The sequence below is a fragment of the Equus przewalskii genome, chromosome 19 (genome assembly GCF_037783145.1).
Source record: "Equus przewalskii isolate Varuska chromosome 19, EquPr2, whole genome shotgun sequence".
Lineage (NCBI taxonomy): Eukaryota > Metazoa > Chordata > Mammalia > Perissodactyla > Equidae > Equus > Equus przewalskii.
This window is the reverse complement of record NC_091849.1, coordinates 27,947,557-28,091,288: the sequence shown is the minus strand read 5'-3', so window position 1 is coordinate 28,091,288 and position 143,732 is coordinate 27,947,557. Positions and strand designations below refer to the sequence as shown.

Below are 143,732 nucleotides of genomic sequence, written 5' to 3'. Positions count from 1 at the left end.
GAAGAGGATGCCGGGCGCGGGAGCCTGCCGGAGCGCGGGCCGCGACCCACGCGAGCCGATCCGCCCTTCCCCACCAGTCTTCTCCCACCTGGACCTAAATCCCCATGTCAGCGTTTAGGGTTTTCTTCTTTTTATCCTCTTGCATTGTATTCTCGGGTTTCTGGCAACCTTTTTAAGCAGAGAGGCCTTATCCCAGACGTCTCCCTGGGGTCAGCCGGGCAGTACGGCGCCTTTCCCCAGCGGCAAGTGGCCGTCGAGCTGACGTCCGAGAGGGTGACCCTTAGTGGAAAATCTCAGAACCGGAAAGGGGCTTTCGGTATAATATTTAGGTTTGTTTTTCCTGGCTTAGCTGCGAGACAGTGTCCAGTATAGAACGGTCAGGGATTGAGTGTGACAAAATAGAATTACCTTTGTCACCACTGAGAAGGGTCTATCGGGTCATAGAAATGTTTCTGAGCCCTCTTCCGTGTGAGGGGGTGTAGCTCAGTGGTAGAGCGCGTGCTTAGCATGCACGAGGCCCCGGGTTCAATCCCCGGCACCTCCACTTTTTGGCTGTCTTGTTTAGAAGAATATTTTTCCTCTGAATCCTCCTTGGCCCTATCATTTGAGGAAAAATCTACCGGCTGCTTCTTTTCTGGTCCTTTCATTCTCCTTAAGTTCTTTTAGCTCACAAGAAAAACTAACCAACTGTATTTTGCTTTTAACATCGACGCGTGTCTGCCGTAGGGCCTTGGCATCACCTTGGGTAGCTGTGTCAGCAGGTGAAAAGAGAGATAAAGCGCTGGGGAAGCCCGACTTGCTCAGGATTCCAGAATCCGAAAAACAAGCAAGGCACCAAATTAACAAGCTCAATCACGGTAGTGACATTTCGCAGTAGTCGGAGAGCAAGACACAGAAAGAAAAAAACAAAACCCCAAAACGAATGCGAAGTCCATAGGAACTTTTCTTTAGATCTCTTCATTTTCTGAGCTGTTCCAGGGTCAAGGAACGGACTGGAGGAGAGGAAAGCTTTCCAATATATATCCCTACCACCCCCTGCCCATTATAGCTCCCCACTTCTTCTGTCCCATCCCTTTTTCCTGTCTTCTCCCTCTGTTTTTATACTCCATATGCATTTCTTTGCCTCATTGTTCCTGACTTTAATTAGAATAACTTCTAAAGTATGATGTAAGCTTCAGATCTACATAGAAGTTCTTATTGTGGTAAGTTCGTTCTAGCCTTCTTGTCTGACTGACTTGAAGCAGCACTTGCTTGGCTAATTTTACAAGATGAGTTAAGGAGGGGAATAAAAGTAAAGATACACACCCCTACCCACTTTTCTTACCCCTCTTGGCTCTGAAGGGCCTCACACATGCATGTGAACACTTCCAGGCTTCACACACATCCCTGGCCAAGAGCAACCTTCTCGGCCTAGGCACATGTACACTGGATGGATCAGGAGAGAGGCCTGTGCAGGTCCTGAAAGAAGAGAGAATCAGGACTGCTTCAGCAGAGAACTCCAGGAGCCCTGGGAAGTAGAGTGTGGACTCCGTATCCATAGGAAGATATCCGGCCAGGAGAGGCCCCAGGCAACAGCACCTCTTGCTCAGCATTAAACATGATATTGAGTCTATGCTCCAGAGCTTAAGGGGATATTTGTATTTAACAGTATCTGAAATGATCCTTTCCTATGTAGTCCTAAGGTTATCCTTCCATGATATCCTTTCCAAAATGCTGTTTTCTGATTTATGTATGTGTGGGTCTAGTAGTGACTCTTTTGGCGATGCAACTTGTACCTGTTGGACATAGGACGGTATACTTGACATTAGATTTTGACAGTACTTGCAAAATTAGATTGTAATGTGTGTGTGTCTCTTGTGGTGGTGGTGGTGGTGGGGGCGGTCCTCTACCCTCTTAAGGTCACCAGCTGGGTCTGAAAATTAAAATGACAAAGACAGAGTAACAGGAGAAAAGGATACAAATTTATTTAGTCAAAGTTTTATGTGACACAGGAGGCTTCATAAGGAAATGAAGACCCAAAGAAACAGTTAGACCTGAATATTTTGTGCTGGGTTTGATGAAGAGAGGACTATTGTGGGGGGAGTATGATAGGTTAAGGATGATGAGGCAATTGTAGCAAACTGGGGGAAATTTAGCAAGGTCTGTTTGTTAGGGATATTCTTGGCATCCCCTTGTCTTCAGAGATAAGGATGCTCCTTCCTCCCATGGAGCAGGCACCTCTTACAGGTCAATTTTTATGGCTTACTTCAGGGAAGAAGGGCAAAGCAGGGAGGTCAGAGTGACCTTTCAGCTTCTGCCATTTTCTCAAACTCCTTCAGCTTAAAATGTTCAATATGCCAAAGTGCCATATTTTGGGGTAACATATCCTGAACCCCATCAGTAACAAGGTAGAATCCGTCAGAAGAAGAATCAATCTAAACTTTATGGATTTCTCTAGCAATATTTCATGGTAAGGGTTTATGGGGATGTTTTGTCATAGATCATATTGTCTTAGGACTAACGGTAGAATTTTAGGCTACAGAAAGCTCTTCTGAAAATTTGAAAGTGTCGCTTAAAAAAAACCCCAGACATTTGTACTCTTTCTCAGAGTTTTGGTAATGATAAGGATGATGAAGAGTATATTTTAGTGGGAGAATCTTAAGAATTTCACCTTTAAAATGGATTTCTCTGTCACTTAAAAGTGCTAAAGGTATTTCCCAAGTAGAAAAATAAAATCTGTAAGCTTTTAAAAATATTTATTATTATTTTTTGATAGCAGAGCTGTTGGCCTAGTCACATTTCAAGTGCTGAACAGCCACATGAGGCTAATCACTGCCATTTGGAAGCACAGATATAGAACATTTCCATGGTTGTAAAAAGTTCTATTGGATAATACTAAGTTAAAGGACTATTCTTTTGGAAGAGAAGGCTTCCATCCAACCAAAAATTATACAATTTTACTTTCAAAGATATTATTGAAACATATTCAGTTTTTAAAAAATTAGGACAACTGAATGAAATCCATTTGTAGTCTGGCAATAGTTTTAGTTTTGGGAGGATTACGATAAATACAGATGGAAAAGAGTCAGCCATCCATAGAGCTTCTTGGGTAAAGTTTTCCTAACAATAGATTTGAAAAGTTGAGGAATTGGTCCTGCCGTTATGAGTGCTTTCATGTGATAGAAGCACAAAGATTTGGAGGATGACTTAGGCGCCACCTAATGGCCATCTTGGAAACACCAAAGTCCACTGAGTTTGACATGGCCAGTATCTTTTTGTAATGGTGGATTGTTATTTTTGAATATTCCTTCTGGATTCTTAAGATCATATTGAGAAACTGTTTTTTACAATACCAATAGTAGTTATCTAGAGCATTTTCTTTAGCTTCAAAAGTTCTTTTTTTTTTTTAAGATTTTTGAATTTTTTTTTTCCTTTTTCTCCCCAAAGCCCCCCAGTACATAGTTGTATATTCTTCATTGTAGGTTCTTCTAGTTGTGGCAGCTTCAAAAGTTCTAACTTTAGAATGGGCTTCAGTATTCATAACGGAGCTATTTTTTGGGTGTTGATTTTCTTCTAATAAATATTAATATTTTCCAATTTTTAACTGAGGTTCCTAAGATAGTTAAAAATCTATATGTTTCCATATCATAGCATTCCAAATCACTAACAACCTGAAGTCATATGTACTCTCAGTATAGATGTTAACTCTTAAACCTTTAGCAAGGTGACCTGCTCACATTAGAAATATTAGTCCCGTCATTTGAGTAGATGTTGGCAAAGGGGTGGCTTCCTTTACAGAGTGTTAAGAAGTTACAGTATATGCAGCATGAAGTACAACTTGAATCTTTAAGGATATGAACCATCAACAAATCAAAATTGTGTAGGGGGAATATCAGCCAGTCCCTGGCTGTCAGGATAGTTCCCCCCTTCTCTATCTGATAAAGGGATCAGAGGAAGCTCATTACCATATTCATCTCAATAGATGATTTGATCACCTCAGTCTTCTTCACCAGAGTTTAAATACAGTCATGCCTGAACTCACCAGACCTTTTACCTCCGAAAAGCTTGGCAGGCGGCACAGGCAACAGTCCCCTCTGCCCTGGATCCCAACAGGATTCTGTTTTAGAATTTCCACTTTTATGTATTCTTGATTAAACGATCTACGTCTTTCACAGCTTATGAAAAGTAGTGAAGCAGAGGAAGCTTTTTTTCCTCTGCCTCAGTATTTCCCTCATCCTCTTCTCTGGTCTATGTTTAACTACTGAGCTTTCCTTAGGGAAAACCACTAAGTACACTATCCTTACCAATATAGAGAACCAAGAGCCACCTACAGCTCAGAGGGCCAACTGCTGAGACTAACAAATGCACCACTAGTTCCAAATGAATGTGAGTGCTTTGGTCTCTGGGACAGGGAAGTGAGAGGGACCTAGTGCATTAAAGCAGTTCCCCATCTGCTTGAAATCAGGCTTCAGGCCAAACGTCTAAGAAGGACAAGTTGGCATTTAAATCAGAATCTCCTTTTAGTCCTTTAACCAGAAAACAAAAAAGGCAACAAAACTTTTGTCATCTGTGAACATTTTTTTCTTTCATTTTTTTGTTTAAAACAGCCACCATAGCACCAAGTGGAGTATATGGAATCAAGGATTTGCTTGTCCTCAACCAATTTATTTCACCCTCTAACTCATTCCTGATTTTCAGTATAGGCCCAGAGAAATGGAGGCTCAGGCCCAGAGAAACAGACTCTTGAATATCTGGCCCCGTTTTGTCAAAGTCTCTTACCTGTTCCATAGCACTGTTTTGTTTCTTGTAACTCCAAAGAGTCCTCTGGAGCCAACAGATTCAATGTAAAGTGGAATGAGAGGGGCTAGTTTTAAGAGGAAACAGATAAGGATTCTGACACAGAAAAAATGGACATTTTTTCCCCAATAGCAAACGTTTATTTTTGGAATATTTATGGAGAGGGAGTGGGTACTAGTAGCCAAGGGCCTGGACACTGTATCTAGTGGCCTCGCATGCAGGGGTGCATCTTTAGCTACTTCAAGAAGGCTGCCAGGCAGTCAGTTGTGATGGAGTCATCCCATCTTGGACTCTCTGTCACAAGAAAATGGACACATGGCAGATCTCTAATTGTTACCCTGTAATGTCATTACTCTCACGGCAACATGGCAGCCTGATGTTGCCCTTGGATCATCTCACCCATCATGGGTAACTCTGGACTAAGGGAGCAATCAAAAGAAAATACCAGGGGGCCGGCCCTGTGGCCGAGTGGTTAAGTTCGCGAGCTCGGCTTCGGTGGCCCAGGGTTTCACGGCTTCAGATTCTGGGCACGGACATGGCACCGCTCATCAGGCCATGCTGAGGTGGTGTCCCACATGCCACAACTAGAAGGAGCCACAACTAAAATATGCAACTATGTACTGGGGGGATTTGGGGGAAAAAAACCGAAAAAAAAAAAAAGAGAAACGGTGACTTGAGTCCGGATGATGGCAAATGCTGAATTCAGACCAACACCGGACCATCCTAAAAGTAAACAGAAAATTCTTTTTACAGAAAGTTAGAAAGCCTTGGTGTTCACCTTAAAGTACTCATCTAACTTTGTGTATCAAAGTCTTCTTTTCCTTTCCTTACAGGGGAAGAATTATGTGGGAGTACATACATTAAAAATTGTCTACTTTATTAGCATCTGGATTACCTTAGGGCAGTGATTTGTAATAGGTGGTTCTTGATCTGAGGCCGATCTGTGGTTAAATTCTCACTCGTGCACAAGAAGAAAAAGGAGACAATACACTGGGACCTTCATAAAACTATACTGATACAACTTAAAGGACTGGCCTTTTGTTCTTTGATTATGGCTTTCCTACTTTTTTAATGTAAAAAGTCCAAGGTTAGGGCAGTGAAACTATTCTGTATTATGCTGTGATGGTGGATGCATGTCGTTTTACATTTGTCAAAACTCATAGAATGTACAACTCCAAGAGTGAACTCTAATGTGAACTGTGGACTTTGGGTGATAATGATGCGTCAGTGTAGGTTCCTCCACAGTAATAAATACATCACTTTCGTGTGAGATGTTGATAGTGGGAGAGACTGTGCCTGGGTGGGGGCAGTGAGTATATGGGAACTCTCATACTTTCTGCTCAGTTTTACTCTGAACAAAAACCGCTCTAAAATATAAAGTCTGTTAAAGAAAAGTGCAGACATATGAAGTTGGAGTGATAATTTACGGTAAGACTGTTTTTCCTCTAAACCCCTTACTTTTATGTACAATTAAATTGATATATAATTAAGCATGTCAAATGAAAAAAAAAGAATGAAGGAGACAACTATATAGGCTCTAGTGAGGTTGAGCTATCATCTTCTGACTTGCACACAAGGCTAAAGATGTACTATTTAATCAATGAAGACAAAATTGGATCATTCTGCAATAAGTGCTTTTTAAAGACTTGGGTGAAATAGCATTGCCTTCATATTTTTTTCCCCAACAATTCATTCTATTAATAGTGTTGGCAGTGTTTTTTTCTTTTTATGAGGAAGATTGGCCCTGAGCTAATACCTGTTGCCAATCTTCCTCTTTTTGCTTGAGGAAGATTTGCCCTGAGCTATCATCTGTGCCAATCTTCCTCTATTTTGCATACGGATTGCTGCCACAGCATGGCCACCGATGAGTGGGGTAGGTCCACGCCTGGGAACCAAACTAAGGCTGCTGAAGCAGAGTGCACTGAACTTAACCACTAGGCCATGGGGCCAGCCCGTGTGCTGACAATTATTGAGATGAAAATGGGGAGTATCAGGTTTTAGACAAGAGCATAGCACTGTATATTCATACAAAGTCTGCAGTGTAGCACAGATATGAGATTCTAGATTATATCTCTAGCCCTCTGTTACTTTTTAAACATAGATTTGGGCTTGAATGTTCTAGTTTTTTTTCAAACCTGAGGGTGCTATCTACCACTGGTGGTTAACACTTTGGAATCAAACAGCTGGATTTGAGCCTGACCGTTCCTCTAGGTACAGGCTCACGCAAACCTTCGGAACGTGAGTATTTTCCATAGACCATAGTGCAGCAGGTTCAGCTGATATTCACTGGTGCTGACTCTAGTGTTCAGTTGTGGGAAGTGAAGAGAGATAGAACTTTCTTCCTGGTAATGGCAGACTAGGTAATTCAGAATAATCCTCCTGATGAAGACAACAGAAAAGTTGGACAGTATATAAAAATAATTCTTTTTAAAAGCATCAAAATATAATAAACTACGGATGAATACCCTGCTGAAATTCAGCAAAAGAAACAAACCCAGAGAGGTGAGTCTAGCACTTGCGACCACTTTTGCTTTGGTGATTTTTGTTAACATGGCCACAGAGGCTAAGAGGCTGAGACGTGTTTTTTTTGTTTTTTTTTTTTAAAGATTTTATTGTTTTCCTTTTTCTCCCCAAAGCCCCCTGGTACATAGTTGTATGTTCTTCGTTGTGGGTCCTTCTAGTTGTGGCACGTGGGACGCTGCCTCAGGGTGGTTTGATGAGCAGTGCCATGTCCCCGCCCAGGATTCGAACCAATGAAACACTGGGCCGCCTGCAGCGGAGCGCACGAACTTAACCACTCGGCCACGCGGCCAGCGCCTGAGACGTGTTTTTATTTCATTTCATTTTTTATTTTTATTGAGGTCATAATGGTTTATAATATTATGGAATTTCAGTTGTACATTATTATTTGTCAGTCACCATATATGTGTGCCCCGTCACCCCTTAGCACACCCCGCAATCCCCTTCCCTTCTGGTAACCACTAATCGGTTCTCTTTGTCTGTGTATTTGTTTATCTTCCACATATGAGTGAGATCATATGGTGTTTGTCTTTCTCTGTCTGGCCTATTTCGCTTAACATGATACCCTCAAGTTCTGTCCACGTTGTTGCAAATGGGATGATTTTGTCTTTTTTTGTTTTGGCTGAGTAGTATTCCGTTGTATATATATCTATATCTATATCTATGTCTATATCATATTTTCTTTATCCATTCATCAGTCGACGGGCACTTGGGTTGCTTCCACATCTTGGCTGTTGTGAATAATGCTGCAGTGAATATAGGGGTGCATAAGTTTCTTTGAATTGTTAATTTCAAGTTCTTTGGATAAATACTCAGTAGTAGAATAGCTGGGTCATATGATATTTCTATTTTTAATTTTTTGAGGAATTTCCCTACTGTTTTCCATAGTGGCTGCACCAGTTTGCATTCCCACCAGCAGTGTATGAGGGTTCCTTATTCTCCACATCTTCACTAACATTTGTTATTTTTTTGTCTTAGTAATTACAGCCATTCTAACAGGTATAAGGTGATATCTCACTGTAGTTTTGATTTGCATTTCCCTGATAATTAGTGGTGTTGAGCATCGTTTCATGTGCCTATTGGCCATCTGTACATCTTCTTTGGAAAAATGTCTATTCATATCCTCTGCCCATTTTTCAACTGGGTTTTTTGTTATTGTTGAGGTGTATGAGTTTTTTTAATATATTTTGGAGATTAACCTCTTGTCAGATTTATGGTTTGCAAATATTTTCTCCCAATTTGTGGGCTGTCTTTTTGGGGTTTTTTTTCATGGTTTCCTTTGCTTCGCAGAAGCTCTTTAGTTTGATGAAGTCCCGTTTGTTTATTTTTGTTTTGTTTCTCTTGCCCGAGTAGACATGGTATTCAAAAAAGGTCCTTCTAAGGCCAATGTCAAAGAATGTACTGCCTATATTTTATTCTAGGAGTTTTATGGTTTCATGTCTTACCTTCAAGTCTTTAATCCATTTTGAGTTAATTTTTGTGTCTGGCAAAAGATAATGGTCTACTTTCATTCTTTCGCATGTGGCTGCCCAGTTTTCCCAGCACCATTTATTTATTTATTTGAGGAAGATTAGCCCTGATCTAACATTCACCACCAATCCTCCTCTTTTTGCTGAGGAAAATTGGCTCTGAGCTAACATCTGTGCCCATCTTCCTCTATTTTATGTGTGGGACGCCTGCCGCAGCATGGCTTGATAATCGGTGCTACTTCCACACCCGGGATCGGAACTGGTGAACCCTGCCCGCCAAAGCGGAATGAGCGAACTTAACCACTGCACCACCAGGCTGGCCCCCAGACGCCATTTATTGAAGAAACTTTGCTTGCTCCGTTATATGTTCTTAGCTCTTTTGTTGAAGATTGGCTGTCCATAGATTTGTGGTTTTATTTCTGGGCTTTCAATTCTGTTCCATTGACCTGTGTGTCTGTTTTTGTACCAGTACCATGCTGTTTTGATTACTATAGCTTTGTGGTATATCTTGAAGTAAGGGATTGTGATGCCACCAGCTTTGTTCTTTTTTCTCAAGATTGCTTTAGCTATCTGAGGTTTTTTGTGGCCCCCTATGAGTTTTAGGATTCTTCTATGTCTGTGAAGAATGTCATTGGGATTCTGATTGGGATTGCACTGAATCTGTAGGTTGCTTTAGGTAGGATGGTCATTTTAATTATATTTATTTTTCCAATCTATGTGCATGGAATGTTTTTCCATTCGTTTATGTTATCATCAACTTCTTTCAATACGTCTTATAGTTTTCATTGTATAGGTCTTTCGCCTCCTTGGTTAAATTTATTCCTAGATATTTTATTCTTTTTGTTGAGATTGTAAATGAGGTTGTATTCTTGAGTTCTCTTTCTGTTAGTTCATTATTAGAGTATAGAAGCACAACTGATTTTTGTAAGTCGATTTTGTACCCTGCAACTTTGCTGTAGTTGTTGATTATTTCTAATAGTTTTCTGATAGATTCTTTAGGGTTTTCTATATATAAAATCATGTCCTCTGAAAACAGTGAGAATTTCACTTCTTTATTGCCTATTTGGACTCCTTTTATTTCTTTTTCTTGCCTAATTGCTCTGGCCAAAACCTCCAGTACTATGTTGAATAAGAGTGGTGAGAATGGTCAGCCTTGTCTCATTCCTGTTCTCAGGGGGATGGCTTTCAATTTTTCCCAATTGAGTATGATGTTGGCTGCGGGTTTGTCATATGTGCCCTTTATTATATTGAGGTACTTTCCTTCTATACCCATCTTATTCAGAATTTTTATCATAAATGAATGTTGGATCCTGTCAAATGCTTCCTCTACACTGAGATGATCATGTGGTTTTTATTCCTTATTTTGTTAATGTAGTGTATCATGTTTATTGACCTGCAGATGTTGAACCATCCCTGTGTCCCTGATATAAATCCCACTTGATCATGGTGTATGATCTTTTTAATGTATTGCTATATTCGGTTTGCCAATATTTTGTTGAGGATTTGTGCATCTATGTGCATCAGTGATATTGGTCTGCAATTTTCCTTCTTTGTGTTGTCCTTGTCTGGCTTTGGCATCAGAGTGACATTGGTCTCATAGAATATGTTAGGAAGTGTTCTGCTTTCCTCAATTTTTTGGAAGGATGGGTATTAAATCTTCTTTGAATATTTGGTAGAATTCTCCAGAGAAGCCATCTGGTCCTGGACTTTTGTTTTTGGGAGGTTTTTGATTACTGTTTCAATCTCTTTACTTGTGATTGGCCTACTCAGATTCTCTATTTCTTCTTGATTCACTTTTGTGATGTTGGAAAAGTCTAAGAATTTATCCATTTCTCCTAGATTGTCCAATTTGTTGGTATATAGTTTTTCATAATATTCTCTTATAATCTTTTGTATTTCTGTGTTATCCATTGTAATTTCTACTCTTTCATTTCTAATTTTATTTATTTGAGCCCTCTCTCTTTTTTTCTTAATGAGTCTGGCTAAGAGTTTGTCAATTTTGTTTATTTTCTCAAAGAACCAACTCTTATTTTCATTGATCCTTTCTACTTGTTTTTTTCTTTCAATTTCATTTATTTCTGCTCTAATTTTTATTATTTCCCTACTTCTGCTGACTTGTGCTTTGTTTGTTCTTCTTTTTCTAATTCTGTTAAGTGTAGTTTAAGATTGCTTATTTGAGGGGCTGGCCCCATGGCCAAGTGGTTAAGTTCACACACTCCACTTTGGCGACCCAGTGTTTCACTGGTTTGGATCCTAAGTGTGGACCTAGCACCAGTCGTCAGGCCCTGCTGAGGCAGTGTCCCACATGCCACAACTACAAAGACCTAAAACTAGAATATACAACTATGTACTCAGGTGCTTAGGGAGAATAAAGAAAAAAGAAGATTGGCAACAGATGTTAGCTCAGGACCAAACTTGAAAATAAAAAAATAAAATAAATTTTAAAAAAAAAGATTGCTTATTTGAGATTTTTCTTGTTTGCTAAGGTGGGCCCCTATTGCTATGAATTTCCCTCTTAGGACTGCTTTTGCTGCATCCCATATGAGTTGGTATGGTGTACTTTCATTCCTATATCTCTCCAGATATTTTTTGATTTCTCCTTTAATTTCTTCAATGATCCATTGGTTATTCAGTAGCATGTTGCTTAGTCTACACATGTTTGTCACTTTCTCAGATTTTTTCTTGTAGTTTATTTCTAGTTTCATAGCATTATGCTCAGAAAAAGTACTTGATATGATTTCCATCTTCTTAAATTTATTGAGATTTACCTTGTTTCCCAAAATATGGTCTATCCTTGGAAATGTTCCTTGTGCTCTTGAGAAAAATGTATGTTCTGCTGTTTTTGGATGGACAGTTTTATATATATATATCTATTAAGTCCATCTGGTCTAGTTTTTTGTTTAAATAGAATATTTCCTTGTTGACTTTCTGTCTGAATGATCTATCCATTGATGTAAGTGGGGTGTTAAGGTCCCCTACCATTATAATGTTGTTGTTAATATCTCCTTCTAGGTTTGTTAGTAGTTGCTTTGTGTACTTTGGTATTCCTGTGTTAGGTGTGTATATATTTGTAAGTGTTATGTCTTCTTGGTGAACTGTCCCTTTTATCATTATATACTGCCCTTCTTTGTCTCTCATTACCTGTTTTGTCTTGAAGTCTATGTTGTCTGATATAAGTATGGCAACACCTGATTTCTTTTGTTTGCCATTAGCTTGGAGTATCCTCTTTCATCTCTTCACTCTGAGCCCATGTTCATCTTTAGAGCTGAGATGTGCTTTCTAGAGGAAGCGTATTGTTGGGTCTTGTATTTTAAGCCATCCAGCCCCTCTGTCTTTTGATTAGGGAATTCAATCCATTTACATTTAGAATGATTATTGGTATATGAGGGCATAATGCTGGCATTTTATCACTTGTTTTCTGGTTGTTCTGGATTTCCCTTTTTTCTAGTCCTGTGTATTTTGGAATGCCATTCAGTTTGGTGGCTCTCTATGATGGTTTTGTCAGTTTTCTCTTTATTTATTGTTTGTATCTCTGTTCTGATTTTTTGCTTAGAGGTTACCATGAGATTTGTATAAAAGATCTCGTAGATGATATAGTCCATTTTCTAATAGTGTCTATTCCCTTAGTCTAAGCAGGTTCCATCCCTTTCCTCTTCCCCTTCTAAGTAGTTGTTGCCACAACTTATCCCATTGTGTGTTGTGAGTTTGTGGTTAAAATGAAGTGATTAGATTTACTTTTTGTTTTCCTTCCCTTTATCTTTAATGTTATAATTACGTGTTTGCTAATCTGTTCTGATAGAGAGTTGCAATTTTCTGATTTTGTCTGCCTATCTCCTTGCTCAAGGTTTTGTAAACCCTTTCTTCCCCTTTCTAGGTATGAAGGCCTTCTTGATTATATTTTTTTAGGAGGGGGTCTTGCAGCAATGAACTCCCTCAGCTTTTGTTTATCTTGAAAAGTTTTTATTTCCCCACCATATGTGAAGGATATTTTCGCTGGAGAGTATTCTTGGCTGAAAGTTTTTATCTTTCAGGATTTTGAATAAATCATTCCACTCTCTCCTAGCCTGTAAGATTTCTTTTGAGAAATCTGCTGAATGCCTGATAGGGGTACCTTTATATATTATTTTCTTTGCCTTGCTGTCCTTAATATTGTTTTCTTTGTCATTAACTTTTGCTAGTTTTACTAAAATATGCCTTGGAGAAGGTTTTTTACATTGATGTAATTAGGAATTCCATTAGCTTCTTTTACTTGTAATTCCAGCTCCTTCTCCAGGTTTTAGAAGTTCTCAGCTATTATTTCCTTGAATAAGTTCTCTGCTCCTTTCTCCTTCACATCTCCCTCTGGAATACCTATAATTTTTATTTTGCATTTCTTAATTGACTTCTATATTTCCCAGAGAATTTCTTCATTTCTTTTTAGTCTTTGTTCTCTCTCCCCCTCCATCTGAAGCATTTCTATATTCCTATCCTCTAGATTGTTAATTCTATCCTCCATAATATCAGCTCTGTTATTTAATGACTCCAGATTTTTCTTTATCTCAGGTATTATGTTTTTCATCTTCAACATTTCTCATTGGTTTTCTTTATAATTTCAATCTGTTTTGTGAACAATTCCCTCTCTTCATTAATTTTGTTCCTGATTTCATTGACTGTCTTTCTGAGTTGTCTTGTAATTCATTGAGTTTTTTTATGATAGCTATTTTAAGTTTTCTGTCATTGAGATTGTATATTTCTGTGCCTTCAGGATTGATTTCTGGGTGTTTGTCTTTTTCCTTCTGGTCTGGAGTATTAATACATTTCCTCATACTATTGATGGGATGGGTTTGTGCCATTGCATAGTGATAGTATCTGGTAACAGATTCCACCTGCTGCCAGTGGGTGGGGGGCAGGAACTGTGTATTCTGAGCCTGCAGTGAACCCTAGCAACTGTGCCTGTCCAAGCCTGGGCCACTCATTGGGACTGCAGTGGCCCTGTGAACTTTGCCACTGAATGGGAAAGTGATCGTGTGGGGCTCAGGGCAGCTGCTGGCTGCTCCCCCAGTCCCACTGAGATGTGCTCCCCTCTTTGGAGCCACAGTGGTACTATGGGCATTCACAACAGCTGGTAACTCATTTGCCTGGGTGTTGCAGATCCACCACTGTCTCCTTCTAGATCGCAGCAGTGTTGTGCTTGGTGGGCAGGGTTTCCCCACTGAGTCTGAGCCTGACCTGCTCCTTGGGGACTGTGGCAGCACTGTGGGCTCTCCCACCAGACAGCAAAGTGATCACATGGGGGCTCAGGGCTGCCATCATCTGTTCCCACAGTCATGCCAAGGTGTACTCCCACCCTCAGGGCTGGAGTGGTGCTATGGGCACTCTAGCTGGGAGAGCAGTCACACGTGTGTACAGGGGTGCTAGGGGCTGGAGAGTGCTCACTTATCTCCACTACCTCCCTGGTGCTAGTCCATCCCCCTTCAGAAGTATAGCTATGTGGGTCTCAGGCATCCTGATGTGCTGTGTGGGTATCCTCCACTGATCAATGAATGTCCATTTAGTTGTAGTTCGAAGGAGGAGAGACAAAGGGAACAGCTCACTCTGCCATGTTGCTGGCGTCACTCCTGAGCTGTGCTTTTGACAGCCTCACAGGGCTAGAGGGACAAAAATGGGAATCTAGGGCTGCCAAAATTGGAGACACTGGTGATCATTGCCCCCACTTTGGACTACTTGCTAGGATTAAGGAGGAACTCTAAGTAAACCTTCCCAAACACAAACTGCAACTTGACTCACAATCGTCTGGGTAGACTATAAAATTTCAAGTCTTGACATTGGTTTCAGTTGGTCTGGACTTCCAGCACCTCGAGGTGCTTGGTAGATACAAAGGAAAATTCTCTCTGAAGGAATAAAACATTAACCTAGGCTTCACATTATTTCTAGAAATAAATTTCTTTCAAGTACAAGGTCCAACATCAAATCAAACATGCGTGCACATGAAGAGACAAGATTCCATGAGTGAGAATCAACAGAAATAGCAGACAACAAAAATAGAACCACCAAGGGTGGAGGAATTGGATGAAAGTAGTTGAAAGGTACAAACTTCCAGTTATAAGATAAATACATATTGGCAATGTAATGTACAACATGATGACTATAGTGAACATTGCTCTATGGTATATTTAAAAGTTGCTAAGATAATAGATCCTAAATGTTCTCATCACAAAGAAAAAAGTTTCCTTTCTTTTTTTTTTCATAACTATATGAGACGATGGATGTTAAATAAATTTATTGCAGTAATCATTTCACAATATAAGTCAAGTCATTATGCTGCACACCTGAAACTTATCCAGTGCTGTAAGTCAATTATATCTCAATAAATACTGAAAGAAAAAGGAATACTTGAAATAATGGTATTTCTAAGAATGCTATTTGATGGCTTCATTGAGAACAGTGTTCTATCAGTATGTAGAGGTGATACCCCTTCTGCAATGCATGTAGAGAAGTGTATAAGAACACATAATAAAGATGTTTCTGAGAACTCTACCTGTTTACTATGTTGAGAACAATGTTATATCAGTATATGGAAGTGGCACCCATTTTGTACTGCATGTAGAGAAGTATTTCAGAACACTTGAGATAAAAATGTTCTTTAGGGAAGAAAATAGAAGCATCAGGACTCCAGATGTTGGATAAAGGTGTATCACAACTGCTTACTATGTTCAGAGAAACAAAAGCTAAGCTTAATTTTTTTTTCAAAGATTGGCACTTGAGCTAACAACTGTTGCCAATCTTCTTTCATTTTTTTTCCTGCTTTTTCTCCCCAAATCCCCCCAGTACATAGTTGCATATTTTAGTTGTGTGTCCTTCTAGTTGTGGCATTTGGGATGCTGCCTCAACATGGCCTAATGAGCGGTGCCATGTCCACACCCAGAACCCTGGGCTGCTGAAGCGGAATGAGCAAACTTAACCACTCGGCCATGGAGCCGGCCCCCTGTATAATTCTTTTTATATGTTGCTGGATCCTGTTTGCTAGTATATAATGGGGATTTTTAAATGTCAATATTCATAAGAGATATTGATCAATAGTTTTCTTGTAATGTCTTTGGTTTTGGCATCAGGATAATATTGATGTTATAAAAAGGTATTTGAAAGTGTTTTCTCTTATATTTTTTGGAAGAGTTTGTGGAGAATTGGCATTAATTCTTCTTTAAATGTTTTATAGAATTCACCAATGAAGCCATTAGGGCCTAAACTTTCCTTTGATGTTAGATTTTGATTGCTAATTCAATCTTTTTCTTGTTATAGGCTTATTTAGATTTTATATGTCTTCTTGAGTCAGTTTTAGTAGTTTATGCTTTTTAGGAATTTTCCCATTTCATCTAAGTTATCTAATATAATGACATAAAATTGTGCATAGTATTCTTTCATAATGCTCTTTTATTTCTGTCTCTATTTCATTTCTGATTTTAGTAACTTGGGTCTTCTCTCTTTTTTCTTGGTCAATTTGGTTAAAGGTTTGCCATTTTTGTTGATCTTTCAAAGAACCAACTTTTGATTTTATTGATTTTCTATTTTCATTTCATTAGTTTCCATTTTAACTTTTATTATTTCCTTCCTTCTGCTTGCTTTACATTTCATTTGCTTTTCTTTTTATAGTGTCTTAAGCTTTAAGGTAGGGTTATTGATTTCAGGTCATTCTTACCTAACATAAACATTTACAGATATAAATTTTGCCTGTAAGCATTGTTTTAGGTGCAATCCATATGTTTTTGTGTATCATGGGCTCACTTTATTTATTTACTTAACTTTTTTATTGTGATAAAAAATACACGCTAAATTTACCATCTTAACCATTTTTAAGTTCACAGTTCAGCAGTGTTAAGTATATTCACATTTTTGTGCAATGGCTCTCTAGAACTTTTTCATCTTGCAACTGTGAAACTGTATCCCCACTAAATAGTAATTCCCCCCATCCCCTCCACCTAGCCCTTGACAATTACCTTTCTATTTTCTGTTTCTACGATTTTGACTACTTTACCTACTACATATGAGGGGAATCATACAGTATTTGTCTTTTTGTGGCTGGCTTATTTTGCTTAGCATAATGTCCCTGAGATTCATCCATGTTGTAGCATGTAACTGAATTTCCTTTTTTTTAAGACTCCATAATATTCCATTGTACATATATACCGCATTTTCTTTATCCATTCTTCTGTCAATGGACATATGGGTTCCTTTCACCTCTTGGCAGTTGTGAATAATGCTGCAATGAACACAGATGTGCAGATATCTCTTTGAGATCCTGCTTTTAATTCTTTTGGCTGTATACTCAAAAGTGGAATTGCTGGATCATATAGTAATTCTATTTTTATTCTTTGAGAAACCTCCATAATGGCTGCACCATTTTACGTTTCCACCAATAGTATACAAGGATTCTAATTTCTCCACGTGCTCACCAAAACTTGTTATTTTCTGTTCTTTTGATAGTAGCCATCTTAATGAGTGTGAGGTGATATCTCATTGTGGTTTTGATTTGCATTTCTTTTATGACTAGCGATGTTGGTCATCTTTTCATATGCTTGTTGGCCATTTGTATATCATCTTTAGAGAATTGTCTATTCAAGTTCTTTGCTCATTTTTTAATTGGGTTATCTTTGTTTTGTTTTTGTCATATTGTATAATATATTTATATGTGTGTATATATTTTAAATATTAACCCCTTATCAGATATATGGTTTGCAAATATTTTCTCCCATTCTATAGGTTGTTTTTTCACTCTGTTGATTGTCTCCGTTGCTGCAGAGAATTTTCAAAGTTTGGTGTAGTCCCATTTGTATGGTTTTGCTTTTGTTGCCTGTGTTTTTGATGTTATACACAAGAAATCATTGCCAAGTCCAACATCCTGAAGCTTTTCTCGGAGAAGCTTTGTAGCTTTAGGTCTTTAATCTATTTTGAATTATTTTTGTATTAGTGTAAGGTAAGGGTCTAACATTTTTCTTTTGCATGTGAATATCTAGTTTATGCAAGACCACTTGTTGAAGAGACAGTCATTTCCCCATTGTATAGTCTTGGCTCTCTTGTCAAAACTCATTTGGCCATATATGCAAGCATTTATTTTTGGGCTCTCTATTCTGTTCCATTGTTTTATGTATCTGTCTTTATGCCAGTACCATAGCATCTTAGTTATTGTTGCTTCATAGTATGTTTTCAAATCAGGAAAGATGATGCCTCCAACTTTGTTCTTTTCTTTCAAGATTGTTTTGACTATTCAGGTTTCCTTAAGCTTCCATATAAATTTTAGAATTGTTTTTTCTATTTCCACAAAAAATGCCATTGGGATTTTGGTAGGGATTGCATTGAATCTGTAGATTGTTTTGGGTAGTATGGATATTTTGACAATATTAAGTTTTATAATCTAGGAACAGAGAATATCTTTCCACTTATTTGTATCTTCTTTATTTTCTTTATCAATGTTTTGTAGTTTTTAAGATACAAGTCGTTTACCTCCTTGGTTGAGTTTGTTCTTAAGTATTTTATCCTTTTTGATGCTATAGTAAATGGGATTGTTTTCTTAATTTTCTTTTCAAATTAGTCTTTGTTAGCATATAGAAATGCAACTGATTTCTGTGTGTTGATTTTGTATTCTGCAAATTTGCTGACATTTTTTATTAGCTGTAACAGTTTTTTGGTGGAGTCTTTAGAGTTTTCCACGTAGAATATCATGTCATCTGTGAATAGAGATAACTTTACTTCTTGTTTTTCCAATTTAGATGTCTTTTGTTTCTTTTTCTTGTCTAACTGCTTTGGCTAGTTCTAGTACTATGTTGAATAGTAGTGGTGAGAGTAAGCATACTTGTTTTGTTCCTCATCTTAGAGGAAACACTTTCTGTCTTTCATCGTTGAGTATGATATTAATTGTGGGCTTTTCATGTATGGTTTTTATTATGTTAAGGTAGTTTACTTCTTCCTACTTTGTTAAATTTTTTTGTCATAAAAGGGTGTTGGATTTTGTCAAGTGCTTTCTCTGCATTAATTGAAATGATCATGTAGTTTTTACCTATTATTTTGTAAATGTGATGTATTACATTGATTTTCATATGTTGAGCCATCCTAGCATTCCAGGTATAAATTCCACTTGGTCATGGTGTATAATCCTTTCAATATGCTTTTAAATTCAGTCTGCTAGTATTTTGTTGAGGATTTTTGCATCAATAATCATCAGGGACATTGGTTGGTAGATTTCTTTTCATGCTGTGTCTTTGCTTTTGTTATCAGAGTTATGCTGGCCTCATTGAATAATTTCAGAGACATTCCCTATTCTTCAATTCTTTGGAAGATTCTGAGGAGTATTTTCTTTAAGTGTTTGGTAGAATTCTCCCACGAAGCCATCTTGTCCTGGACTTTTCTTTGTTGGGAGGTTTTGATTACTGCTTCAGTCTCCTTACTAGTTACAAGTCTGTTCAGATTTTTTATTCTTTCTCAGTTTTGGTAGGTTGTATGTTTCTAGTAAATTATTAATTTCTTCCAGATTATCCAATTTGTTGGCATATAACTGTTCACAATTGTCTCTTATGATCCTTTTCATTTCTATGATATCAGTTGTAATGTCCCCTCTTTCCTTTCTAATTTTAGTTGAATCTTCTCTCTTTTTTCTTAGTCTAGCTGAGTTTGTCAACTTTATTGATGTTTTCAAAAAGTCAACTTTTGATTTCATTGATTTTTTTCTTTTGTTTTTATATTCTCTATTTTATCTCTGCTCTAATCTTTATTATTTTCTTCCTTCTGTTAACTTTTAGTTTAGTTTGTTCTTTTTATAGTTCCTGGATGCATAAAGTTAGATTGTTGATTTGAGATCTTTCTTCTTTTTTAATGTAAACATTTACAACTATAAACCCTTCTCTTAGTTCTGTTGTCACCACATCCGATAAATTTTGGTATGTTGTATTTTCATTTTCATTTGTCTCCAGATGTTTTCTAAATTCCTTTGTGATTTCTTCTTTAACCCACTGAATGTTTAAGAATGAATTGTTTAATTTCCACATATTTGTGAGTTTTCCTTCTGCTATTGATTTCCAGTTTCACTTTATTGTGGTTGGAGAGATACTTGCATAATTTCAATTTTCTTAAGTTTGTTAAGACTTTTTTTGTGACCTAACATGTGGTCTATCTTGGAAGATGTTCCATGAGCACTTGAGAAGAATGTGTATTCTGCATATGTGTGTTCTGTTATATCTGTTAGGTCCAACAGGTCTATAATGTTGTTTGAATCCTCTGTTTCCTTATTGATCTTCAGTTCAGCTGTTCTATCCATAACAGAAAGTGGGATATTAAAGTCTCCTATTATTATTGTGTTGCTGTTTACTTCTCCTTTCAGTTCTGTCAGTGTTTGCTGCTGTAGGGGACTGGAACTGGCCACCCCAAGATATGTCTCTTTGGCATGAGGATTATTTTGGGGTGGTTACTTTTAGAAACTGCAGACATGGGGAAAACTCTGAAAAGCAGAAGTTACCCTTTGTAAGAGACATTTACATTTGTAAAGGAAATATCCATCTGTAAAGGTGTCTCCCTCTTCGTACCAGGAAGAAGGGAGATGACCTTATCTCTGGAAACTCTTATCAATCCAGAAGGCAAGGATTTACATCTGCATAATAACCTTACTCTTGTTTACTGTGCTTTTCTGGTAATCTCCCATAACTGACTCTCCCCACCCCCAACATCTGTCTTTGTCTTTAGCTGAGGGTGGTATTTAAGGTGAAAGCTTCTGCCATTTTGGCAAGTTGCTCTGTTTTCCTGAGCCTCTTTCATGTATACATGTTATAAAGCTTTGTTTAATTTTCTCCTGTTATTCTATCTCATGTGAATTTAATTTGTTGTCTGGCCAGAAGGACCCACAGCGGGTAGAGGAAATGTCTTCCTCCCCTACAGCTGCATATATTTTGGAGCTCAAATATTAGGTGCATATATAATTGTTATATCTTCCTGATAGTTTTTTTATCATTATATATTGTCCTTCATTGTCTCTTGTGACAACTTCTGTCTTAAAATTATTTTGTTTTATATAGGCATGGCCACTCCTGCTCTCTTTAGGTTCCAGTTTGCATAGAATATCTTTTTCCATCATTTCACTTTTAGCCTGTGTATATATTTAATCCATTTACATTTAAAGTCACTATTGACAAGGAAGGACTTACTAGTGCCATTTTCTCGTTTTCTGTATATCTTATACTTTTTGTCTCTCTTTTCTTACCTTGCTGCCTTCTTTTGCATTTTGTTGATTGTTTTTGTAGTGATATTATGGACTGCATGTTTGTGTCCTCCTAAAATTCATATATTGAAATCCTAACCCTCAATGGGATGATATTTGGAGGTGGAGTCTTCGGGAAGTAGTTAGGTTTAGATGAAGTCATGGGGCTTGGACCCCCTGATGGGATTAGTGCTCTTACAAGGACAGGAAGGAATCAGAGCTCTCCTTCTCTCCCCATCATGTGAGAATACAGCAAAAAGGTGGCTGTCTATAAACCAGGAAGTGGTTGCATCAGACACTAATCTGCCAGCACCGGGATTTCAGACTTCCCAGCCTTCACAACTGTGAGTAATAAATGCTTGTTGTATAAGCTGTCTAATCTATGATATTCTGTTATAGCAGCCCCAAGTGACTATGACAGACATATTTTGATTCTCTTCTTGTATATTCTATAGATATTTTCTTTGTGGTTACCGTTGAAATTACATAAAACATCTTAAAGTTATAACAATCTATTTTAAATGGACAATAACTTAATTTCTATTACATGTAAAAACTCTAATCTTTTGTATCTCTGCCCTCTTCTACTTTATGTTTTTGATGCCACAAATTATCTTCTTTTATATTGTGTAACCACTAACATAGATTTATAATTACTTTTTATGCTTTCATTTTTTTAAAATTCTACACCAGATTTAAAAGTGATTTGTACACCTACATTGCAATACTACAGGATTCTATATTTGTCTATATATTGACCTTTACCAGAGAGTTTTATACTTTCATACAGTTTTGTGTTGCTGTTCATCATCTTTTTGCTTCAACTTGAAGGATTCTCTTCAGCATTTCAACTTGGAGCAGGGACAGTGGCATATTTCTCTCCAAGTGACATATTTCTCACCCTTATTTTAGTAGCTGGGTGCTTGGCAAGGGGCAATAGTTTCAAGTCTTCTTGGCTTCCCTCTCCTGGCTTGGAACTTCTGCATTATATGTTGTTGTTGTTGTTTAACTTTTATTGAGATTATGATAGTTTACAACCTTGTGAAATTTCAGTTGTACATTATTGTTTGCCAGTCGTGTTGTAGGTGCACCACTTCTCCCTTTGTTCCCACCAGCCAACCCCCTTTCCCCTGGTAATCACTAATCTGTTCTCTTTGTCTACATGTTTAACTTCCTCATATAAGTGGAGTCATACACAGATTGTCTTCCTCTATCTGGCTTATTTCACTTAACGTAATTCCCTCAAGGTCCACCCATGTTGTTGTGAATGGGATGATTTTATCCTTTTTCATGGTTGAGTAGTATTCTATTGTATATATATACACCAGTCTTCTTTATCCAATCATCAGTTGATGGGCACTTAGGTTTCTTCCATGTCTTGGCTATTGTGAATAATGCTGCAGTGGACATAGGGGTTCATGGGACTTTTGGGATTGCTGACTTCAAGCTCTTCAGCTAGATACCCAGTAGTGGGAAGGCTGGGTCATATGGCAATTCTATTTTTAATTTTTTGAGAAATCTCCATACTGTTTTCCATAGTGGCTACACTAGTTTGCATTCCCACCAGCAGTGTATGAGGGTTCCTTTTTCTCCACAACCTTGCCAACATTTGTCACTTTTTGTGTTGGTTATTTTTGCCATTCTAATGGGTGTAAGGTGATATCTTAGTGTAGTTTTGATTTGCATTTCCATGATGATCAGTGATGATGAACATCTTTTCATGTGCCTATTGGTCATCCATATATCTTCTTTGGAGAAATGTCTGTTCATGTCTCCTGCCCATTTTTTGATTGGGTTCTTTGATTTTCTGTTGTTGAGTTGTGTGAGTTCTTTCTACATTATGGAGATTAACTCTTTGTCGTATATATGACTTGCAAATATTTTTTCCCAATCAATGGGTTGGTTTTTTTTGTTTCAATCCTGTTTTTCCTTGCCTTGAAGAAGCTCTTTAGCCTGATGAAGTCCCATTTGTTTATTCTTTCTATTGTTTCCCTTGTCTGAGAAGACATGGTGTCCAAAAAGATCCTTTTAATACTGATGTCAAAGAGTGTACTGCCTACATTTTCTTCTAGAAGTCATGGTTTCAGGTCTTACCTTTCGGTCTTTGATCCATTTTGAGTTTATTTTGGTGAATGGTGAAAAAGAATGGTCAATTTTCATCCTTTTACATGTGGCTGTTCAGTTTTCCCAGCACCATTTGTTGAAAAGACTTTCCTTTCCCCATTGTATGCCCTCAGCTCCTTTGTAGAAGATAAGCTATCCATAGATGTGTGGTTTTATTTCTGGGCTTTCAATTCTGTTCCATCGATCTGTGCACCTGTTTTTGTATCAGTACCATGCTGTTTTGATTACTGTAGCTTTGTAGTATGTTTTGAAGTCAGGGATTGTGATGCCTCCAGCTTTGTTCTTTTTTCTCAGGATTGCTTTAGCAATGCGAAGTCTTTTGTTGCCCCATATGAATTTTAGGATTCTTTGTTCAATTTCTGTAAAGAATGTCATTGGGATTCTGATTGGGATAGTGTTGAATCTGTAGATTGCTTTAGGTAGTATGAACATTTTAACTATGTTTATTCTTCCAATCCAGCTACATGGAATGTCTTTCCATCTCTTTATGTCATCATCCATTTCTTTCAGGAAAGCCTTGTACTTTTCATTGTATAGGTCTTTCACTTCCTTAGTTAAATTCATCCTGAGGTATTTCATTCTTTTTGTTGCAATTGTGAATGGTATTGTGTTCTTGAGTTCTTTCTCTGTTAGTTTGTTATTAGAGTATAGAAATGCTACTGATTTATGCAAGCTGATTTTATATCCTGCAACTTTGCTGTAGTTGATTATTTCTAAAAGTTTTCCAATGGATTCTTTGGGGATTTCTATGTATAAGATCATGTCATCTGCAAACATTGAGAGTTTCACTTCTTCCCTCCCTATTTGGATTCCTTCTATTCCTTTCTCTTGCCTAATTGCTCTGGCCAAAACCTCCAGTACTATCTTGAATAAGAGTGGTGATAGAGGGCATCCTTGTCTCGTTCCTATTCTCAGGGGGACAGTGCTCAGTTTTTGGCCATTGAGATGATGTTGGCTGTGGGTTTGTCACATATATCCTTTATTATGTTGTGGTAATTTCCTTCTATCCCCATTTTGTTAAGAGTTTTTTATCATAAATGGCTGTGGGATCTTGTCAAATGTTTTCTCTGCATCTATTGAGATGATCATGTGGTTTTTATTCCTCAATTTGTTGATGTGGTGTATCATATTGATTGATTTGCAGATGTTGAACCATCCCTGTGTCGCTGGTATGAATCCCACTTGATCGTGATGTATGATCCTTTTCATGTATTGCTGAATTCAGTTGCCAAAATCTTGTTGAGGATTTTTGCATCTATGTTCATCAGCAATATTGGCCTGTAGTTCTCCTTTTTCGTGCTGTCCTTGTCAGGCTTTCATATTAGCATGATGTTGGCCTTGTAGAATGTGTTAGAAGACACCTGCTCTCTTTTGTTTGCCACTAGCTTGGAGTATCTTCTTCCACCCCTTCACTCTGAGCTTGTATTTGTCATTGGAGCTGAGATGTGTTTCCTGGAGGCAACAAATTGTTGGATCTTTTTCTCTAATCCATCTTGCCACTCTGTGTCTTTTTATTGGAGAGTTCAATCCATTTACATGTCGGGTGATTACTGATGTATGAGGGCTTAATGCTGTCAATCTGTCACTCATTTTCCAGTTTTCCTTTGTTTCTCATCCTGTGTGTTTTGGTCTACCCATTGACTTCTGCAGTTTCTTATGCTGTGTTTCTTATTTTTTTCCTTATTTATTTTTTATGTCTTTGTTCTGCTTTTTAGTTTAGTGGCTACCTTGAAGTTTGTATTCAGAATCTTGTGCGTAACATAGTCCATTTTCTGATGTCCTCGTATTTCCTTAGTCTAAACTGATTCAGTTCCTTTCCTCCTCCCCTCCTAAGTTGTTTTTCTCATATCTTATTCCAACTTGTCTTGTGAGTTTGTGGTTAAAGTGACAAGATTGTCTTTGTTTTTGGTGTTTTCCTTCCCTTTATCCTAATGCTATAGGTGAATATTTGCTATCCTATTCTAATGCTATCTATTTGTCTCTGTACTCTGTGTTTTATGACCCCTTTCTCCCTTTTTCTTCTCTTTTTTCAGGTATGAGGGCCTTCTTGAGGATTTCATGTGGTGGGGTCTCTTGGCTACAAAGTCCCTCAGCTTTTGTTTGTTTGGAAAACATTTAATTTCTCCCCATATCTGAAGGATATTTTTGCTGGATAGAGTATTGTTGGCTGAAGATTTTTATCTTTTAAAGTTTTGAATATGTCATTCCATTCTCCCCTAGCTTGTAAGGTTTCTGCAGAGAAAGCTGCTGAAAGTCTGACAGGGGTTCCTTTTTAGGTTATTTTTTCCTGCCTTGCTGCCCTGAGTGTTCTTTCTTTGTCATTCATTTTTGCCAGTTTTACTGCTATATGCCTTGCAGTATGTCTTTTTACATTGACAAATGTAGAAGATCTGAAAGCTTCTTCCACACACATTTCTCTCTCATTCCCTAGATTTGGGAAGTTCTCTGTTATTATTTCTTTGAGCACACCTTCCGCTCCATTCTCCTTCTCTTCATCTTCTTGGATACCTATAATTCTTATGTTGCACCTCCTCATTGAGGTGGATATTTCTCAGAGACTTTCTTCATTTCTTTTTAGTCTCAGTTCTCTCTCCTCTGTCTGGAGCAATTCAACATGTCTATCTTTGATTCTGCTGATTCACTCCTCTATGGTGTCCACACGAGCATTCAGGGAATCCATATTTTGTTTTATCTGTTCCATTGTGTCTTTCATCTCTAGTATTTCTGATTGATTCTTCTTTATAGTTTCAATCTCTTTTGTGAAGTAGCTCCTGAACTCGTTGAATTGTTTCTCCATATTCTCTTTTACCTCACTGAGTTTTTTGATGATAGCTATTCTGCAGTTATTGTTGTTTACTTACTTCTGAGTCCTCAGGACAGAATTCTGGGTATTTGTTTTCCCTCTGGTCTGGAGTTTTGATGAATTGCTTGATGCTGGAGGAACGGTTTTTTCCCATTGTGATTGTTATTCAGTTGCAGTTACAGCCTATCACCACTGGATGGAGGTTGAGAGCTGAGTATTCTGAGCCCTCCGCCTTCAGCCAAGATGGCTGGCACAGTGCAGGGCTGGCAGGGCACTTTTTCTTGCTGTAATCCCCGGTTTCCTGATCTGCTCTCACTATCTGGTCTCCTAGGGTCTTGGTTCGATGAGGTCACACCCTGTGAAAGCTTTTGTACGTTAGAGGGATTCCCTCTAGGCTGCAAGGGCCTAGGGAGTCCTGGGTGATCCTGCGGATGTGGGACCCCTCCCCCACTCCTTCCCTCACGGATCCTCCCAGGGCAGTGATCCCAGTCTTTAGGGGAGGGAGTAAAGTCCTCTCTTACCCCATTCCAACTCCTCCGAGGGGGGCTCCAGTCTCTCCACCCTCTGTTGTTTGGCTGCCATGACTCCTCAAGGATTCCTGTGCTATGAGGATATTTTCTGTTGGAATATGGTTGTTCCTTTTTGTTGTAAGTTGGAGGGGAGAGAGTCCTGGGCAAGCTCACTCTGCCATGACACTGACATCACTCCCTGCATTATATATTTTATTGTGTTTGTGTGTGTGTGTGTGTATATGAAGGATATTGACTTTTGTGTGTTACTTTTCTAATGTACCACTTTACTGAAATCTCATTGTTTTGTAGTAGTTTTTTTCATTTATTCTTTTGGATATCTGATCATAACTCTGAATCATAACATAGTTTCCCCTGCTTCTTTCACTTTTAGGTCTTTAACAGTCTTGTTAATTGAGTTGACAACTATCTGCAACTTAATATTAAATAGCAGTGGAAATAGTAAGCATCTTTATTTTGTTCCTGTCTTTACTAGCAAAGCCACTAGTGCTTCCCAATTAACTAAAATGCTAGTTTTTGCCCTGAAGTATATAAGCATGTTATTGTGTTGAGACATGTCCATCAATTTTTATTTTATTGAGTGCTTTTAGTGTATTTCATTAGTTTCTTATGGCTGCCATAACACATTACCACAAATTCGGTGGCTTAAAATAGCAGGAATTTATTCTCTCACTGTTCTCTAGGTCAGAAGGCCAAAACCAAGGTGTCAAGAGGGTCATGCACCCTCTGAAGTCTCTAGGGAAGGACGCTTCTTTGCCTCATCTTAGTTTCTTGCTGGCTCCCAGCAATCCTTGGCTTGTAGTTGCATCACTGCAATCTCTGCAATCTCTGCCTCCTTGTCACATGGCCTTCTTCCCTCTGTGTATCTCTGTCTCTGTATATTTTTGTCTTATGAAGATATCAGTCATTTGATTTAGTGCTCACTCTAGTTCGGTATGATCTCATCTTAACCAATTACATCTACAATAACCCTATTTCTAAACAAGGTCACATTCTGAGGTTCCAAGTGGACATAAATTTGAGGGGCACACTCTTCAACCCACTATAATATTAAATATATGTTGACTTTTGTCAAATAGCTTTTCTGCATCTATGGAGACAATTATGTATGTTTTTTCTCCTTGCCTCTATCAGTATGATGGATTATATTAATTTTGTTAAAGAAAAACCAGAGCTGGACAGTAGCTAAAGCAAAGTAGATTTCTTTCAGGGGAATAGGGGGAAAGAGCAATAGGGGAAAAGAGGCCTCAGTATAGAACTGGGATCAATTCCAAATACAGCATGGGCAAGTGGGAATTTATAGCCAAGGAGTGGGTGTTGGGAGTGGGTAGGGTGCCAGCGGCTAGAAAATTACTAAGAGGAAACATCAGAGGTAAGGAACGATCATGACTAAAGATACCTAATGGGATTCTTGCTGAAATCAGGCCAAAGTAATCAGACATCACCTGGGGGATGGCAAAGGATGAGGAACTCAATTACATATGGAGAGTGATCAGATATGGAGGATGAGGATTCTACTTAAACCAACTTAGTGGGATTCTCACTAAAACTGGACAACACAGAGATGAAGACAGAAGTCCGAAAGTCAAGGTCTAGTTGAAAAAGTGTTGAGGGGACCCTGAGTAGAGTTTGGTAGAGGAGAAAGTCTTTGTCAATAACTTCCTTAACAAAGACTGATCTTTGCATTTCTGAAATTTCTTGGGCATCCTGTGTTATGTGAAATGGGCTTGTAGTTTTCATTTTTGGTGCAAATTGAAAATGCTTGTGGTGGTTATATTCACTTTATAAATGAACAGGAAAGTTCCTGCTTTTTCTGTGCTTTGAATAATTTCAGCAGCAATCATGATTTTCTGATATTTAGCAGTTTGATAGAATGTCCTTGTGAAAGTATTTGCTCTTGGTGTCCTTTTTGGGGGTGTGCCTATTCAACCATTTTCTCTATTTTTCTAACATGGTGATATATTTAGACTTTCTGTTTCTACATGGATTAATTTAGGAATACTGAATTTACAAAATCCACTTCATCTAAGTTTTCAAATCATTTGCTGAATTGTGCTATAACATTTCTTATGATTTTTAAAAAGTTCTTCTGTTTTGAGGGTTATTTCCTCCAGTCAGTTCTAATTTTGCATGTTTGCACTTATTTTCTGTTTTCTTGAGAAGGTTGGCTAGAGGTTTGTTTATTTTATTGACTTTTCAAATATTCAGGTTTTTGTTTATTTGAATTTTTTAACTCATTATTTTCTGAGTTTGTCTTTATCAACCCTTCCTTACGCATTCTTCTGGTTTATTTTGTTGTTCATTTTCTAACATCTTGAGCTGATTTTTTTTTTAAAGATTGGCACCTGAGCTAACCTCTGTTGCCAATCTTTTTTTTTTTTCTTCTTCTTCTTCCCAAAGCCCCCAGTACATAGTTGTATATTTTAGTTGTAGGTCCTTCTGGTTGCGCTGTGTGGGATGCAGCCTCAGCATGGCTTGATGAGCAGTGCCATGTCCGCGCAGGATCCAACCAGCAAACCTTGGGCCCCCGAAGTAGAGGACGAACTTAACCACTCTCCCACCGGGCTGGCCCCTTGAGCTGGTTGTTTGATTCATTTATTTTTCATCGTTATTAATGTCCTTTTAATCTCTGGAGAAGTACAATTTACCACACTACCTTATTATATCTTTTGCCCTTATAAGCGACTTCCCCAATGTTAGTTGAGGCTCTGTAGGTTTGTTGGACCGGAAGGGAGAGACTCAGAGTCTCAGAGAAGGATGCGGTTGGTGAACCAGTCCAGCTGTGAGGAGGGTTTTACAAAGGGCTAATGCGCATCGCAGGTGTAGCCTCCTTGCTTAAATCGCTGTCCTGACGTTCTCCTGACGGCGGAGAGTATTCTGCCCGAAAGGGGGCGCGATCTTCGCCCGCGCGCCGTCTCTCCCGGGTGACAGACACGAACAACTCTGCATTTGTCCTTCCGTATTCTCTCCCCTTCTGGAGCTAATATGGTCTGTATCTCTCGCGTTATACTTCGTGGCTTTCTGGCAGCCCTTTAGAGCGTCAGGGAAAGAGAAGAAAAGAGAGAGTGAAGACATGAGAGAAAATGTTTCATCCCAGGCTCTTCTACTGGCAGGGAAGTGACTCCAGACTGAAAGGAGTGCAAGGATCCCAGGATCACCAATGGGACCTTTCGGTCTAGAATGAAGTCTACACTTTTTTCAGCCAAACGTAACACAAAGCTTAGATTTAAGATTTTGGAAATAGCGAGATGAAGTAGAATGTACTTTGACTTGATTCTAACTTTTGCAAAACCCACCCAAAATGGCTGTGTTCTATCTTGAATATATTCCCGAGTGGAGCATTTACTCGAGGGGGTGTAGCTCAGTGGTAGAGCGCGTGCTTAGCATGCACGAGGCCCCGGGTTCAATCCCCGGCACCTCCATTTTCGGTCTATTGTCTTTTACACTGTTTTACTCCTTTTCCTGCTCAAAAGGAAAGTAAACCTGTTTCACAAAGACTTGCCGTTCGTTAATATTATTTTACTGCCCTGTTTCTACAGCTCGTGCTTGGCAACACCTAGGGTGGCTGCGTAAGCAAAAGGAGGAAAAGATGGAAGGAGAAGACAAAGACTCGGCTCGCTCAGCAGCTCGAGATTTCGAAACAAGACGTCGCCAAACTGCCGACTTCTTTTGCCTTTGGTTCCTTTTTGCAGTATTATTAATAAAGCAAGAAAGAAAAGATAAGGATGGAAAGATTTAACAAAAGGAAAACACAGTCTCTAGTGCAATTTTTCTTAGTTTCTTTTGTTTCCTGAGCCATGTTGGCCATAATCAGACTGCAGGTTGAAAAAGGAGAAAAGCGGACCCTTCCAAACTGGAAAATTGAGAAATTTACGTTCATCAATTAACGTGGAGAAGGCACACTATGGCCGCGATAGTTCCTTTGAGAAGTACATTTGGCTGAAAATCTCAAAATTCACAGATTAATTTCCAGTTTTGTTCTGTCTTTACTCTTAGCCGAGAATTGGACTTAAATAGATGACTTAAATTTACCTGAGATAGTAGCGCCCTCTACCGGGAAGAAATTTTCCAAATGCTTTGTCAGTGTGGTCCTTGGACCAAAAAAGTTGGCGGCTCCTGAGAGCTTGTTAGAAACGCAGAATGTCAGCTCCATCCCAGACCCGCTGAACTAGAACCAGCATTTCAACAGGATCCCCAAGTGATTCTTTTGCACATTAAAGTTTGAGAATCACTGTTTTGAGTGCTGTGACGTGGATCAAGAGGACATATATTATAAATATATGGCTGTATTTTAATTTTTCCAATTTCCTATTCCAATGTAGGAAAAAAATAAAAATAAATGTTATTTCTATTGTTGAACCATTTTTGCGTTCTAATCATTGATCTGTTCCCCTTCCATGGTAATATATTTATTAATATTTTTGAATCAATATACACAATAGAATTTGATGTGGTTTCTTCTACTTTTTAATAAAAATTTTGCAAGTTTTGCAGTCAAGATCATGCTAACTTCCTGTATGAACTGGGAAGTTTGTATCTTTGTTTCCACTCAGCAACACTCTAACCAGGATAAGATCTTTCCCAAGTTGTCTTGGCTTTGGGATTTACTTCTTCAAAAAAAGATTCAGAACTAGTGCTCAGCAAGGGGTCATTTTCTATTCTGTTGACATATTTTCTCTCTCTTTGTTTTCAAAGTACAGTTTCACAACGTCTTTTTGCCACTTACATCCACTGTGTCAGGAGAAAAGTATTCATATGCTCCAACTGAGGGAATTCATCAAGTTGCAAAAGGAAAATAGACAAAACATGAAAAAGAAGATCATAAATTATCACTATTACTTTTCTGTATTATATTAGGCTTCATGCCCAAATGGAAATACTCTTTCCCCTTCTAATCATAGACTTCTCCAAGGGACTCCACCTCTGTAAGTTATGGGAGAAGAAGATAGGGTGAAAAAGCCAAAAGCTTAGTATGAGAAAGCCATAGGAAACATAGATGGAAATTTCAAAAAATTATATGTCAATAAAAACAACGTGTGTCAAACTAAGGTACTTCTTTGATGTGAACCCATGTGTAACTTTGGCCCAGGACAAGAATGACTCATTTTAAAGTACATTGTAGATGAATTCTGAAAAGTCAACTCTGTTTTATTTTGGGGTTCTATCCTACAACATGTTCATCTTTTGTTTAGCTTTCTTTGGGGAGAAATTAAAGATTAAGGAGTTCTGGGCAGGGAGGGGATGCAGCCACGTGTGTGAAACCCTGTGTGAATGTACAGGAGGTGGCAGTTGGGCAGGACTATTGGCTGCACAGGAATGTGGAAGCAGGCACCATCCATTAGGCTATGCAGTCATTCTGACTCAAAACGCAGTACTTTATTTTTTCAAAGACATTTAATAGGAGAAAAAAAGGTTGCTCAGTCCTTTACTGCCTACTTTGGGAACAGTTTCTTCAAATTCAATCATGGTGGGAGACTTAGAGCAATATAACTAAACCTCCCTGTCCATGTCAACAAATTGAGATGTTGTAAACACTAAAGAAAATCATGAGCGTGAATTCAGTTTCCAGAGCATAACATAGAAGCTCTTTTCGTGAAAACTTCACCCCTTTTCATCTGTCAACTTTGTGTGTGTTGTGTCTGTGTTAGCTAACACCTTTATCACATCATATAATTATAATTTCTTCTAGTGGTGGGAACAATTAAGATCTAGTCTCTTAGCAAGTTTAATGTTTATAATACAGTTTTGTTGTCTTTAATTCCTGTATTGTGTATTAGATCTCCAGGACTTATTTATCTACCAGTTGCAAGTATGTGCCCTTAAACATCGTTCCCATTCGCCGACGCCTCAGGCTTCGGTACCCACCATTCCACTCTCTGTTTTCTCTAGTTCACTTTTTTTTCTTAGATTCCACATACAAAGGACATCATATGGTATTTGTCTTTCTCTGACTTATCTCACTTAGCATAATGTCTTCAAGGCCCATCCTTGTTGTAGCAAATGGCAAGATTTCCTTTTTTTACCTTACTGAATAGTGTTCCATCATATGTATATACCACATCTTCTTTATCCCTTCATCCTGGCCCGTCAACTTTTTAAAAATGGCACGCAACCAGTTACAGTTTTCTCCCTGGTCTTAGATGCATTAGAAATGCACTTCTGGGGTGGCCCAGTGGCTGAGTAGTTAAGTTCTCATGCTTGGCTTGGGCAGCGCAGGGTTCGCTGGTTCAGATCCTGGGTGCAGACCTAAATACCACTCATCAAACCATGCTGTAGTGGCATTCCATATAAAAAAACTAGAATGACGTACAACTAGGATATACAACTATGCACTGGGGCTTTGGAGAGAAAAAAAAAGAGCAAGACTGGCAACAGATGTTAGCTCAGGGTCAATCTTTCTCACAAAAAAAATAAAATAAAAAGCACTTTGTATGTCTGCAGGTTTCCTGAATAGAGTAATTGGGTATGAGTGAGTTCTATCACCCGAGATAAATGGTTATTTCATCAGAAGAATCTCATATATTTGGAACTCATCCTACCATTTCCCAGTGAGTAGATATTTCAAGCATGCAATGGACAGAGTTTGAACGCTGTTACAGAAAATTAATAAACAATTTTGGTGTTCAGTGTATTTTGGGGCAAACAGAAACGAAACAAAATCTCCTTGTGAGGAACTTGTGGTAATCCAACCAGGAGCTAGGTTTCTCCAAGTGCAATTTAGAGGATAATTATTTGATGACTCTGGAAACTTTCATATTTGTGCTTTCATGCCATCGAACAGCCTGGATAATTTCCCACTTATCCTCCCAGCCCTCTCTCTCTCTCTCTCACACACACACACACACACTCATGTACCAGAGCTTGCAGACTTTTGTGGGGGCCACTTCTCTAGTGCTCAATTTCGGTGAAACCTGAAACTTCCTTTTCCTCCTATCTATTCTACCAGCCCCATGAGCCAACTGATAGGGAAATCTGCCAAACTGATAAGGTCCTTTCAATTTCAAAAGAGATTCAATGATATACTTACTAATAGAGGCAAAGACGTAGATGAATGAGGAAGAGATAACACCTACTAGGAGTCTGGTACCAGGAAGTGAGTTTTTCTGGGTCTTCATTGGAAGTTTCAAGGCCATGGTACTAACCACTGTGAATCCTAGGGTTCAAGATCAGTCTAGGAAAAAGTTCATTTTTTTGCTTTATACAATTGTCAGTAAATGAGTTCCTGCTCTCTCAATCTCAAAGGACTCCTTCAGTTCTCATTCTACTCACTCTACATTCTTGTGCCTGCTGATCACTCCCACCCCCAAGTATTCAGATCAGACCACTGGGCTGAGAGTTCACTGTGCTTCATTGACAGCTGGGATCCCATAGATAAATATGCTAAATTCAACAAGCCTAACACCAAACCCCTCTCCTTCTCCTAGTATCTCTTCCATTCTCCCAAAGAGTAACAACAACAACAAAAAATATCTCTCTTTTTCTTTTCCTCCTGTTTGTTGAATGATTGGGCTCTTTTTATGCCCTGCCTTTCTTTCTTGGTCTGCAAAACCCAATAGGTCTCTCCAATCTGTCTATCTACCTATTAACTTGCTTTCAAAATTCCACACTTCTTTCTACACCTAAATCTGCTGTTTCGTTCATGCACTGGGCATTGTTCTCCTGGACTATTTCATGAACCTTCTTAGTTGCCTTCAGGCTGTAATAAAAATGAACAGACCCTTGGTAATGAATTGGTAACAAATTGCCCATGGTTTTTATTCTCACTCGGGTTTTTCCCATCAAAATTTTGCCCTTAACATTCCTATGGAGCAAACAGCAAATAGTAAGAAGTGTTATATGCAGGGAAAATCTGGTCAATTTTCTGATGCACGTTTTCAATATTTTGTGTTCCATTTCAAGCTTTATTTGTTAAAGAATCAGTACCCCCCACAGCTCCCAGGGGTCTTCTATTTTAAAGCTGTCACAAATCCTGCTCTTAAACCCACTACTGCTAAAACAGCAAAGAGGAATTGGGAAGAGAGGGGTCCACAGAATATAGTAAGATAGTTTCTGAGGAACCTCCACAGTGGAGCTCAGGGCCACGCCTAGGCTCACAGCAAGGGGGTGTAGCTCAGTGGTAGAGCGCATGCTTCGCATGCATGAGGTCCCGGGTTCGACTCCTGGCACCTCCAAGCAGTAGCTGCCTGGTGTTTAAGAAACACGGTGTAAGCTATTCTCTTGGGGCTTTTTTTGTCCTTTACTCATTGCCTGCTCACAAGAAAAGTAAACACGTGATCCAAGACGTTCATTTTAATGCTACACTATTTAAACTTCATGAGGCTTAAACCCACTCAAAGCAGGTTGCAGAGCAGAAGTTTACATGGTCTGTTAGTTGTGCGTGATAGCCATAAAAAACTACTATAAACTTGGCAGCTTAAAACAACAGAAATGTATTCTTTCACTCTTCCGGAGGCCTGAAGTCTGAAATTAGTATATCACCAGACCAAAATCAGGACACTGGCAGAGTGATGTCCTCTGCAGAGGCTCTAGGGAAGAATCCATCCTTGGCCTCTTCCAGCTTCTGGTGGCTGCCAGCATTCCTTGGCTTGTGGTAGCATCACTCCACTCTGTCTCCATGGTCACATTGCCTTCTCCTCTGTGTGTGAAATCTCCCTCTGCCTCTTTTTTATAGGGACATTTGGTTACCTTGGGCCTACCCAGATAATCCAAGGTAATCTACCCGTTTCAAGATCCTTAATGTAATCGCGCCTGCAAAGACAGTTTTTCCATATAAGGTAACATTTACAGGTTCTAGGGATTGGGACCTGATATCTTTGGGAGCCATTATTCAGCGTACTACTGCGTAGGATCCCCTAAACCCAAAACAATAAGTGTGCCGCCATATTAACAAATTCATCATCTTGGCTTCTATTTTCCACTATTATTGAGAGAAGGAAAAACAGGAAAAGAAGAAGAAAATAAGAGGCCTGAGGAAAAATTGCTTGAGTTTCCTTCGTTTTCTCTGGAGTTTTTAGGACAAGGAACCAAAAGTCTTCCCTCTGATTTCTCTACTTATCTTCTCTCTCCATCACCAAAAGTTTGGTTCAACAATAAGCCCGAGAATACTAGGTGAATGAGTGGGTCGATGCTACTGCAAATGACAGCTGTGTGGCTGGAATCCTGCCAAATATGGAAAAAAAAAAAAAGAAGAACCTGATTTAAATGACTCAGACACCCTACTTGTGCCGAATTGCTATTTCATACTACCCAATTTCCTTTTATTTTATCACTCATCTTGTTTTCTTTCTTTTAAAATCTGAGAAGAGATTTTTCACATATTGAGGTATATAGGGTAACTGTTGGACTTCAAAACTGATTCGGCTTGAGCTAAAAAGCCTGAGTTATGGCCTATCAAACATACATTGTACATCTGCTTTTACCATGAAAGAATGCACTCTCTCAAGGTAAGAATGCATATTTCCCCTCCCTACACCCTATTGATAATGCCCTGTGGGTAATGCCCAGATTAGTCCCTTTCTTGACATCGGGATCATGTTGACCTGTTAATTTGCAACTAAATACCTCTTTGAAACTTTGATGAAAACATAACCTGGGTGTGTTTAATGTATGGTCTTTGTTCTAAAAAGATACAAGACTGTACTGAAAACCATACTGCTCCGGAAAGCTTTCTAAGGTCTTCCTGGGTTATAATCCTCACTCTGGCTCAAGTAAAACGCACCTTATTTCTCTTATCTACAGAATGGTTATTGGTTATTTTGCGCTGACAAATCTCTAAATAAAATTAACATCAAATATGCTACTAAAGAAGTAGCAAAAAAAGTTTTTTGGGTATGTGTGTCCAAATGGAAATTATTAGCTGCCAAAACAAGAAGACAAATAATTCGCAGGTGTCTAGGACGTTTTCACCGTAGAGAAAGAACAGCCATTTGCTCTCCTGTTTCCTGTCCATACAATCATTTCTGCTTTGTATTTCCAGATACTCCTCAAAATTTCTAGTCTACCATCAGCCCCTTCAAGGGGTTTTTATGGTTTCAAATTAATCACTGTCTGTGCTCATCTTTACTTCTGAATAATAGAGAGGGGAGGGAGTCTGTCTCCCAACCTCACTCTTTCTTTCCTTACCAGGGCAGCCTTTCTTCACCTCCCGGCTCTGAGAAAGAAATTCAATCTCTTTCAAATGTCCTAAATTGATTAACTCACAAGCAAGGAGCATGAAAGGGAAACAGAGCAAAACACCTGCTAAATTCTAATATAAATTGGGAAATCTGCATCTTTGTCTCTGCTTAGCAACATTTTAAATAGTATGGGAACCACCTGAGAAGTACATACTGTCCAAATCTTGAGATCATTTCAGAACACCATGTTGCCTATCCCTCAATAACCAAGAACCATAGAATATATATGTATGTATATATTTTGACAAACACTATTATTTTTCTAAACTATTTGAGAACAATTTGCAGACATTATATCTTTTTATTATACACTTCTACCTTTTCTTTTTCTTTTTTCTGCTGAGGAAGATTTACCCTGAGCTAATATCTGTTGTCAATCTTCCTCTATTTTGTATGCGAGCCACTGCCACAGCATGGCCACTGAGACAAGTGGTGTAGGTCTGCACCCAGGAATGAAACCTGGGCTGCCAAAGTGGAACACACCAAACTTGACCATTAGGCCACCCAGGCTGGCCTTCCTAATCTTTTTATTGTACACTTTACTATGTACTTCTTAAGAGCAAGAAAATTTCCTTACCACAGAACAATGATCAAATTCAGGAAACTTAACACTGATAAAATAGTACTATCTAATATACAGTCTACATTAACTTTAATTTTACCAATAAAATCCTTTGCAGAAATTTCTCTCCCAAAGTAGGGTCTATTCCAGGATCACATATGAATTTGGTTACTCTTTAGTCTCCTTTAATTAGGAATGGTTTCTTAATCTTCTTGTCTTTCATGAGATTGATATGTTTTTGAAGAGAAGATGGCAATGATTTTGTAGAATGTTCTTCAACTTATGTTACAATTAGACTAGATTTAGAGTATGAATATTTGGGAGGAATAACACAGAAATGGTGTTGTTTCCCTCTATTACACCAGGAGGCATGTTTTGTCAGTTTTTCCCATTATTAGTGATATTAGCTTTGATTACTTGGTTAAAGTTGTATCTACCAGGTTTCTTTCCCTATAAAATGATAATTTTCCCCTTTGCAATTAATAAGTAATCTGTAGAGAAATACTCTGAGACTATATAAATAACCCGATCCTCATCAAAATTTTACCTATGTTTTTTAGCATTGATTTATGAATTTTGCCTGAGTCGATCATTATTCTTGTCATTGCCAAATGGTGATTTCTAACTATTATTACTTCTATATTTATTAGTTGGCATACCACTGTAAAGAAAACTTTCTCTTCTTTCATGTTTATTCATTTAAGTATCCAACGATTATAATCATTTATTGTCATTATTCGTGGTCAAAGTGTCTCAGATTTGACCAGTGAGTGGTCCTTCAAGTTGGCTTCTGGATCCTTTTGAATCGTCCCCAACATTTTTGGGTGCCTATATTCTAGCTCACAAAGATGTCTTAGGTTCATCTTGCACTTTCCCTTATCCTAGAGTCAGTGACTTCTACAAGTAGCTCTGGTCTCCTTTAGTGGAGAATGGTATTTAAAAATCCAGATATAGGGCTAGCATTGCTTATTTCTACTGATGTATTGTTTCTTCTAGGTCCTGTTAGCAGACACATCTGGGGGAAAATGGCAATTTTATATACACATATAAATTTATATATATGCATATAATTATATATGTATATAATTTTACTTGCATATATATGCACACACACATATATATAATTTCATCCTGATGCCTCTAATCCCCATCCTTAGCTAACAGGGCTATTTCTTACCTCCCTTTCTCACAGCAAGAGCCCTGATTTCCAACAGCAGTATATATATTAATTTCCCCAATCACACAAAAGTAAATCCACACAGCCACAAATAAAAATAAATAAAATTCACGCAAAGTATCAGAATTGCTATATCCTTAATACTACAAAAAATAACCCTACTATATAGAGGTTAAGATTTGTTGGGGGGCTTTTCTCTTTACAATTAGGACAGAATACCATGTACAATATTTACTTGAATGTGTTCTTTCTTTTTCTCTTCAATGTGGTTACGTTATCCTTTTGAAATGCAATTAGATTTGTGTCTATTTGTATTCAATTTTAGAGTATCTTCACACACACTTGAGTCAGTTTTACTTTTCAACCATGTAAAACATTAAAGTATCCAGGAGTCAAAAGAGAACAAAGTAATGTGAAGAAAAGTTGCAGGAGAATGAAGTATCCCCGGACACCCAAGAATGGAAGCGCGCTGCAGGCAATCTAAACTGATAGGAAGCCGACTTCGAGGCGGGTGATCACGAGCTGCCCACGAATCAGGAACCGTACCTTTCTGTGTACCATTAAGGTACCTTTCTCCTGGAGTAGCAGCGCCTGAGAGAGGATGTAGTGTAGGAAGTTTAGAAGTAGCAGAATCGAACATAAAGTAGCTTTGTCTTGATGGCTCAGTCCGCTGACTCAAACAACCGCGGACATCTAAGGGTCACAGCGGCCCTCTGATAGAGGGGCTGCCGTAGGGGGTATAGCTCAGTGGTAGAGCGCGTGCTTAGCATGCACGAGGTCCTGGGTTCAATCCCCAGTACCTCCAACCTTTTTTCCCTCCTTTCTCGCACGTCCTAAGATCTGCTACCTGAAACGTTGTCAAACGGAGTTGTTATGGCTGTGGGAATTCTTTGCTAACCATTTTGGGACACAGGGAGGCAACTGTGCTCAGTCCTAAAGTTATTTGTTGTTAGTTCTGTTATTCATCCAATCTCTCCAAGCGCTCTCGGCAATCACCAGCACGTGGGCCACCGTCAGTAGGCTTGAGAAGCCAGTTGCAGTTTTCTCAACCACCCAGTCAGTTTCCACTTGTACGGAATCTGAACATCAGGAAATGTGGGTCTGTGCAGTCTAAAGGACAAGCCATCTGATTCCAGATCAGAAAATTAAGAACTCAAATTCTTTTGCGGTTCTTTTATTCTAGCTCCTTCCTAACCTAGGTTGCAGAAGGCTTAGAAGCTTTCACTAAAATATTTTGCTAGATTTCTCTGCCAGTGGCTGACGACTTGATGTGCTGGTGGTCACTTTTTTGGTCAGAGGCCCTCAAACTCTGGAGCTTACATAAAAGCCATTTAACTACAAACACACGACCAATGAGGAAAAGATAGCTATCACCTCCGTTGAAATCTGGTGAAGGGAAATAATACTTCTCTGGGTGTTCTAAGTTAGTTTCTGGTCTGAAATGGCAAACATTTTGAACTCTAGGGCCCAAGATCAGTCTAAGGGAAAGCTCATTTCTTTATTTTCCCCAAATAAAGAATAAACTCTTGTTCTCCCAATCCCAATAAATCCTTTTCAATCTCACTCTACTTACGCTCCAGGGACATCCTCCTTCCACACAACTAAACAACCCATACCTCCAGATCAGAGCTCTTTGCAGAGTTTCAGATGCTGGTATCACAGAGCTTAAGCAGAAATCCACAGGAGGATACACCGCAAGAATCTTAACAGTATCTTGTTTAAAAAAATTCTACTCTTATTTTAGTCACCAAGGGGAAAAAAAATCAAGCTGCTACACATCCAGAAAGCAGGAAAGCAGCCCCTTTCTCCACCTACAGAAGTCAGGAAACCTGGAGATCTTCCATAATGCGTCCTCTGCTTTTCTTACTCTCCACAAGCTGTGAGTGTCCGCCAGGCGGTCACAAACCATCCGCACATCCAAATTTGAGATCATCGTCTCGACTTGTGAGGGGCTCACCTACATCGCCTCTGCGCCTGTAGTAAGACTGAGAGAGGATGGCTGCATGTGTAGTTATCACTGGTTGTTCAGCGACCCTGGCTTTCTGCGGCCACAATCCAGCTCTTCAGACTTCTTTTGAGCCAAGAGCAGGGATGTGAGGCGTAAAGAAGCGCGTTGCAAATAAATGCCTGGAAGAATTTCTTCAGAAGAAAGTTGGGTTTCAATAGACTTCTTTCTAAGAGTTAGAAATACGTGGTGCAAACAAACGGGAACTTTCTCATCTCATCTTTTGCATTTCAAGCAAAACCTTACCAAAAAAAGACGTTCCACCATCTCGGTTGCGCTCAATTTCAAATCTGCAGGCGGATCCCGCTTCTACTCTCGGCACTGCTTCCACCACATCAACGTGCGGAAATCGGGAAATCCCTGCAGCTCCCTCCGGAGCTACCAATATTGATTCCTGAACTTCAAACGAGAACTCAACCTCAGTGCGTCAACCGGAGCGCTCAGCCTGTTTATCCAGCGACGGAAAGAGCAGCGACGCGCTCACGAAGCCACGATAGTCTCGGGGCAAAATGAGCGAGATCCTCTTCTGGGACAAGCTTGAGAGAGAAGGAACCCAACTCTTCCCTTACATTTGGAGGAAGCGAAGCAAAGATGTGGAGTTTCGATCCACCTTACCAACCTCCCCACAAATGCGAATCATCTTGAGGATGCTTTTCCTCTATCCTCGTCCTCTCGCTCCCTTTTCTCCTTGTCTTCTTCCATTTCACCCCACCCTGCCTCTTCTCCCTCCCCATCAGCTGGGGATGCTCCTGTCTGCTCCTGAATAAAATTTTCACAGTAGCTCAGCGCACTCCTAGTCCCATTTACGCCCATTTTAATCCCTGTATTGAGATTCACGTGTAATTGATATTTTAATTTCCACATGCTTTCTAATTTCTTTCCTTCCCTACGTTGTCAGCTCAGCCTCTCTCCAGCATTGACTGAGGCTTGTTCTGATGGGGGCGAGATGCACGGCTAGGTCAAACAGTCAGTAGATGAATGCTGTTTCCTGCGCGGGGAAGAAAGAATCTGTAAGAGAATCTAGAATATTTTTGGAAGAAATCACCCAAAAACTTAAATCCGTATTTACTCTCGCACCAAATCCTGGCTAAAGGCAAAAAGCCTCGACTCTTTCCGAATAGGAGACTGAGGTTTGAGAACCTGTCCAGACAAACTCAGAGTTTTATTAAAATTCACTTCGCAGCTGGTCCTCAGCTACTGCCATTTCCTCATTCCAGAGAGAATTGTTTCTAAAGTTCTGAAAATCTCTGAGATTGTTTCTACCTTATTGAACAGAGGGAGTTTGATGTCCTGGCACTGCCAAATTGTTATAAAAGTTTCTAATGCTCACAGATGGGTAAAAACCAGTTCTTATACAGGCACCAGTCTGTCGACCACAATTTGAAAAGTGCTAATGAAGAGATAGGATGTACTGGAGGCAAGGACATATCCCAGGAGATCCTTCTTTCTCCTCTTCTTTTCTTGTTATTTTAATTGAGGTTTAATTAATATAAAGTGAAATGCACAAAACAATTATTCACCTTGATGGGTTATTATACATGCATACAGCCATGTAAACAACACCCCCCAACACAAAGATACATCATTTTTCAGCTCCCAGCAGCTTCTTTGTGCCTTATCACAATCAATATCACTCTCTGACCTCTACCACCATAGATCAGTTTTTCTACTATTTTGAAATAATGTAAATAGAATCATACAATATGTACTCATTCGGGTATGGATTCTTTCACTCAGTTTTTAAAAATCAGATACATCCATGCTATTGCTAGTAGCAGTGGTTCTTTTTCATTGCTCTGTAGTATTCCACTGTGTGAATCTTGTACTTCACAATGTATTAATTCATTTTACTGTTGATGTACGTTTGGAGTGCTCTTGCTTTTGGCTGAAATGTCTAATGCTGCCGTGGGCATTCCTGTACAGGTCTTTCAAGGGAAATGCTCATGCATTTCTCTTGTGTAGAAATGCGGCTATGGAGTTTTGGGATAATAAGTTATATATATATATATTTAGCTTTGCTTACTATTTCTAAAGAGTTTCCCAGTGTGGGTGTACCAGTTTGTGGTCTCATTAGCAATGTATGAGCATTCTAGTTTCTCCACATGCTCAGCAGCATCTGTTATTGTCACTTATGTTAAGTTAAGCAATTCTGGTGAAGAGAAGTATTATTTCATTGGTTTTTAATTTGCATTTCCCTGATAGCAAATGATGTTGAGCGCCTTTTAAATTGTTTATTGGCTATTTGGGGTATCCTCTTCTGTGAAGTGCATGTTAATTTGCTCTGTCTTAATGAAGTTTTAGTCTTTCTCTTAGTATTTTGTAGGAGTTCTCCACATATTCCAGATAAGTGTCTTTTGTAAAATATAAGCATTTAAAAATCTTCTCTTAGACTGCGACTCATCTTCTCTTAAGGAGGAGAGGGATTGAAAAAAGTTCTAAGAAGAGGAAAGAGAAAAGAAGGAGAGAGAGAGGATGATACACAAGAGAAAGTTCTATCCTTAGATCTTTCCTGACTGTTGCAGGAAAAAAATGCCCCCAGGCTGGGTAGGAAACCTTGGAACAGGTAGACAGGGTGAAAGGTCTTAGTAGCAGAAACGGTGTTATTTGGTCTGTGATCCTCTTGCATTTCTCCTAGGGTAGCCGTTTAAGCAGATATAGTTTAGAAGTTTAAGAAATAGTGGGATTTGAGACAGTGGTTTTGCTATCTGGCCACTATTGTATCTTTGAAAAGCCCTCAGAAATATGGCTAATACTTCAAAGAGGACCTTCATGACAAATCTGTCGTGTGAGGTGTGACTCAGTGGTGGTGTGTGAAAGGGTTCGAAACAATACACATGTATCTGCTTTTCACAGTCTCCAACTATCTTATGAGATTCTCCTTTTAAAGACACGTTTTGCATGCTCACACAGAAATAAACACATTATCCAATAGATTGCCTTTACAACCTTCACGTTTCTATTCCCTGGGACTCTGCATCCCCCAGGGTGGCAGTGTCGGCAAAAGGAAGATAAAGAGAAGGAAAGGAATAGACAAAAAGAACTGGCTCTTTCAGGATTTCTTCAATCGCAATAACGTGCCCAATAATCCTGTGCTTATTTTAGATTTTTCACTAAAGAGCAAGACAGAAAAAGAAGAACAGAGATAATTTCATTTTGACTTCTTTTAGTTTTCTGGGCAGTGTTCGAGCAGTAGAATAGCAGAAGGCGACCAAGCAGAGAAGAATCTTCCTGTTTTTACCTATTCCTCGCTCCTTTCTTCCCTCCTCTACCAACCCATTCACTGTCTCAAAAAACTGGGTCCTATTTTCAGCGGAGCCGATGTGTTTTTGAGTGAATAAATGGGTGATGTTGAACAAAAGATTAAACAGTGAAGAACACATTGCTCATCGCCCTCCACCCAAGAAAACTTTAATATTTTCAAACAATGGCTAAACGGGGTACTACCGGTCAGCCGAAATAGCTCAGTTGGGAGAGCGTTAGACTGAAGATCTAAAGGTCCCTGGTTCGATCCCGGGTTTCGGCAGTTTTGTCTCACTTCGGAGCAATTGTCACCCCTTTACACAACAGTTGCACCCCAATCCCGAACGTGGATATGTAACTACAATTTTTACTGCCTTTTGCAAATCCGATCAAGGCGTGTACATATTTATTACCCTCTCTTTTGGTTGCATATTCCACTGACATCTTCCGTGAAGTGTTTACTGACATGCGGCATATTTTATTTAAAGTTTTAAAAGCTAGGGAATTATTTTCCAAGGGGATAAGAAATTCCAATACGCTACATGCTGTTGCACTTACGATTCATTTCTGCTTTCGCGTTTTGCCTGTGTGCGATGTTTTTAATCACAAGAATTGTGGAGGGAAAAGAGTAGAAAAAGCACTACTACACTGCGCAAGTGTATATATATGTGGGTATGGGTTTATGAAAAGAAAACTTTCCAATCAGAAAATCTGGGTTTGTATCTTGAGTCTACTCTGTTATTAAACTGCTGGAATAAGGAGCATTGTTGAACATCACTGAACTTTTAAACAATTACAAGAATACTCTGAGTTTTCTTGTTTACAAGACTTTCCTTCAGCCTTGCACCCCTGTCCAGAATTTGCACATCTTAAGTTATGTCTGTTTTGGTATACAAGAAAGAATGAAAATAAGCATTTCTGTAAGAATTATTCTTTTGAACATTCACAAGGGGACCTGAAATACTGAAAAATGAAAGTAAATGGATAGTAAAGTCATCAAAACTCGGGTACATGCACCCCATTTTTTCCCTTTAACTCAACTTCTTTCTTGAAATTCTTTGTTAGGGATAATAGGTATCATTTTGAACTGTTTTCTCCTTTTCAAATTACTGTTTCAGCTTTACAGTGTCTGTTTTCCGCTGACAACTCCTGAACACTGTGTCAGGAGGAAATGATCTGGTACTTCAACATCAGAATTGCATCAATTGCCAATGGAAAATTGGAACAAAATGAGAAGCAACATCAAGGTAGGGACATTGACTGCACAGGAACTTGGAATTACACACTTTATCCATCAGGTCGGAAGCTTGCATTTTATTTCTTTAAGGAATATTTGATCAGACAAATAGCATCATTGAGTGTTTCATTGCCTAATGCAGCAATAACTCCTTTACTTTCTATGGAGGTGGGAGGTCTAGGGTGATTTCCAAAACATAATTAGTCTTCCATTCAATACCTAAAAAATGAGGCCAATGATGTCTATGTAAAAAGGGATATTGGAAAGATCAAAGGAGATCATGCATGTGAATGCATTCTGTCAAGTCCGTGCATGGTATGAAACTGGAAGACCATGGTCCATATTCCCTGGCTCTGCGATTTTCCCAGAATAGTACCTAAACAGATAATGTCTTCTGTAGCCAGAGCTGTCCAATAGCAATATAATAAAGCCATAAATGAGTCACTTTTGTAATTTTACATTGTCTAGTAGTCACATTAAAAAATAAAAATAAACAAGTGATGTTAATTTTAAAAATATATTTAAATAACTTGGTATATCCCAAGCATTATTTCAACAAGTGATCAATCTTAAAATTGTTAGGGATGTCTTTTACATTTTAAATACACTATCAAGTCTTTGAGATCTGGTTATTTTTACACTTACAGTACATCTCAATTTTTCAAGTGTTCAATACTCAATATGGCCAGTGGCTACCATTTTGGACAGTGCAGGGATAAACACATATTTTACATGTTTTCAAATTTTCTGAATTCAGTATACATGGCATACAGGTGTTCTTCTACAAATTTAGATGTTTAATTCCTCAGAAGAATTCTGTATTAAATGAATCCATAATCTGAAGATGGCTATAGATATTTAATTTTTAAAAAAAAATCCTACTTTGTTCATGGGGCACAGAGAACAAAAAAAAAGATACCTTCTTATTATGAATTCCTGAGAATCTAATAGACATCTAGTTTTCTCCAGGTGCAACACAACATTATGATGAAGCAGCGTTTCTGCACACCTCCTAATACTGGAAAGTATCATAAACCTAATATTTTACAGCATCAGACCATCAAGATAATCCTCCTCTGTATTTACATACACACACAAGCAGACAACCACACATCCATCAGTTTTGTGTGTTACCCTTTCTAGTCCCTTCTTTAGCAAAACCTATCACTTATTGTTTCCTGCTTTATTCCAAAAATTCCATGAGCCAACTGAAAGAACAAGTCTGCCAGACAAATCATATTCTTCCGATTTCAGGAGGGATTCAATATTATTTTATGAATATGGGCAAAAGCTAATATACGGGCAAATCAGAATAAGAAAGAGCTAACCACTAGAAATCTGGTGCCAGGAAACTGGTTTTCTTGTAGTCTTTTTATGTAGTGCAAAGGACACAGTCTAAGCTATGATAAATCCCAGAGTTCAAGAGATGTCCAGGAGCAAACTTATTTTCCTATGAGTATCACTAATAAGCACACGTTTCAGTCTTCATTCACCCTCCACGTGCTTGTGTCTACTGATTACTCACAAATCCAGGGGGCTGGAGATGGGAGTAATTGTTTGAGTTCACTGTGTAACATCCTCACAAGTGTGTTTCACATATATCTTGAATTTAACATGAGCAAACTAGCTCATCTTCTCCATCGTCCAATCTTTCTCCCGTTTCCAAAAGAATTTTAAAAACCTCCTCTTTTTCTGCACTTCCTTCTGTTTGGTAATGGCATGGCTTCCTTGCTCCCCCCCACCACCAAATAAATAAATGAATGAATGAACGAACCAACGAACAAAGAAACAAACAAACAAGTAAAAATTTTCTTTATTTCTTAAATCTTGTGGTTATTTGCCTTTGGTCTCGCTCCCATAATTCAACACTTCTGTCCAACGCTGAAGCTGTTGTTTCATTCTTGCCTTAAGGAAAAGAGATTTTGGACTATTGGCAGGGTCTCCTAAATTACCTCCGTACCTAGATTAGAAAAAACCTTTACAATGCAACGCTGACCGCATCGCTCTAGGGTTTTCCTCTGATCGTGACTTTCCTCCATCAAATCCGGTCCTTAATATTCCCATGGAGCAAACAACAAATGTCATGGAGTGTTTCAAGCAGGAAAAAGCTGAATCTCAATAGCGTTGTGTCTCAGGTTAAGACATCTGGAGGAAATCAAAAGAGCTGAAAACTGGGACTTGTTTGATCCCTTGTCAAGCACAATAGAAGGAGACCCTAACCAGGTTTTAAAGCCACGATGGAAACTTCTTGTGGTTATTGTATGACACATGTTTCCAATCTTTTGTCTTCCATTTCGAGTTCTATATTCTAAAGAGTCAGCATTCCTCTTCGGTTCCTGAGGGTCTCCTGCCCAAAGCAGCTGCTGATATCCCCTAACACTGTACTCTACTACTACGACATTCAGAGATCAAGAGCCTCAGAAAGTAAAATTTATTTCCAGATGAGCATTAGGAGAGAGACCTTCAGGAGGGGGGTGTAGCTCAGTGGTAGAGCGCATGCTTTGCATGTATGAGGCCCCGGGTTCGATCCCCGGCACCTCCAGGAGCAGCCTGGTTTTGTTTTTTTTTTCTCTTTTTCCTCTGACCAAACACTCCTCAAACCTGTTCCTCAAGGAATACAGCTTTAGCTCTCCCAACTTTTCTATGTTCTATTCCTGCATATATCGAAAGTAAAAATATAACCTAATGGATTGCCTTGAATTTTTCAATCATCTCTTGCTGTAGGCCTTGACATCACCTAAGACAACTGCAACAGCAGAAGGAAGACAAAAAGGAGGGGTTTCCAACAGGATTTCTTGAACCTGAACCAAAGTATGCTCATTAACAAGTGGTTCACTTTGGCTCCTATTTTATACTATTATTAAAGAGACAACGATGACGACGACGATGAGGAAGAAGCAGCGCCCTACGTACATTGTCCTTTAGTTCTTTTTGCTTTCTTGGTCAAAGACAGAGAGAAAGCATTATATGCCCACTGATTTCTCTGTCAGTATCCCCCAACGACCTGCACAGAGAGCGTCGCCAAAAGTTCGGTCCAATGATGAGATATGGGGCGCTGGGGATCTCGAGTCTTTTTAGATGAGCGAGCGGCAGGACGCTGGACAGCAGAACGAAGACTGTCAGGGAATGAGGCCTTCCAAACACAAAAGAAACAAATTTGCATCAACACATTGCCGATTGATATTCCATAATATCTATTTCCCTGTATTTCCTCACTCATCCTGTTTTCCCTTTTGTTTCAAATTTTTAAACAAAACATTGCCTGGAAACCTCAGTTAACATCAAATGAAGGTCCCCATATGAAGAAGCGGGAAAGACTTTTCTACCATAGTGGAAAAGAGACGCAAAGTAAAAGGTGAAGAGATCACAAGTGTGCTGGACTCTTCTACCAGTAAAGGACATCCACTTCCTCTGTTCTTTCTGGTTCAATCCGATCATGTCTGCTTTGTATGACCAGGGAACTCCTAGGAATTTCTGATCCACTGATGGCATCTGTATTAGTTTGCTAGGGCTGCCATAACAGAATATCGCAGTGGCTTAAACAACAGAAATTTGTTTTCTCCCAGTTCTGGAGGCTGGAAGCCCAAGATCAAGGTACCAGCAGAGTTGGTTTCTGGTGAGACCTCTCTTCCTGTCTTGCAGAGAGCCACCTTCTCCCTGCTTGCTGTATTGTCACATGGCTTTTCCTTTGTGTGCACACTCCTGGTATCTCTTCCTCTTCTTATAAGGAGGGCCCCACCCTTATGATCTCATTTAACCTTAATTACCTCCTTAAAGGCCCTATCTTCAAATAGTCACATTGGGGGGATAAGGCATCAATATATTGATTTGGGGCCGGCGGACACAATTTAGTCAATAAGAATACGTTTTAAAGAATTCCAATGCTTCATGGTTTCAAAACTGCTGCTATCTGTGTGCTTATTTCCTGTTGAATCAAAGTGTCTTAGGGAGGGAATGAAATTTGTTCCCAGTCTGCCACTCTAACATTCTGTATCAGGCTGAGTTGTCCTTATTTCCTGATTCTCCTCCCGGAGGAGGGAGACTGTCTGGCTTCAGAAATCTGCTTGGCTGCTGATTGGTCATGTGCCCTGGGGCCAAGGATTTGTTTTAGGATGCATTTTTTTTGAGGGAGGTAATGTGGTCATTCCATGTCTTTTTTCTTATCCACTTGTTCTCTCCAGGCACTTAAGTAAACAGTGAGTGGCACTGAACAGGCAGGAGACCATGGTAGGGAGGGGAGAATGAGAGGGCTGTGAGCAGACTTCCAAATTTGAGGTCCAACCCCAGATCAATAGTTTAGCCACCTTTGGAGGTCACACAAAAGAGCCCCTGATTTTTCTGTGGATGAACTAAAAATGAGTGCCAGGAGATTTACTCTACCAAAATACCTGTGGCCTCATCAAGCTATTTGGGTCTTTCAATTAGAAACCCACGCTTGGAAGTCTCCAAGCCCTATGACAAAGGCTGCAGTCATTCTCTCACCCTCAGAGTTGGGACGCTTTGACCTCAGCTGTCTCTCCAGCTCTACCAATTGAGCCAATTCTCTGGCCTAGGATCAAGTTGTTAAAACCTATAATATGAGTAAATTGTAATTAAAATATCTTCTGAGGTTAAGCCAGGCTTGTGCTGCTGCCAGAGAATTCTTTATTGCCAGCAGACAGACTGTCCTCCTCCTTGGAAGAAATTCTGCATCTACCCAACTTATCCTGCTCTCACATGTGTGCCCTCCTCTCCAAGCCTAAGCCACTGCTTTATTTCCTCTTAACTCTTACAAGTGCCTTCTATATTGTGTGGTAACCTTGGCTTTTCCCAACTTTCATGCTTCCAAGAATCGGATGTGAGCAATACAGGAGCCCACTGCAAAAGTGCAGGTGAAATTCTCGGAAAAGAAACCCGAATTTCAGAGGCTTGCTTATGTGGGAGAAAGTCTAAGATACAAGAGCTCACATAGAGTCTCAAACTCTTGGCTCTAAGATTGAAGTCCTGACACCCTACACACTAAGCTATTTAGAGGCAAAGAACTGCATTTCTGAAAACTATTTCAAGTTGAAAATATTGTTACTGCCTTACCTTTGTTATTTTTCACGTTTCATGTTCCCAGCTCAACGCGCTAAAACCCACTCGCTCCTGCCTATACCTGAGGTGCTGAAGCGCAAGGACGCAGGTGGATCCCGTTTTTACCTTGAACGCTTCTCTTATCGCAGCCACGTGGACATTGGAACAATGCGGCTTCCCTGCCGCTCCCTCGGAAGCCATGGACAACACCTGAATGTACAGAAGCAGAAACTCAACCACACGCGTTCTCTCAAGTGACAGAAAGAGCAGAGAGGAGCTCTAAAAGCCGCAACAGTCTTGGGCAAAACGAAGGGGATCTTCCTGCGCAAAAGCACTTTCGTCCACTTGGGTTACCAAGAATGGACCTTCGTGCTTCCCGCGCACCCAGAGGACACGCGACAGAGATGGGCAGCCAGGATGCTCACCGCCTCTCTGCCCATCCAAACCTTATGCCAACCCTAAGCACTCGTTCACTTTCTTCCTTCTCCACTTCTTGGGGCCGCTGCAGCTGCGCACCCCGCGGTGGCTCAGCCTCCCTTTCCTTATCACTTCCTGGCTCACGCTTCCATTCTTTCCTCTTTCGCCACTAATTCTCTCCTCATGTTAACTTTCCCAAGTAGCTCAGCTCACTCGCCTTGGAGTCTCTAAGGCCAAGGACTATAGAATCGGGCTGATTTTCAGAATTAATGGGGGGTATCTCTTACCCAGTAGGAAATGATTTAGGATTTCCTCCAAAGCTGGTACCTGTGTTGACTGTCGCACCAAATTTTGTCCGGTGGCGGGAAGCGTCTGCCATTTCCTCTGGGACAACGGGATCCCGAAGAAATGACCTGTCAAAAAGCAAGTTCGTTTTGCAGGTCTAGCCCAGCCGCTGAAACACCTCTCTGGTGTTCTCACTCAGAAGACGATTCCGTGTCTACCAAGAAGCTCAATGGCCGATGCAGCATCCTCCTCTCTGTTCTCTTCCTCCTCTTGGTCCCTATGCATCTCATATGCAGAGTCCCCGAAATGAAACCGATGCCGAATTTCCCGACCACGGCGCTGGTCTAGGCCTTGGCGAGTGTAGTGACAGTCCGTGACCCATTCTTATGGGGTCTTCATTTAACGCCAGGTAAGTCCTCACCTGAACCAAAATTGCAGCGCTCACGCAGCACTTAGGCTTCTGTTTTTGTATTCACCCAAACTGCTTTTGTATGGTTCTGACAGCCTTTGTAGGCACAGGGAAAGGAAGTTGTATGATGAGAGAATTGTTTTCAAAAACCAACTTTTTATTTTGAAATTATTTCAAGCCTATAGGAAAGTTGCAAAAATAGTACAAAGAACTACTATACACACATTATCCAGATTTATCAATTTTAAATATTTTGCCACATTGCCTTCCTCTCTCTCTCCAAACATAAACACACACAAATTGTTATTTTTTCTAACCAATTTCAGAGTAACTTGCGTACTGTTAAAATCAGATGCAAATGGAGACTAGCCTTGAAAATTTCCTGAGCAGACAAAATCAGTTGTCACACGAGCAAAGCAAAATTTAGCTTATTTTGCAAGACAAATGATACTAACTTGACCGGGACCACTTTTTGACTATGCTTCTGAAAATTATAAGCAAAATTTAAACTGTACCCCAAATTGATATGAGGTAACCACTAACCAATTCCTTATCATTTAAGAAAATTCTGATATTGTAACCAATTACTGTGAAGAGTAAACAGTCTCAGCCTCCTCACCATACAAGCTGCTTTATAACAATATACTGCTGAGCCTCATTCCATGTTTGATTTGAATGATCCCAATTTACAAACTGTCTTTTTGGTGTGTGCACAATAAACTTTTACTAACTGCTACTTTGGTGATGCATTGGTTTTACTTCTGCTATTTCTCAACTTTTGACAATACCGTCGTGTCTTATCTCTTATAGTTCAGTGTGTATTTCTTAGAGAAAGGACATCCTCATAAACCACAGAACAATTTTTGAATTCCAAAATTTTAACATTAATAGGATACTATTATCTAATATACAGTCCATATTCAGATTTCACCAATGATTCAAAAAAACGTCCTTCAGAGCAACTTTTCCCCAATCCAGGATCTAGTTAGTGTGAGAATACATATTGCATTTGGTTTTCTTGTTTCTTTAGTGTCTCTTAATCTGGAATGATTTCTCAACCTTTCTTGTCTTTTATGACATTGACAGATTTTGAAGAATTCAAGTCAGTTGTTGAGTAGAATGCCCTTGAATTTGGGTTTATGTGATGTTTCCTAGTGGCTAGATTGAAGTTATGCACTTTTGGCAAAAATATAACAAGTGTGATGTGTGTTCTCAGTGTATCACATAAGGTTTTTTCCTTTATTAGTGGTGGTAACTAAATGCAAAGTTTCCCCTCATTCAGTTGGTTTGTAATCTGTGGGGAAATATTTGAGGTCATACAAATATCTCATTCCTCACTAAAATTTTACCCAGAGTTTTAGAATTAATTGATGATTTTTTCCTAATCAATCTTTACCATAATGGTGGCACAAGGATAATATTTTCAATCTATTCTTTAAATACTTAAAATCTATTCTTCCACATTTATTAGTTGGTATACTACCATTAAAGAGAAACCAAAATAGAGGCCACAGTTTGAATATACCCCTAGCCCAAACGCTCATAGTCACGTAAACAAAGCTTAAACTGTCCTGATTTCTCCAAAATGCTGACCCTGACCTTAAATAAAACTTAAGCTTTCTTTATGTCAGTGTGGCCTTCTACCTCCCAGCCAATCAGCTATAAATAAGTTTTGCAGTGATACTACCCTGAAAAGAAAGTAAATTTCTAGAAACCAATGACAATAGAAAAAAATATACTTCCTCATTCACGCTTATAAACTGAGCTGCCATTGCTGAGAGCCAAGCTTCTACCACTTTTGGTTTTGAAGTCTTCTTGTTTGCAAACAGTTTGTTTCTTGCTCAGTCATACCAAGTAAAGATCTTTGAATTTTCTTTTGACACTACTGTAAATTAAAGTGTTCCCTCTTATGTTTATTTACTTACTTGTGATTGATACGAAATCAAAGAAGCTTATTTTATTCAGTGGGATAAATTCTTTTTTCATTATTAATTTAAGTACTCAATATGTCCCAGATTTTGCTAGGGAGAGCCCTTTTAGGCTGGGCTCGTGTATTCTTTTAAGACATGACCACATCTTCTTTTTGATCATTTACTCACTTTCTGGCACAAAAAGATATTCCAAACTCACCTTTACTTTCTCTAGCTCAGCCCTGGAACCAATGGTAACTCCAAAAAGCTCTAACTTCTTTTAATGAAAATTGGTACTGAGAAATCAAGATAGAGGACTAACTTTGCTCATTGTAACTGGGATGTTACTGCTTCTAGGAAAAAATGGCAAAAATAACAATTTCATATTCTTTAATCATGAATTTATACTGATACTTCTAATTAATATGTTTCAGAGTAGATGAGGTCAACTCCTTGCTGCTCTGTTGCTGTCATCCACATGGTGGGTATAAAATGTAAAAAAAGAAAAATCATTCTAACACATCATTTTAATTATGATGAAAATCTAGTGAAGTCAAACGATTTAAATGATAATTCTTTGGCTAAAGTGGTAAGAAGCTGACAGAGTGAATCTCCACATCCACCAAAAACAATCAAAATCAGAATCTGGTAGTTGGTTACCCAGCTCGGGTCTGCCTGGAACTGAAAGAGTTTTAGAGGATAATTAAATAGCAAGACTTGGAGACTGGCGCAGTGGAGTCTGTCCTCTTAGTCAATTCTCTCAGATTTTCATGGAAAGCGGTAATACCAGGAACAAATAATGGCCATGTTTTTCCCTTGCCCTAAGTTTTGTACTTCTTTTCTTTCTTTTGTCTCAGTGCTGTTGTTCCTTGGGTAATTTTAGGTAAAGGGGAGGTCGTCTTTACCAAAGAAATGAGCTGCTTCCTTGTTTTCTTACCTTTTCCTTCTCTAGTCCTAAAAGGTTGGGAATGGATGCTCACAGTCAAATTTGAGCTGAGGAGCTTATAGCAACTCTCAGGCTGATGCACATTTACCTCAAAGATGTGCTGCTCTCTCCTTTTTCTTATTTATTGAACATAGATTCCAAACCAATGGAAGCAATTGGAGCACCTAGGGACTTCTTTGTTCATTTGTCTTGAACTCACTCTCTGATTGCTTCTAAGTCTCCCTCTACAATAATTACTACCAGGAGAGAGTAAGGGTTGCCAGTAGCTCTGTTAAAAGCGCAGTCTCTTAGTTTCAGAGTTCTTCTCCTGTTGTGCAACCCAGTGCATGTGAAGGTATAGATAGCCATCTTATATTGCTCTGTGGGAACTGGGCATGAGGAACCAACACAAATATTTCTCTGGCTGCTGCTTTTTTCTATGAGTAAAGTGCTATCCGTGGGTCTCTTATTCTCCTGTTATTATATGAAATTGTAGTAGGCAAACTTGCTAGCTTTCAAGTAGGAAAGCTTTCTGACTTAATTGGGAAACAGAGAAATTCCTAAAACAGAAGTGAACCATCCTTTCCAAATGCACAAATTAGACCAGCAATGACTATGTAAAATGGTGTGTTGCAAAGATCAAATGAAACATGTAGATCAATACATTTGGAAAACTCCAGAGCATAACATAAAAGCTAATTACTGACAAGCCACGACCTGAACATTCTGACTTGAGAATTCTTTCAAAACAACACTTAACCAGATGCTATCTTTCTCAGATTCTAGAAGGGTTAAATATACAATTGATACATCTGCAGGTTTTCGGAGTTAAGTATAATAGGACATGAGTGTGTTCTGTATCTTGAGTATAATGTTCAAATCCTTAAAATATTCTGTATCAAAAAACTATCCAATACCTTCTACGCAAATGGATTTCCAATAGTGCTATAAGTATACAGACTGGCTATTGTCTCACATATTTAATAAGTGATTTCTGTGGTGTTCATGAGCTAAGCAGGAGGAAAAAACCCAAGTCCTTAATATGAATATCAATGAAGCCAACAGATATCCAGATTCTTCCAGGTGTAATACAGAGAAATGTCACCCAGTGACTCTGGAAACTTTCCTCATTGTGTTTTTATATGATCAAAGAGCTAAGTACATTTTTCCTCCTCCCATCAGCATTTTTACACACATTCACACACATGCCCATATATCAGAACTTGAAGATATTTGTGTTTGATACTTTTCTAGTCTCTTCTTCAGTGAAGCCCATCTCTTCTTTCTTATCCTCCTATTCTATCAGTCGTATAAGCCAACTGAGAGAAATTCTCCCAGACTAATCAGTTTCTATCATTTTCAAAATAGACTCAGAGGCGTTTTTACAAATATAGATAAGAGCTCACAGTAGGGCAAATTAGGATGAGAAAGGACAAACAGCCACTAGAAATGTGGTACCATGAAATGAAACTTCTCTTGGTCTTCTTCAGAAGTTCTAAGGAGCAAAAGATTAAGCAATATAAACACAAGGGCTCAAGAACAGTCTATGAGCTCATTTCTTTATTTTCCACAAGTATCATTAGTCAGTTAATCCTAAACTTGAAAGGACACTTGAATTCCTCACTCCTTCCACTTCCTATAAGCATATGCCTACTGATCACTGATTAATCCCAGTCTCCAGGCCAACGCAGTCCACTGAGTTGCGTTGTGTCAGTGTTTACCAGATATGTGCAGGGGGTTCCACAAATAGCTTGAATTCAACACATTCAAAACCAAACTTATCTTCTGTTCTCCTTCCCACCCCAAAAAGTATTCCAATTTCTTTAACTTTCCATATTAATTTTAAAATAATCTTGTCTATAGCTACAAAAAAATCTTGCTAAGACTTTGATAGGAATTTCATTAAATCTGTGTATCAATTTGGGGATAATTGGCATCATTACCATGTTGAATCTTGTAAACCATGAATACAATATGTCTCTCCATTTATTTAGGTTTCTTTGACTTTCTCCACTATCGTTGTGTAGTCCTCAACATACAAGTCCCATACATATTTTGTTAGATTTACCTCTAAGTATTTCTTTTTTTGTCAGAGATTACATATGGTATTGTATTTTTTTTCCTTTTAAATATAGAAATAATACTTTCGGGACAGGTATTGTATTTCTAAGTTCATTGTCTGCATATTCATTGCCATTACGTAGAAATACAATTTATTTTCGTAGTTTTCTTTTAACCTGTGACCTTGTCTAATTAAATTTTTAATTCTAAGAAGGATTTTTCTCCCATAGATTCCTTAGGTTTTCTATGTAGATGATTATGTAATTTGCAGATAGGGCAGTTTTATTTTTTCTTTTCCTATCTGTATGATTTTTAATTTCCTTTTCATGCCTTAGTGCACTGGCTAGAACTTCCAGTACCATGTTGAATAAGAGTAATGAGAGTGGGGGCCGGCAGCTCCTGGCGCAGCAGTTGGGTGCACACGTTCGACTTCAGCGGCCAGAGTTCCCCGGTTTGGATCCCAGGTGCGGACATGGCACCGTTTGGCAAGCCATGCTGTGGTAGGCGTCCCACATATAGAGTGGAGGAGGATGGGCAAAGATGTTAGCTCAGGGCCAGTCTTCCTCAGGAAAAAGAGGAGGATTGGCAACAGATGTTAGCTCAGGCTAACCTTCTTCAAAATAAATAAATAAATAAATAGTAATGAGAGTGGACAACCTACCATTTTTCCCTCTTTTAGGGAGAAATTATTCTGCCTTTCACCTTTAATGATAATGTTATCTGTAGGTTTTCTTTTTCTTTTGTATATGTCCTTAAACAAATTGAAGAAGTTCCTCTCTGTTCTTATTTTTTGAGAGTTTTTATCAAGAATGAGTGCAGAATTTTGTAAAACGCCTTTTCTACTTCAGTTGATAGGATCATGTGATTTTTTTCTTTAACTTGTTAATATGAGGGATTACACTGATTAATTTAAAATATTTACCTAGCCTTGAACCCCTGGAATAAACCCCTCTTGGTCCTGGTGTATACACTGATGACAAATACATATTTATACATTGATGATTTCTGTTTGCTAATATATTGTTAAGAATTTCACATATATATTCACTTTTTTGTACTATCTTTGCCTGGTTTTGGTATCAGAATAATACTGGTTTCATAAAGTGAATTGGGAAGTGTTTCTTACGCTTCTATTTTCTGGAAGAGATTGTGTAGTGTTTGTGTTAACTTATTAAACATTTGTTAGAATTCTCCAGTGAAACCTTCTTGGACATGGAAATTCTATTTTTGAGGAATTTTTAAATTATAAGTTGAATTTTCTTAATAGTTACAGAGCTATATAATATATATGTTCCATATTGAATAAGTTGTGGTAATTTGTGTTTTTCAAAGAATTAGTCCATTTCATCTAAGTTGTCATATTTATATGTGCAGAGTTGTTTATGGTATTTCCTTATTATCTTTTTGATGTTTGCACAGTGTATGGCGATACCCTCTTTTCATTCCTGATATTGGTAATTTGTGTTTTCTCTCTCTTTTTCTTTATCAGTCTTGCTACAGGTTTTATTTTATTGATCTTTTTAAATAACTAGCTTTTTGCTTCACTGATTTCTTTTGTTTTCAGTTCCATTGATTTCTGCTCTTATTTTTATTAGTTTCTTCCTTTTGCTTGCCTGGGTTTCTTTTGCTCTTTTTTCCCTAGATTCTCCAACTGAGAATTTAGATGATTGATTTGAGAGTTTTTCTTTTCCTGTATGCATTGAGCCCTATAAATTTCCTTCTCAGTGCTGTTTTAGTGCGTATCAGAACTTCTTCATGCTGTTCTGGTGTATCAGAAAGTTTGATACGTTGCATTTTCATTTTTATTCAAGTCTACTTATTTTTAAATTTCCACTGACACTTCCTTTTTGTTCCACGGATTATTTAGAACCGTGCTGTTTAGTTTCCAAGTGTTTGAATATTTTCCTGTTATTGTTCTGTGACTGATTTTTAGTTTGATTCCATTGTGGTCAGAGAACACACTGTATGAATCAATTCTTTCAAATTTATTGAGGTTCGTTTTCTGGTCCAGGATATGTTCTGTCTTGGTATATGTTCTGGTGGATTTGAAAAGAACGTGTATTCTGCTTTTGTTGGGCGAACTGTTCTAAGTTGATTGGATTATGTTGGCTGATGGTATTTTTGAGTTTTTCTATACCCTTGATCATTTTCCACTTAGTTGTTCTATCAACTGTTCTGAGAGAGGTATTGAGGTCTCCAACTACAATTGCGGATTTGCCTTTTTTTCTTTCAGTTTTTTTTCTTCATATATTTTGCAGCTCTATCATTTGTTGCATACATATTTTGGATTGCTATGACTTCTTGTGGACGGACACTTATTATATGATGTCCATCTCTGTCTCAGTTAAATTTCTTTGTTCTGAAGCTTACTTTATCCACTATTAATATAGCTACTCGTGCTTTCATTTGATTAATATTTGCATCATGTATCTTTTTCCCATTCTTTTAATTTTAACTTGTCTACATGTTATATTTGAAGTGAATTTTTTGTAGACAGCATCTGGTTAGGTCATGTTTTCTAATCCACCATACTGGTATCTTTTAATTGGTACACTTATACTATTTACATTTAATGTAATTGTTGGTATGTCAAGATTTAACTTTGGCTCTTTATTTTTGTTTTCTGTTTCTTCTCTGCTGTTGTCATTTTCTGTTCTCTTTCTCTTGTTTTTTTATGTACTATTTGTACATTTTTTAGAATTCTATGTTCAATTATCTATAGCATTTTTGACTGTATCTCTTTGTATAGATTTTTTAGCAGTTGGTCTGGGAATTATGTTATATATATTTAACTTATCACAGTGTACTAGTGTCACCATTTTCCCAGGTCAAGTGAAGTGTAGCAACCTTACTTTCATTTTTGTCACTTACTCTTCCTCATTTGTAATATAATTGCCTTAACTGTTTCTTTTGCATACGTTTAGAACCACATCAGATAGTCTTATACTTTTTGCTTCAACTGTCAAATATAATACAGAAAGTTCAAGAGACGGAAAATTTATTGTATTTATCATATTTTTTGCTCACCATGTTCTTTCTTCCTTCCTGATGTCCAAGATCCCTTCTTTTATAATTTCCTTTCTGTCTGGAGAACTTACTTTAGCCATTCTTTCAGGATAGTTCTGCTGGCAGCAAATTATCTTAGTTTTTCTTCATCTGAGAATATCTTGATTTCCCTTTCATTCCTGAAGGATATTTTCTCTGGATATAGTATTCTGGATTGACAATTCTTTCCTTTCAGCACTTGAAAAATGTTATGCCACTCTTTCTTACCACTATGGTTTCTGATGAGACAGCCACTATCATTTGAATTGTTTTACCATAATACAGGTAAAGTGTCATATATCTCTGGTTTCAAGATCTTTTTTTCTTTGTTTTTAGAATTCAGAAGTTTTGGTTGTTCCTCCCCCCCCCCACCCCCGCCCCAACTAAAGAAAGAGACTCTTCTCTAAAAACCGCATAAAAATTGAAGTCTCTAGATCAGAAATCTCTACAGAGTTCCAGACATCGGTATTCCAGTGTTTGGAAAACAACGTCACAAAACTGTCCCTTAGGATTGGTAAATTTATTATGTCATCATTTCACCCCTGTAAAGCAAAGAGTAAACAAAGTTTCAATCAATGTACAGGCACAACTGTCCTATCTCAAACTCTTCATGTACTTATTCAGAGGATATTATCCAGAATTAAAACAGGAAGGGCAGGCGCCTGAACAGGGGCTTGAACCCTGGACCCTCAGATTAAAAGTCTGATGCTCTACCAACTGAGCTATCCAGGCTCCTAATGCCCTGCTGTCCATGAGTATCTAATCTAGGTTTGCACATTTGCCCAATTCATTTGATGTTTCAAGGTTTAGATCTCAAGTCATATCCCTTGAATTCTCATTGTGAAGAAGATTTTGTTTGAGAGAGATGTTATAATTGCCAGGAACTTTTTCCTTCCTTCTCTCTTCTTCGTTTCTCTCCTCTAGGTTTTCAGAACTAGAGATGCAGTGTCCCCTAGACAAAGCACTGCTGGATTTCAGACCAAATTGCTAGACACATGGGGTTTCATATCTTGCCAGGTACCGGCACCTAAGTTTCTCAAGGCAACGATCACACTACTTCTGTTTGTATCCCTCTGCATTGTCTGGTACATCTTTCTTGGAGCCTTTGTAGGCAGAGGGGAAAAAAGTTGAAAGAGGAAGAATTTGAAGACACAAGAGAATGTTCCATAATGGGCCGCTTTCTACTGGTGGATGGAACTGCCCACAAGCATTTCCTTGGTAAATGGGATCTTGGAGCTGACTGGCAGGAGGGACGGTACCACAAGGAATAGTGTCTTTTGGTCTAGTATTCAGTGCTGCTTCTCCTGGGGTAGTCGCAGTCTCTAAATGTTTTAGAAATAGTAGTGCTAAACACATCAAGCCTTGTTCTGCCAACTTTTCATTCTACAAATACCTGCAGACAAAGGTGATAATTAATCACGGATGTTTTCTTAATATTTAAGTGTCCAAGGGGGTATACCTGAGTGGAAGAGAAAGTATTCACCATGTAGAAGGGCCTGGGTTTAATTTTCTGCACCTACACAATTTCCTTCAAGCTTTCTTCCATGATTTCCTCCATGTCTAAGCCACTCCTCTTTCCTTTACTACTCTTCTTTCTTTCCTCCTCCTCTGTCTCCTTCCAAATTCACCTTCTCTTCCTTCTTCTCTTCCCTCTTTGTGTCTTTACTCACTGTTTTGCTGCTCACATCCAGAGGAAAAGTGTTTTAAAGACTCAACTGTTTTGATTCCATGGGCCTTGATACAACTCAACGTGATTATGCCACCACAAGGAATATTAGATTGAGTGAGACAACAAAGATATAGTTTACTCAAAACCTCTCCAATCAGAGGCGATAAATATGCCAAGTCCAGCACATGTTCCTTTGATTCCATTTACAGCACTATTAAGGAGCTGGAAAGAAAAATGGCAAAAGGAAACAACAGAAATGATGACCACAGATAATTTTGTGTCTCTATTTTCTCAGCTGTGCCTGTATCAATGAGCACGCAGGCAGCAGTTTGAGTAGAAAATCTGCATAAACTGACTTTTCTGTATTCGTGCTTTCCACTGTAGCCCCATCCACACACACACACACAATAAGTTGGGTCAATAATCAGACTATGAGACCTGCAGATGTCAGTTCTTTTTGCCTAAGTAAGTGAATTATTTGTTACACAATGGAATCACATCTCACAGGAAATGCCGTGCTTCCCAAATTCCAAAGATGAAAAAATTATTAGGTTTATGGATTATGGGTTTTTGTACTGTGGTTGAAATGACAAAATTGGGAGATTCTTAGTCTGAAGGTCTAAAGCATTCCTCAACTTGATCCAGGGGTTGGCAGATCATCTGAATTAGTAAAAACAAACAACAAAAGAACCCAAACACCTTTCTTCAAAGCTCAGTTACAGAAGACTTCTAACTTTGGATGTCCTCCTCCACCTATTTCCTAAAAGTGAAATATCTACACAGATTGATGTAGTGAGCATAAGAATTCCATGCTTTCAAATTTTCCTTAGATTCTCCATAGAGTACTTTTGCTCACAATATTTAAAAATCTTAAGAAAATCCTGCTTTGAGCACATCAGATAAAAATCCCAGAGAAGCCACCGGAGAAAGAAGTACTGAACAGCTTTGGAGGGAAATGGTATAATCCATATAAACAAAACTATATTTGCTTTCCCAAAGCTATTTATTAGCTATTTAGTATCCTTCTTCACATTTCTGTGGCAATCTTTCCTGTAGTGCCATACCATACTCTGGGAGAAAGAAATTTGGATGGTTTTGCTCAGTCTGCCAGCCTTACTCCGCTGCCTATGTCTGCTGGTGATCTTTTTCCTCCTCGAGACTGAACCAAAAATATCAGTTTTTAAAATTTGGTGGTATTTTGAGGTTTTCATCAGCTGTTCTTTAGGCACAAAATCTACAAGTTGAAAGACAAGTGAGAACAATCTCAAAACACATCAATGGGCCTGAGAGTCCGTCGGAACTTCTGTGCTTGCTGGGCATCCTGTCAACGGATATGGAATTCCATTCTTCAGCTTCTACTGGAGCCTATAGCCTCTTCACACAGGGGTACAACAAGCGAGCATTATCCAATCTAATGCTTCTCATTGAACCCATTTTGAGAAAGAAAGGGATTTAACTAAATTAATTTCATAAGAAACAGCAGAAGGCAATTCCTTGGTCTAACCAGACCCATTTAGGTCCAGGCCCTAGCACTTAGCCTCCGCTGCTCTCAAAAACGGATAATTATCATGCGGAACTAGTGTACATTAGGACACGTTACCCATTATAAGACCTAAAATAGTTCTTCAGTTTTGACCTAGGTCTGTACAGTGGATCCAGCAACAAATGGAGAAGTTTGGAGGTGAGGGAAAGACTAATCTCTCTGTGGGGGAAAGACAGTGCTGGGCACAAGAAAAGACAAGTATTATTTGTTTCTTCCAAATAACTCGACACTTCCAGGAAAATCAGGATGACGCGAAAACGGAGAGAATCCGCGACTGCTTTACTTTAGGAATTTGTAGATTTCTCATCTTTCCTAGCCTACCAATGTGCGTGGCATAGTTGGGAGGAATGGTCACACGAAACCGCCCTGGATTGTTTTGTGGATCAATCAATCAGGCAGCTTAGAGCAGACGACCTTGAGGCAAAATACTTGGGGAGTTATACTTTCAATGAGACAACACTCCTCCAAGCTGTTTTGGCCCTTCGCTTCCCACCTGAAGTAGTTTGGAAGTCACCAAACTGCACCTCAGACATCGAGACCAAGGAGGTTTAAGACCCATTACCCCGCCCTGCCACAATATAAGGTGATTCATCTAATTGTCGGGTGGAGGATCAGGTTCTTAAAACCTACGATATGAATGAATTATAACAAAATATTTTCATGGCGTTAGAGCAGGCTTTTCCGACAAGGCGACTCTTTTTTGAGCTTACAGACCTTTCTTCCTGGAGGAAGCGCCATCGTATCTCCGAGACGAAAAAGGTCAAAACATCAACTTAGATGCTCTCTTTCCTTATGCTGTCACCACCTGGTCATTGCAAACTTTAGTTCTTGACTCATATTCCTCCACCCAAACTTGCGTTATCATTATCAGTGACAGATAAGAGATCCTTCGAAGAATTATCTCATTTCTGATCATCTCACAGCTTATTAATTCTAAGTAGTTGTCAGGGATTTCAGATGGAGCTTTACCCTTTCGGGGGGAGAAAATCTTCATTCAATTTCAAAGCTGAAAAATTGGAAACAGATGTGTACTACGTTTCAGCTTTCGGGTTTGGACACACCCCTCCACCAACCGGCCGCGTGGCCTAATGGATAAGGCGTCTGATTCCGGATCAGAAGATTGAGGGTTCGAGTCCCTTCGTGGTCGTTTGTTTCTTGTTGGACAAGCAACGAGCTCTTTCATTTGGCTTCTAATGGCCAACTCTTGAGAAGGAAATCTGAAATGAGTCAGACGCCTTAAAAAAGCACACCTGTATACCAACTAGTTACTAATAGCTTGCTGTTTTGTCACTGGCATCTAATCACTAAACAATTGTAGTAGAGTACTAATGCATAAATAGTTGTTATTACACTATAGTGACTCTGGGTTTTCTGGCTTACATTCCTGTACGATGGGTAAATAGTGGCCAAGAAAAGGATGCAAGGAGTAGAAAAGTCTTCTGTAAATGTTTCTCTAGAGGAAGCTTGGTTTCAAAGACCTTCTATCTAAGAGTTAGGAATCCATGTTTGAAGGAGTGGGGAAGATACTAAACCCTGAGCAGATACTTGAAATCTGGGCCCTCATAGTGAGAGTCTGATGCTTCTCAACTGAAATAATCCCAGTTCAGGGATCCAAATTTTCCAAAGAATTTACTCAAAGCTAATAAGTTGGTTATTCTCTAAACTTTCTATTCTTTGCCTTCATTATAAACCCAGGGCCCCAATATTTGAGAGGCTCAGGCCAAAGCTGGTGGCCAGATCCTCCTTCTACATTCAGCATAGCTTCCTACTTAAAGAATCTGAATGAACCTACAAAGTAAAGACGTTGAATCAGTAATCAAAAACCTCCCAACAAAGAGAAGTCCAGGATCACGTGCAAATTCAGCTAAGTTGCAGGATATGTGATCAACAAACAAAAATAAGTTGTTTCTCTATGCACTAGCAATGACCAATCTGAAAAGAGAATTAAGAAAACAACCCCATTTACAATAGCATCTAAAAGGATAAACTACCTAGGAAAAACTGAACCAAGGGGTGAAAGACTTGTATGCTGAAAACTACAAAACAGTGCTGCAAGAAATTAAAGAAGACACAAGTAAATAGAAATATATCCCATGTTCATAGATTGGGAAACTTAATATGTTAAAATGGTAATACTATCCAATGTAATCTACAGACCCAATGTAATCCCTATCAAATTTCTAGTGGTTTTTTTTTTTTTGCAGAAGTAGACAAGCCAATTCCCAAATTCATATAAAATTTCATGAGTCCTCAAATAGCCAAAACAATCTTGAAAAAGAAAAGTAAAATTGGAGGACTCAACTTTTTTTATTTCAAAACTTATTAAAAAGCTACAGTAATGAAGACTCTGTAGTACTGGGATAAGGGCAAACATATTAATCAATGGAATAGAACTTAGAGCTCAGAAATAAACCCTTACATTTACGGCCAATTGATTTTGACAAGAGTATCAAGACCATTTAGTCAGGGAAAGATTATTCTCTTTAATAAATGATGCTGGAACCACTGTATATTCACATGTGAAAGAATGAAACTGGACCTCTATCCCACATCTTATACAAAATTAATCCAAAATGGATAAATGGCCTTAAGGCAATAGCTAAAACTATAAAACTCTTAGAATATAACATGGGGTAAATGTTTATGATCTTCGATTTGGGAATGAATTCTTAGATAAGACACCAAATGTATGAGCAATAAAAGAGAATAGATAAATTGAATTTAATCAAAATTAAAAACTTTTGTGCATCAATGGACAACTTAAGAAAGTGAAAGACAACCTACAGAAGGGGAGAAGATATTTGCAAACTATTTATCTGATAGACGCCTAATATCCAGAATATATAAAGAACTCTTACAAACTAACAACAACAGCAAACCCCAAAAAATAAATTTTTTAAATGAGCAAAGGACTTTAATAGACAAATGGCCAGGAAGCACATCATTAATCATTATGGAAATGTAGATTAAAACCACAATGAGATAGTACTTCATGCCTATTAGGATGGTTATTACCAAAAAAAAAAAAAAGAAAAAAGAACAGAAAATAACAAGTGTTGGTGAGGATATGGAAAAATTGGAATCCTTGTACACTGCTGGTGAGATTGTAAAATGATTCAGCCACTGTGGAAAAGTCTGATGGCTCCTCAGAAGGCTAAACACAGAATTACCATATGATTCAGTAATTCATTCCCAGGTATATACCCCAAAGAACTAAAAACAAGTACTGAAACAAACTCTTGTACGCAATGTTCATAGCAGCACTATTCACAATAGCCAAAAGATAGAAACACCCAAATGTCCAACAATGGATGAATGGCCAAAAAAATTGTGGTGTATACATACAAGAAAATATTATTCTGCCATAAAAAGGAATGGAGTATGGATACATGCCACAATATGGATAAACTTTGAAAACATTATGCTAAATGAAAGAAGCCACCCACAAAAGGTCATCATATTAGTTTTCTAGGGCTGCTGTAACAAAGTTCAAATGACTGGGTCACTTAAACATCAGAAATTTATTGTCTCACAGTTCTGGAGGCTAGAAGTCCAAAGTCAAGGTGTTAGCAGTGTAGATTCCTTCTGAAGCCTGTGAGGGAGGGAACGACCTTTCTCTTTGGCTCATAGATGACCATCTTTAGGTTCATATGGCATTTTCCCTGTATGTGCATCTCTCTGTTGAAATTTCCCCTTTATAGAAGGACAACAGTCATATTAGATTAGGACCAACCCTAAAGATCTCATCTTAACTAGTTACAACTGCAACAACCCTATTTCCAAATAAGGTCACATTCTAAGGTCTTGTGGATTAGGACTTCAGCACATAAATTTGGGGGAAACACAATTCAATCCATAATGATCACATAGTTTATATTTATACTAAATATCTAGGATGCATAAGTCCATAGAAACAGAAGGCAGATTGGTGGTTGCCAGGGGTGTTGGGTGGAGAGAGGATTAGGGAGTAACTATTTAAAGGGTATTGCTTTTTTTAGAGTGATGGAAATGTTTTACAGCTAGATAGTGGTGACAGTTGCGCAATGTTGTGAATGTCCTAAATGGTACTGAATTGTTCACTTTAAAATGGTTAATATTATGGTATGTGAATTTCACCTTATAAATAATTAAAAAAAGAATCTAAGGGAATGAGAATCCAAGAGAGGAACAACTTACTTTTTCAGGAAATAATGAGGGTGCAATCTTTGTCTTAGGTTGTGCCTTGGAGGAATTTAGACACTAGCATGGCAAACGCATTTCCTGATACAGTGAAGGAAGTATCTGTTGTATGGTGGACTCCTCGGCTTGGTTGGTTAAGCTGTCTGACTGTTAAACAGATAGACATTAGTCTCAATGGGGCTTGCTTTTGTCTTAGGATATCATCTGTCTCCTCTGCTGCTTTTTGGAAAAAAAAAAAAAAAAAGGAAAAGACACATCAAATAGAGAGGGCTTCTATTTGTTTACCTGAACATCTAAAGTTTCCCTCCCTTTCTCAAAATTTGACTGGAACAGATTTTTCTACTCCCCGCTCCCTTGAATCTAAGAGTTGGTACCCAAAGACTTTGGAAACAAAATCAAACTGATTTTAATTTATCCATCCAGTGCAAGACTATGTGTAGAAAGCAGAGTTCAGTGTAGTGTTTATATTACATGGCAATTGCTTACTCACTTCTTGTTTATACTTGCAGTGTTTCTTTTCAGAAATACATATACAACCAATCTTTGTACTTACTGCCCCCATTTCCCTCGGGTGCATCTTCTGGATGGTGTTTTACCAGAGGGATCTAGAGGTTGGAATTTTAAAATAGCACTCAGAGGTTTTGCAATTGCACTTCAGCCAGATATGTGTGTGTGGCGGTGGCGGGGGGGGGGGGTGTTTTTGATCACAAGATTTGTGGAAACATCCTGTGAGGGACAACTCAATATCGACCAAAATAGCAGGTCATCTTACCAAAACCTTGAGATTGAACCAGGGATCCAGTCAGTCTTACGTTATCCCATTTGAACTATTTTGGGCCACTCAGAGGGGTTAATATTTCAATTGCTTCTTCAATCATTCAAATGATTTTTAATTTTCACTTTTGGAAACTTTTATGTTCCTTAAGCATTACCATTTTCCATTATTCAATCAGTCATTCATTCACCACTCACCCTGAAAGATTTGGGATCCAACTTTTGGTGATTCTGGATGGATGGGGTGGGGGAGAGAGCCAGAAGAAAACAGAGAGGTAAGGAAGTTCAGTGGGCAGCATCTCCGTTCCTCCACCTACTATTTCATGACTCAAAAAATTAAGAGACTCAACAAAAATGTTTGTCAAGTTCTTTATTTTTCCTCTTCATCTTTTTTTCCTGTTCTGCTCTTCAATGTTACCGAAAAATAGAACCCAAGGTGAACTTCCCTTTGATGCTGTGGTAGGCCTCTTTTTCTTGGTGATGATTTAGGGTGAACTGGTTCCCCCCCCTTTTTCCCTCTCCTATCTTGTCTTCCTTTTGCCAAAACAGCCACCCCGTGTGTTACCAAGGTCTACGGAGCAGAAATGGGACAGCCGTAAAGGCAATGCATTGGATCATTGGTTTTGTCATGTGAGCAGGGAAATCATGAGAAAATAAATGAAAAAGTGCAAGAAAGGTTTGGTTACAGAGTAAAGGAGACAAATAGAGATACAGGGAATTGTACTCAAGACTTTGTATGTGGAAGGCACCTTTTCAACATTAAAGTACAACCAATAAAAATCAGCTTGCCCTAGATATTCTTATAAAATATCACTGCCATGTGTTTTTAAAGATTTTATTGTTCCTTTTTTTCCCAAAGGCCCCTGGTACATAGTTGTGTATTTTTAGTTGTGGGTCCTTCTAGTTGTGGCATGTGGGATGCTGCCTCAGCATGGCTTTATGAGCAGTTCCATGTCCACGCCCAGGATTCAAACTAGCAAAACCCTGGGCCACCAAAGCAGAGTGCATGACCTCAACCACTCGGCCACAGGGCTGGCCCATCAGTGCCATTTTTGAATTGTTTTGAGAAACCTAAAAGTTGGCAAGACAGAATCCACCGAGGTAAGTTCCATTAACTTTGAAATCATTAAAATAGATCCTCTCTAGCATTTCTGGTTCAAGAAACTTCCTACTCCAATCTGAAATTTGTACACAGTTGCTGAAACATATTTAAATTAATAGCATTTTACCAATTATATGTAAAATTAATTACATACATATATTATTTAACCTAGGTAGGTAAAGTTTCTCTTTTTTGACTTGTGGAATTTATAACAGAAAGCATCACAAATGATTATGAACTAATTAAGGAGGCGAAACACACCAAATATAGCTAATTACTTTTGGTATGTTTCTTTCTATAAAGTGTTGGAAAATATTTGGTGCAATCCAGCAGTTTCTTGGAGGCCTCAAAGACAATTTTTTAAAAAGTTCTCTCTTAACATCAACAGTGGTAAGTCATGCTCATGGTACGTACCCTTCGTATGTGATGAAAATGGTACTTTACATCTGTGGTCTTCCTTGCCAAGACACATAGCCCCAGCCTGATCATGACAAAGACAGCAGACAAATTCCATTCGAAGGGCATCCTACAATATACCTGACCACTATTCCTCTAACCTATCATGGTCATTGTGATGGTTAATTTTATGTGTCAATTTGACTGAACTAAGGGATGCCCACATAACTGGTAAAACACTATGTCTCGGTGTCTTTCTGAGAGTGTTTCTGGAAGGGATCAGCGTTTGATTCAGTAGACTGAGTAAAGGGATCCACCTTCACCAGTGTGGGTGGGCATCAAGCAATCCCTTGAGGGACCAAAAAGGATAAAAAGGCAAAAGAAAGAGGAAATCCTTTTCTCTTCTTGAGCTGGGAAATCCATCTTCTCTTGCCCTAGGACATCTTGGAGCTCCTGGTTATGGAACCTTCCAACTGGGACTGAATTATACTACTAGCTTTCTTTCCTCTCCAGCTTGCAGATGGCAGATTGTGGGACCACTCAGCCTCCACAACCAATGAGTCGATTCCTATAATAAATCTCATATATATATATATATATACACATACACACACACACATATATATACACATCTTATTAAAACAAAATAAAATGGAGACCATGCTTGAAAATCTCCCAAGAAGACAAAACCATTGAAGTCACATAAGCAAAACTAAATCTAGCTTATTTCATGAACATAAGTGAAACTTAGGTTATTTCTTGTAAAAACCTCTGATAATCATAAAAGAAGCTTAAGTCACCTTCCTAAAATGGTATAAGATGATCACTTTTAGCCAGTCCCCTGGTGTCTTGAAACCCGCCTTGTAATAGCCAATTATTGTAAAGGTTAAACAACTTCCTCATTTTCCCTTTCTAAGTCATCCCATAATGTCACGCCTCTGAGCTTCATGGCAGTTTTGGACTTGAAGACCCCCAGTTCAAGAACTGTTCTTTTGTGCACCATAAACTCTTACTAAATACTGTTTTACTGATCTGGCTTGAATTTTTACTGTTTCTGAATTTTTGACCATATATATATATGTATATATATGGTCAAATATGTATATATGATATATGTATATATATGGTCAAAAAGTATACATAAATATATGCATATGTATATATATGTGTGTCTATATATATATGTGTGTGTGTATATATATATCCTATTGCTTCTGTTTCTCTGGAGAACCCTGGCTAATAAAATTATTGAAAACAAGAAAAATCTGAGAAATTGTCACAGTCAAAAGAAGGCTAAAGAGACGTGACAAATAAATGTAATGTGATATCTTGGAAAGATAAAGGATATTAAGCAAAAACTAATGAAATCTGAATAGACTATGGATTTATTTAATAGAAATGTATCAACATTTGTTCATTAATTTAGCAAATGTATCATCCTAATGTAAGACGTTAATAATAGAGGAAGCTGGGTGCAGGGTATATAGGAACTCTCTGTAATATTCTCTCAATTTTTCTGTAGATCTTTCCTATAAAATTAAGCTCTTTATAAAATAAAAGTGACCTCCCTTTTAGACATACAAGAGAAGAGGGTGCTGAAAAGGATTTGGGGCAAAGATTTTGCTCTGGAGAGTGAATGCATTTATAGCAGGGCTTTTGTACTCATTAGCACCCACATTCAACACAATGATGTCTTATAGGGCCTATGCCACTGTCTAGTTTCTATGAAGATTATTTCCTTATAACATTCAGCACAGGCTAAAACAAAATAGTGAGCATGTGAATAGCAAAGTGAACTGCAAATAGTCCCAGAGCTGCTCCAATAGAAAGCTGGATTGAGTAGCCTTTTGTGCGTATGAGTTAAAAATAAGTTATAGGAAAAGATGAAAGAATCTACACTAGAACTAGGTGGTGAATCCTAGATTCTCAGACTAAGGGCCTGATGCACTGCTGACTGACCTGTCCAGGAGTCCGACGGTTTCAGTGGGAATTGATTCAAACCAAAAACATTTAGTCGCTGCTTAACGTTTCCTCCTTATTCTTTCCCTTCTATTTTAAATCCAAACACGCTAAAAATCAGTTGCTCCCAGCGCAACGTCCAAGCACAAAACCGCTGCTAGATTCTGTCTCTAAGCTCAATGCTGCCCCTACACGGGGATTCGTACAATGTTGCCTTTCCAAACCCTCCAGTACCGGAGGATACTGCTTCACAGATAGTCAACCACAGGTGCGCCCCTGAAAATGCTCAGCTTCTGTTTGCTGTGACACGTTGCAGCAAGGCACTCTCGGAATCACAACATCCTAAGCAAGATGAGACGTATCTTTTGTGGGACATATGCTTTCGAACCACTTACCTTAGGAGGAAATTTCTTCTCTTCCTGAGGGCCTGGAGAAAGCATAGTAGAGATGCAGGACTTGGTCACTTTCTAGCTCTGCGCCTGTCCATATCCTAGATACAGATGTCCTTGGAGGCCCATCCCCAAACTCTATTCCTATTCTATTCTCACCCTCCTCCTCTGCTGCCTCTTCTCTCTCCCATCGGCTTCATCCCTCTCCCCACCACGAGCCAGGCCACTCTCCCTTCTCCAACCCTCCCATGTTTCCCCTCCTCAGCTCATTCCAGTTCCCAACCACTTGCCTTTCTAGGACAGTAATAACATAACCTATCTGAGCACCTGCCCTCTCCTCTCCTCCCACCTCTTCCCCCATCAGAAGGTTTAGGATTTCCTCCAACTTCATATCTAGGTTTGCCTACAGGCAGGAAGTGTCGACTTTCTGAGTCTTGAGGACTGATGGAATTTACGGACTTGTCCAGGCATAGGGAAAGTTTACAAAGAACGTATTGGTTTCACAGGTCGCACCCAGCTTCCCTTGTACTTTCATCATTGCGCAGCTGATTGGTCTGAAAGAGAGGCTATAACAAGAGCGCCCACATTTCTCCTCTCTCCTCTGTGTTCTGCCTCTCGTTTATTGTCTTCAGACCAGAGCTATAGCTTCGCTGAAACAAAGCCGCTGTCATGTTCCCAAATCCAGATGCTGGATGCAGAGGTTTCCAAGAGCGTGTAAGACTGCCTGAGACGCATACTAAGTATTGTGAATTAATGAACATGCTGTCTTATCTCCACATCTGGATCTACACTCCCTCGGTAGCAGTCCCTGAGTATGTCTTTGCCTTCCCTGGCACTACCTTTTGCATCTTTTTGGCCGCTTCGTAGGCAGAGAAGGACTTTTAAAGAAGGGAGAATCTGAAGACATAACAGAAGGTTCAACCTGGAATTCTTCTCGTGGTGGACTGGAATTGACATAACAGGCAGATGGCTAAAAGCAGTTCTTGAAGGGGGCAGGGACTGTGGGAAGATCAAGCATCTTTCTGTCCAGAAGGCATTTCTCCTTCTCCTGGTATAGCTGTAAAATAGGATTCAATCCAGAAGTTTCAGAAAGAGAGGAGTCAAATATAGTGGACTTTGACTTGCCAACACTTTCAGACAACGCTGTAAATAGATAATATAATATACTTTACAGATAGAGTTAACCAAGGGGGTGTAGCTCAGTGGTAGAGCGCGTGCTTAGCATGCACGAGGCCCTGGGTTCAATCCCCAGCACCTCCATTTGTTCTCAGCTCCCTCACAGGGGCATGATAGTAACTCTGCTCCGGACTTCAACCACTCTTTTCTTTGTGCATACTTTGATTCATGTAGTGTTTGGCACTTAACCATTTCTACTCTGGGCTTTGACACTCCTTGGACCTCCCAACCTGACTGCCTCAGCACAATAAAGCGAGGAACCAAGTGAAGTACAGAAGCTGTTCGCTCAGAATCAATCTGAAGGCGAAGCACCAAGCATACCACCACGCCATAGACGGTCCGTTCCCCTCTGCTGCAATTTTTCATTATTATTAAGAAGCAGGGAAGAAACAGACAGATGGAGACAGAAGGGGGGAAATGGGGGCTCTTGGAAAAATTCCTTTAGATTCCTCTCCCCTCCCCGTTTTTTCTTCCAGCTGTGCCACTGCCGATGGATAATGCAGGCTCGGGAGAAAACTTTCCTTCTCGTTTTCCTTTCCCCACTAGCCCTTATGCATCTGCCACACATTGAATCTTGGTTGGGCAGCAAAAAGTCCGTCCAATCACCAGTCATGGAGTGCTGTGATCCTAGCTTTTCCTCCGTGAAGGAATATTTAGGATACTGTCCAAGGGAAAGACACTTCTCGTGAAATTCAGAGCTTTCCAAAATCCATAGTTGAAAAAATGGTTTCCAGAGATGAAAAGAGCAGCTAGTGGCTCTCAGTGCCATGACAGTATTGGGCAAAAATGGCTACGCCTTTCTGTGGGACAAATGCTTTTAAGCCCATTTCCCTTAGGAGGAAGAGAACCTCCCGGTTTCCTACTTCGCTAGAGGGAGCAGAGGAGACAGAGCCAACAGCGGCACAAATTACCTCCCGGGCCATCCCAATCCTACGCATGAGTAAAGACCTAGCCCCAGCCCTTTTTACCCCTTGCTCTTCCAGCTCCTCTCTGCAGCCCCAGCCACTTGCCTCCTCCTATCCCCCCTCTTTTCCTGTGCCACCTACTGTGTCACCTTCTTCTCCACTTGACCTCCCCCCCCCCCCTTTCATCCCATTCCACTGCTTCCTCTTAGCTAAATTTTTCCCAGCAGATCACTTCAGTTCCTGCAGCTCCACTTTCTAGGTTAGCAGTTCTCAAACCTGGGTGACAAAATGATCTGGGGAGGCATTTCAAGTGTGTAGATCCCCACTCCCCCCACCCCCCAATCCTGTGATTCTTAGCGCACTCAGGAGCTATAAGGTGGAAATGGGAATACGTCTACTTATAAAGTTCTCAGACGGTTCCCCAGGTTCAGGAAACACTGCATTCTAGTCTAAAACCTTTTATCTCTGTATCAGAGGGTCACTTCTGGCCGACTATGTTATTCACCAAGTTACTTTTAAATATCATCTGGCCTCTAATTGCCCATCTTAGCGACTTTCCAGCACCAACTGAGCCTAACTTGGTTATTCCAGAGAGGGGAGGGGAGATGACTTGAGCAGAGGAGGAACCGAAGAGCTGATATATTACTTATTCCGATATTCAGGAATGTAGAGGTTAGAAAAATATCAGAATGAAAATCAACAGTCAAAGAGAAGACACATGATCTGGGATTACTCCTGAAACTCATATTTGGTCACCACAAATTTTGACAACAGGAGGGGAGCGTCGATTCTTTGCACCTCTGTGACGGGTGAGGTTTGAACATCTGTCCAGGAACTGGGCTGGGGAGGGAAGGTTATTATAAAAGTTTAATTTGCCTCGCAGTTCTTGCTCAGCCTCCTAAATGCCCACCTTGTGCTTCTTTGAGCATCTCAGAAACAGAACTGCAGATCTCCAAGAGAAAGCCACTGCCCAGTTACTCGACTATGATGCTGGGCTCAAGAGTTTGCTCTGGCAGTGACAGTCTGTGACAACATATACTTACTGTTTTTCATTTGGGACCTATTTTCTCATTCCATTTGGATCTAAATTTCCCAAAGCAACTTTTCAGGTTCTTCTCTTTTGCCCCCTTCTTTGTCATTTCCCCATGAGCTCGACAGCTAGAAGCACTGGAGGGGCAGGGTATGATGATTTGGGCAATCCGAGATACTGCGGAGACTGCCTGGAGAAGGAACAGCGCATTCGGGTTTCAACTTGAGATCACTTGAGTTAATGTGGGCCTATGCATGTCGGTGGCTGAGGTTTCCAGGTCCTAGGGTTTAGCTACCCCCTTCCTCTGGAAAAATGAGTCCAAAATATGGATTCCCCTGTGGGTTATGTGGCCAGAGTTCCATTACATTATGGGGACTTCTTATCTCTCATGGCTTTTGACAGCGGCCTGAGAGATTCCCTGAGGCAGTATCAGGGCTCCATGCCAAATATAGTGAGACTGTAAAGACCAAGAGGAAAAAGATGCCCTGAGAATCCGTGAGTGATCAAATGGGAGGAGGTGATCCACACTGTTTTTCACTGCTTTGCCTACTCTGTGCCACAATCAGGAGTCAAGAGAATGAGAGTCAAAGAGAAGGAAAGTTCATTCACTTAGTCTTTGCCCTGGAATAATTTAGACAGCAGCATGACGACATACCTGGAAGGAGAGAGCCCAGAGACGGCCCTGGTGGGGGCTGTGTGGCTTAGCTGGTTAAAACGTCTGCCCTGGGTTTGAGCCCCAGAGAAAACTGAGCTTGTGATTGATGCCCGCTCCCTCTTGTGATCTCGGAGGAACTAGGAGGAGCATGCTTTTAGTTTCTCCAAATGAGGGAAATTCGACGTGATCTTTTACACTTCCACTTCACGCTTTAAAATGTCCTTTTCGAATACAAAACATAGCATGCAAAGGGTTTGACAAAGAAAAATGTAACGATTGGTATTTTAACCTGACACATGACTTGCACAGAAAACAGTGCAGCGCAATGATATTCTGTAGTTTGTGTTGAGTCCTTAACAAGTGTTTGTGTTTTTTGGTTTTGAAATGCAAGCAACTTATTTATCTGTTCTTATTCCCACCCAAACACCTTTGGCCACATCTTCCTCTGGGACATTCAGCGTGGTGTTACATGAGGTGTTATTACTTCATTTAAAGATTTAAGGAAAAAAACTGAAGTTCATTGAGGAAACATAGAAGCTAAGGAATTTAAATCTGCTGTTTGCCAGTGTTCCTGAGATTTTCCTTCAGCTAGGTGTTTTGGTTGACAGGATAGTGGGGAGTTAGTGGGTGTCTTCTCGTATATATTTTGCGTAAACTTCCTATGAAAGACGACTTAATATGGAATAAAAATAACGATGCTCACAAAACCGTTGGTTGCCCGCTCATCTGAAGCATCCCGCGAGCCTGAGCCAGCTCTCTTCAGTCTTCCAAACTTTGTTGTAAACGTTCGCTTCGCAAAAGTTTTGCTACTGCCATCTTACCTTCGTCCAACGTCCACTCACTCACTCAGCAAAGAGAACTTGGGACCTGGCGCCCAGCGCCTCTGTCGCTTACGTCCCATCCTCCACTCCCGGCGGCGGAGGCAGCGGTGGGGGAGCGGAGAGAGCAAGCGGCTTAAGGAAACCGGTGGGAAGCTTTTCTGCTCCTCGGCCTCAGACCACTCAGTGCTCATAAAACAGCGGAAACTTCGCGGTACTGCTTATTTTTGCTCTTTTTCTGTCGTACTTTTTAGGTTTCCTTCCAAATGAAACCCAAGATGAATGGGTCCGTGGCTGCAGACTTCGTGCTCCTGCCGGAGGAATTGCAGATAAGCCTAGTTCCGTTTCTTTTCTTCTCTTTCTTCTTTCTTCTCCCTGTGAATGCCCCTATCTTGGGTGGCACCAAGGCTCCAGGAGTAGAAATGGTATAATACTGAAGAGAATCAGTTGGATTGTATACTTTTGTTTTAATGGGAGCAGGAGAAACTTGACAAAACGTATGACAAAAAACGGGAGGAAAAATAAAGAAAAGACTAGCTGGAGGAGCCGGGGGTCGAACCCGGGGCCTCGTACATGCGAAGCACGCGCTCTACCACTGAGCTACACCCCCTGCCGCTGTGAATCCTCTGGGAATCGTTTATAACTTATCAGTTCTGTTTTGAAATTGTCAGTTTTATTTTCTAATTATTGGAGAAAGTCCACTGAGTTAAATTCCGTCACTTCTGAAATTACTAAACTGGATATTGTCTTTTGGCTTCACTGAGACAGTAGGATTATAGTCCAACTGACACAGTTTCCGATCCTACAACTTTCTCACTTCTGTTAGCCTGCTCCAAGGTCCACTTACAATCAATCCGCGTGAAAATGACTTTCTTTCACCAGGAAAAGTCCCAGGAAAAAACCCCAATTTCCCACGCAAATCTCCAGCAGTACTGGCTCAAATGAAGTGCTCTTCAGTCCAGAAGCAACCACCAGCTTTTATCGAACTCGAGAATTGAATTTCACGCCAGATTGGCTTGGATGCTCCGGCAACATCCGTTTTCCGGCTGACTCATTGATGGCTCACGCATCAACACATGTTCTGAGATTGTCCTCAGTTCTGGTTCCACGTTCCCCATCTCTATCCCTCCCTTGAGGATTATGTCCACAAAGGATTTCAGAAAAAAAGACCTTTAAATTTCCATCAATTTTAAACAACCGATATTTTTTCAGATGGGGGAATGAACAGGGCAAACGCAGGTTGGCAAAACAAGTTTGGGGGATCCGGCAAAGTGTCAAACTGCTTTCCCTTGAGGAACCCATTATCACAACGGGAAAGCCTGCTATAGATACGATATTGGAAAGAATAAAGCCCAAAAGTCGTAGAAATCTTGAGTCCCATCTATGAATATGGAAATTCGAGGAGATCCTGGACAACACAAAGCAGATAGGGTTGAATTCACCAGCCAGGAAAGAGCAGTGGTGATCAATATTATCTCACTGGGATACTTTTAGCTTTGTGTGTAAGGCCAATGACTTTGATAATGAGTCTGAAGACTTAAACTGCCTCTTCATCAGGATTTTCCATATAATATTGACAGAAGTATTCCAGGAAGGTCTTTATTTAATGGCTTGAAGTACTGAACACACTGAACATTATTGATGAAGGCAGGGAAGATTGAAGGCACCAATTCCAATTCTGCTCATCTTAGCCTTCTGGAAGATTTACTTGAGAAAGTGAATTCAGAAGAGTTTGTGTTAGGGGCACATGTTACAGGCAGGAGAATTTTATTTTTGACATAAACTGTGTACTTTTCAAATCTTGGGGAGGAATTCCTGATTTTAGTCTAGACCTTTAGTGCTCATCCAACTGAGCTATGTGAACCATATCTCTGCTTTCATCAACACTAATAATTTTCTCCACTTTCGAGTTTGGAAAGCACAGCGTTCCTTGAGAGACGTCATTCCCTTGTTCCCTCACCTTGAAAAAGTTGGGTTCAATATCCTACTGCATTTGGTGATTGCTTCCAACTACCAGCAAGTGTGGTTGTGGAAGGGAAGCGGGAAGAGAGAAAATCAGTGGGTAGGTTTTCTATTCCTCAGTCTTGTCTTTTAATTGACACAGGCACTGCTGAGAATACAAAAGGATCTGTTAACAAAAATTGACTACAAGCCTCTTTTCATTTCCTTTCCATCTTTCTTTTTCTTTCCTGTTCCTCAGTAAACTATGAAATGGAACAAAAGGAGCCTGGCCTCCCCCTCTAATTCCTTCTTGTCTTACTTGTGCTGATGCAGTAAGGTTGGTAGGTGTGAGAGTCGTACAGTTGAAATAGATCAGTTTAAAGGCAATCTGTAGGGTGATGGATTTACTTTGAATGTGAGCAAGGGAAAAGAGTGATAAAAGAAATTTTTTAAACAGGGAAATTTGGGTGTGTTATTGAAGTACAGCATTGATGGGAAAAGGGAAAAGCAATAATGGAGTCCAAGATTACCTGGATTCTCCTGAATGCTTAACCTGTGCTGTTCCAGTGATCTACGCAACCAGCTAGAGTCTATTCTTCAGTAAATCATTCATAACTGATGATTGCCCTGATTTCTGGATATTCTAGGACCTAAAAGTTAGCAGGACAAAGTCTGCAGTAGTTAGATTCACTATTTCAGAAAATCCTAGAATGAATCGTTTTTTGCAGCTATGCCATGAGAATGATGACTGAATGCTAGGAAAAAAGGTACCATTCTTCCTTCCCACTTCAATCAGTCCACTCTAAGGTCTGTTCACCAACAGACTACACTACCAGACTGTCAGTGTCATTACACCACGAGGGAAAGTCTCAGATTGGAATGTGTTCTGTTTCAATTGTCTTTCATTCAACTTTCTTCACCTCTGCCTACAAAACTATCAGCAAGATACAAAAGATAGTGCAGAAAAACACAACGAAGAGTTGCAAGTGTGCTGCCTAAGAGAATTTAGATCAGAGTGGAGAGCAAAGATAGAAAAGAATCAATTAACAATATTTGAAGGGAAATGAAGTTCAGCAACACAAGTGACTCTAGTGCTGGTCTGGAAATTTAAACACGAATTCACAGAACCCGGTGTTAAATGAAGAGCGATAAATGTGCTTCATAGACAGGCATTGTTTTAGCAACCCTGGACCCCTGTTAGTGGATGTCGAAGCTCTGGATCAGGAGACCACATAGAAGGAAGGTGGAAGAGAGAAAAAAATGCTAAGGTTTCAATTCACTATAGAAACTCCTTTGGGCAAAATTTTCTCCTGAAGAGAGAGAGTGCAAAGGAGGCAATACGTGAGCTGCAAAACTACGTAATTTTTGTTAAACTTCTATAGACCTAAAGAAGCCCTCAAACTTAATGTGTTACCTGAGGCACAAAGGGTATTTGCTTTCTGATTTTTGCCAATATATTGTATAATGGTCCATGTGAGTTTTGGAGGGCATCATGTAGGAGAAGCAGCCGGTAACTTACACGATTGAAAAAGTCATTCCCTCGCCTCACCCATGATTCTGATAACGAGCTGGTTTTGAGCGTATGTAGTCTACAAAATCAAGGCCTTGGAAACTGGGTTGGGCTAATCTATTGGGAAAACCTCATCCAAGAGGAAGTATACCGTATGGGAGGAAAGGCATAGTAGGACTTGACTAGGTTTCAGGAAGCACCTTTGTTATGAAGAGGTAGTGTTATCCTGTGGTAGTCAGACTCCTTACACAGCAGCTTCCAAGAGGGGTTATTCCAAGAGAAGCAAAAGCAGAAATTGCAGATCTCTTAAGCTATTTGTAAAAGGAAATATCATCAATTCCACCAATCCTCAAGACCAACCTTTGAACAGAAATACTGTTCATTCAGGGCTGACTTATTGAAAGGGAGTGTCTCCTACCTCCACAGCACACACCTGGTGCTGAGCATCTGTTTCTCAACTTTTTCAGATACAGTGGAAGGGAAGGAAAGGGAAGGGAAAGAAACAAGGAGAAGGTTAACTTCTTAGAAGCCAAGATATCTCCATCACTTGAGTTTATCTGAAAGCTAAGTATTCTCTATCACAGAGAATGAACATCAGTTTGTCTCCAAAATTAAAGCAGGTTAGTGGTGGAACTTTCCTTACTGTGTCTTTTTTTCAGGCTCTTACTGAAGAAACAAAAGCCCTTGTTTGAATTCACGTGTTGTATTCCCAGTAAGTGATAAAAGTTCATGAAAAGCTGTGTTTTCAAGGCATTCAGTTTACAGTCTGAAGTGTTTTTCTGGGGACAGTTGGAGTTCTGCTCACAGCATACTAATTTTTCTCTCGGTTAGTGTCTTTAAGATTAGCTATTCTGGCTAAAGAAATTGCACATGGGATTTTTTTTCTTTTCCTCATACGTTGGATCTTCCTTTTTCTTAAAAATCTATTGTAAAATGGTAGTAGAGGTGAAAAAGCTGGTTAAATTGGTGGCATTCAGTGATGCAAGTAGGAGAGCCGATGCCACGACACTAAAAGAGTGTATGGGTGTAAAGCATATTGGAGACTGGAAAAGGAAACACCTATGGAGGTGCTGGGTATCGAACCCAGGACCTCATACATGCAAAGCATGTGCTCTACCACTGAGCTACACCCCCAAGTGACAACGGTGCTTTTCTGTAACATACTGGGAAATATGCTCATTTTCTGTATTCTTTTGCAAGGCTTTTTTTTTGGTCAGAAAATTTATTATATTAATTCCATTATTTCTAAAGTTTCTAAACTGGATTTTTTTCCCCAGATATGCTCAAGAATAATAAATTCTAAACTCAAATTGATACCATTCCTGATCCTAGGTTTTTCCCAGCCCGGTCAGTCTTCTCCAAGATTTGCTCACCATCTGAGAAACAAGTTCCATCTTGGAACTTTCTTTTGTCTTCTTCTATTTCTCTCTATGGGTTTCTTTCTCTCATATAGATCACTCTACCTAATCTTCATCAGTCCTCTGGTCTGTACCCACTTCTTCAAGTATCTGTGTTCCGCAGTTATTCTCTTCCTTCAGTTTCTACACTGAGTCTTTCCTTCCTTACTAGCAATCTACAAGACCAGGATACCTTCCCTTACAAAATTGAGGAAGCACTTTGACATCCTATGTGCAAAACGAAAATCATCATATTTTTTTCGAATTGTGTGGCTTCCCTCAATTCCATATCTTGAGAAATGTCTTCACCCTACAACTGGCTGGGAAGTCTAGAAAAGGGAAAGAGACAGAAACAGAGAGAGAGGAAGAGAGAAGAAAATGTTTATGGATTCAACTCCCTTCCTACTCACCCCCTGCCTCTCCATCCCCAAGCAGTCAGTGATCTACTTCTTGTCACTGTTGACTAGTTTGCATCTTCTCAAGTTTTACATAAATGGAATCATATTGTATTTAGGTGTTTTTTTTTCTTGCTTCTTTCACTCATCATACTTATATTGAAATTCATCCATGTTGTATGTATCAATAGTTCATTCTATCTTATGCTGAGTAATAGTCCATGGTATGGACATACCACAGTTTGTTTATCCATTCACCACTTGACAGATATTTGGGTTGTTTCCAGTTACTGGCTATTACAAATAAAGCTGATATGAACATTTGTGTAAAAGTCTTTCTATGGACTACAGTTCCTTTTCTCTTGGGTACATACTTAGGAGTTGAATCGTTTGTATATATTTAACTTTCTAAGAAACTGCCAAACTGTTTCAAAGTTGTATTGTTTTCCATTACTGCTAGCAGTGTGTAAGAGTCCCATTTCTTCCATGTGCTGGCCAACACTGGGTATGATCAGTCTTTTGAAACTTTAGCCACTCTTATAACTGTGTAATGGTATATCATTATGGTTTTACTTTGTATTTCCTTAACGACTAATGATGTTGAGCATCTTTGTTTATTTGCCATTCTTATATCTTCTTTGGTGAAGTGTCTACTTAAATATTTTGCTTATTTTCAAATTGGGCTTTCTTATTGTTACTTTTGAGAGTTCTTTATGTATTCTAGATGCAAATCCTTTAGTGGATATATGCTTTGCAAAGGAGTCTCCCAGTCTGTGACTTGCCTTTCTATTCTCTGAAACATGTTTTGTGCAGAGCAAGTTTTAAAATTTTTTGATGAGGCCCAATTTATCAAATTTTATGTTTTTGTTGTCATATCTACAAAATCTTTGCCTAACCCAGAGTCACAAATATTTTCGCATATGTTTTCTTCTAGAAGTTTTAAAGTTTTTTGTTTTATATTTAGTTCTATGATCCAATTTTAGTAGATGCTTTAGGCTTTATAGCATACCTTTCTAAAATGATCACACTCTATCTTCAAGTGATTTTACATTGCTTCATATATAGTATAAGGACTTTGCAACACTATACCTCCATTTTCCCTCCATTTCTTTTCTCCCAGAGTCTGACATTTAACTTCTCCATGTTATAACCCAACAATACATTGTTATTATCTATGCTTTAACAGTTACATTTTTTTTTTTTTTTTAGATTTTTTATGTTTCATTTTTCTCCCCAAAGCCCCCTGGTACATAGTTGTGTATTTTCAGTTGTGAGTCCTTCTAGTTGTGGCATGTGGGACGCCGCCTCAGCATCGCCTGATGAGCGGTGCCATGTCCGCGCCCAGGATACGAACCAGCGAAATCCTGGGGGGCGAAGAGGAGCGCGCGAACTTAACCACTTGGCATCTGGGAGGGACCCAACAGTTATCTTTTAAAGATATTTAAGTAGCAAAAAAATATCATATTCATTACATCAATACCATTGCCAGTGCTCTTCATTTCTCTGTGTAGACACAGATTTTAATCTAGTGTTATTTTCATTCTGTCTGAAGCACTTTCTTTAACATGTCTTCTAACGTGAGTTTGCTAGAGATGAGTTCTTTCAGGTTTTGTATGTCTGAAAAATTCTTTAGTTTGTCTTTGTTTCTGAAAAATACTTCCACTAGGTATAAAATTAGACCGAGTTTTTTTCTTCAGTACTTCAAAGATGTTTCTCCCTGTCTTCTCATTTGCATTGTTTCTAACAAACTGGGGTGAATTGATAGTAGAAAGCTCTTTTTACTCCTGACAAGGGGAAGATAGTTTACCTTTTACAATGACCTTAACTCTTTCTGTATTTGTCTTTAGCCATTTTCTTCTTGTATTTTTCCCCCTGTTTTTCTATTTCTCTTGGAAAAAATTAGAAATTGATCATAAATTTTTTTTGTTATTTTGGTTACATGCTGGGGCTATCTGGCTTGTATCGACAAATGTAATATCAGAGAGGGGGGAGAATCTAAAAGAACTCCTGAGTTTTGTAACTTACTCCAAACATTTTTTTAAAAAATAAGCTTCAGTTATATGAATGTAAAATATTTTTCAAGGGAATACATTTCCTGAACTTTTCTTATCTCTAGAAAAAAATTAATAAATTAGGTTATAAAGTGTTGTATATTCAGTGGAATTCCTTTACTGATTTGGCTCTAGGGACTATTAAGAACTTACATAAAAATAAAAATTAGAAACATTAGAATTTTCAGAAGACAAAAGGGAATTGAACTTCCAAGACTTTAGTGTGCTATTATTACTATCCTAATAATTTTTGTAGCTAAGATTATTTTTTTACTTTAGTAATTTAATATCCTGTTGAAATAAATATACATATTTTGGCTGTTTTGTTTGATATTGTCTTTTTCCCATTTAGGTCCTAAATTCTGACTAATAGAAATTTTAGGGTATTTCTCAAATGGAACTATACCAGACTAAAAATCTTCTGCAAGGCAAAGGAAATCATGAACAAAATGAAAAGACAACCACCAACTGGGAGAAAATATTTACAAATCATATATCCAACAAGGGGTTAATTTCCAAAATATATAACGATCTCATACAACTCAACAACAACAACAAAAACAGCCCAATCCAAAAGTGGGCAGAGCATATGAACAGACATTTTTCCAAAGAAGATATTCAGATGGCCAACAGGCACATGAAACAATGTTCAACATCACTCACTATTAGGGAAATTCGAATAAAAACAATGAGATATCACTTGACAGCCATCAGAATGGCTATAATTAACAAGACAAGAAGTAACAAATGTTGGAGAGAAAAGGGAACCTTCATACACTGCTGGTGGGAATGCAATCTGATGCAGCCACTATGGAAAACAGGATGGAGATTTCTCAAAAAATTAAAAATAGAAATACCATATGATCCAGCTATTCAACTACTGGCTATTTACTCAAGCAACATAAAATTAACAATTCACAGAGATTTATGCATCCCTATGTTCATTGCAGCATTATTCACAAAAGCCAAGATGTGGAAGTAACCCAAGTGCCCAACAACAGATGATTGGATAAAGAAGATTTGGTGTATATATATATATATATATATATATATATATATATATATATATATAATGGATAACTACTCAGCCACAAAAAAAGACAGAATCGTGCCATTTGTGACAACATGGATGGACCTTGAGTTATACTAAGTGAAATAAAACAAAGAAAGAAAGACAAACACGGAATGATTTGACTCACATGTGGAAGACAAATACACACATCGATAAAGAGAACATATTATTGGTTACTGGAAGGGAAAGGGTGGGAAGAGGGCAAAAGGGGTTAAGAGGCACATATATATGGTGATGGATAAAAACTAGATTATTGGCAGTGAACACGATTCAGTCTATACAGACATTGTTATATAATAATGTACACCTGAAATTTACACAACCTTATAAGCCAATATGACCTCAATAAAATAATTATTAAAAAAATTTTAGGATGTTTCTTACATTAAAACTATCTTTGAGTTTCTCAGTTAGCTGTGATCCACAGCAAAGATTTGTTCCAGCTCTTAATAAAAAGGATACTGTAAATAATTAGCGGTTGTTTTATGCTCCACACTTTAATTAGGTAAAAAATTATTGTGACACTCTTCTGCAGCAAATTTTGCAATGTAGAAAACAAAACCCTGTCAAATCAAAAGAGAGGAACTTGTCCACCCTAGTTTAATTATATGCAAGTAAAAAAGTATTAGTGCAAATATGTTTCAACAATTGGGTACACTTTTCAGGTTGGAATGGGAAAGTACTAGGAACAGAAACATTGTCATTTGGCCTGCAATTCAGTAACTTTTCTCCTGGTGTTGTGATTAGACAAGATCCTGTGTAAGAATTTCAAAAATAGTGGGATTTATCTTAGTGGACTTTCTGCTGCCAATTATCAGGATTTCGAAAACTAGAGATACTGGCACTAATATTTCAAGATGTATCTCCAAGAGAGCTTGGCTATGGGGAAGGCATTACTAAGTGGTGGAAAGCAGACTTAAAATGTGTGCCTCTCAGTTTCATTTCCTGGAACTTTCCTCTCTGTTCTTTAGCTACTGGCCAACACCTATGCCTTACTTTTTTCATTCTTTTTCTCACACTTTCTTTGCTCTGAAAAATATGATCCATTAGACCCCCCCCCCCCCCCTTAGTGCTGCCTCGTTTGTCCTCAACAGACTTCTACATCTCCTAGGGCAAAAGACTTTTTCAGAGTAGATGGAAGAGGGTGAAAGAAAGGAACCAACTCACTTGAAATCAACATCAAGAAACAGAAAATTGATCTCACATCAACAAAAATTAACCCTTGGGTTCCATTTCTCAGTATCTTTCAAGATTATGAAAGATAGAATGAAAAGAAGAGAAAAATAAGAGACCCCACGAATTTCTTCTTGTTTCCTTAATTTTCTGAGCTGTGTCTGGGTCAACCGACAGCACGCAGAAGAGCAGACAGACTTTCTGTTGAATCCCTATTACCTCTCTTCTCTCTCCCTCCTCCCCCTACCATCCGACGCTGTCAGGAATTGGGTCCAAGCAGCACAGGTGGAAGACAATAGATTTCACATCTTTAGGGGTGGATAAATATTTTGGACAGTTAGACAGCAACACTTGAAGAATCTGAAGTCTTCTAAAAATAGAAGTTGAAAACAATCCAAGTATTGAAAAATAAATAGAAGCAACAACCATTTTCAGGCAGCCGAAATAGCTCAGTTGGGAGAGCGTTAGACTGAAGATCTAAAGGTCCCTGGTTCAATCCCGGGTTTCGGCAGATTAAGCATTTTAGTTAACATTAAGGAAGAGTGCCTCTGGTAATCCCAAGATCTCCTTTAGCCATCTTGAAACTCCATAATAATTACATCTCTGAATGGAACAACGGACCATAGAACATGAGCAAAGGAAATAAGGATTTCCTTGCTTCTCCTTATGTATACAGCAATCGTGACGCCCCACGAATTTTGATGTGTAAAATAAAGATAAACAGTAAAATTCCTGCCAATAATTTACAATGTTATTACTTCTTAATTATAATGACTTTAAATAGCAAATAAGAAGTACCGTAACAAGTCAAGAGAGAGACTGAGAAAGAAAGGAGACAGTTTTATATTTTCCTACCTTTAATGGCACCTTTTCCCTGCTTTTTGAATAAGAGACTCTGCGTTTTCATTTTGTCCTGGGCGTTTACTTTGTGTAGTTGGTCTTGATCAACATTCAGTCAACATTCATAGTTTCTTGGATTAACTCCATCCACCTCCACGCCCACCCCAAGCCTCCCCACACACCTGTAGTTAAATTATAATCTCAGGAGCACTTGCGAGTATTGTATTAAAATTCACACCTACAGTCTGCATTCCCTCTCTGAACTTCACTTAGTGGTTCTTAACTTTTATATGAAATCAGGATTGGAATATCTGAGATAACGCTGCACAGCAAACCCCAAGGGAAGATGCGGTTTATATTTCCAAAAGGAGACATGGAGAAAATAGTACTTCGAAGTACACTAAAATCACCACACTACTCTTTGTTTTCTTAATAGTCCTGCTTTGTGCGGCTGTACCAAAGTCAGTTCCATTTTGCTTCTAAAGTCTTTGGACACTACCTCTTATACCCAAAGCTGGGGGTGGAGGGAGGCCCACGGTAGAAACAAAAACTGCAGAAGCCAGCTTTTAAGAAAAAGAGGAAAACACTGCCTCTTTGGAGGAAGCACCAAACATTCAAATAGTTGGAACCAGACAGGCCCCGCTGGGATTCGAACCCAGGATCTCCTGTTTACTAGACAGGCGCTTTAACCAACTAAGCCACGGAGCCCACATCACGCTTCCTATTGGTTTCTTTTTTGTCAGAGAATGCTTTTGCATTGCTGATGTATTTCAGGATAGGGCCTTCCTCCTTTGTTTGATTTTTACTCTCTTGGCTTTTGGCTAGTCCAGGGGCCATTCAGACAGCGAACAACAGCTGTCACCGAAGGCCAGACTTATCAGTCTTCTTTTTCTCTTGCTCTGCATAGCCTCACTATATTTGGCATGGAGCTTCCATACTGCCTTAGAGAAACTCAGGCAGATGGAAAACTTTAAGCGAGATAGAAGGGAAAGGGCTATGCATAGATTTATTTCCCCAGAAAGCTCTGGGACAATGACCACGGTAAGCTGCAAGGGAATCAATATTCGGAGTGCACCATTTTCTCCAGGGGACGAGACTAACAAAACCATAAGGACCTCAAACCCTCTATCTCGTGCGCCTGTGGCCAGGGTTACCTCAGCCTCTCCGTGTTGGTGCCTGATGCTGGGTGGAGAGAGCCCCCAGGCTTCATCGCGGACATCTAGGTTGATTGTTCCTTCTCTGGAAAAGGCCCTCCGCTAACAGGCGTTTCCCTCATAGTTACACCGGGATCCCTGCCCCTCCACTCTCTTGACTGTCAGAGCCGTAGTTGACAATGCTGGCCGGGATCTTCCAAGAGGAGAATATGAACGGTTGTCTAAGGAAATATAGGTCCAGATGGAGAGAGAACACAAAACCGCCAGGAGCTAAATGAAGAGGGGCAATATAGTCGCTGCTCGCAATCTTTGGCCTCTCCAGTGTGGTTGGGAACCCTGCAGCGGAAATTCTAAGACTTGGTTCTGAAAACCCCAAAGAGTAGATCCTTCCATTGAATACTGCAACTGTTTTAAGCAGAGTCTTATACCAAATGAAGAGAACAGGAGGAAGATGGTAAAAGGTTTGGGGGCTCGAACTGAGAAGCTAATTAACTTTTTGTCACGCCCTTCGGACAACTGGACAGTTTTCCAAACTTCAACACCGCTGAGGCTCAAAGTAGTCCGTTTTGCCTCTTGCCAAATTTTGACCTGTCAGTCAACCCAGACACGAGTTTAAAATTTTTTTTAAAATTATAAGGTAATCCTAGATTATTTTATCTTCTGTCTTACTTTCAAGTTTCATTCAGACCTCTCTTACTGGTGGGAGATCCATCTTTGTGAAGAGGGAAATAACATGCACTATCTCTCTCATTCCTCTGTAGCACAGGTCAGCTCCCCTCCCAGCCCGTTAGCACGAAAGCAGCTCAGCTTGCACTTGGGACGTCACTGGAAAATATATGTAAATATATCAAGATCTTAAACAAATTTTAATTAATTTAATTAATACATTAACACTAATGTTATGGTGAATAGCAAAGTCAACCACAAGCAACCTTCCAAGGTAGAGAGAAAAAAGTACATAAATGCTGTAGACAAACGTCAGTAGTACCCAGACCTGGGGAATTACCAGAGAACTTGATAAAAATATAGATGTATGGGTCCACCACATGACTCCTGAATGAATTAAAAATAGGTGGGAAGGGCAGGAATCTTTATAGTTTAAAATCCTCTTCAGATTATACTGATGGTCAGCCAGGTTAGAAAACCATCCGTCTAGAAAGTCGAGTGAATTGAAGCGAGTAAGACAATCTGCTGACAAACTTCACCTGGAAGAAGTGGGAAGGGGAAGGGGTGGGCAGAAAGATTCCTGGTGTCTGAGGAAAGGTAGGCAACAGGGGTCCAGGGAGGGCAGCGGCTGCCAATGAAGAGGAGAGGAGAGGGTGGGAAGAGAGCTTGGGCCTGTGGCTGAAAATAAGTTAAAAAACCAAATTCAACTGAGTAAATTTGAAGATCTAATTGGCTTTATTCATTGATTCATGAATAGGGCAGCATCCCATTTAACAAACAGAAGGATGCTCTGAGGAGTTGTACAAAATGGAAGGTTTTTATAGGCAGAGAAACCAGGTGGGACAAAGAAGTTATTAGCAAAAGAAAGGAAAGGATTGTTTCAGGCAAGGTTGCTTTCTAAGGGGGAAGGACAGAGGTCTTACCAGTCAGACTACCTCCCTGGTGTTGATCAGGAAATTCTAGACCGATATTGTTTGACTTTCCACTGCTGGGAGAGGCTGCAATTAAGTCTTGGTTTGCTGTCATGGAGACAAGTGACTCCATTTTGGCCTGTTTTTTTTTTAACAGTGTAGAATTCAGACATCCAAGCTCCCCATCTCTCCTGTGCTTTTTTTAAGTAGTGAGAAGCCAGGAGATCCTCTTGCTCCCAAGAGAAGTTGCTTAAAAGCATATGTCCTACAAAAAACTCTGGCTTGTTTGCCCCAAGACTTTTGTGGGTTTGAAAGCATCTTTCTGATCATTCCATCATGACTAGAAAGGATGAGCGCTTTGAAGGAGGCTTGTGTGATTTAGATTTTCTTTTCTTTTTTTCCTTTCCTTTGCTTTTTTCTTTTTTCTTTTTCTTTTCTTTTCTTTTTTTTTTTTTTGCCTACAGTAGTGGTTGGTTTTAGTGGCTCAAAAAGAGCTGCAGGAGAGAAAGTGATGCATGTAGGAAGGTTGCCAAGTAAGGGGAACTTGGCTATGTAGATGGTGGCGCCTTTCAGAGTGCCAGTAAAGCACAAGAGGAAGAGTGGGATTTTCTGCTTGTTGTTTGGATCTTGTGTGCATGCATGCACTTGGGTAATTTTGTCTGGGGCTGGAAAAGGGAGATGAACTGAATTTGAATATGATAAAGATGCCTAAGGGACAGTCTCATTAAAATTTGTGATAAGCAATCTGATACCTGAGTCTGGAGCTGATTTTCACGTGGCTATGAAGAAGACAGCCTCTGGAGTACTGATATAATGAGTACTAAAGAGGAGAAATAAGGATTGAAGGACAAAGAGTTTATCAGTGGCTATTTTTTGATAAAACAAAAGAATGAGCATGCAACTCTTGGACCCTTAATTTCTTCACAGTTGCCATGGTGATTCTGATACTTCCTGGGAATGTCTATAGAATTCCTATTCCCCTCTACCAGTTTACAATTGACGTAATGCTTATCTTTTCTCTTTCGGAATATGGTTTACTGGAAAACAGATTTTTTGTTATCATAGCCTAGAATTTGGGGAGTATATTTCCATGCATGATCTACTTTGATCTTCACCATAACCTTTCGGTATAGTCATTGCAGCTCTTACCATTTGGCCAAATTTAAAATACCAGATAAAAAGGAAACCTGATAAAGGGACCTGAGCACTTAACCTTGGGACTCACAATCGGATGTCCACTAAAGAACTTTCAATGTCAGAGTATTCTCATTTTCTATGCAAAGCAGAGAGCAGAAGAGTGGTAGTGGTAAAAGGTTTCTTGGTATTGAGGTTCAACTTTTTCAAGGGTTCATTGCAATGCACATTAATCTAGTAGGAATATAATTAGTTGACACACTGGTTTGCTCCCAGGTATTTTCCTTCCAGGCTCATTTTAGGCTTTCTAAGGCAATTGACTTATGTTTATCTTGTGGATCTGCGACAAAAGGAAAGAGCCACCAACACTCCTTTCATCTCAGGAGTCAACCACTGGAAGTAAGCTCACGCAGTTCCTATGACTTGCACAAGTTTGATAAGGAAAGAAAATGAATGATGAGGAATCGAATAGTTCCTTCAATTTTCTGATCCAGAATCAGACACCTTATCCAGCACACTCTGAGGCCAGTCGAACATAGGTTTCTTTCTTTCTATATGAAGATGAAAGTGGAAGTGTGGTGGCAGAAATGTTAAATTTCTTTTCTTCAAGGATTCAAACTTTCAAAAGCTCTTCACAATTGGAGTTAAAAAAAAAAAAAAAAAGGAATAAGCCCCATTACTTAGAATTAACAAACTGTTACCTGATGAGAAGTGACATAGGTCTTTGAGAAGATGTTGTCTCTGATAAATATGAGGGAACTTAGAGGGAAGGAGAGTATTGTCAAGATTTAAAGTGTATATAATGAGAGAGGACAAAGGTGACAATGGGAAATGACAGTGATGAAAGGAGAGAGCACCAAAGTTTCTCTGTTCAGATCATTTCCATCATTTATTTACTGAGTAAGGAATGATAGTACTTGCTCCAGAGAAGTTGAGAAATGGTCTATAAGTGGCAAAGGACATCTCTTCCAGGACAACAAGTTTAACATTGGGGAAAATCTTGTAATTCGTTAATTCAATAGGTTTGAATAACTGGATCCTTGACCAAATGATTAGATGAATCACCAAGTATTGGAGTAGGGCCAGGACAGTGGGTCCCAAATCTCTGTGGAAAGCTGTACTAAGGGATCCTGATGTCTGCTGTGCAGCTTGGGTCAATTCCAAACTACTTCTAGAGAGGAGTATACGTAGAGAGTCCAAATATATTGGAGGATGCTTGTCACATGAAGGTGAAAACTCCTGGGAAATTTGGCTGGCAGTTGACTTTTAGCGTTTACATGTTAACCCACAAAACAATTTAGGTGACTTTGTGTGACTTCCCAAATTCACTCAAATGTTGGTGAGGTAGGAGAAACGAGAACCCTCTAAAACTCTGAAGTAAACAGGGTACAGCCATCTCTCAGTTTATGTGCTGCTGGCTCTTGGAAGTGGTGAGTTATTTGTAATAAACAAATAAACACATAAAAATAAATCCAAACTTACTCCTCTTCTCCCGTACCCAGGCCCCTCTTTCCCACTAAAAATTAGCCTTTTCTTACCCCCAAACCTCTTTGGCTCCCTGTACCCTGTTGAAGTATTTTCTCCACATTTAGGAAAAATGCAAAATCTATTGTAATTTATATTCTGGATGGTAAGTTTTAATACACACTGCTTCATAAATATAATAATTATTTTTAAGATCGGAAATTTAAAATACATTAAGAAAAATGTACAATTGTCTTTTGTTTGCATCTTTTTGTAATTTCATTGCAGCATTCCTATCTGACTGCAAATGTGTGGTACTTTGAGTTCCTTTTAGCTAGTTGTAACATCTTACTCATTAAATAAATGTTAATTAATTATTATGTTACTAATTCTCATTAATAGTTAACTCATTGAGTAATTAGTCCAATAAAATCTTTGGCACCTATTCATTTTATATTTGTATGACCGTCATGATTTTATCATTTTGGGAAAATTATTCTTTAACAATGTTGTGATAATAGAGATGCATTGGCAACTGCATGCAGGAATGAGGAGTATCAATGTGTGGTCTTATATTCAAGGTGACTTTCCTTCACAGGGTGTATTTGATTAACAGCACCCCAATATTTCCTGCTTCTTAGGGTGTTGCTATAAGTATTCTTTGGCCAATCTGTTACTGCTTGCTTAAAGTGCTTGGAAAAAATGTATACAGAATAACAATAGCAAAAAATGAATTTGATTGAAGTCGTAATTTAAATACTTGTCATTAAATACTGGATCCCAAAAAAGGTCAAGTGACTGACCCCAGGGCTCACATCTGATATGTAGCAGAGCCACGATCAGAAGTCAGGCAGTTAGACTTCTCAGTGAATACTTCACATTTTTTCATGGGAAAAAGATCTGCAGGGCAAAGACACTCCATGTGAGGAAATTATCCTTTGGAATGCTTTTCTCTCCTTTGAAATTGTCATAAATACCTAACAGGGAGGAATTGCTTATTGTCAGAGAATTTAGGTGTCTTTTGCCAACCCTTTGGTCAACAATTCTGGAGTCTTTTAGGGGTTTTGGAGGCTTATCATCTAGTCCGGTGCCTGAAACTCAGCGGTGGTCCAACAAATGTTTTGGAAAAGGTTTGGCAAGTGGTTGGTGAGACAGAGTCAGCAGGGGTCCTGACACGACCACAGGACTGGGAATGTGAGTCTGTGTTCTTCTCACTTCATGCTGATATTGGAAATTTTTCAAAGCAGACACAAAAACAAAAAACAATCCAGTTCAATTCTAGAAAGCGTGCATAACCTTGACTGAAGACTTGCAAGGACTACATTTAAAAAGAAAGAAAAACTTACATGTGTATATAGATTCAAAAGTTATTACTAAATTCAACTTTACCTTTGAAATATAGACTCTATCACAGGAATACAAAAATGGGTTATTAATAGGTTAATGGATTTTTACAGCTCACCAATGGGTTAAAAGTGAAGAATCATATAATCTCAATAAATGTGGATAGAACTTTGGTAAAATATATAATTCAGTCTAAATTTTCAAACTACCGACCACATTTTAGCAGCTCTTTATTCAATTGCACTTAACCGGTCCATTTTACTAAGCAAACCATCCATTAAATCTGTCAATTATACAGTCAGAGTGCCTAAGGCTATTAGGCTACCTTCTAGTACCTTCTCCCCACACACTCACACTTTTGTTTCCACAAGTTAGACTGTATGCTGATGAGTCTATTTTTGTTCCCACATCTTATTCTATTCCATTGATGAATTTTTCAATTATATAACTGACTTAAACATTGGATAATCCGGTGTAAAATGATGAGGGAGGAGGAAGATGCTTTGGAATAATTCTACAAAATCCACTCGGTTAAAAGAAAGAAAAATGCTTTTAAATTTGATATAAGTGAGAAAAAAGGATAAGTTAGCCAGAAAATATAAAAACTGAAAGGATTCCACATTCAGACATGAACATATTTTCGTGGTTTTATTCCTCTTTAAGCGAAAATTTAGTTGAAACTACAGAATGTAAAGCACAGGTTTTCCTATGTAAAAAACACAGATGGAATAAAAACCCAAGGACTCAGACTTAAGGCAAATGGTAAAAGGACAAAGTAGAAGAACATATTTGAAGCAAGTGGTACCATTGCTTTGATTTACCTCAGCAACTCACTCTTTTGAGTAACCAGACGGGTTAGAAACAACAGGAATGAAAGAGATAAAAAGAAGAGAATTATAAAATCTTGGGCAGGGGAAAAATGATGATTATTTGCACATAAAAGAAAATGCAGATCAAATACATAGCTCTGATTCCAAAAGTTTGTGTTAACTTCTTTGGAAAGTGACACCAGTCTTCAAAGCTTGTCGATTGCCTCATAAAACTCTTTATCTGGGGTCTGTCACTTAGATACCAGATTCTAGAATTGTCAGTAGTGTGTTGCCATTCCCTCTGTTGGCATCTTCTCAATGTGGCCAAAGGATTAGCAATAAAACAGCTAGACACTAGCCGACTTGTTGTCTTAAAATTTTGTGATGGAAAAGTTAGTCTCCCCGAATTTAGTGCCCCGGCGTGAATGAACGAAGTCAGCCACAGGGCAGCCTGGAGTGGAGCCCGCCTGCGCTGAATCTACAGAACCTGCTGACGCGCATGCTCCAGCGCACGTTCCCAGACGGTTCTCAGTTCTGGCTCCACCCTTCCATCTTGTGTTTTGTTCCAAATAGTATAAGACAGAACTTCAGAACTACACCTACTCTTAAAGAGAAATATTTCAGTGTGAAGGAGGGGACATTTCAAGGACAGGCACCGGGCGGCGGAGTAAGGTTAGCAGTTGGAACAAGACCATCAAATTCCTTTCCCTCCGAGAATGCAACGACTCGCCTGGTAAGATTGGCACAGAAATTCGAAAGAATAAAAGTAAATACCTGAAACCTCTGACAAGGGTTCACTTTTGTCTAGCGGCTGGTAATGGCCATTTCTCTCCAAAGCCTTTCGGCGCTGGTTCCTCCAATGATTCCGTGATTTTCTGGTGTGCACCAGGCAGCATTTCTTCAATTTATTTAAATAGGGTGACTAAAAGATTTGAGAGCATGGCATTCCGATTCTCCCCATTTGAGCCCTCTAGACGGTTTACTTCAAACATGGATGCAAGAGCGTGTCTGTGGTCAGGACGCTTCTGTATGGGAATTGCTAAAGAATCGTTTTTGACTAAACCTGACGACCGCCAAAGCCTGGGAACAGATCCCGGCTCTCTTCGTCTAAATTCTCTCTCAATCTAGCCATTCCAGTCACACTAGAAAACTCTACATTCACTAATCCTAATAATTATTTTCACATTGGGGTTTGGATCGCCCAGCCTTCTTGTGGAAAGTGGCGTTCGTGTGCAGCGTCCATCCGCGCAGAAGAACTCAGACCCACTGAGATCAGCGTCTGGTGACCGAGCTGAATTGCATCAGTGGAGCCTGGAAAGTAGAAAGGGGAGGAAGAAAATGAGTGGCAGGCGTTTTGCTCCTCAGCCTGCAGCCTCTTTCTTGAGAAGGACAGAGCTGAGAAAATAGAGCAGGAAATGCTCCGTGGTCCTCTTATTGTTTCCCTTTCGTTCTTTTCCCCCCGCGCTGCTCCGTGATTTTGCGAATGAACCGTTGACCGGCACGTTCACGTGGAGCTGGCGTGCTTGCTGCCCTGGGCGAAGAGTGCGTGTCCGCGTTGTCTCACGCGACCCAGGCTTCCTTGTTCTCGCATAATCACGTTAGGCCGTCGACTCCAAAGCTGCACGAGTACAATCGCTTGAGTAATAAAAGCCGCAAACTGGATAACTCGTGTCCCTCGAGTGTGAGCGGGAAAAGATGAATAAAGAAATGCGAAAACAAAAGTAAGAAAAACAAAAAAGAACGGGAGAGGAGAGGCCCGGACATGGTCGGGGAGCTGTGGCTGGAAGAGTGCAAGCGTGGAGGAACGAAGATCACACCTGGGCCTTCTTCCCGGCTCAGTGTTCTCTCCACAGCTCAGCCACGTTCACCAGGACACTCAGCTACTGAGGAAAGGTTCGGGACTGATAACCTTCCTTTTCCAGGAGTCTTCGAGGACGTAATAGTTGGCAGAACGGAGGGTAGTGTGTTCAGTTCCTTTGTTTCTGAAGCCCCTACTCTGAATCCGGTCCTGTGACTCTGGCAGGTGAAGTGGCACCGCAGGCGATCCGAAAAGACACTCTTCCTCACGGTCTTCCCACGGTGGCCGGCTCCCAGGTCGGCTTGCCAAGGGATTGCCTGAGTGGCAGTTCCGTCCTCCAACCGAGAGAGGCCCGTTATGGAACGTACTCTCGTGTCTTTAAATCTCTCTCCTCATTTTTCTCCCCCTCTGTCTACAAAGGCTGCAAGATAAATGGAAAACAATGCAAACAGACACGAAGACGCATGGGGCGCCTCCTCGAGAGTTTGACTCCGCGCGGGGAAATAAAAAAGAGAGAAAGGGATGAACGCACAACACTTACCAGGAAATGAAAACACCTCGAGTCCAGCAATATGGTCTGCAAACCCTGCGGCGACGTCTTCTAGGGGACGCTTCAGCTCTGGTTCTGGACGCCTCGAGGAGTGGGAGACAGAAAGAGGAGAGAGCCAGCGATTATGGCGTCTCTTTCAAATGGAATTTTCTGATGCAAGGAAGAAATGATGATGATTCCATGCAATGATGCATGGAATTTCAAAATGCAAGGAAGAGTATGCCAAAGAGATTTACAAACTAGGACGAGATCTAAGAAACGAATTAGTTGAATATATGCACAGCAGCTGGACCTATGGACTCCGGTAGCTCACTCCGTAGACTTTCAAATTTTATTCCGGGGAAACACAAGTTCGAATCCCCAGGGGTTCCTGTTCCGTTTGTTCGCATTTATTCTCCGGTTATTTCTGAGCCGTAGCAGGCTTCGGAGATCTCACCTGCTCTTAAAGTTCTGAGTTTTTGCAGTGGGATCCTCCACCCTACTGGTTGGTAAATTATTGTCTTCGAACTAAGAATGTTTTTTTTTCACATTAAAAAAAGAAAAAGAAAAGCAACGTGCCATGAATTTGCGTGTCATCCTTGCAGGAGGGACCCTGCTAGTCTCCTCTGTATCTTTCCGATTTTAGTATATGTGCTGCCAAACGAGCAGCGTTTTTTATTTTAAAAGGTTGAGAAAATAAAGGCAAGGATAGTGTTTCGTGACACACGAATTTTACATAAAATTCAAATTTCACTGTCCATGGGCAAAGTTTTATTCGAACACAGCCGCTTACTTTGTGTATTGTCTGTGGCTGCTTTCGGGCTCCAACGGACTGCAGGTGCGACAGAGACGGCCTGCGCCCTCCTTTCCCTTCCCACCTCTGCTCTTCGCACCACACATCGCAGTGACTCAGTGATGGGTCCACAACTTTTTCAGTGCCATGTGCATCTCTGGACCCAATCTTATTCTTATCTTTTTATTGCCAGTCCTTACAGATCCTGTGAAAACAATAAGAGAAAAGTGGGCTTCGATGGTCAACTCCTTTATCGTGGAGTCTCGGCACAGCATCGGGCTTGTTGCCTAACAACGCTTTAGCTTGTGAAGGTAATAGATTGTATGATAATGTCATCAGAGCGAAACTCCTCACAACACTCCCTGAGTCACAGGGAAGCAAATCACCTTTGACGTTGACCAAAAAGGACTCCTCTTTGTGCCGAAACCCGGGATTGAACCAGGGACCTTTAGATCTTCAGTCTAACGCTCTCCCAACTGAGCTATTTCGGCTGCCTACAACAAGAGTTTCTTCCGTTTCTTTTTCAGTACTTGATTGGTTTCAACTTTCGCTTTTAGGTCGGACGTTCTTTAAGCATAGCTGGCCAACAGTGTTGCCTATCCAGAAATCCACGAAGTCTATTGTCTTCCACCCATGCCAGTTGGATCCAATTCCTGGCAGCGGGTCATGGATAGGTGGAGGGAGATTTCGAAGAGAGCTGACAGTGAGGGATTCAATGGAAAGCCTTTCTGCTCTTCTGCATCCTGTCAGTGGATCCCTACACAGCTCCAAAGACAAAGACAACTAAGGAAATATTCCCTGGGGTCCCTCATTTTCCTCCTCTCCTGGTTCTCTCGTCTCTCTTAATCTCCAAAAACGCTGAGAACCGGAATCCAATCTGGCTATAAGTTTGCTAAAGAGCACAATGTACTTGAACATTACCAGACTAAGTATTCATCACCACATTCCCAACTTACAGGAAAGCAACGGTCACAACAATTAGGAAATTTAAAATGGCATATCGTATCACAGCAGTTTCTTCACAAGAATTTTTGAAAAATGAAAATGAGGATGGAACCAGGTACGTTTGTGATTGGTTCCTTTGTTAGCCACGCAAGGAAACCATTTACCGTGGTTAGGTAATTAAATAGTGTTCACTTGTAGTAGCCTAAGAAATATGTGTGGAGAAAAGAAACTTGTTGAAGACTGCCTTTTGGTGAGAATAGCTGATGAGAGAGTTGAGGACATTGGAACAACCATCAACAGTTAATTTAAAAAATAAGGCAGGTGATATGGCCTGGTTTTCCTTGACTCTTGATGAGTCCACAGATGTTACCAACATTATTCAGTTGTTTGTTAGAGGAGTCAATGCCAGTTGGGAGTGACTGAAGAAATAACCTACATGAGTAGTCTACATGCAAAAACTACTGGTGAGAATACTTTCTGAGAAGTTGAAAAAACAACCATTCATTACAACCTGAAGTGAAATCTGCTAAGATGTGTTATAACTGGGGGTGGTAAGATTACGAAAGGAACAGAAAAAGGCTTGTTGAACATATTTCAAAACTTGTGAAAAATGTAAGCTATGGTTATTTATTGTATCACTCATCAGCAGGTACTTTGTGGGAAATGTTTGAATGTATCATATTGAACAAGAAATGTCAACAATGAATTTAGTTCGCTCTGGTAGTCCCAAGCATTGTCACTTTTGCACATTTTTATTACAAATAGTAGCTGAAGGTCCTGGCTTGTCCACCCACGGAAGGTTCGATGACTTAGCAGTGACAAGTTGTGGTTTTTGAGCTCAGGGCTGAGAGGAAAATTATTTTGAACGGGAAGAAATGCCCTCACCTCAAGTACTACTAGTAAACACTGAATGGCTTTGGAAATTAGCTTCTGTTTCAGATTGCATAAAGCCTTTTAATGAATTTAACCCAAATTACAAGGCAAAATGATGCTCATATAGAAAATATATAATATGTATGTATATGAAACGTACACTTCAGTAAGGTCATTTCGATGACAGTTAATGTTGGTAGAGTCACAAGTAGCATCAAGCTGTTCCACACATTTCCCAACTGTCAAAAAGATGCAAGATCTCCACTACCACACAAATTTTCAGCAGATACATTTTTCTGAGCTCATAGCAGTGAGGTTTTTTTTTTGGATCTTAAGCGTTTTTTGAATCTTAATGCAAGTGCAAAAGAGATTTCCGTATTTCAAAATCCATTTAACTGTGCCATCGAGGAGCTTAAACCTAACCTTCCATCAGAAGTGATTGATCTGCAACGTAATGACATGTTAAAAGGCAAATATCAAAAGAATAGTAGAACTCTACACGTGGCTTTCATGCAAAAATATGCTAAAAATCAGACACTCATAGATTAATATCAGCACTTGGCCGTTCCTATATCTGTGAGAAGATATTTTCAAAGACGAAATGTTAAAGTCTCATTACAGATCATTACAGAGCATTAGCAATCAATTTTGATGGTAGGAAACATGAACTTTAAACTCTAATTAGGCAAACTGTTATCTTGAAAGATAATTCCATTCTTTTCCTTTTATTAGTGATAATAATTGTACTCAGCTATTGTTATTATGTTTTAAACTTCATTTAAAAAGCGGAAATTTTTCTCTCTTAATATGTAAATACCCATATAATATCCTTGATTTTGCCATTTGACCTGCAAAGTCTAAAATATTTACTACTTGGTCATTTACTGAAATAGTTTACCAACTCCTGAACTAGAGGACTATCTTCAGCCAGTCTTGGAGAAATGTGTTGGTGAGGAGAGCAGCAGCATCCTTTCTGCAAAGTCTCTGCAGTGGTCATTCTCTACAAGCCAAGAATGGCGGTGGCAGAGGCTACAGTAGACATTATTCTCTGAATTCAGTTGTGAGGATGGGATACCGGAGTGGCTGTGTGTGTCTATTTCAAGTAGGCATCTTCGATCTTGGAAATAACTATGGAGTGGATTCAGGGATCCAAATAGGCCTGCAGTAAGATAAACCTGACTCCAGATGATCACATGACCTCCATAAGCCACTGCTATGACTGATGGACCACAATAGCATTTCACGTTCATGTCAGTTCAGAGTCATGTTCAACAGTGTCCAAGTCGTCCGATTATGTCTCTTCCTCCAAAACACAGTTGCCTTGGTAAAGGGACTTTCTTTAGGGAAAACTAGAAAAAATATATTTACCATATACATTTTTAGCTGTGTACCAAGGTCCTTTCTCAAGTGGACCCAGTCTCTCTTCATTCAAGGAGATCCGGATTGGATTCCTGACATGTGAGGTGTTAAGGTAGGAAAGGCCAGTTGGAAGCCATCGGACTTCTCTCTACCTGCCCAAATGGTAAACACAAAGGAAACTGCCTTCCTAGAGGAATTCCAAAGAGAAGTACCGTCAGCAAGGACTTGAAAATGTAGGGGGTGGTGATTCTTACACATCTCTATTCAGCTTGCCTATTTGGCCTGTGCAGAAGACAGAATTATCAAGGAAAATGGCAGTGCACTATTGTGAATTTAATCGAGACTCCAATTACACCTGCTGTTCCTGCCGTGATTTCTTTACTGAAGCAAATCATCATAGCTGCTCGTACTTGCTGTGCAGCTATTGGTGTGGAAAGTACTGCATTCTCTATGCCTATAAAAACTGACCGCTCTTATGGGCTGAATTGTGTCCCTCCAAAATGCATGTGTTGAAGTCCCAAACCCTAGTACCTCTGATGTGACTGTGTTTGAAGATTGGGCCTTTAAAGAGATAATTAAGGTAAAATAAGGTCATACAGGTGTGCCCTAGCTCAATTTACCTCACGTCCCTATAAAAAGAGGAGATCAGGATGCAGCCAACATGCAGACTGAGGAAGGACCATGTGAGGACACAGCAAGAAGGTGGCCATCTGCAAGCCCAGGAGAGAGGCCTCAGAAGAAACCCAATCTGCTGACATCTTCATCTGGGACTCTAGCCTGTGAGAAAATAAATTTCTGGCGTTTAAGCCATTCCGTGTGTGGTGTTTTGTTGTGGCAGCCCTAGAAAACCAATATAGCCATCAGGCATGGTTTGCTTGTGGCTGGGAAGGCCAACAAGATCCCTCCACTCTCACGTCAGGGTCATATAAATTTTCCAGCTTTCTGTAATAATCCAGTCTGCAGGGACATTGATCACTTCTCCATTTTGCAGGATAACACAGTGGTCTCTTACCTTGATAGTATCGTGCTCACTGGGCCTGCTTTTGAGTCCTTGGTCTAAAAGCAGCAGCTGCTTTAGACTCCTTTGAGATACATGCAAGCCACAGAGTGAGAAATACATCCCACAAAAGTTCAGGAGCCTGTCACCGTGGTAAAGTTCCTGTGGAGCATGTTGAGATAGCCCTTCAAAGGTGAAGCACTAGTTGCTTCATTGGGTTCTTACCACTAGAAAACAAGTGGAATGTCCAATGGGCCTCTTTGAATTTTGGAGGCAATTTAGAATCATTTGGACCTAATAGTCTGACTGACCTACCAAGTAGCCTGGAAAGTCACCAGTTTTTGTTTTTTTTTTAAATGAGGTATAATTGACATCTAACATTATATTAGTTTCAGGTGTACGACGTAATCATTGTACATTTGTATATTGCAAAATGATCACCACAATAAGTCTAGTTAACATTCATCACCATATATAATTACAAAGAGATGCCCTTTCAAGTCTAAGTGATTTTCCTGCTCTCAGAACTCTGATTTTTCCCACTACACAGTGTTTGTGGAGTTGAAGACTTTAGCCAACGTAGGAGTGATTGCTCAGAGTAGCTAGAAAGTGGATGGATACTGAAAATGTCAACAACTAAGTCTGAGTAAAGATCACGAATTACCTCCTTGTACTCCAAGATCACGAAGAAGTTTGCCAAGAGAAGACTGTCAATACATAAGAGAGTTGGTGAACGTCGTACACCTATGAAAACTGAGGCCGTAGGCAGGTAACCAGGATCTTCTAGCTCCAGGCACAAGAGGCACCTGCTCGGTGACGGCATAAGTAGCTCCCCAACTGGAGGTGCCGGGGATTGAACCCGGGGCCTCGTGCATGCTAAGCACGCGCTCTACCACTGAGCTACACCCCCTGCTGTCATCAAGTAACGGCAGAACATCTTTAATTGGCAGCCCTCTATCCACCTGTGCGTTTTGAGGACCTGAAACTGGGAGCACAGGGATGCTTTCGTATACAGTTATTACGGAAATTCCCAGATTGAATTCTCATTCGCGGCTACATCCAGAGAAAGGCAGCTGAATGCTAGACAGAAAGGCACTGTTCCTGGGATCTGTGCCTGCTTGTCAACCTACCCCGAAGTTGGAGCTCCTCAAAACTTGAATACAGGAAGGCAACGAAGAGCCCTCTCCTAGCTCTGTCTGCGCAAAGAGCCTGAATCAATGACACCCTAGGAACCATGAGGAGAGCTAGTCTCATATTTTAGTTTGTCGGTACAGATCCCCAGTAGAAGGAACCACGATGGCTGAAGAATTTGCTGTCACCGGGAGGGCTGGGGCAGGGGAAGTAAAGACGAGCCTAGAACATCTTTCTGTGCCAGAAGGTAAGAAAGTGCTCAAACAGTAAGAGTATGCTCAAACGGACAGCGGATCTACGAGACAAATCTTGGAAACATCCAGCATTAAAATGAATAATGAGCAATAAAGGGCTATAGTCTAATGGATAAAATAAGAATACTTGAGTTCATACTGATAAGAAAGAAAAAGAAAAAGATGAAGGAACGAAAGAAGAAGAAAAAGAAAGAAAGGAGAGAAAGTTTTCCTTCTGGCAGTATGCCACTTAATAAGTGTGGAAGGAATGATAGAGTCATCATTTCCCACTGTCCTGCAGTGATTGACTCAGGTATAATTCATCAGTCAGTGCCAAAGCTATGGGGGAAAGTTTGATGGGTGACAAGATCTTTGTGTAGTCTCAAAGTGTGTCCTCAGTGTATTTCTTATGAAAATGATAACTTGGACATGAAGAAACTCAGCAGACAATACCTTACCCCAAATCATCAAATTTACGTCACCACAATGGTGATACTGACACCACGCACCTCTTGATGAGATAAACTGTGAAGTAAACAGTATCACTCCTGTGGTGTTCTGGCTAAAAATGCATCATCATCTGAATGGAATCAGGAAGAAACATCAGTCAAACCAAAATTGAAAACCATCATACATATCAACTGTCACATACTCTTCAAAAATCGTCAATGTCATGAAAGATAAAGAAAGGTTGAGAAACTATCTCAAATTAAAAAGACTAAAGAGACAAGATAGTTACATAAAATGTGTCCTTCTGGAGTGGTCCCAGATCTGGGGAAAAAATGCAATCCCAGACATTATTTGAACAATTAGCAACATTTGAGTATGGATGGTATATTGGATAGTAGTGTTGTATCAATATTAAATCCCCTATTTTGACAATTTTATTATGCTTACATAAGGGAGAGACTTTAAAAAATACACTGAAAAATGTTGGGGCAGAGGGATATGTTTGCCAACCACGCTCAAATCTTTCAGGAAAAAATAATAACCCGTGTGTGTGTAAAGAGAGAGAAGGAGAACTAGCAAATGTTGCAAGATGTTTACAATAGACAAACCTGGGTGTGTAAGATAGTTTTTGCAACTGGCTTTAAGTTTGAAATTATCTCCAAAAAAAGTTCAAAAAATTCTTCCTTTTAAAATTTCCTTCCTCTTGTACCAAAAGGCTGCCAGAATGACACAAAAGGTAATATATAGTGATTCAAACAAGAGTACTGTGTGTGCCACCTCTGGGAGTTTAGACCTTGATGGGGAAATGAGAATTAATTTCTGATATCCGACTCCAAATGCAGAGTAGGGAAGATGAAGAATGCTTGGGATTGGCATAGAATTTTGAGGGGTGCTATCTCTTTGACTCTTCCTTTAGGTATGCAGGAAGCGAGAAGGTCCCCTAAGCGAAGCAACCTGAAAGTGTTTGTCCCGCCTAAGACTTGGCTTGTCTTTTCTAAGCCTGTCATGATTTGGAGAGTGCCTCACTGCTCTTTCCTTTGAAGGACAGACAAACTGAGCACATTGGAAGGCATGTGTGTAGTTGAGTTTTTGTTTTTGACAAAGTAGCCACTGGTCTCGGTGGCTTCGAAGAGAACAGCAGGTAGCCACATTTTCTTGACCCTATTGTAGCTATAGTGGGAGCTGTTTCAATGAGAAATAGAATCTGCTGGCAGTTTTGAGCTTAGGTACTTAAGTTTTGGCTGGGAGTGTCTATTTGTTAGCACATTGGTCTTGTAAGGCAAAGGAAAGGATGAAAAATATAGGTTAGGCAGCAACTAAATATTTTTGAATTGAAGAGATTTTCATGATCAAAATGTCTTTAATCCTGGATAGTTAGTTAGAAAATTAAACTTTCGATTTGATGGTCCAGGATTTGAGTCCCTTTTCAGACCCTGGCAGTGTTTATCGTTTCCCCTACTTAATTCTAACAGATCCTAGGAAAACCAAGCTTTCTTCTGGAGAAGTTGTCCACACATTTGCTCCTCTCACTTGCAGTTCTTGGCTAAACAGGAAAATAAAGAGCTGGAAACCAGAGTGACATATATTGACTAGCAACTTTCTATTCTGTTCTACTAGTCAATATAGGGGAGGTTCCTTACAATATTAAGAAAGAAACTACAAATTTAAAAGCAATGTAGCAAGTAATTAGGGAAGGAAAAGATATGACCAGTAAACTGGAAAATGCTGGTAAGATTTTTAGTTTATAATTCATTGATAAGTTAGAAGTTTAAATAACTTGATCCTAGAACAGAGGATTGATTGAATTCCTAGGTATGAGTGAGGAGGTGGCCAGCATCAAAGGATCCCCAACTTTTTCTCTGAGGGTGGGAAGAAAAGTTATGGTGACTGTCATAGAACTTGGGGACTTCCAAATTTGGGTTTGAATTGAGAGCCCAGTGGCTAAAACAGATTAGTCAGGCACTTGTTGAATTAAAGTTCTAAAATCTCATGTATTTTGGCCAGAGTGAAACTTCGTAAGTTCATTGTGAGTTCATTCATAGAAAAGTCTATGGCCATTTTGGGAACATCAATGTTGCCTAAAAGAGTAGTGGGCTAGAAGACATAAGAAACCATGAAATTCTTGAAATAAGGTCATTATAGTTGTCTCTCTTGATTTCTGGTCACGGCTCCATTATTTGAACAGGCAGCAACTTCTTCCCCAGCATACACCAGGCACTGATCACTTGCTTCTCAGCCTTCTGGAATATGCTGGAGGAAAAGCTGAGGGAAGAAACTGTGGCTCATGTTTTCAGTAGGATGATGTTTCCTTTAATTGAAATTACCTGAAAATCCCATGTTCTTCACTGTAGAGGATGAACATTGCTTGCCCCCCAAAAACCAGAAGAATTGGGGATGGGTCTTTCCACTTTTTTGTTTCCTACCCTTAAATTTATTGGTTTCAAACTTTTCCCAAATGCAGGAATAAATGTGCTTGGACTGAATGATGATGCCTTTTTTGGGTGAGTGATAGATGATGAGGATCGTTTATTGCCAGGTCTAGGAAAGTTTGAATTTTGAAGGCATTGAAACTAAGTGGGCTTCCCAAGGACAAGCTGAAACGCAGCTCACAGAACCCCGGGTTGAATTCTGACTGTGGTCAATATGAAACTGACTGTATAATGTAGCTGGAGGTAGCAAGTGGATAATAGTAATAACAATGGATTACATTAAATGAGTATATCACTTCCCTGATAGACAGACTCCCTAAGAAATGAAGTAATTAACATGTCACACAGGTCACAGTCGACATGTAGCAGGGTAAGTTTCAAAACCAGGCAGATTTCCTCTAAAGCAACTGCTCCAGATTTTTCCTTTAGAGACAGGAATCCTGAAGTCAAAAGTTGAGAAGAGTGACTTTCAGATTCATTTGTCTTTGAAAATGTCATTATCACTTACAGGGAAAGAGGTGGTCCTACATGATTTCTTAATGTTATGCAATTCTCAATTCTCATCCATTTCTTCAGTCAATAATTCTAGATGTCCACTAGGAACTTTGGAGTCTCATCATCTGGTTCAAGGCCTAGAATTCAGTAAAGTCTTGTATAATGTTTGCTGAAGATTTGGAAAGAGGTTGGTAAAGGAAAGGCAGCATTGTGTCCCCAGTCATCCTCAGGATTTGTGATATGGGTAGAATCTCAGGTTGGTTTTATTTTATTAAGACTCTTGAAAAGCAGAGACAAAAATGCAAACTTTCCAACTCATATTAGAGGTTAGTGGAGGGGTGGCGAGCCCCCAGGTTGAGTGGTTAAGTTCAGGTGCTCTGCTTCTTTTGATCCTTGGCCTGGACATGGCACCGCTCATCAGGCCATGCTGAGACGGCGTCCCACATGCCACAGCTAGAAGGACCCACAACTAAAATGCACAACTATGTACTGGGGAGCGTTGGGGAGATGAAGGAAAAATAAAAAGTTTTAAAGAAGTTAGTGGAGGTTTTGCATTGTTTTCCTTTCATACTCCTTGCTTGTAACATTTGGAATCAAAGACATTTGGAACAAGATCTAAGAATGCAGCCATTGGGTAAAGAAACTGAATTTTCTTTCTAGAGACTAGAATATGAAGAGGCTGCCAGTGGCAGAGAAGAGGGAAGAGTGAAGTTGGCAGACAGAACTTCCTTTCCTCTTTCTAATTCAGTAGAAAAGATGTGTGCTCATGTTGATGTCTTTGAAGCCATAATAACTTTGAAAATCCCTAACAAGTCAATAAGTGAACAAGAAATATTGAGAAGAGCCTGGATAATGCAAAGTACAGTAATCATATTGACAAAAAAAAAGAAAAGAAGAAGAAGTGGTTGTTCTTTTATTAAAATGTGCAGGTTCCAGGCCACTTGTAAAATATTCCCTTTTTTCTTTGCAGCTGATAATATCCATTTTTACATGAAAACATTTTGCTGCTTCTCTATAGGGCATCCTCCATTTGATAATAACTGAAGTTTGCAGAAAACATTATATTTATATATTTAAAAAGAAGGAGAATGGGGTGCCGACCCAGCGGTTAAGTTCACATGTTCCACTTGGGAGGCCCGGGTTCTCTGTTGGAATCCTGGGTGCAGACATACACACCGCTTGTCAAGCCATGCTGTGGCAGGCATCCCACATGTAAAGTAGAGGGAGATGGGCACGGATGTTAGCTCAGGGCTAGTTTTCCTCAGAAAAAGAGGACAATTGGCAGCAGCTGTTAGCTCAGGGCTAGTCTGCCTCAAAAGAAGAAGAAGAAGAAGAAGAAGAAGAAGAAGAAGAAGAAGAAGAAGAGGAGGAGGAAGAGGAGGAGGAGGAGGAGGAGGAGGAGGAGGAGGAAGGAGGAAATGAGATAAGTGAGGAAATATAAAACAATTGGATAGTAAGAAATATTTGAGTATATGTAGGATATCTAATTGACAATGCAAGCTTATTTTATTTTTTCATGTGTCATTCTTGGCAGCACTCTAGCTCATCAAAAGCCATTGTTTTATGGACCGATGTCCATCCATCCCACCACCTAGAGAGGGTTGGTACCAATTATCATCTCTCTTTGAATTTTGGACCAAATTTTTGATTGTAGTCACTGTGAGGATTAGGTAAAGGAAGTAAAACCAGTAGAAAAATAGTGAGAAAATACTCTGTTCCTATTCTTTTCTACTATGCCATTATGGTGATGTTTCTTTGATCATGTGAGATAAGGTTTTGTCTGCTGAGCTTCTTCATGGCCAAGCTATCACTCATAAGAAATAAGTCGAGGACACAGTTTGAGACTACACAAAGATCTTGTCCCCTATCAAACCTTCACCCTTAGCTTTGGCACTGACTGATGAATTTTGCCTGAGTCAATCACTGCAGGACAGTGGGAAATGATGACTCTATCATTCTTTCCACACTTATTAATTGGCATACTGCCAGAAGGAAAACTTTCTCTCCTTTCTTTCTTTTTCTTCTTCTTTCGTTCCTTCATCTTTTTCTTTTTCTTTCTTATCAGTATGAACTCAAGTATTCTTATTTTATCCATTAGACTATAGCCCTTTATTGCTCATTATTCATTTTAATGCTGGATGTTTCCAAGATTTGTCTCGTAGATCCGCTGTCCGTTTGAGCATACTCTTACTGTTTGAGCACTTTCTTACCTTCTGGCACAGAAAGATGTTCTAGGCTCGTCTTTACTTCCCCTGCCCCAGCCCTCCCGGTGACAGCAAATTCTTCAGCCATCGTGGTTCCTTCTACTGGGGATCTGTACCGACAAACTAAAATATGAGACTAGCTCTCCTCATGGTTCCTAGGGTGTCATTGATTCAGGCTCTTTGCGCAGACAGAGCTAGGAGAGGGCTCTTCGTTGCCTTCCTGTATTCAAGTTTTGAGGAGCTCCAACTTCGGGGTAGGTTGACAAGCAGGCACAGATCCCAGGAACAGTGCCTTTCTGTCTAGCATTCAGCTGCCTTTCTCTGGATGTAGCCGCGAATGAGAATTCAATCTGGGAATTTCCGTAATAACTGTATACGAAGCATCCCTGTGCTCCCAGTTTCAGGTCCTCAAAACGCACAGGTGGATAGAGGGCTGCCAATTAAAGATGTTCTGCCGTTACTTGATGACAGCAGGGGGTGTAGCTCAGTGGTGGAGCGCGTGCTTAGCATGCACGAGGCCCCGGGTTCAATCCCCGGCACCTCCAGTTGGGAGGCTCTTTATGCCTTGGCAGAGCAGATGCGTCTTGAGCCCGGAGCTAAAGGTAACCAGACCTGCCTAAGGCCTCGGTTTTCATAGGTGTTGATGTTACCGACTCTCTTATGTATTGAGAGTCTTCTCTTAGCAAACTTCTTAGTGATTTTGGAAGGTAGTTCGTGATCTTTACTCAGACTTGTTGAAATTTGCAGTATCCATTCACTTTCTAGCTACTCTGAGCAATCACTCCTACGTTGGCTAAAGTCTTCAACTCCACAAACACTGCGTAGTGGGAAAAATTCGAGTTCTGAGAGCAGGAAAATCACTTAGACTTGAAAGGGCATCTCTTTGTAATTACATATGGTGATGAATGTTACCTAGACTTATTGTGGCGATCATTTTGCAATATATAAATATCCAATAATTGTACACCTGACACTAATATAATGTTATATGTCAATTATACCTCATTTTAACAAAAACCCAAAAACTGGTGACTTTCCAGGCTACTTGGTAGGTCAGTCAGAGTATTAGGTCCAAATGACTCTATGCTGCCTCCAAAATTCAGAGGCCCATTGGATACTCCACTTCTTTTCTGGCGGTAGGAGCCCGATGAAGCAACTAGTGCTTCACCTTTGAAGGGCTATCTCAACATGCTCCACAGAAATTTTACCACGGTGACAGGCTCCTGAACTTTTGTGGGGTGTATTTCTCACTCTATGGCTTGCATGTATCTCAAAGGAGACTAAAGCAGCTGCTGCTTTTAGACCAAGGACTCAAAAGCAGGCCCAGTGAGCACGATACTATCAACATAAGGGACCAGTGTGTTATCCTGCAAAATGGAGAAGTGATCAACGTCCCTGCAGACTGGATTATTACAGAAAGCTGGAAAATTTATATGACCCTGAGGTGAGAGTGGAGGGATCTTGCTGGCCTTACAAGCCACAGGCAAACCATGCCTGAAGACTGTGTTAGTTTTGCAGGGCTGCCACTACAAAACACCATACATGGAATGGCTTAAATGCCAGGAATTTATTTTCTCACAGGCTAGAGTCCCAGATGAAGATGTCAGCAGATTGGGTTTCTTCTGAGGCCTCTCTCCTGGGCTTGCAGATGGCCACCTTCTTGCTGTGTCCTCACATGGTCCTTCCTCGGTCTGCATGTTGGCTGTGTCCTAATCTCCTCTTTCTATAAGGATGTGAGTTAAATTGAACTAGGGCCCACCTGTATGACCTTATTTTACCTTAACTATCTCCTTAAGGGCCCTGTTTTCAAACACAGTCACATCAGAGGTACTAGGGTTTGGGACTTCAACACATGCATTTTGGAGGGACACGATTCAGCCCCTAACAATGGTCAGTTTTTATAGGCATAAAAAACAAAATACTTTCCACACCAATAGCTGCACAGCAAGTATGAGCGGCTATGATGATTTGCTTCAGTAAAGAAATCACGGCAGGAACAGCAGGTGTAATTGGAGTCTTGATTAAATTTACCATGGTGCACTGATGTTTTTCTTGATAATTCTGTCTTCTGCACAGACCAAATAGGCAAGCTGAATAGAGATGTGGTAAGAATCACCACCCTCTACATTTTCAAGTCCTTGCTGACAGTACTTATCTTTAGAATTCCTCCAGGAAGGCAGTTTCCTTTGTGTTTACCATTTGGGCAGGTAGAGAGAAGTCCGACGGCTTCCAACTGGCCTTTCCTACCTTAACACCTCACATGTCAGGAATCCAATCCAGATCTCCTTGAATGAAGAGAGACTGGGTCCACTTGAGAAAGGACCTTGGAACACAGCTAGAAATGTATATTGTAAATATGCTTTTTCTAGTTTTCCCCAAAGAAAGTCCCTTTACCAAGGCAACTGTGTTTTGGAGGAAGAGACATAATCGGACGACTTGGACACTGTTGAACATGACTCTGAACTGACATGAACGTGAAATGCTATTGTGGTCCATCAGTCATAGCAGTGGCTTATGGAGGTCATGTGATCATCTGGAGTCAGGTTTATCTTACTGCAGGCCTATTTGGATCCCTGAATCCACTCCATAGTTATTTCCAAGATCGAAGATGCCTACTTGAAATAGACACACACAGCCACTCCGGTATCCCATCCTCACAACTGAATTCAGAGAATAATGTCTACTGTAGCCTCTGCCACCGCTATTCTTGGCTTGTAGAGAATGGCCACTACAGAGACTTTGCAGAAAGGATGCTGCTGCTCTCCTCACCAACACATTTCTCCAAGACTGGCTGAAGATAGTCCTCTAGTTCAGGAGTTGGTAAACTATTTCAGTAAATGGCCAAGTAGTAAATATTTTAGACTTTGCAGGTCAAATGGCAAAATCAAGGATATTATATGGGTATTTACATAATAAGAGAGAAAAATTTCCGCTTTTTAAATGAAATTTAAAACATAATAACAATAACTGAGTACAATTATTATCACTAATAAAAGGAAAAGAATGGAATTATCTTTCAAGATAACAGTTTGCCTAATTAGAGTTCAAAGTTCATGTTTCCTACCATCAAAATTGATTGCTAATGCTCTGTAATGATCTGTAATGGGGTTTTAACATTTAGTCTTTGAAAATATCTTCTCACAGATATAGGAACGGCCAAGTGCTGATATTAATCTATGAGTGTCTGATTTTTAGCATATTTTTGCATGAAAGCCACGTGTAGAGTTCTACTGTTCTTTTGATATTTGCCTTTTAACATGTCATTACGTTGCAGATCAATCACTTCTGATGGAAGGTTAGGTTTAAGCTCCTCGATGGCACAGTTAAATGCATTTTGAAATACGGAAATCTTTTTTGCGCTTACATTAAGATCCAAAAAACAATTAAGATCCAAAATTCCTCACTACTATGAGCTCAGAAAAACGCATCTGCTGAAAATTTGTGTGGTAGTGGAGATCTTGCATCTTTTTGACAGCTGGGAAGCGTAGGGAACAGCTTGATGCTACTTGTGACTCTACCAACATTAACTGTCATCGAAATGACCTTACTGTAGTGTACGTTTCATATATATGCATACATATTACATGTTTTCTATATAAGCATCATTTTGCCTTGTAATTTGGGTTAAATTCATTAAAAGGCTTTATGCAATCTGAAACAGAAGCTAATTTCCAAAGCCATTCAGTATTTAATAGTAGCAGTTGAGGTGAGGGCATTTCTTCCCATTCAAAATAATTTTCCTCTCAGCCCTGAGTTGAAAAACCACAACTTGTCACTGCTAAGTCATCAAACCCTACGTGGGTGGACAAGCCAGGACCTTCAGCTACTATTTGTGATAAAATGTGCAAAAGTGACAATGCTTGGGACTACCAGAGTGAACTAAATTCATTGTTGACATTTCTTGTTCAATATGATACATTCAAACATTTCCCACAAAGTGCCTGCTGATGAGTGATACAATAAATAACTGTAGCTTATACTTTTCACAAGTTTTGAAACCTATTCAACTAAGCATTTTTCTGCTCCTTTGGTAATTTCACCACCCCCGGTTATAACACATCTTAGCAGATTTCACTTCAGGGTGTAATGAATGGTTGTTTTTTCAACTTCTCAGAAAGTATTCTCACCAGTAGTTTTTCCATGTAGACTACTCATGTAGGTTATTTCTTCAGTCACTCCCAACTGGCATTGACTCCTCTAACAAACAACTGAATAATGTTGGTAACATCTGTGGACTCATCAAGAGTCAAGGAAAACCAGGCCATATCACCTGCCTTATTTTTTAAATTAACTGTTGATGGTTGTTCCAATGTCCTCAACTCTCTCATCAACTATTCTCACCAAAAGACAGTCTTCAACAAGTTTCTTTTCTCTACACATATTTCTTAGGCTACTACAAGTGACCACTATTTAATTACCTCACCAGTAAACGGTTTCCTTGCGTGGCTAACAAAGGAACCAATCACAAACGTAGCTGGTTCCATCCTCATTTTCATTTTTCAAAAATTCTTGTGAAGAAACTGCTGTGACATGATATGCCATTTTAAATTTCCTAATTGTTGTGACCGTTGCTTCCCTGTAAGTTGGGAATGTGGTGATGAATACTTAGTCTGGTAATGTTCAAGTACATTGTGCTCTTTAGCAAATTTACAGCCAGATTGGATTCCAGTTCTCAGCGTTTTTGGAGACTAAGAGAGACGAGAGAACGAGAAGAGGAGAAAAATGAGGGACCCCAGGGAATATCTCCTTAGTTGTCTTCGTCTTTTGAGCTGTGCCTGGGTCGACTGACAGGATGCGGAAGAGCAGAAAGGCTTTCCATTGAATCCCTCACTGTCAGCTCTCTTCGAAATCTCCCTCCACCTATCCATGACCCGCTGCCAGGAATTGGATCCAACTGGCATGGGTGGAAGACAATAGGCTTCGTGGATTTCTGGATAGGCAACACTGTTGGCCAGCTATGCTTAAAGAACGTCCGACCTAAAAGCGAAAGTTGAAACCAATCAAGTACTGAAAAAGAAACGGAAGAAACTCTTGTTGTAGGCAGCCGAAATAGCTCAGTTGGGAGAGCGTTAGACTGAAGATCTAAAGGTCCCTGGTTCAATCCCGGGTTTCGGCACAAAGAGGACTCAGTTTTAGTCAACTTCAAAGGTGATTTGCTTCCCTGTGAGTCAGGAAATGTTGTGAGTGGTTTTCGCTCTGATGACGTTCTCATACGCTCTATGTCCTTCTCAAGCTAAAGTGTAATTGCGCAACAAGCGCAACGCTGTGCCGTGATTCCGTGATAAAGGAGTTGACCATCGAAGCCCACTTTTCTCTTATTGTTTTCACAGGATCTGTAAGCAGTGGCAATAAAAAGATAAGAATAAGATTGGGTCCAGAGATGCACATGGCACTGAAAAAGTTGTGGACCCACTAATGAGTCGCTGCGAGTTGTGGCCCGCACAGCAGCGGTGGGAAGGGAAAGGAGCGCGCAGGTCGTCTCTGTCGCACCTACGCTCCGTTGCAGCCCGAAAGCAGCCACACACAATACACAAAGTAAGCGGCTGTGTTCGAACAAAACTTTGCCCATGGACAGTGAAATTTGAATTTTATGTAAAATTCGTGTGTCACGAAACACTATCCTTGCCTTTATTTTCTCAACCTTTTAAAATAAAAAACGCTGCTCGTTTGGCAGCACATATACTAAAATCGGAAAGATACAGAGGAGACTAGCAGGGTCCCTCCTGCAAGGATGACACGCAAATTCATGGCACGTTGCTTTTCTTTTTCTTTTTTTAATGTGAAAAAAAACATTCTTAGTTCGAAGACAATAATTTACCAACCAGTAGGGTGGAGGATCCCACTGCAAAAACTCAGAACTTTAAGAGCAGGTGAGATCTCCGAAGCCTGCTACGGCTCAGAAATAACCGGAGAATAAATGCGAACAAACGGAACAGGAACCCCTGGGGATTCGAACTTGTGTTTCCCCGGAATAAAATTTGAAAGTCTACGGAGTGAGCTACCGGAGTCCATAGGTCCAGCTGCTGTGCATATATTCAACTAATTCGTTTCTTAGATCTCGTCCTAGTTTGTAAATCTCTTTGGCATACTCTTCCTTGCATTTTGAAATTCCATGCATCATTGCATGGAATCATCATCATTTCTTCCTTGCATCAGAAAATTCCATTTGAAAGAGACGCCATAATCGCTGGCTCTCTCCTCTTTCTGTCTCCCACTCCTCGAGGCGTCCAGAACCAGAGCTGAAGCGTCCCCTAGAAGACGTCGCCGCAGGGTTTGCAGACCATATTGCTGGACTCGAGGTGTTTTCATTTCCTGGTAAGTGTTGTGCGTTCATCCCTTTCTCTCTTTTTTATTTCCCCGCGCGGAGTCAAACTCTCGAGGAGGCGCCCCATGCGTCTTCGTGTCTGTTTGCATTGTTTTCCATTTATCTTGCAGCCTTTGTAGACAGAGGGGGAGAAAAATGAGGAGAGAGATTTAAAGACACGAGAGTACGTTCCATAACGGGCCTCTCTCGGTTGGAGGACGGAACTGCCACTCAGGCAATCCCTTGGCAAGCCGACCTGGGAGCCGGCCACCGTGGGAAGACCGTGAGGAAGAGTGTCTTTTCGGATCGCCTGCGGTGCCACTTCACCTGCCAGAGTCACAGGACCGGATTCAGAGTAGGGGCTTCAGAAACAAAGGAACTGAACACACTACCCTCCGTTCTGCCAACTATTACGTCCTCGAAGACTCCTGGAAAAGGAAGGTTATCAGTCCCGAACCTTTCCTCAGTAGCTGAGTGTCCTGGTGAACGTGGCTGAGCTGTGGAGAGAACACTGAGCCGGGAAGAAGGCCCAGGTGTGATCTTCGTTCCTCCACGCTTGCACTCTTCCAGCCACAGCTCCCCGACCATGTCCGGGCCTCTCCTCTCCCGTTCTTTTTTGTTTTTCTTACTTTTGTTTTCGCATTTCTTTATTCATCTTTTCCCGCTCACACTCGAGGGACACGAGTTATCCAGTTTGCGGCTTTTATTACTCAAGCGATTGTACTCGTGCAGCTTTGGAGTCGACGGCCTAACGTGATTATGCGAGAACAAGGAAGCCTGGGTCGCGTGAGACAACGCGGACACGCACTCTTCGCCCAGGGCAGCAAGCACGCCAGCTCCACGTGAACGTGCCGGTCAACGGTTCATTCGCAAAATCACGGAGCAGCGCGGGGGGAAAAGAACGAAAGGGAAACAATAAGAGGACCACGGAGCATTTCCTGCTCTATTTTCTCAGCTACGTCCTTCTCAAGAAAGAGGCTGCAGGCTGAGGAGCAAAACGCCTGCCACTCATTTTCTTCCTCCCCTTTCTACTTTCCAGGCTCCACTGATGCAATTCAGCTTGGTCACCAGACGCTGATCTCAGTGGGTCTGAGTTCTTCTGCGCGGATGGACGCTGCACACGAACGCCACTTTCCACAAGAAGGCTGGGCGATCCAAACCCCAACGTGAAAATAATTATTAGGATTAGTGAATGTAGAGTTTTCTAGTGTGACTGGAATGGCTAGATTGAGAGAGAATTTAGACGAAGAGAGCCGGGATCTGTTCCCAGGCTTTGGCGGTCGTCAGGTTTAGTCAAAAACGATTCTTTAGCAATTCACATACAGAAGCTTCCTGACCACAGACACGCTCTTGCAGCCAGTGTCTGCAGTGAACCGTCTAGAGGGCTGAAATGGGGAGAATCGGAATGCCATGCTTTCAAATCTTTTAGTCACCCTATTTAAATAAATTGAAGAAATGCTTTGTGGTACACATCAGAAAACCACACGGAATCATTGGAGGAACCAGCGCTGAAAGGGTTTGGAAATAAATGGCCATTATCAGCCGCCAGACGAAAGTGAACCCTTGTCAGAGGTTTCAGGTATTTACTTTTATTCTTTCGAATTTCTGTGCCAATCTTACCAGGCGAGTCGTTGCATTCTCGGAGGGAAAGGAATTTGATGGTCTTGTTCCAACTGCTAACCTTACTCCGCCGCCCGGTGCCTGCCCTTGAAATGTCCCCTCCTTCACACTGAAATATTTGTTTTTTAAGAGTAGGTGTAGTTCTGAAGTTCTGTTTTATACTATTTGGAACAAAACACAAGATGGAAGGGTGCAGCCAGAACTGAGAACCGTCTGGGAACGTGCGCTGGAGCCTGCGCGTCAGCTGGAACTTTGGATTCAGCGCAGGCAGGCTCCACTCCAGGCTGCCCTGTGGCTTTGACTCGCTCATTCACGCCAGGGCACTGAATTGTGGGAAAGTAGCTTTTCCATCACAAAATGGTAAGACGGCAAGCCGGCTAGTGTCTGGCTTTTTTCTTGCTAATTCTTTGGCCAGACTGAGAAGATGCCAACAGAGGGAATGGCAACACCCTACTGACAATTCTGGAATCTGGTATCTGAGTGAGAGACACCAGATAAAAAGAGTTTTATGAGGCCATTGTCAGGCTTTGAAGACTGGTGTTACTTTCCAAAGAAGTCAGCATAAACTTTTGGAATCAGACATATTTATTTGGTTATCTTTTTTTTTCACGTGCAAATAATCATCATTTTTCTCCTGCCCAAGATTTTATAATTCTCTTTTTTTCTTTTTTTTTTTTTTGCCTCTCTCATTCCTGTTGTTTCTAACTCAAGCCTGGTTTTCAAAAGAGTGACTTGCTGCAGTAAATCAAAGCAAAGATACCACCTGCTTCAAATATGTTCTACTTTGTCCTTTTACCATTTTCCTTAAGTCTGAGTCCTTGGGTTTTTATTCCATCTGTGTTTTTTACATAAGAAAACCTATATTTTACATTCTGTGTTTTCAACTAAATTTTAACTTAAAGAGGAATAAAAACCACGAAAATATGTTCATGTCTAAATGTGGAATCCTTTCAATTTTTTTATTTTCTGGCTAACTTATCTTTTTTCTCATTTATATAAAATTTAAAAGCATTTTTCTTTCTCTTAACCGAGTGGATTTTGTAGAATTATTCCAAAACATCTTCCTCCTCCCTCATCATTTTACACCGGATTATCCAATGTTTAAGTCAGTTATAAAATTGAAAAATTCATCAATGGAATAGAATAAGATGTGGGAACAAAAATAGACTCATCAGCATGCAGTCTAACTCATGGAAACAGAAGTGTGAGTGTGCGGGGAGTCACTACTAGAAGGTAGCCTAATAGCCTTAGGCACCTCAGCTGTATAGCTGACAGACCTAGTGGATGGATTGATTAATAAATGGGCTGGTTAAGTGCAATTGAATAAAGAGCTGCTAAAATGCAGTCTGTAGTTTGAAGATCTAAACTGAATTATATATTTTACCAAAGCTCTATCCTCATTTATTGAGTCTATATGATTCTTCACTTTTAACCCATTGGTGAGCTGTAAAAATCCATTAACCTATTAATAATCCATTTTTCTGTTCCTGTAATACAGTCTGTATTTCAAAGGTAAAGTTGAACTTAGTAATAACTTTTGAATCTATATACACATGTAAGTTTTTCTTTCTTTTTAAATGTAGTCCTTGCAAGTCTTCAGTCAAGGTTATGCACGCTTTCTAGCATTGAACTGGATTGTTTTTTGCCTTTGTGTCTGCTTTGCAAAATTTCAAACATCAGCATGAAGCGAGAAGAACACAGATTCACATTCCCAGTCCTGTGGTCGCGTCAGGACCCCCGCTGACTCTGTCTCACCAACCACTTGCCAAACCTTTCCAAAAACATTTGTTGGACCACCGCTGAGTTTCAGGCACCGGACTAGATGATAAGCCTCCAAAACCCCTAAAGGACTCCACAATTGTTCACTGAAAGCTTGGTAAAAGATACCTAAATTCTCTGACAATGAGTAATTTCTCCCTGTTAGGTAATTATGACAACTTCAAAGAAGGGAAAAGCATTCCAAAGGATAATTTCCTCATGTGGAGTGTCATTGCCCTGAGGATCTTTTCCCCATGAAAATGTGAAGTATTCACTGAGAAGTCTAACTGCCTGACTTCCAATCTTGGCTCTGCTACATATCAGATGTGAGCCCTGGGGCCAGTTACTTGACCTTTTTGGGGATCCAGTATTTAATGACAAGTACTCAAATTATGACTTCAATCAAATTCCCTTATTGCTATTGTTATTATATATCCATTTTCCCCAAGCACTTTAAGCAACCAGTAACAGATTGGCCAAAGAATACTTACAGCAACACCCTAAGAAGCAGGAAATATTGGGGTGCTGTTAATCAAATACACCCTGTGAAGGAAAGTCACCTTGAATATAAGACCACACATTGAAGCGAAATCATTCCTGCATGCAGTTGCTAATGCATCTCTATATCACAACGTTGTTAAAGAATAATTTTCCCAAAATGATAAAATCATGACTGTCATACAAACATAAAATGAATATGTGCCAAAGATTTTATTTAACTGATTAGTCAATGAGTTAACCATTAACGAGTGGTTATTTATTTTTTAAAGATTTTATTTTTCCTTTTTCTCCCCAAAGCCCCCTGGTACGTAGTTGTGTATTTTTAGTTGCGGGTCCTTCTCGTTGTGCCATGTGGGATGCCACCTCAGCATGGCTTGATGAGCAGTGCCATGTCTGAACCCAGGATTCGAACCAGCAATACCCTGGACCACTGAAGCAGAGTGCGGGAATTTAACCACTTGGCCAAGAGGCCGGCCCCTAATGAGTGATTATTAACATAATAATTAACTCATTTACTTAATGAGTAAGATGTTACAACTAGCTAAAAAGAACTCAAAGTACCACGCATTTGCAGTCAGATAAGGAATGCTGCAATGAAATTACAAAAAGATGCAAACAAAAAACAACTGTACATTTTTCTTAATGTATTTTAAATTTCTGATTTTAAAAATAATTATTATATTTATGAAGTAGTATGTATGAAAACATACCATCCAGAATATAAATTAAAATAGATTTTGTATTTTTCCTAAATGTGGAGAAAATACTTTAACAGGGTACAGGGTGCCAAAGAGGTTTGGGGGTAAGAAAAGGCTATTTTTTAGTGGGAAAGAGGGGCCCTGGGTACATGAGAGGAGATGTAAGGTTGGATTTATTTTTATGTGTTTATTTGTTTATTACAAATAACTCACCACTTCCAAGAGCCAGCAGCACATAAACTGAGAGATGGTTGTACCTTCTTTACTTCAGAGTTTGAGAGGGTTCTCGTTTCTCCTACCTCACCAACGTTTGGGTGAATTTGGGAAGTCACACAAAATCACCTAAATTGTTTCGTAGGTTAACGTGTAAACACTAAAAGTCAACTGCCAGCCAAATTTCCCAGGAGTTTTCACCTTCACGTGACAAGTACATGTTCTTGTTCAATCTGTTCAAGTCAAAAGTTTTCTTTTATTGTCCGTCTTACTTTTCTATCTGATTTCTCCCTCATAATACAAGGCCAATGCGCTAAAAATCAGTTGCTGTCTCAGATGCGTAGGCCCAAAGGCCCCTGTGGATTCTGGTTCTGCGTTCGGCATTGCTCCCACTACAGTCACGCGGTGCTCTGGGCGTGGCTTTTCTGTTGCTCTTTACAAAGCTATCGATCCCAGCCCTGCGCACCGCAAACAAAAGTTCAACCACACGAGCGCCCTACAAGGTGCTCAACTTGTTCATTCAGCGAGGAAAAGAGCAACTGGTAGCTCTCAAACTACGATAATCTGGAAGAAAACAAATGCATTCTAGCGGGACGTACGTTTTCACCTACTTCGCTTAGAATAACGGTGCCTTCTCTTGTGGTGACCTGGTGAAAATGCAGGAGAGATAAGGACCTTGGATACATCCGACATCCTCCCCTAGCCAAATGCTATCGGCGAAGTCCCATTCCCAGCTCCTCTTCTTGTCTCCTTCTCCTGCTCCTGCTCCTCCTCGGCGGCTTCTTCTCTCCCCTCACCAGTCTTCTTCTCCCCATTCTCCCGCCATGATACTCTCTGCTCTCTATCTCCTCTCTCCTCTCCACTCCTTCTCAGCTTTCTTTAGTTCTCAGACGTCAGTCTAGTAGTAACTCAATCTTGCTGAAATTCAGAGTCATATGGGGGAGTTTTAAAATTATGTACATTCCTGAGGTCTCACTCCTCCACCCATGGCAGGATTTCCTCCAAAACACGTGTCTGGGTCGACTGTGGCACGCAGTTTGAATAAAGGCAGGAAACGTTTACTTTTTGTATCCCAGGAACAGACAGGGTTTGAGGACCTGTCCAGGCATAGGGAAGTCATATAAAGAACTAATTCGTTTCTTTTGCTTCTTTCCTGTTCGCCTGATTGTGGAAAGCATTCTGTCTGAAAGAGGCTATATAGACGAGAGCGTCTTTCCTGATCTTCTTTCCTGTCTTCTGTCCTTAGGGGTCTCAGAACTAGAGATGCAAGCGTCCTGGACAGAACGCCGCTTCCACATTTCCAGACACACATGCCGGGCGCAGAGGTTTAAGAAAGTGGTGACTGACACACTCTTTGCTCTTCATTTCATGCCAATATTGTGAATTAGTTACACTTCAGTCTGATCTCCCCACCTGGACCTAAATTACCTGAGCAGCTGTCATGGTACTGGTCTTTGTACTCCCCTGCACTGCCTTTTATATTTTTCTGAGAGTGCTGTAGACAGAAATGAAAGAAGTTGAAGACTCAAGAGAATATTCTATCCCGAGACTCTCCTTGATGGTAGACGGGAACCGCCACTCTGGAAGTCGTCTAGGACCAGTCCCTGGTGAGCCCGACAGTTACGAAAGATTCTAGTTGTATTAAGGGACCTTGCAGTTCAGAATGCAGTGTCTCTTCTCTTGAGGGTTTCAGAAACAGCAGAGTTGAATAGAGTAGATGCTGACCTTGCAGCTTAAATCTGGGAACACCGGCGGATAATAGCGCCAACCAGTTATGTAGACTACATTACCGGCATCCTCCTGTAGGGGGTGTAGCTCAGTGGTAGAGCGCGTGCTTAGCATGCACGAGGCCCTGGGTTCAATCCCCAGCACCTCCATGTGTCGTCGTAACTGAATTTGGTTCTTCCCACCCTGGCTACCTCAGCGCATAGGAGTAATTAATCTGAATGCTAGGCCGTAAGCATGTCACTAACGCATGAATGATCCGTCTTTTATTCGTCGTATGTCATTTGTTATTTTGGTGTCGAAGCAGTCAAGTTGGAGGCAATTCCCTAGGAATTGAAATGAATTAGTATTAAATTATTAGTTGTGGAAGGGAAACTAGACCAACCGAAAGAAGAATAAGAAGCCCTGGGATAATTTCCTTTAGATTTCTTCTCTTTCCGCGTCTCTCTCAGCTGGTATTCCCCTGTCAATAGACAGACTGAGAAGTACAAAACTTTCACTTTTTCTTTTTCCTATGCTTCCCTATCCTTCCACACCCATCCACATACGCCCGGCATGAAAAAGCCACCACCAGAGGAGGAGAAACTATTCACTTCTGCTGATAACATACTTATGGTGAGCTACCAGGCGAGACATATGGAGGTGCTGGGGATTGAACCCAGGGCCTCGTGCATGCTAAGCACGCGCTCTACCACTGAGCTACACCCCCTACAGGAGGATGCCGGAAATGTAGTCTACATAACTGGTTGGCGCTATTATCCGCCGGTGTTCCCAGATTTAAGCTGCAAGGTCAGCATCTACTCTATTCAACTCTGCTGTTTCTGAAACCCTCAAGAGAAGAGACACTGCATTCTGAACTGCAAGGTCCCTTAATACAACTAGAATCTTTCGTAACTGTCGGGCTCACCAGGGACTGGTCATGGATGACTTTCAGAGTGGCGGTTCCCATCCACCATCAAGGAGAGTCTTGGGATACAATATTCTCTTGAGTCTTCACCTTCCTTCCTTTCTGCCTACAGCGCTCTATACAGAAATATATAAAGGGGAAATACAAAGATCAGTACCATGAGAGCTGCTCATGAAGTTTCAGTCACCAATCATGAAGAGTTGTGATCCCAGTTCTTTCTTAGAGAGGGAGTGGGTAGACTTTCCACGGCGAATAACTTCTCTCAAAGATCCCCGAGTCATCGAAACTGCACAGTTGAGTAAATTATTTGTAGAAGTGTTGAGGTACGCTAAAATAGTTCAGTTGGGAGAGCTTTTGGTCGAGGAACTACCGATCTCATTCAGTTCACAGTCTTCCCCAGGAAAAGTCGTCTGTTTTTGTCTAAATGAATTACAGGCTTGCAGGTCATTTACACAAGTCCACAGGCACCCTCTTGCACTCATTTCATAAAGTCACTACTCTAAGCACTGACATAGAGAGAAACACAATTCAGTGCCTTTGATTATTCCTGGCTTCCCCACAAAATACTTTGGTCATTCCTTTTTAAATCTTTAAATGAGCTCCTGCTTGAAATATCGCGCGGTATAACTTTGGAGCATAAAGCGAAATTGTCATCTGCTTAGACCAAAGGGAACCCACCACACCATGATGAAGCCATTGCCATTGCTCTTTCTAGATCAAACCGACTCTATCTACTTTTTTTAAACTAGAAACTCCTCCAAATTGTGGTCCAAAGATGGTACCTTTTAAATATTCCAAGAGTTATTTGGTTTTATTTTTTCAAATATCTAAATCCCTCTGAATCTCTTCTGCGTGTTAACGTGTTTGGGGGATAAAGGTGAGTTTGGAAGTTTTCTTTGGTCTTTCACCCTTACTGTTTTCACCTGTTTCTGCCCTTGACCTCTTTACTCCTGTCTTAGTTTCTGATGGCTGCTGTAACAAATTACCACTAACTTGGTGGTTTAAAACAGCACGGATCTATTCTCTTACAGTTCTGGAGGTCAGAAGTCGGAAGTTAGTTTCACTGGGCTGAGGTCAAGATGTCAGCAGGGCCGTACTCCCTCCAGAAGCACAAGGGAAGAATCCATTTCTTTGCCTTTTCCAGCTTCTACAGAAGCATTACTTGGATTCCTTGAGTTGTGGTCCCTTCCTCCATCTTCAAAGCCAGCATTGTAGCAACTTGCTTCAGTGGGTATTTGTTCTGTCCTCAGGAGGGCTCCTCTCAGCTGTCTTATTTCCTGGTTCTCCTCTGCATACTAGCTAGCCTGAAGTCTAGGCTATACCTTCATTAAGTCCAAGAATCTCATTCTAATTGCTTCACCACAACCTCTACTGTTCTTGAAAGCACCCTTGGGTGTGAACTTCTCCATACTCTGTTGCAAATGAAGTCAGTTCCTGATATTAAAACAAAAACAAACCCAGACAAAAAAACTTTTTTCAGCTTAGGCATTGAATGGAAACAGAGACTGAAAATTCAGAAAAGCTTGGAGAGAGAGAAATAGCAAGAAAAAAAGGCGAAGCAGCAGAAAAATGAGCAGTAAGTGAAAGAGGAGGAAAAAGGAGAACTTCCTAATATAAATAGGAAAATTGTTTACCACCAAAGGAGGTAATGGCAATAACAGAATTAGAAGCCAGATCATATTGATGAGGCTCTGGAGGCAGAAACCTCTACAATAAGTAAATTATCCCAGCACTTGTGAGATTTGAAGTCATGATCCCTCAGTCCCTAAAGGAGAATTATTAAAATCTAGAACAAAGAAATTAATGTTGATTATTTTTCTGAAAGAAACATCATGCAGTCATTGTTTCCCCTCAAGATGAACCAAAAGAACAGTAGCTGTGCACATGATCTTCTGTTCACTTAATCAAAGATATGTATTGGCTATTTATTATGGAATACTCGTTTCACCCACCTGTGCCTAAATTCCCTGAGGTAACACACTGCTAATCTTTATACCCTTCTGCACTATCTTATGTGTTGTCAAAAATCCAGAAATAGCAAAATTAAAACCACCAAATCAATAATATCGTATTTAGTAAGAGTTTGTTGTGCATATAAGAACAGTTTGTGAACTTGGAGCTTTCAATTTTAAAAGAGATATAAAGGTCAAGGGCGTGACATCACAGGATGGCTTATAAAGTGAAAATGAGGAAGCTGTTTAACTTTTACAGTGATTGGTTATTACGATGAGAGTTTGCAGACTCCAGCAGGGGATTGGTTAAAAGTGATTATCTTATACCATTTTTAGGCAGATTACTTGTTTATTTATGATTATCAGAGGAATTTACATGAAATAACCTAAGGTAAGTTTTTCTTATGTTCATGAAACAAGCTAGATTTTAGTTTTGCTTACATGACTTAAATGGTTTTGTCTGTTCAGGAAACTTTCAAGTCTGCGCTCTATTTTGTATTTAATTTAAACAGCGCCGTTTTGTAGGCACAGCAGAAGTTGAAAGAAAAGAGAATTGGAGACAGAAATGAATATTCTAACCTGGGACTCTCCCTGTTGAAGAATTGGAACTGATGCTTTGTAGTCTGTTGGTGAGCAGACCTTGGAGTGGAGTGACCGGATTGGGAAGATTGGATCTTAGTAACAGAAATGCTTTTTGGTCTAGCATTTAGATATCCTTCTCACGGCATAGGTGCAAAACAAGATCAGTCTAGGATTTCCTGAAATAGTGAAATTAAGTACAGTAAACTTTGTTCTACCAATTGTTTGATCCTATCCTACCCAGAACTCAGGGCAATCATCAGTTATAGAGGATTGAGTGTGTAGTAGAGCACAGGCTAACGTGTAGGAGGCTGTCCAGGTTTATTCCTGGATTTCTTCAATACTGCTTTTCTCTTTCCATTTCACAGCTGTACACATCCAAGTTGCATCAGCACAAGTAAGACAGGAAGGAATGATAGAGAAGGAAAGATCATGCCCACTCAGGATCTCCTGAAAGGAGATGAACAAGCATGCCACCACCACGCGAAGGAGCTCATGCTCCTTTGGTTCCATTTCACAGTTCACTGAGGAAGGGGGGGAAACCAGAAGGATCAAAGAAAGGTAAAACAGACCTTCGGGCAATCTTCGTTAAGTTTCCTTTTGTATTCTTAGTTGTGCCTGTTGGAAGGCTAGGGAGCAGAAAACCTACCCGTGATTTTTATCTCCCCTCATTTCCCTTCCACACACATAGGCATCAGTAATTTGGATCAATCACCAAATATGGTGGGATATTTAGCCCAATTTCTGAGTAAGGGAACAAGAGGAAGACATCTCTCAAAGAATGCAGTGCTTTCCAAACCATAAAGTTGAGAAAATTATTAGTGTCGATGAAAGTAGAGGTGTGGTGACGTCTCAGTTGAGAGAGCCCTAGACTAAAAAGCTAAAAGTCCCAGATCCCCAGAGTTTGGAAGGCCCACAATTTACATCAAGGAATTCTTCTACCTGTGTCACCTAATCACAAACATCCTTCTGCACTCACTATCTCAAGTAAATCTTCCAGAGGACTAAGGCGACGAGAATCAGAATTGTGCGCCTTCAATCTTCTTTGCCTTCACCAGCAAACACTTAAGTTTTTAAGACTTTAAATGAAAATCTGCCCGAAATACTTTTGTCAATACTATGCGGAGGCTCTTGGATAAAGAAGCAGCCTTAGTGTTTCAAGTTAACATCTAGATCTTTAGCGGTAAGACGCTAAGCTGAGAGCATCCAGGGAGCAAGGCGGCCATTACCTCTGCTCCTCCCCAGGCAATCTAATCCTATTTGTTTTGCAGTATCCAGGACTCCACCGCATTTTCCAATTCATCTATGGCACCACTTGATGGTTTCCAGGCCTCTTTGACTTTATTCTTTCAAATATTCATCTCTATAGCAGGTTTTTCCATTGTGTCAGTAGATTCTAAGAGGGAAGGCAGTTTGCCGTCCCTGCTCTATCTATCCCCCAACTTTGCTCTGCGCCCTACATCTGCCCTCGCTGCTGTTCATTCAGGAGAACGGCGAAATAAAGGCACTTCATTTCAAGATGATAGAGTTTTGAAGTTGTTTTTAAAACTCTTGTGGACATAATCCTCAAGCGAGGGACAGAGATGGAGTGTGGAATTAGAACTAAGGACATCTCAGAGCATGTTACACAAGAACCAGCGTTGCCAGTCAGCTGGAAAATGGATGCTGACTCGGCATTCGACCCAACAGGGCGTGCAATTCAATTCCCCGGTTCAACCGAAACCGCCAGCTACCTCTAGATTGAGAAGCACTTCAATATGAATCGTTACTGCTGCGATTTATGTTGGAGACGTGATTTTCTTGGGACTTTCCTTGTGGAGGCAAGTAACTTTCACCCAAACAATCTGGTGGTGAGTGCACCTTGGAGCAGGCCAACCCGAGTGGGAAGGTCTTAAAGTCAGAAACCGTGCTATTCGGACTACAATCTATTCTTCTCCTAGTGAAGCCACTAGACAGTATCCAGTTCAGTAATTTCAGAAAAAGTGAAATTTAACCCAGTAGGCTTTCTCCAACTAACTCTCAAATTGAAAAAAATGGGAAAATGGAAGTAATATTTTATGAAACAGCAAAGGCTGGCCAGAGTCAGGGGGTGTAGCTCAGTGGTAGAGCGCGTGCTTCGCATGTACGAGGTCCCTGGTTCAATCCCTGGCACCTCCAGTTCTCCTTTTACCAGCTCCATTTTTCCAGTTCACAGCAAAAGGAAGTCAATGAATTGCTTTTATTGTTCTCCCATTTCTGCTCCCTAGGGCTTACCACCCCCTTGGGGGGTGGAGGGGGCAGAATCGGCAGAAGGAAGACGAGAGGGAGAGGGAGGGGGAAAAAAAGGAACCATCCCCACCAGAATCTCCTACTTCAAAAGCAAGCAGCCTGCCACCGCAAGTGGCGCATTCAAATTGAGTTTTGTTGGGTATATCATGGAAGTACAGGACAGAGAGTAAAGGGGGAAAGAAACAGCCTTATGAAAACTTTTAGTTCTTTTAGATCTCTGAGCAGTCAGATCTGAGTCATGTAAAAAACAAGAGAAAACTTCCACCTGACTTCCTTGCCCCTACCTTCTCTTGCCCTCTCCTTTCCCTCCAGTGGTCCATCCAGCGCAGTCAATTACTGGATGAACGCAGTTGAGCGGAGGGAACGGATTCCTGATTTTCTTGAGTGAGTGACTGGGAGACACTGGACAACCCAAATGGCAGCGCTAAGGAATGCGGAGACTGTCAACGCGAACGCTGAAAACGTAGTTGGAAGTTCCAGGACTGTCAGCTGTCAGCTGTCAGCAATAGATCGACTGGGGAGGAAATTAGGCCTAAAGAGTTAAAAGTTTTTTTGTTCGACGCTGGGTTTTGGCAGAGTGGTTGTTCTGGTCGATGGGAAGTTGACTCTCATTGGAGATTTTCACACACCACATGATGGAAAACGTCCAGCTCCATACACACAGACTTAGCCAGAATAAAATCGCAAGGACATTGGAGAGTAATGAATTAAAATTCCTTGCTTTCTACATTTCTTACATTTGGCCGCTGACTCCAGTTTGTTGTTTTTAGAACTTTAAGTAAAGGGGAATATATGAGTTAACACCACACCAAAGATCTCCGGGATGCAACCAGAGTCAGTGTGTGTGTGTGTGTGTGTGTGTGTGATTGGGTGGTGGGATGAAGAGGGAATGGTAAGAAAAGACAGGTGCATAAATTTCTTGTGTTTCTGAAAACAAATAGTATCACTATAAACAAGGAGCCAATAAAAATTGTAGAACTACTTTGTTTCTAAATGTGACTCTATGTTTGGTGGATGTATCAAAATCAGTTCCATTTTCATTTTCTCTTGGAGGCTAGTTTGTGTATCAAAGTGGTAGAAAAACTGTAAAAGCCGAATTTCACAAGAGGAAGCAAAGCTTGTTTTGTGTATACAAACAAACAAAGAAGATCTCCCTTTAGCCTCACAAAGGCTGTGAGGGCTGGAGAGGTGGATCAGCAACTCACAGAGAAAAATGAAAAAGACAGGACTCCACGGACGCTTAACTCAGGATGCCCTGTTTATCCAGCAGGCACTACAGCCACCCAAAGCACAGATGTCCAAAGTATTTCTTTTGAACTCTCAGCTGGGAAATGCTTTTACAAAGCAGTCTCACTTCAGGGCAGATGCCAAGTAAAGACTGTTTTCAAATCCTTTTTTCAGTGAATTAGTTGCTCTCCTCTTTATTTTCTGTCCAGTGACTCCTGGTGGAATCTGACAGAGAACAAAATCTTGCACTTGATGTTTCCTGAGCTAGGAGCACCAATGTATCCTTTTCCTCTCCCTCTCCGTAACCTCACTGGTTTAAATATGGAGGCTCCATGCAGACTCACATAAACAAAGGCAGTGGGCAGAACCATGGAAGAAAGTCTCCAAAAGCAGTGGGACTCTGGACACTGTAGTCTCTGAGGGAGTACATAGTCTGGCGGCTTTTCCCAGAGCTGGGAAATGGCTAATACCTAGGACTGCTAAGCCTCACCTTTGGCTTCTGTATGGCCAGTGTGGCTCAAGTGGCCTCAGCTTAGACCTCCTTCTCTGGTCAATCTCCGTGGTATCACAGGTTTACCATACCATCACAGCAGGGTCCCTGTACCTCCACTGCTCCTGACTGCCAGAGACATAGAAGAAAATGAGGGGAGTGAGTACAAAGTAGAGAACTCAAAAAGTTGCCTCTGGAAATTTAGGTCCCGATGGAAAGAGAAGACAGAAAACCTGGAGCTACTCAGGAAAAGGGGCAAGTATCTGCCACAGACAACCGCCTTTTCTGGCACTGTCAGAATGTGATGTATTTGAAATGTCTATGGAACAACGTCATGAAGATAATGAAAATATCTAAGCACTGTCATATCTGAGCCTGGAATTCCATAGAGAGCTTGCTCTACAGACTTGGATTTTCATGTGGCGATGGGAGAGATGGCCCCTGAAGTGAGAGTAGAAAGAGGACTGAAAGGAATCCATTGGAATTGGAGAATTAAGAGTTATTGGTATGTTTTTCTGGAAAACAAAAGAATGGCTGGCTTTAGACTGATTTTGGACCCCAGGATTCAGTTATTTCTGTTTCAAGTATCTTCTTACTTCTCTCAGCTTGCTCCAAGGTCAGCTCCACAACTAGCTCTCAGGAAGGCATTTCCATTCCATCATCAGGGAAAGTCCCACAATGGGGCGTTTTCTTGTCTTTAGATTCCTTTCCCCTATCTTCCTCCTCCTCTGCCTTCAAAGCTGCCTAAAAGATCACAAAGGTAAGGTGGAGGGATACAAAGAAGAAAAGGAGACAAGTCAAGTACTGCGGTGAGTTGGGGGCAGGGGAGTGGAGGGAGATTTAGGTCCTTCAGGAGGTGATGTCGGAGCGGAAAGAATTCACAAAACCTGGCGTGAAATGCAGAGCGACAGCCTGTGTCTAGCAAACCGAGGGGAGCAATATGATTCAGACCCGGAAGCTGGTTTCTTGGCTGCGGTTCTGTTTTGAAAGCCGGAAGGAACTGAGAGGAGGAAAGAGAGTGCTACGGTCGAATACACAACCTCTTTCAGACGGAGTTCTCTCCGGAAGAGGAGAGCGCAAGGGAGATGTGTGGGCTGGGGCACCATCCGTGAAACGAACTAACACTTTGTACACCCAGAGAGCATCTCAAACCTCAGACACTGAGGCACAAAGGGCCAATGCTTTCTGCCTTTTGTCACTATTTTGTGTGATAGACAACCAGATATAAGTTTTGGATGAAGTCCGAAAGCAAAGTCCAGGTAGGGCCAGACTGCAACTTACGCTATAACGAAGCTCCCCAGATTCAAAATCTGTCAGGTTTGGGAAACTCTGACCTAGAACCTGGATGGAGTGAACTGAGTTATTGCTAAGATCCCACGCAGGGGGAGGCAGAGGGGACCGGAGAGGAAGGGTGAAGCGATGGGTGATTGGGAAGAGGAATGAGGTGAGTTTGGAGTATAGCCAAGTAGGGAGAAGAGGGCTTGAATATGGATCTTTAAACACTAATAGGATTTGGACAGATAAGTAGGAAGGACTGTCCAAGCTCCGCTTCTTTTCTCTGCATCCTCTAGGTTTGAGGAAATATTGGAGTCCAGTGAAGTGAGCTGAAAACTCTTGTCGCCTAAGAAGATCCCACTCATTTTTACCCAAACTGTTGGCTTTTGAGAGCAACATGGGGCCTCTTTCCATAGCTAAGCTCTTCAGAGCTCATCCCTGTGGCTGGATTTTTAAGAGTAGTCAAGTTGCTTCAATCCCAGTGTCTGGTTGTGATGGCAGCAGATTAGTGTAGAGTGTAGAAGTGGGATCGGCTGGCTGCTTTTGGTTTGAGTATGTGAGGTACATCTGCACGCGATTGATTTGAAACACTTTGTCCGAGAAGGCAAAACAAAGTTGACAATAACCTAATGAATTATCTTTATGGGCAGTAGAAAAAACATGGCAGGTGTGAGCCCGGATAGCTCAGTCGGTAGAGCATCAGACTTTTAATCTGAGGGTCCAGGGTTCAAGTCCCTGTTCGGGCGTCAACTTTCAATTTTTCTTCCCCATGTAACCTCATTTCCCAAAAAGTACTTGCTCCCCATCTTGGGCATTTGACCTGCCAGAGAGAAAAATGATTAATGACCCTGTGAATGAAGACAATCAGATAAACTTGAGATGTGTGATACTCGGAAGTAAGTGAGAACGGAGAGGGATCCTGCGGAGGAGGATAATGCTTTTCTGCCTCTGTGGTGGGTTGTTCTACTTTTGCTTTGTGGATGTTAGATGGGGCCAGCAAGGAGGAGGAGTTTGGGTTTGAACACGATTAACTTAAGATGCCTACAAATGTAAGATACCGTCTTGTGAAAGTAATTTGGCAACCACAGTGATCCCTGAAACTGCAACTCTGCAGGAATCTGTGATTGGGAGATTTTTAAGAAATTAATTTTGTAGCTACAGAAAAAGAGAGGGATTACATGTAGAGTGATAATCAAAAAGAGTTCATTGTGATTTGAAGATTGGGAACTCATTAATGGTATTCGTGGAAAACCATGAAGTGAACTAGAGTGACCTCGGGCTCTGGTTTCATTCCAGATCGCATAATGTTCCTGGAACTTCCTTCGAAATCCCAGGAACTGCTTAGATCTAGGTGAAGTTATTGCTCTCTCTTTTTTGCCCTCCTTTGTCCATATGAAACTCTTGCTCATGTTCACAGAAATCCCATGAAGTAGATTTTGAACTTGGGTGGACCCCATTTATCTGGCAGAACTTGTCCCTCATTTGGTCCAAAAGGCTCATCAAACTGTTAGAATGTGAGAATAGGAAACAGAAAAGTGACAGGTCTCACTGAGGGAGAGAACTGTGTGGGGTAGGGAAATGGGGCTGGCTTTAATTTGCCTTCGTGTGTTGACATAAAGCACAACTAGGATCATGTCCAGTGTCCTTGGTAAATCATTACTCTGCATTATGACCGGAGCAAACTGGATTCCAAGAGGGCTCTTGTACATTCCTGATGTGGAGGGTTTTTTTTCCTGTTTGCCTCCAGCCATATCTCAAAAATTATTTTATGAATTTTTGCGGCAAGGTCCAGTCTTTCTTTGCACAGCATTACTGAAACATCTATTCGATGGAGGGCTGTGGGATTAACTCAAGTTACAGCATTTTTTGAGGAACTCAATCTTTTAATCAGAAGACAGAATACACCCCAGCCTAATGTACTCTATTAAGAAAACCTCAAAACATAGGAAGCATATGCCTAATCCATCTATGTCCTGAGGGAAAATAGAAGCCAATTGTATACTTTTTTGGGAGGAGTCCCAGAGACATGTTGTAATATCATTTGCATGTGTTGGAATATCATTGCACATACCATGCATGATATCCTTTGATGTTATAAAAACTCTTTTACATGACCCTGTTTTACAGATAAGGAAAGGATAATGAAATAAGTTCTAAAATTTGCCCCAGTTCACCAACTTCTAAATAGCATTAAGTTACAAATCTGGATTATAGGACTGCAACTCTTGAGTTCTTTTCTCATAAAATGATACTATACTCACAAATACACATGCCCAATTTAGTGGTTCCCTCCTGTTTCAGGTCATATGTTAGATGTAAAAGACACAGAGTTCAATTAGACAGAGAATAAACATATAATATAATATAATACGAGTTTTTTTTACACAATTTTTACATAAGCCTTTTCAATCCAGGCTTATTGAAGGCATTCAATGGTTATTTGTTTAATGATGTACCAGTTTTCCATTTAGTATGTGGTCAATTGCCAGAAATTAAATCAAGTAACTCCTATCATTTCTGCCATTTGGAATAAAAAAGGACCAGAAGAAACAGAGCAGTCATGAAGGCTTGGAACAGAGGACTATGATGCCTTTTCAACCAGGACATGTGCCATCCCATGCCTCTCCCTTGCTTTGTGTACTGCGGATTGGAAGAATAACTTTCTGTTACTTGCTTTAACAATCCAATTTTCTCAAGAATCTCTCATAATAGAGTAATATTAAAGGGAAGAAATAAGACACTTTCTTAAATATCTGAAAACTATTATGTATAAATAACGAGCTGAGAGAGGACAGAAGGTAATATGGTTCTTCCAGGTTACTCTCCCCTAAATCAAGAGTCATGATGATGAGAGTTGGGGTGGAGAAACCTGAGGCAGGAACTACGTTTATCACAAGAAATTATATTTGTTTATCATCTTTGTGATAATTAACTCAATGTTTACTTTCTCATTGGACTTATTTAGGAAAATATTTCAGAATCTCTTTCCTATTTACCAGTCAGAGGAAAATAAATTTGGTGATATCAGCAAATATATATATATACACACATATACATATATAACATTATATATTATATATAAATTACATGTACACACACATACATAATCACCCATCATGAAGTATCATTTATCCATAGACTGTCCGTGGATTATCTAATTTAATTCTAACAATGGCCAAGAGTAAATACTGAACTCAACATTGAAATAAGATTTTGTCTTACTTTAGACTATACTACCTAATACCTCATAACACTATCATAGGTACTAAAAGTCACTTCTTAAAACTGATATTCATTCCTGTGTTACACATGCATCTTAGAAAAAATAGTTACACATCTTAGAAAAACAGCAAGGGAAGAGAATTCTGTAGCACGATAAATTATACACATTTTAAATCATAGTCTTTATCTTAGAATAATTTGTTTGGATAAACTCGAGAGCAACAGTAATGGCATAATTTAAAAAAAGAGGCATCAATATTGAAAAAAAATAAGGGCAAAATTACATTTATGCTCTGATAATATAGTTTGCAATATTGTGAAAGAAATTAAAAGAGCTAAAAACCCATATAAAAGAAAGTTCATACAAGTGCTAAGTAGGAAATATGTATATATCAGTGTACTAGTTATCTATTGCTGCGTAATAAATTACTCTGTCTGTTATGATGCAGTCTCTGATGTTGTAGAACTCCTCTGCCTCATTCTAATCATTAGAAGAGAGTCAATAAGTCTGGCTCACACTCAAGGGAAGGGAAACCAGCCTCCTTTTCTTGAAGGAAGGAGTATTAAATAATTTGTGGACATTTTCAAAACACCATGACCAGCAACAGTCAATTAGAAGAAAATATAGGAAGAAGACATATGGCAATTTTAATAAAAATATAAATTAATAATAAATTAAAGTATCCACTAGTTACATAAAAAAGCAACAGTAACTTAATAAGGGGTTTATATACATATTCTAGTGCATGGAGAGAATATCCCATTCCTAGATCAGAATGCTTAGTGTTTTAAAATACCAGTTCTCCCCATATTAGCCTATAACTTTAAAAATCTCTCCCCCAAATTTAGGTGCAATTAGTTTGGACATTGAAAAAATATCAGTAGAATATTAAGAGAAGGTTTGCCTTAGTAGATATAAAACATATTATAAATCTACAGTAATTAAACCAAGAAATACTTGGATCAAGAACAGGCAGAAAGATCAGTGGTGTTGCTAAAAATACATGGAACTAAATGCATATCAACTTGTAGCTTAAAATTTAAAAAAAAGACATACATGCTGGAATCAGTTGTCCTGTGTTCAAATCCCAGCTCTGCCACTTACTAGTTGTGGGACTTTGGAGAAAATATTCAGTCTCTCATTTTCTCAGCAGTTAAATAAGAATAATAATAGTATTTACCTCATAAGATCATTATGAAGGATAAATAAGATAACATAAGTATGAAATAATACAAATGTTCTTAACCTGGAGCCCAATGATCCCCAGTGGAATCCATGGATAGATTTCAGGCATTCAAGAACTTGGATGGAAAAAATTACAAATTTATATTTACTAGCCTCCAAGTGAAATTTACTATTGTTTTTACATATGACTATAGGCAGCAAACCACAGAAGTAGTAGCAGCATCTGTGATTTTGTCAACAACAGTAATCATAGATGTAGATTATATTCATCATTAGTTGAAATTACAGTACTTATGAGACCAACCACTAAATTACATGTTACTGAATGTAGCTGGCCAACTTTTGGGCAACTCTCTACCTAATAGTCATCAGCCACCAAATAGTGGTCTCCTGTTCTCATGTTGGTGACCCAGACATCTACATTGTTTTCCAATATTTCCATCACAATCATTTATTGATCAATATGAAAGATGGTGAGTAATTTTCATTGTTAAAGTTTTGCAACACTATGTGTGGTTCAAATGAGAATTTTTAACTCTTGTAGGGCAGTGTGGCCCTTTGTAACAAAGATACGCACGCTAGCAATGACTGTAAAACAGGCAAGCTCAAACATAAGTGATAGCTGAGATAGCCATTCAATTATGTTATTTAAGGAAACTTCCAAATAATGCTAAAAGATTTTTCCAGTGATATGGGTCATTCACAGTACTTTCCATTTTCTTGTCCACTGAATGTCCTTTTTGACTTTATTCTGCTTGGCTGTATTGTCTGTGAACAATGACTATTTTGTTTTTTGCTTTCCAATCATTTAAACTTTTTTGTTTTTATTTTACTTTATCTCACTCTTTTGTTTATTTTAATTTAATGCCATGGGGTAAATTATAGTACATTAATACAATGTGATATTACACAACTACTAAAAATGAGGTTCGAGACATTGGCGATGCAGAGGTGAATAAGACACAGTCCCTAACGTGAAGGAACTCACAGCTTTGTGGGGCTGACAGAAAACAGAATAACTCTACTAAATTAAAAAATATATATGACAATATAATTCCAGTTTTTTAAAAAAATGAAACACACAAACACATACACAGACAGGGAAAAATACTGGAATCACATACAACAAAATGTTGACAGATTTTTAAGTGGTGGAATTTCTCCTGATTTTTATCTTAACCTTCTTGCTTATCTGCATTTTCCCATATTTTCTGCAAGGAATATATATTTCTTTTAAAGTAAGGGGGAAAAGTGTAAAATTTATCTCCAAATCAAATACTTCTAGAGCTCATATTTGTCTGGTCCCTTGCTAGTTACTGCAAGGTGTTAGCCTCCTGTAAGGAAAGAAAATTTGGAAAGTTAAGAAAAGGATAACTATACTAAAGAAAAACTACCTATATTCTCACCGCTTTTTCAGAAGCTCTCTTGAAATCAAACTTGTCAATATTTTCCTTTAAATAATTTTGGACTTTTGAATCACAAGTGGAATGGTCTTCCCCACTCCAAAGTTATAAAAAATTTACTTGTGTTTTTGAAGCACTCTGTTTTGTTTTCATAAATCTCAAACACCATTTTGATAAAGAGAATCTACAAAAACTCTACAGTTAACATGGTACTTAATGGTGAGAAACTCAAAGCTTCCAGCTAAGATCAGCGGCAAGGCAAAGATGTTCCCCCTCACCATTCCTTTCCAGTATCATATCGGAAGTACTAGCTAATGCAATAAGACAAGATAAAGAAATAAAAGGTATACAGAAGGAAGACCTACATTGGCACACATTATCTCCCACAGTCCATAGTTTACATTAGGGTTCACTTTTGGTGTTGTACCATCTGAGTTTTGACAAGTACTGGTATAGTATCGCACATAATGGTTTCCCACCAGCAATAAATGAGAGTCCCTGTTGTTCCACATCCTCCCCAGCATTTGGTGTTGTCAGTGTTGAGGATTTTGGCTATTCTAGTAGGTGTGTAGCAGTATCTCATTACTGTTTTAGTTTACAGTTTCCTGATGACTATGATGTGGAGCATCTTTTCATGTGCTTATTTGACATCTGTATATCTTCTTTGGTGAAGCGTCCAGACATTTTTTCCTGTTTTTTAAATTAGTTGTCCATTTCCTTGTTGAGTTTTAACAGTTCTTTGTACATTTTGGATACCAGTCCTCTATAGATAGGTGTTTTTGGAAATATTTTCTCCCAGTCTGTGGCTTGTCTTCTCATTCTCTTGAGAGTGTTTTTTGCAGAACAGAAGTTTTAAATTTTATTAAAGTCCAACTTAATTACTTTTTTCATAGATCGTGCCTTTGGTGTTGTCATTTTTACTTTTGAAGAGTTGCTATTCTATGCTGTATAACTTCTGAAGCAAGAGACAAAAACTACGAGCCCCGGGCTGCTGCCGCTGGGTCTGGGTCAGGGAAGCGCTTTGAGCGGATCGCAGCCGCGCAGCTGAGGCTGCTGCTGTGGTCCGCTCCGGGAGAAGTGGGATCCCGGCTTAGGCGGAATTACCCAGGTTCATTCTTCCGCACAGTAGCCTTGCAGAGATTCCAGGCGATGTAAGAGGGACGAGAATCTGGCACGTGGATAAAGGAAAGGGTGAAACAAAGAAATGCAGGCTTCTTAAATTCAAGATTCTCCATGAAGCCAAAGTTCAGAGACAATCGCTCCGGGGTCAAGTGGGCTAGATGGTCTGTGTGGGCCGAGCCATTGGCTCTGACACCAAAGATCAGGGCAGAATTTTCACGTTTTCATCTATCTGGACAGTTTTCATCCCAGCAGGATGAAGTTGCGAGCGGCAGCTTCAAATATTCATTTGACCCTTCGACTCAGTCTGCTGCAAGAAATTTGGCTCTCAGAACATTCTTCCAAGCGTTCTGAAAAATCTCTTAATTCTTTCCTCTTGGGATTCGACGTGGCCTAAAGGAGGAAAAACAATTGTGCTGAAGCTACTAAAATTGTGCTCTGCTCAGTAACGATACCGAGCTGGATGTTGTCGGTGTGTCTCGGAAGGAGGCTACTTGGATGTAATGTGAACGAAGTGCTAGGTGTAATTCATTCTGAAAGATGACCACTCTATGGTTGAACACAAAATAATTATTCTAAATGCTCCTAGATTTTATCAGGACAGGAATCCTAGCTGACAACCGTCCTTTGCTAGGGGATGTAGCTCAGTGGTAGAGCGCATGCTTCGCATGTATGAGGCCCCGGGTTCGATCCCCGGCATCTCCAACGGAGTTTCTTGTTCTTGGCTTTTGCCTAATTGAGGCTCTGGCTTTTAATTATTAAATAAAATATTTTAGTCCTTTCTCATTTTTGCCATGTCATTTATTTTAAGTCGAGCTATTTCCCATCGGTATATTTACTGTTCTTCCGCTTGGTTAACTAACCACCGCCATAGTCCCTGCTTCCTGGAGACTTCCCTGAGGTGTATTATTATGCAGTAAACAGTACTAAAACGGCAGGGACAATTCAGAAGTAAATTCATCCCATGAACGCGTCCAGGAAGAGGGAATACAGCTGCATATCAAAGAATGGCTTAACTCAATTAAATGAGGTCCTATCCCTTCCCACGTTTCACTGGAAAATAATCAATAAAAATAAAATACCTCAGCAATTTTTTTTAGGGTGAAGGGAAGGTAGCATGCTTTTTTTAGTATTGACGTACTAGTTGCATATCGGTATTCAAAGGTCCACCCTAGGACCATAAGAAGAATTTCTTCATATGCTATAATTTCTAACCTAGTTACCATTTTATTTCTCATTGCACCTTTGGCTTTACTCAACGTTTCTGTGCAGGAGAGCTGGTCATGGCCCAGTGCAAGGGGTCTGGGAAAGTAGTAAAGGTTAGGAATAGCTTGTGGAAGTGGAAGTCAGAATTGGTTAGAAACCCATAAAAGATTGCCTGATAGCACTGGGGATCCAATTGAGGTTGCATTCTGGACAATTGTAATTAAATGGATTTTTTGCCTTACATGATTACTGCATTGCACTTACGTTCATTCCTCGATTCAGTTTAGAACTCTGTAATATTGATAATATAATAACAGTAACTCACTTTTTTGTTTCTGTTCACATTTAAAAATACACTTAAAAAAAGCAACATGTATAATCCAGAGTAATCTCTCCATCTCAAGATCCTTAAATTAATCAATCTTTGAAGTCCCCTTTGTCATGTAGGTAACATATACACAGGTTTTGGAAATTAGTACAAGAATGTATTTTGGGATGGAGGGGAACACGTTTTTCTGCGTACCACAGTATCCTGTTTACCAATCCCAATCTTCTATCTTTTCTAGCAACCTCAACCACTTACTTCCACAACTTCTGTGTTTCTACTTAATTGAAACTTCCATTTCCTTGACATTTCTTTTTCCTCATGAGTCTTCTGTTCCTACCCTTTCTTCCTTCCATATTCTTATAGATTGAAAGTTTGTGTCCTCCCAAAATTCATATGTTGAAACCTTATCCTTAATGAGATAGTATTAGGAGATGGGGCCTTTAGGAGGTGACTGGGTCATGAGGGGGGGAGCTCTCATCAATGGGGTTAGTTTCTTTATAAAAGAGACCCCAGAGAGCTCCCTCATCCCTTTCTGTATGTAAGGACACAGCAAGAAGATGGCTATCTATGAACTAGAATGTGGGTTCTCATCAGACACTGAACGTACAGGCACCTTGATCTTGGATATCCCAACTTCCAGAACTGTAAGAAATAAATTTTTGTTGTTTATAAACCACCTAGTCTGTGGTATTCTGTTATAGCAGCCAAAATAGACTAAGACACATATCCATCTGAGATTTTTTGTTGTTGTTGTTGACCCTGAGCTAAAATCTGTTGCCAATCTTCCTCTTTTTGCTTGAGGAAGATTGTCCCTGAGCTAACGTAGGAGCCAATATTCCTCTGTTTTGTATGCGGGATGCCTCCACAGCATGGCTTGATGAGTGGTGTGTAGGTCTGTACTGGGATCCTGCCAGTAAACTCCAGGCCACAGAAGTGGAGTGTGGGAACCTAACAACTATGGCACCGGGTCTGCCCTAGATCTTAGACTTTTTGATTCTTCACTTCAGCCACATTTTGACAATGTCCTCACACTCCTTTGTTTTATACTGAACATCCTCCGTCAGAAGTCTAACTGTAGATGATTCCAAATGTGTCTTCTTATTCACTGTACTAAGACTGCTGAGTACTGCTGGAAAATATCACATCTCTATGAAGATAAGTGCCACTCTAAATATTAACTAGGCCTTCACTGCCTAGTCTTGGAGGCCTGTTCCCGGAATCTCCCCTGCCTTCAAACCCATCACAAGTTCTGGGAAGCTTAGGCTGCTGTTGCTTCTCCCCTCATCCATTCAGAATAAAAGCAAAGAGGCCAGATGACTGCTGCACCCTCTTCTGGGATGGGTCCAAGAGGTAATTCTGTACTCATCATCTCCTCCTACATAGGGATTCAACTTGGTGTCATCTTCACAGAGGAGAGAAAGAGCAAGATTAATGGAATCATTATAGCCTTTGTTACTTTGAGTCTGGATAGGACTTAAGGGAAGTTCACTCCAACCCTTCATTTCAGAGGCAAGGAAACTGAAGCACAGAGGGGCAAGGTGACTCATTTGTTACTCCTAATGTTACTCCACCTTCCTTTTGCATTTCCCTAATAGGATTTACAATAGCTACTTCAAAACTTCTTCACTCTCTTGAACTTCTAATCCTGCTTTCTGTCCTTTCAGCTGACTTTGCCTCCTACTTTAAACATAAAAATGCCATCAAATAAAAGCTATCTTAATTTCCTTCAGCAGCTTAAAAAATGTGCTTATATGTGTATTCCTCCTTTTTTCATTATGGTCTGGTAAAATGGAAGAAATATCCCTTGTCTCAGTGCTGCTCAAGCTTGAATGTCCATACACATCACCTCTGAATTTTGCTAAAATGAAAATTCCTCGGGTCTGGGGTGAAGCCTGAGATTTTGCATTTATAACTAGCTCCCAGGTGATGCTGATGCTGCTGGTCTCTATGCTACACTTCTGGTGGCAAGACTGTAACCCATCTAGGGCTAGTCAGCCAACTGTGCTTAGGCCATCATGTCTTGCCTTCAGAGGGACCTTGCTCCATCAATTATTCTCACCCTCTCATATCTTCAATCTCTCCCTCTCTACTGGCTTCTTATTATTTAAAATAGTTCATATTTCTTCCATACCAAAAATCTCCCCTGGCTCCGTGTTCTCCTATAGTCACCTCTCTCTCTTCTCCCCTCTCAATTCTAGCCACATTTCTTGAAACACACCTCTCTATATTGTGTCTTCATTTCTCATCTCACTCTCTCTTCTCAATCCTCTGAATATGATCTTAATGCCTAGAACTCTAGTCAATTGGTTACCAGAGCAACCAATAATTCCTTCTTCTCTACACTGATGGGCATATTAGTCTTCACTTTATGAGACACATTACAGTATTTGATCTAATGACCGTTCTTTTGAAATGCTTTTCCCTGTCTTTCAAAGGTAACACCTTGTATTTATTTCACTTAAGTTACTTGTTCAACTCTTCCTTTTTTGCTTAAATGTTGATTTTTTCAGAGTTCAGACACAGACATTCTTTCTTCAAACTCTACACCTTCTTCCTAAGCACTCTTATATACAATTGCTCTAAATACCCTCTATAAGCTATTTCTTTTTTCTTTTTTTTGCTGATATTTCTCAAATATACATCTTGAGTCCCTATCACTCTCACAAGAGTCAAATCCATACAGCCTACAGTATATCTCCACTTCATTGTTCGATAAACACCCTGCCCTGTTCCTCCCACAGACATCTAATCAATCATTAAGGACTCTTAAAGCTACCCTCTATTATCTCTCAAAACCATATACTGCTTTGCCACTCATTCACTCTAGTATGCATCTCCAGAAATTCTTCAAACTCTGTGTAAATATCCGTAAGTCAACTTCCCTTCTCTCCTTGCACTAGGCTTTCTTGGCAAGGTACTCAATCAATGTTAAAACTAACTACACACTTATTTCATGGCAATGCATAAGAGGCCACAATTTTCCAAAGAAGAACACCCCAACCACCCTATGGGACTCATTTTAAATTGACAGCAATAAATACTAAATAGGTAGACAATGCTGCCTAGCAATCCCAATATTGTTCCCTAGTGAATTTGCTTTCCCTCTCTTAATAATGGCTATTTCTCACTGTGGCATAATAAGACTATATTTGATCTTTGTCCCAGGTTCCTAGCATTGAGCACCTAAAACCCTTGTAATTTCCTAAATAACAGGAGTGTTTTTTGTTACTCATAAGAAGCCCGTTTTTGAGCATACCTGAGTTTATGGTAATAAAGTGGCTTGGAATGAGGCCCCTACATAGCCTTAGGATGGGGCTGGTCACCAGAAAGATTGAGTGATTATAGGGTTGTAACTTTCAGCCCCACCCACCCGCCTCTGAAAAGGTGGGGGCTGGAGATTAAGCTCTAAAAAAACTCTTGAACAAAGAGATTTGATGAGTTTCTGTGTTGGTGAATCCACCGGCGTGCCAGGAGGGTGGTGCACCCCAGTTCCATGAGGACAGAAGCTCCTGTGCTCAGGACCCTTCCAGAACTCATCTTATGTACCTCTTCATCTGGTTGTTCATCTGTATCCTTTATTATATCCTTTATAGTAAACTGGTAAACATATAAGTAGATGTTTCTCTGAGTTCTGTGAGCAGCTTTAGCAAATTAATTGACTCCAAGGAGGGGTTCATGGGAACCTCCAGTTTATAGCCAGTTGATCAGAAACACAAGTAACAGCCTGGACTTGTTTTTGACATCTGAAGTGGGGGCAGACTTGTGGGACTGAGCCCTTAGCCTGTGGAATCTGACACTATCCCTAAGTATATAGTATTAAAATTGAATTAAATTTGTAGGACACCTAGTCAGTGTCCACTGAGAATGGGAGAGTTGTTTGGTGGTATTGGAAAAATCACACATCAGACTCATTTTACTTTTACTCTTAAATCTCCTACATTTTTTAGCTCTACCTTTCATACTCAGTTGGTGCCCTAGTTTCACATATCATTCAAAAAATTAGAGGCAATCATATAGAAAGCTCCTTTTCTTCCCATTCTGTCTATCTACGAAGATACACTCTGCTTCTCTGGTGTTATTGTGGTCAAAGTATATTAGCTTCTTTGGAAAGTTCTACTTGTGTTCCTGATCCTCCTCTCGTTAGCTCTGAGGAGATATTCTCCTGTAATTATTTACTTATTTTTCTACCTTATCAATTTCTCTCTGCATAAACACATGCTGTCATACTCTTACCTAAAAACAAACCAAAACCAAAGAAAAAAAAGAACAAAGCAAAGCAAAACCAAACTCCACTGATTCTACATTTCCCTCTCAATACTGCTCATATCTCTGCTCTGTCTGTTTTTTTAACTAAGGGACTTTATTTTTTAGAGACAGTTTTAGATTTACAGAAAAAGTGAGCAGAAGGTACAGAAAGTTCCTATGAACTGTCGACGAAAATAATCCATAACCAATCTATAAATGAAAATTTGGGTGAGTTTATTCTGAGCTGAAATCTGAGGACCATGGCCCGGGGCCTTTCTTCCCCAAGGAAGAAAGGGCATCCAAGAAGTGAGGTGTACAGAGTGGTTATACACCCCTAAACAGGACGTTTCACGTATGATTGAAATGTCCCTCTCACAATAGTCACAAGATTGCCCTGTTGGCACAGCACTTGATGGACACAGCAGGTAGTGGGTCTGCTATCTCAGTGGGCTTAGCAGGAGGCAAGTCTACTGTCTCGAGCTGGGTGTCACAGATGAGCGCAGCAATCAGTTCCTAGCCTAAGGAAAGATGCTTCATCCTTAAGGAAATGCCAACGTTGGGAGGGGGAGGGAAGTTGTACCTTTATCTCAAGGGCCTTTGTTCTTGCCATGGGGAATCTCTAAAGCAGATATACAATGCATGCTCAATGGCCAAGGTCAGGCCCTTTTGGAAAGACAAGGTCAGGCCGAATTAGGTTTACACCAAATGGCTTCCTCATATTCTCCAATATAGCCTATTGCTTGCCATTTTTATTTGTCAATATCCTTTTAGGTCCCCCTCCCCTGCAAATTTCTCCTATTATTAACTAACATCTTATATTCATGTGGTATCTTTGCTACAATTGATGGGCCAATATTGATACATTATTATTAACTAAAGTCCATAGTTTACACTGGGGTTCTTTCTTTGTGCTGCACGTTCTACGGGTTTTGGCAAATGTGTAATGACATGTATCCACTGTTGCAGTATCATGTAGAACAATTTCACCGCCTTAAAAATCCCCTCAGCTCTGCATATTCATCAGCCCTCTCTCTCCCTGACCCCTGGCAAACACTGATCTTTTTTACTGCCTCCATAATTGTGCCTTTTCCAGGATGCCATATTGTTGCAGTCATGCAGTACGTAGCCTTTTCAAATTGGCTTCTTTCACTTAGTAATATGTATTTAAGATTCATTCTTCAATGCCTTTTCTTGACTTGATGGGTCATTTCCTTTCAGCGTTGAATAATGTTCCATTATATGGATGTAGCACTGTTTGTTTATCCATTTGTCTATTGAAGGATATCTTGATTGCTTGCAAGTTTTGGCACTTATGAATAAAGCTGTTATAAACATCTGTGTGCAGGTTTTAGTGGGGATGCAAATTTCAAATTCATTTGGGTAAATGCCAAGGAATATGACTGCTGGATCACATAGTGAGAGTATGTTCAGTTTGGGAGCAATCACCAAGCTGTCTTCCAAAGTGGCTTTACCATTTTGCATTCCCACCAGCAATAAATCAGAGTTCCCAGTGTTCCACATCCTCCTCAGCCTTTGGTATTGCTAGTGTATTGGATTTTGGTCATTCTAATAAGTTTGTGGTAGTATTTCATTATTGTTTTAATTTGCAATTCCCTAATGACAAATGATACTGAGCATCTTTTCATATGCTTATCTACCATCTGTATGACTTCTTTGTAGACAGCTCTTCAGATCTCCTGCCTACTTTTAAATTGGGATGTTTGTTTTCTCATTGTCCATCCAGTTTTAAGAGTTCTTTGTATATTTTGGATACGAGTCCTTTATCAGACATATGTTTTGGAAATATTTTCTCTCAATATATGACTTGTCTTATCACTTTCTTAACAATGTTGTTCATGGAATAGAAATTTT

The 143,732-nt window shown here is 39.9% G+C and overlaps 1 long non-coding RNA gene and 24 other non-coding genes across 25 annotated transcripts; 17 read left to right on the top strand and 8 right to left on the bottom strand.

Annotated features, from left to right (window-relative positions):
* Positions 1-472: 472 nt before the first annotated feature.
* TRNAA-AGC (transfer RNA alanine (anticodon AGC)) lies at positions 473-544 on the top strand. The gene has a single exon. It is a non-coding gene; the product is annotated as a tRNA-Ala (tRNA).
* A 19,737-nt stretch (positions 545-20,281) lies between these two features.
* On the top strand, positions 20,282-30,798 carry LOC139077447 (uncharacterized). The gene is made up of 2 exons (XR_011529988.1): positions 20,282-21,326; positions 29,979-30,798. It is a non-coding gene; the product is annotated as an uncharacterized lncRNA (long non-coding RNA).
* On the top strand, positions 29,790-29,861 carry TRNAA-AGC (transfer RNA alanine (anticodon AGC)). The gene has a single exon. It is a non-coding gene; the product is annotated as a tRNA-Ala (tRNA).
* A 3,740-nt stretch (positions 30,799-34,538) lies between the features above and the next one.
* TRNAA-CGC (transfer RNA alanine (anticodon CGC)) lies at positions 34,539-34,610 on the top strand. The gene has a single exon. It is a non-coding gene; the product is annotated as a tRNA-Ala (tRNA).
* Positions 34,611-39,086: 4,476 nt separating this feature from the next.
* TRNAA-AGC (transfer RNA alanine (anticodon AGC)) lies at positions 39,087-39,158 on the top strand. Its single transcript has one exon. It is a non-coding gene; the product is annotated as a tRNA-Ala (tRNA).
* Positions 39,159-43,808: 4,650 nt separating this feature from the next.
* On the top strand, positions 43,809-43,881 carry TRNAF-GAA (transfer RNA phenylalanine (anticodon GAA)). The gene has a single exon. It is a non-coding gene; the product is annotated as a tRNA-Phe (tRNA).
* A 3,424-nt stretch (positions 43,882-47,305) lies between these two features.
* Positions 47,306-47,377, top strand: TRNAA-UGC (transfer RNA alanine (anticodon UGC)). The gene has a single exon. It is a non-coding gene; the product is annotated as a tRNA-Ala (tRNA).
* Positions 47,378-59,601: 12,224 nt separating this feature from the next.
* Positions 59,602-59,674, bottom strand: TRNAK-UUU (transfer RNA lysine (anticodon UUU)). Its single transcript has one exon. It is a non-coding gene; the product is annotated as a tRNA-Lys (tRNA).
* A 3,554-nt stretch (positions 59,675-63,228) lies between these two features.
* Positions 63,229-63,301, top strand: TRNAR-CCG (transfer RNA arginine (anticodon CCG)). The gene has a single exon. It is a non-coding gene; the product is annotated as a tRNA-Arg (tRNA).
* An 8,840-nt stretch (positions 63,302-72,141) lies between these two features.
* TRNAA-AGC (transfer RNA alanine (anticodon AGC)) lies at positions 72,142-72,213 on the top strand. The gene has a single exon. It is a non-coding gene; the product is annotated as a tRNA-Ala (tRNA).
* A 3,862-nt stretch (positions 72,214-76,075) lies between these two features.
* On the bottom strand, positions 76,076-76,147 carry TRNAA-CGC (transfer RNA alanine (anticodon CGC)). The gene has a single exon. It is a non-coding gene; the product is annotated as a tRNA-Ala (tRNA).
* Positions 76,148-80,050: 3,903 nt separating this feature from the next.
* On the bottom strand, positions 80,051-80,122 carry TRNAA-UGC (transfer RNA alanine (anticodon UGC)). Its single transcript has one exon. It is a non-coding gene; the product is annotated as a tRNA-Ala (tRNA).
* Positions 80,123-85,514: 5,392 nt separating this feature from the next.
* Positions 85,515-85,587, top strand: TRNAF-GAA (transfer RNA phenylalanine (anticodon GAA)). Its single transcript has one exon. It is a non-coding gene; the product is annotated as a tRNA-Phe (tRNA).
* A 963-nt stretch (positions 85,588-86,550) lies between these two features.
* TRNAT-AGU (transfer RNA threonine (anticodon AGU)) lies at positions 86,551-86,624 on the bottom strand. Its single transcript has one exon. It is a non-coding gene; the product is annotated as a tRNA-Thr (tRNA).
* Positions 86,625-96,287: 9,663 nt separating this feature from the next.
* On the bottom strand, positions 96,288-96,394 carry LOC139077553 (U6 spliceosomal RNA). The gene has a single exon (XR_011530176.1). It is a non-coding gene; the product is annotated as a U6 spliceosomal RNA (small nuclear RNA).
* Positions 96,395-96,936: 542 nt separating this feature from the next.
* On the bottom strand, positions 96,937-97,009 carry TRNAF-GAA (transfer RNA phenylalanine (anticodon GAA)). Its single transcript has one exon. It is a non-coding gene; the product is annotated as a tRNA-Phe (tRNA).
* Positions 97,010-101,530: 4,521 nt separating this feature from the next.
* Positions 101,531-101,602, bottom strand: TRNAA-AGC (transfer RNA alanine (anticodon AGC)). Its single transcript has one exon. It is a non-coding gene; the product is annotated as a tRNA-Ala (tRNA).
* A 6,505-nt stretch (positions 101,603-108,107) lies between these two features.
* On the top strand, positions 108,108-108,179 carry TRNAA-AGC (transfer RNA alanine (anticodon AGC)). The gene has a single exon. It is a non-coding gene; the product is annotated as a tRNA-Ala (tRNA).
* Positions 108,180-112,677: 4,498 nt separating this feature from the next.
* On the top strand, positions 112,678-112,750 carry TRNAF-GAA (transfer RNA phenylalanine (anticodon GAA)). The gene has a single exon. It is a non-coding gene; the product is annotated as a tRNA-Phe (tRNA).
* Positions 112,751-113,293: 543 nt separating this feature from the next.
* On the top strand, positions 113,294-113,400 carry LOC139077552 (U6 spliceosomal RNA). The gene has a single exon (XR_011530175.1). It is a non-coding gene; the product is annotated as a U6 spliceosomal RNA (small nuclear RNA).
* Positions 113,401-120,533: 7,133 nt separating this feature from the next.
* Positions 120,534-120,605, top strand: TRNAA-AGC (transfer RNA alanine (anticodon AGC)). Its single transcript has one exon. It is a non-coding gene; the product is annotated as a tRNA-Ala (tRNA).
* A 485-nt stretch (positions 120,606-121,090) lies between these two features.
* TRNAA-AGC (transfer RNA alanine (anticodon AGC)) lies at positions 121,091-121,162 on the bottom strand. Its single transcript has one exon. It is a non-coding gene; the product is annotated as a tRNA-Ala (tRNA).
* Positions 121,163-125,976: 4,814 nt separating this feature from the next.
* TRNAA-CGC (transfer RNA alanine (anticodon CGC)) lies at positions 125,977-126,048 on the top strand. The gene has a single exon. It is a non-coding gene; the product is annotated as a tRNA-Ala (tRNA).
* A 3,776-nt stretch (positions 126,049-129,824) lies between these two features.
* Positions 129,825-129,897, top strand: TRNAK-UUU (transfer RNA lysine (anticodon UUU)). The gene has a single exon. It is a non-coding gene; the product is annotated as a tRNA-Lys (tRNA).
* Positions 129,898-136,714: 6,817 nt separating this feature from the next.
* Positions 136,715-136,786, top strand: TRNAA-CGC (transfer RNA alanine (anticodon CGC)). The gene has a single exon. It is a non-coding gene; the product is annotated as a tRNA-Ala (tRNA).
* Positions 136,787-143,732: the final 6,946 nt, after the last annotated feature.